The 140,139-nt window shown below is 38.1% G+C and overlaps 7 protein-coding genes, 1 long non-coding RNA gene and 1 pseudogene across 9 annotated transcripts; 3 read left to right on the top strand and 6 right to left on the bottom strand.

The window, feature by feature from the left end:
- Positions 1 to 511: 511 nt before the first annotated feature.
- Positions 512 to 7,668, bottom strand: LOC103717936 (3-ketoacyl-CoA thiolase 2, peroxisomal). The gene is made up of 14 exons (XM_008806523.3): positions 7,510 to 7,668; positions 7,284 to 7,360; positions 5,870 to 5,954; positions 5,605 to 5,731; positions 5,424 to 5,522; positions 5,274 to 5,341; positions 5,069 to 5,176; positions 4,896 to 4,973; positions 3,582 to 3,714; positions 3,408 to 3,504; positions 2,781 to 2,904; positions 2,582 to 2,690; positions 1,010 to 1,093; positions 512 to 912 (listed from the first exon to the last, which is right to left on the bottom strand). Exons 1-14 carry the CDS (start codon positions 7,591 to 7,593, stop codon positions 803 to 805), a joined length of 1,383 nt encoding a protein of 460 aa, XP_008804745.1. The 5' UTR covers positions 7,594 to 7,668; the 3' UTR covers positions 512 to 802.
- Positions 7,669 to 23,346: 15,678 nt separating this feature from the next.
- LOC103717937 (xyloglucan galactosyltransferase KATAMARI1 homolog) lies at positions 23,347 to 26,106 on the bottom strand. Its single transcript, XM_008806524.3, has one exon. The coding sequence runs from the start codon at positions 25,562 to 25,564 to the stop codon at positions 23,786 to 23,788; it is 1,779 nt and encodes a 592-aa protein (XP_008804746.1). The 5' UTR covers positions 25,565 to 26,106; the 3' UTR covers positions 23,347 to 23,785.
- Positions 26,107 to 29,545: 3,439 nt separating this feature from the next.
- LOC103717938 lies at positions 29,546 to 42,547 on the top strand. 2 transcript variants are annotated; one of them, XM_026808787.2, is made up of 7 exons: positions 29,546 to 29,743; positions 35,905 to 35,997; positions 36,670 to 36,804; positions 36,921 to 37,010; positions 38,155 to 38,304; positions 39,734 to 41,355; positions 41,460 to 42,547. In XM_026808787.2, the coding sequence occupies exons 1-7, from the start codon at positions 29,678 to 29,680 to the stop codon at positions 42,352 to 42,354; spliced, it is 3,051 nt and encodes a 1,016-aa protein (XP_026664588.2). In that variant the 5' UTR covers positions 29,546 to 29,677; the 3' UTR covers positions 42,355 to 42,547. The 2 variants fall into 2 exon arrangements, with proteins under 2 accessions (XP_026664588.2, XP_038975513.1); XM_039119585.1 differs by lacking the exon at positions 29,546 to 29,743 and adding an exon at positions 34,304 to 34,852.
- Positions 42,548 to 47,131: 4,584 nt separating this feature from the next.
- LOC103717939 (ankyrin repeat domain-containing protein 13C) lies at positions 47,132 to 57,436 on the top strand. The gene is made up of 2 exons (XM_008806526.4): positions 47,132 to 49,518; positions 56,760 to 57,436. The coding sequence occupies exons 1-2, from the start codon at positions 47,905 to 47,907 to the stop codon at positions 57,087 to 57,089; spliced, it is 1,944 nt and encodes a 647-aa protein (XP_008804748.1). The 5' UTR covers positions 47,132 to 47,904; the 3' UTR covers positions 57,090 to 57,436.
- A 5,683-nt stretch (positions 57,437 to 63,119) lies between these two features.
- On the bottom strand, positions 63,120 to 68,911 carry LOC120106609 (probable leucine-rich repeat receptor-like protein kinase At5g63930). The gene is made up of 3 exons (XM_039119583.1): positions 67,995 to 68,911; positions 64,739 to 67,842; positions 63,120 to 63,542 (listed from the first exon to the last, which is right to left on the bottom strand). The coding sequence occupies exons 2-3, from the start codon at positions 67,677 to 67,679 to the stop codon at positions 63,163 to 63,165; spliced, it is 3,321 nt and encodes a 1,106-aa protein (XP_038975511.1). The 5' UTR covers positions 67,680 to 67,842; positions 67,995 to 68,911; the 3' UTR covers positions 63,120 to 63,162.
- A 25,694-nt stretch (positions 68,912 to 94,605) lies between these two features.
- On the bottom strand, positions 94,606 to 108,966 carry LOC103717951 (annotated as a pseudogene).
- A 663-nt stretch (positions 108,967 to 109,629) lies between these two features.
- On the bottom strand, positions 109,630 to 112,772 carry LOC103699917 (probable leucine-rich repeat receptor-like protein kinase At1g35710). The gene has a single exon (XM_039119584.1). The coding sequence runs from the start codon at positions 112,739 to 112,741 to the stop codon at positions 109,664 to 109,666; it is 3,078 nt and encodes a 1,025-aa protein (XP_038975512.1). The 5' UTR covers positions 112,742 to 112,772; the 3' UTR covers positions 109,630 to 109,663.
- A 9,193-nt stretch (positions 112,773 to 121,965) lies between these two features.
- On the top strand, positions 121,966 to 132,248 carry LOC103699114 (L-ascorbate oxidase-like). The gene is made up of 5 exons (XM_039119582.1): positions 121,966 to 122,299; positions 122,793 to 122,885; positions 122,983 to 123,195; positions 123,545 to 123,718; positions 131,178 to 132,248. Exons 1-5 carry the CDS (start codon positions 122,012 to 122,014, stop codon positions 132,129 to 132,131), a joined length of 1,722 nt encoding a protein of 573 aa, XP_038975510.1. The 5' UTR covers positions 121,966 to 122,011; the 3' UTR covers positions 132,132 to 132,248.
- Positions 132,151 to 138,370, bottom strand: LOC120106608. The gene is made up of 5 exons (XR_005508710.1): positions 138,283 to 138,370; positions 135,390 to 135,593; positions 134,073 to 134,197; positions 132,389 to 133,116; positions 132,151 to 132,283 (listed from the first exon to the last, which is right to left on the bottom strand). It is a non-coding gene; the product is annotated as an uncharacterized LOC120106608 (long non-coding RNA).
- Between the last annotated feature and the right edge of the window lie 1,769 nt (positions 138,371 to 140,139).

Below are 140,139 nucleotides of genomic sequence, written 5' to 3'. Positions count from 1 at the left end.
TTTATTGGTCCAACTTATCCCTCCTTTTATCCACCTCTTTCACCATGAAACATATTCATTCTATGCCACTTATGGTTGAATTATACAAGTTGGGGATAAAAGCAAAAGTATAAAAGTTTCTAAATTGAGATCATTCTCTTGAAAAAAAACTAGCCAAAAGAACAGAGAAATGACTTAAGTTGAAACCCGCGAATGCGATGAACTGAAAGAATGGTGTTACAATCAATTTTCCCAATGTAGCACAACCATCCCCAAGTGCAATTCTGGGATTATTGGGATCCACGGGGCACGCAGATCTTAAACTGCTTTTTAGGGGAAAAAAGCAGCCTGCTTAATAAATCAAAGTTCTTATCATATGTCCAAAGCCTAAAAATAGAATTAAATTGTTTTAGCATTAAATAAAGAGACAAATCAAGGGTTAAAAGTTCCTGCAGCATGAAATCACCTTTCTTCTATGTTAACACAGATTGATCAGAAATTTCTTCAACAAAGAGCGAAAGACACATCGAGATAGATCATCACAAGAACAATGCTAAATATCACATCACAACTTCCGAAAGACAACAATAAACAGAGAAAATGGTAGAACCTTCAATCAATAATACATCCATCATGGTCCAAACAATGGATGGTCTATGGAGGTTGATCAACCAATTTAAAGCCACGCATCACCTAACTCACTGTGATGCTTATTATTTCCCAGAGGACCACTACAGTTAATTGGGATATCCATCACTTTCCAGATCTTGCTGTGTAAAGCAATATTCATCAAGATAAGTATAAAACTTGTGAATGTCGAAAGCTACATGGCATCCTTGGATAACAGGTTGTTAGACTGGATCCTCCTGACATTACTGAGCTGATCTACCACATCTCCTCGCTCAAAAACAGCTGCAGCTCCCATCCCGGAACCTGCCATATATTTTAAACCAGTTACCTTAGCCAACTTACGCACATAAACAAACAAGAGCACACAAATTGGAAGGGAGGGAGGGAGGGAGGGTGGGACCTATGCACATAGAAATCACTCCAAACCGGCAGTCCTTGCCTCTGCGCTTCATCTCGTTTAGAAGAGTGCTCACAGAGCGGGCACCTGCGGACAGGAAAAATAACAAAAATGACTTTTCCTCTCTTTTCTTTGTTTTTTTGGTATGAAAAAAGGTCTGAATGAGCCAAAATGAATATTGCAAGATTTACAGGCAGCATTTTGGCCCCGGCAGCACATACATGTGACTGAGACGAATGTAAACCCAAAGCAAACAGAAAGTGACCGGATTCTGCTCCAAATTTGATTCCACAGTAGTGGGAATGGGTTTTTAGTTCTACCGTCCAATCATTTGGATTGCACGTAGCTCGCATATGAATGGACTCCTATAGTGACCTCAAATATGATGAAACAACATGCCAAAAATATGAATTGCTTCAACATGAAGTCCTTTCCATTAGATCTGGTATGGGACCAAAAATTTGAATATATTTCCATATATTAATCTCGACCATTTTTTATTGTTGTATTTAGCAACTCAGTGGCAAACTGTCTGCATGAATTTTATCCTAATGATATCCATATGGAACCTAAAATAAATTGTTTATGCATATTATTTTATTTCAGATTTGGATTGTGTAACATCTCAAACACTAAATAATCTGGAAGTGCCATTCCTTTTTGGCCACATTGATTATGCAAAAGAGTAGAAGCCAGTAGTGTCAAATAATTCATAATATTTGAAATTAACTTTATGGCCAGATAAAATAATGCAAGTTGATGAGTTTGATTAGAGAAAAAAGAAAATCCAATATTTGAAAACTCATGCAAATAAAAAACAATTTCTAAAAACATCACCAAAGTTCATATTTAAACTAAAAGATATAGAAAGAACTCTACTGACCTTGTGCAGACCTAGAAATTTTGGAAATAAATAAATAGAATACAGTAAATTTACCTATGAATGAAAAGCCGTAACCAAATTATGTGGTAGATATTATGAACTCTGGATTGTTTGGTGAAAATCAAATTGCAACTTAAGGTTAATACTTGTTAGGCAAAATCTACAATCATACTCAGCAGATGCACAAAACTTCTGACATATGAGAACAGGTTAAGGAAGAAAGCAGTGAGGCCTATCCAGTTTGCCCTCATTAAATGCAATTTTGCCCTCATTCCCATGACACTAACTTTTCCATGTGATTGGTGATTAAAGCAGCCTGAAGTTCATTCTATACCAAATAATGCAAAATATATTTGAATAAATAATCAAATGAAAAGCTTATCCAGTTCCATTTTTTTTTACTTTACATTTCTAAGATGTCAATGATGAAACATAAGACTCAACAGCAATTGTACCCTGATATTACAGTCCCTAACCATTAGATCTGCAAGAACTTATTATTTTCTTAAAATATCTTTAGACAATTTTTTCATAGACAAGACTATTATGGAGCACAGCTACTAGTTAACTTCTTTTTTTGTCAACAATGCTAGTGAATAATTTAGCTCAGACACCAATCTTCAATATTTTTTCAAGCTATAGTTGCATGTTATATTCATAACACAGTTATACAAAATGATTTTATTAAATACCTGTAGCACCCAATGGATGTCCAAGAGCGATAGCACCACCATTAACATTTACTTTTGAAGGGTCTAGCTCCAGCTTTTTGCAGCAATATACAAATTGGGAGGCAAATGCCTAGATAAACAAAAAACAAAATTTTAATTTCGCATTTTCCATTAAATAAATAGAAATAATAGGTTAGAGAAGTTGACCCCACACTATTACCTCATTAATTTCAAAAAGGTCAATATCATCAATCTGAAGACCAGCAGCTTTCACCGCAGCAGGTATTGCAACAGCAGGACCGATGCCCATTACAGCAGGATCCACTCCAACCGCAGCAAAACTCCTAATCAGGTCAGTACATATATTTTTTCAATAAAACTTATCTCGTGTAAATTATAATACACCACATACTATATGTAACCCATTTAATGTATGTAATCAGCTGATAGCAAAATAAAGCTTCTAATAATATTTCAAATTTCCAATTACAATAACTAATGTCAACTTTGGGCAGAGCATAACCAACAAGAACCATAAGCTGTGCTAATACATATCCCAAAAAAAATCAATAATTATATCAATAATTCTGTAAATGGATGCTTCATGGGCAAAACCCTGCCGATAATTAGTCAAGCGACTCGAGAACATAATTGCCAAAAGAAAGAAGGTTATTGGTCCTACCACCAGAGCGTGTGAATCTAGTTATGGATGGAGTGACTACACTAAGAGAATAGGTAAGTACAGATACAGAAATCAAGCATTCCAACATCTTAAGTAAATCTAGATAGATAAATAATTTTTGTAGCATATGTTGGAATTGTTTACTTTTAAATGGGAATGTTTAACCTGAATACTCCAAGTATGGGAAACCCCTTTTGCATTGCAACATCTTTTCTCATGAGAAGCACTGCTCCAGCACCATCACTCACTTGACTAGCATTGCCTGCAATGACCAAATTAATATCCATAGGCCAAGAATTAGCTATATTTCTAAAAATTCACACAAGATGCCTTTAATACCAGCAGTTGTGCTTCCATCTTTCTTAAATGCAGGTTTGAGTTTTGCAAGAACAGACATTGATGTGTCTGGCCGAACTCCATCATCAACAGAAATTGTGACTTGCTTTTCCTCTCCAGATTTTGGGTCTACAATCTTCACAGGATAACATTTATCACATCAACATTGAGAAAATATAACAGCAAGAAGAATAAAACAAAACCTGTTAAAATAATTGTAAGGGAATACAATCGGAGATTTTTTTCTTATTTTATCCCCAAATTTATCTCTACAAATTGATAGCAGAAGTACTTCTTTAGCCAATTGCTTGTTTATAATTTCTTGGTGTTCTTCCCTTCCTGGGATTTTTGCATATATACCCTTCAAAAGAATTAATTGCTCATTTGTCCTTCAAAAAGTGATAGATACATACATGCATTCGCACATACAAATATGAGGGCGCGGTTAAAATTTAACCACCGGAGAAACTCTGTAAGTTGCTCCTGCCAACAAATGACAAATTTACCTCATGTATTGCAGTAGATAATTTTCTATAAATGGGGCATTTTTGGTCATTTGGCCAAGGCCATCAATGCATTTAAATTGAAGCAATTATTTCAAGAAAAACAGGTGCATTTATGGCATGGCCCGAATGACAAAAATACCTCCATGCATATAAAACTATTTAATGGAATGTATGGAGGTTAAATCTGTCATTTGCTAGTAGGAGCAACCTACAGGGTTGCACGAATGGAAGTATTATAACACCATCCAAAGTGCAAAACTTGCATATTACACCTCTAAAAAAATGAAATTTTCAAGTAAGCTCCTCCCAAATATGAAAATTGCATGCACTCCATGTGTTAAGATGATATCCTCCAAATTAAAAGTAACATCAAGATATTGTCTAGCATGCTATCCCTTCAGCAATTTTTGCCTGTATACTTTTCAAAAGGTGCTTAATTACTTTCAAAAAACACATATAAACTAGTGGCACAAAGTTTTAGATATTCACCTCAAAATTTCAAAAAATATATGTAATCCAGGGGAAACTAGTAAATGGGTAAGCTAACTTCTAAACTAGAAAACTATGACTAGAATATTAGAACTGAAAGTGCAATGACAGGAAGGGTATATATGCAAATCTTAGAGTTTTAGAGGTGTATATATGCAATATCAACTTTGTAGGCCAAATACACAGGTACAGGGTTTTTAAGGGGCATATATGCAAAGAATTCCTTTCTTTTAATACTAAGTAATTATAAAACCTCTTACAAGTTAATAATAGAGTTCAAAAAAGAGACATATATCATAGGAACTGATTGCAGTAATTTCACCTTTGTAGTTACTGGAATGATTTCTTCCTTAAATTTGCCGGCAGCAGTTGCTGCAGCTGCCCGCCTATGAGATTCAACCTAAACAAAGAAAAGACAACCAAAGAGAAAAAAAATAAAACAAAATTAGCATATGCTTGCCACACAAGAACAACAAATAGACATGCAAAACTCACAGCAGCCTGATCTTGCTCCTGTCGTGTTACGCCATAACGCTGTGCAACAATCTCAGAAGTCATGCCCATGGGAAGAAGGCAGTCTCGGGCTTGTGCAAACATCTCTGCCTAGAGCATAACAAGTGGATTTTTGATGCAAAAGGATCTTAGATAATGTCTAATTTTACAGAAAGCATGTAAGAAGCTTTGGGTATCCAGGACATACTCTGGGATTAACTGGCACAATCCTGCCAACTGAATTTACAGTCATAGATTCCATCCCAGCTGCAATACCTGCATTGGTAACATAAAACTAATAAGGCGAAGAGTTTAGTCAAAAAACACGAGAACAAGGCAAACCACAGTAAAATGCTACCAATATCATAAAATCCAGCTTTAATAGAAGCAGCAATATCAGCAACAGCCTGAAGTCCAGACGAACATTGTCGGTTCACAGTTCTGAGAGGAACAGTTTCTGTTTTATCCACAAAGGCAGTGTAAGGCACAGGATACATTCACAAATATTACAAGCATAGAGCACAAGGAAACACAAATACCAGGGAAACCCGCATAAAATGCTGCCATCCTGCATTCAATTGCTCTCTGGGATCCAGGTGCCAATACAGTACCAACAACGATATCACCAACTTCACTTGGGTTAAGTTTGGTCTTATCCAACAATGCCTGCAACAGAAAATTTGTCAGGGATTGCATAACATGAAGTGAAACAAGATAACCCCAGTATTTTAACATTTACAAGATCTTGACCAATTTGATTGTCAGCACGTTGTCTGCCAGTGAAAATTTGAAAAATTTACAAACCTTAAGAACAGGTGCTAACAGGTCCTCAGGATGTGTATCCTTAAAGCCCCCTCGTTTGGACTTACAAATTGCAGTACGACAAGCACTGTTTGACATACATAAATCACAATAATGCATAAGAAAGAAATATTATCAATCCATCTTTACAAGACAGAATGAAGTACATGATAAAACTACATCAACCAATGCCATAACAGAATAGATAATTGTACATTAGAAAATGTCAAAATAGGGCAGGTACTAATCTGCTATGCTAGCAATATCATAAACAACAAATAAATTCAGTTTGTTCTCTTTTCCATTAATATAACTCTATTGGGCAAGTTTATATATGCTGAATCCTTGTGGGCTCCCAAATCCAGAGTTGCAAGATTCTTCAGGTCTGAGGTGCAACTGCTGTCATTGAAAGCAAATTGTAATATTGAACCACCTTTTTAGCTCTGGATACTAGAATCTAATGTGTGGTCTCATTTTAGAAGTCCGTTCATGTGTTCTTTCAAACATGATAATTGGTTGCAATGACTGGGTTTAGATGGCTTCCAAAGGCAAGGTCTTTGTATTGCTACCGATATTTTCCCTTCCATCATATTATGGAAAGCTAATGATGTTTCAATTGTTATAGTCTGAAAAATAAACTCTCCATTTTGATGGACAGTTGAAGGATACAGATTCTCCATAGAAAATTCTTCTGGTAGTAGTTTAACATATGGTTGCTAATAGACAGAGATCAACTTAGGCCACCAGCTATAACATATGATGCATTATTTTTCAGTTATTGATATAATTGAAAGTAACAGCTATTATAACAGTCGCTGATTAATTTTAAAATGGTCTCCTTCCAGGTAAATCTGCAAAAATAAAGGCCGCTCTTACTCCATAACAGTTTCAAAGAGTTCCTATTATAACGGGAATACAGAACTATTGGAAGCTTAGTATCAACAGATTATAATAATAATAATAATAATAGGGGGAAATATACAAAAAAAGGAGAAATTTCTTACTAAATGTATAACTTACTTCATCTCTAAGTCTTGGCCATTTTATTCGGAAAGAAAGAGCTTCACAAGACTGATCACACAAATAGTCATGCATAACGAAAGCAAACAAACGACTGATGGAAAAATAAATTCACTAAATACAGAATAAAGGGACCAAATAGAGAAATAAAGAAGAGGATTTTTTTTTATAAAAAAAAAACGACAATTTTGGGTCTTTTCTAATTGAACTATATACATCTTTTCTGCAACAAGATTTGAGATGATCTTCCATTTTAGATATATAATAAAAGCAAAAGACCAAGCTTAAACCGATCCCAAAACAACTCAGAGACAATTGATTTCTGAGCATCTCCAAAGGGACTAAATACAAGAAATAGAAATGAAATCGATCGAACCGGAGAACAAGGAATTCTTACGCGACGATAACAACATCGTCTCCGAAGCAAGAACTCCTCTGGTACGCCGCGCTGTCCCCAGCAGCACAAATCGAAGTCTGCCAAGAAACAACCATTTCCAATTCAAGTCAAGAAACAGATAAATGGAGGCCAACAAACCCTTTAGAAAACGAATCAAATCCTTTCCCCTACGAATCCCAAACTGAAATCAATCAAGAAAGTAAACACGGATCGTCGAAATACGAACAGAGAGCGTCGGATGATCGTCAGATCCGGAGGAGGGATGGAGATGCTGGAGGAGGACTCTTTGCCTGCCGATGGCTTTTTCCATCTCTCTCTCTCTCTCTCTCTCTCTCTCTCTGCCTCGCTCTCTATTGGATTTAGTTCCCCTGCTCTCTTGCCCTCTCGCCCTTTAGACGGGGAGTGTCAATATATATTTTAGTACAAACAAGAAGTTTGGTCAGAGGTCAAAACGAGACGACGTAAGCAGGTCCACCAGCTCAGCGGTTGATCGGTCCAATCATAAACCAACTTATATAAAAAAAAATAAAAAAATAAATAAATAAGAAATTATTATATGGACCATATCGAGCGGACCAAGGCATCACGGAGATTTGGATTTGATTTGCTGAATCTGATCCATCAAATATTTTTCAATAAAAAAAAACGTAATATAAGGCGTGATTGATCTAATCTCCTATATATATATATATATATATATATATATATATATATATATATATATATATATATATAAAATCTAGATCCAACAATGAACGAGGAACTGTCTTTTTATTTTTATTTTTTATTTTTTATTTTTTGCTGCAACAAAACTTCATATATTTTGAGTATGGATATATTTAAAAAAATAAAAAAATACATCGCAGAGTGTCCTAAGCAGCTTTCTCTTCGTGACCCACAGAGTCTCTCTATAGTGATCCACCACATACAACGCTACTTAACTTGTGGCCCCATTAGCTACATCATCTTGTACTTTATCTATATCGTTACACACTTAGGTATAAAAATAAATAAATAATTATCTATGATGTGAGCAGTAGGTGGTATTGGCAAAGAGAATGCGATGACGAGATTTTTGGGAGGATTCTTATTATCTTTCCTTGTATATGTGGGTAGATCAAAGTATATATGTGGGACATCAGAAACTTAATAAAAAACGTCATCCAACTTTGACCCAATTTTCATGTAAAAAGGGAATATGTACATTACATTCTTTTAGAGGAAGATTTTTATGTATTTTACCAAAAAAAAAGGGAACATTTTTATGTTTTACCAAAACGAAAAATATTGATATAAATCGTCTTCAGTTCACCATGATATGAGCCGGTGTAAGACTACTGTTTAGTTCCCCAGTGTGATATGGTAGTTGGATGGACTTCATCTGACATGACTCGCACAATTAGTCGACATCCCATATAACAATTGTGACTTCTTTGACTCATTGGCGTGCGGCACGAGAGCGTGGTCTGAAATGAGTTAGCTGAGACATCCTAGAAAAAACCTCTATCCCTTTTTATACGGCGACATGGGTTATTTTAACACTATATATTTATGATGAACTGTGTGGACGTGTATTTAGTCTCTCATCAATTATTCGTCAAAAAAATTTAAATAATTATAAAAAATTAAAGAACTCAAAAAAATACTTTTTTGCTAGCCATTTTGGATGAGGTATTAAATTGTGACAAATGGTATCAGAGCGAGCTCGGCCCATAGCCTATGTGGATTTGGAGATATTGCAGCGCGAGTTCATAGAGGAGGATCATAGGCTGATCGTGGTACTTGAGATTAGATTTAAATGGATCTGAACTCTTAGTCTGACGGAGTTTGAATGGGAAGAATATGTAAGGACTCGTGCAGGTGTATGTTTAGTCTCACATCGGTTATTCGCCGAGAAGATCTTGGAAAATTATATAGGACTAAGTAACCTAAAAAATATCTTTCTGCTAACTATTTTGGGTAAAGTCCAAAATTATGATAGCACTAGGTGTCACACATAAATGTAAGGCATTGTAATTCATGAGGGCTTTTGGATCTCCTCAAACAAGAACTTGCGTGTCAAACTTCTTCCTTTATATTGACTCCACAAACACCATGAGATATGAACATGAAACACGTTACATCTCTGCTCGCTGACCGACCAGTTTGCATGGTTAATATTGGGCATGTGTCACGTTGCAAGATATGTGCTTCATGCTAGCAACGAGATGTAGAAATTCTTTCGTAATTGGTGGTCAATTACGCTGAAGTTCTCGTTTGGACCAGTGGTCTTCCTTGGTTTGAATTCTCTCTTCAGTTCAACGTGTTCATATTTCAGGGGTTGGTGAGAGTTTTTTATTTTGAGACAAGGGGTTGTTGAGAGTTGAAGCTTGAAATCAACACCTTAACTCGAACTTGAGGGAGAAATTATAGTAGTTGTGATTGATTGTATGAACAGATGTACTGCTGTACTGGTGTATATTGTATAGACAATAATTTCTTCACTTGAAAAAAATATTGTTGGAAAGTTAGAAAAAAATTATAGAATAGATTTAAAAAAAATTTGATTTATAGTTTTAAAAGATTAAATTCGAGCCAATATAGATCTAGTCTAGCATGTAATCCTATAATTTTGCTGGTTATACTAGCTCAACCTACGAATCTCATAGAATTTTCAGTCCAACCATCCACAAAGAACTTTAGTATTTTTAGTTCCTAGCTCAGTATTCCATTTTCAACCCATGAAACTAGTAGATTCCTCATGAAAGCTTCTAATCTCAAAGTAGCCTCCAATTTGTGTTAAAAAAACATGCATACTTTGAAGTGTTTTCCGTATACATCATCTCCCTTCGCTCTCCCCGGCCCTTAGCCCACCACCTCTATTCCTCCCACCCCTCAAAAAAATGAACTCGATATCCTCCACCTTCTCTTCCTCAGGGTAGAAGAGGCCTTAGTTGCACTTGGAAGGTGAGCCCGGGCTTTCCGGTCTTCCTTGAAGAGATGCAGCGGAGAAGGCTCATTTGCCATTTATTTGCCACACCAATTCATGGTCATCCCAGTTCAGTGTACCCAAAGCCAGTAAAGGAGATAGCATCATTTACAAAAAAAAAAATACAAAATTCTTCCTAAAGTTTAGGTCCATCACATTTACGTCCAATAGTTTGTAAAATCTACACTTATCTTCAATTAAATTTATGGTGTTACTAAAGCCGTTTATCTCATATGAAAAATCAAAATTGCTCTTGAATGGGAAGAAGAATGCACGCATCTTTTTATGTCCTTGGTGGTTGTTATGTCATTTAAGATTATTTTGGTTATTTTTAAAATTTATTCTGAAATGGCAATTGGGACTCATTTAAGATTAACGGCTTGACTAATGTTTTGTTAAGTTACGAATTAAAGTATTGGATAAAAATAAATCTCAAGAAGATAAGTGTAGATTTTTCAATTGTTGGATATAAGTATACTTTATCTCTAATCTCAATAAAATTCTTGTAATTTACTCAAAAAAAAAAAAAGATAGCATCAAATATCTTTTAGCTCATATTTCTGGAGATGGTATAAATCTTGTACTTCGAATGAATCCAGTACTGTTGCTTTGTGGAGTCGCAAATTAGCACAACGGTTTTGACTATTGCATCAATGGGCTTTTCTGACTACCAATATTTGGCAATAAAACTTGTCATTAGTTTTCAGACAAGACTCAAAAAGGGAATAGTCCCCAGCCGCATTGAGTTTCTTAGCACATATTGCATATCCATATATATTCATCTCATCTTTTATTTCTTCACAGTCAATATAAATTTTGATATTTTGTCCAGGCAAAAAACAGGAATATTAAACTTGATTCAGTATTCGCTTTTGCACTTGAAGAGATGGATAAGATAACCGACTCAGTGATATATTGAAAATAGTGATGGAACTGATCATCTTAAGGATTTTTTATTTCATCCATGGATACATTTGTCTACTTGATTTAAAATTTTGACACATGCACGAAAGCTTCATTTGCTTAATTTGATTGCATAACCTTCATATCTTGTCATATCTTTCTCATGGCAATGTGATGCAGAATTTCGTTGAGGTACATGGATGGATATTATCATACAAATTATCTTGATAATAAAAGAATCGAAGGTATCAAGAAACAAAGCAATCATTGTCTCAATAGATTAAGCACATGCTCGAATGGGCTAGGATTGGCTAGAGTGGCGAGGTCAAGCTGGCCTAAATTTTTTGACCTATTTAATAAATGACTGAACTTGGGCCTAGTTGTCGACAATAAAACCAGGGGCTTGAACATTCGATGTCATCTCACCACCTCGACACCCAAGCTGGGTGCGGAGTACATCCATTTGAAGGATGACTCGGCTACGGTAATTGAGGGGATCTGCGGGCGACTCTTCGAGTCGATTGGGCAGTCCTTACTATATGACATACGGAGGATCGTGCGGGACTGTGGCTCCTTTAGGGCCACGCATGTGTATCAGGAATCCAACACAGATGCTGACTGGGTGGCCTCCTATGCGCGCAACACTCAGGAGACTTATTTTGGCTAAACCAGGCGGGCGTGCCCCACTCACTTAGCCTACGATTTTCTTGGTTGTACTCATCTATGTTTGGTATATAGATTCGGTATACTAAAAAAAACTGCTGGCTTCACCAACTTCTCCCACGTTCCATCCTCCTATCACCTCCTCAGTAGCTTTTTTTTTGATACAATAGTGACTCGCACTGAGCGAGCATGAGAACACCTAGAAAGATCAGAAAAAAAAAGTTAACAGAGAGAGGAAGGAACAGACTCATGACTCTCCCAGAAGATTCCTTCCAAATGATATGCAACATAGGAAGTGACCCAGTCAGTAGCACTATTCGCCTCCCAATAAACATGAATGGCACGAAAGGAGCCAAACCCTCTCAAGAGCCTACAAGTATCCTGAAGTAGCGAGTGCCGGTCGTTATTATTGTGCTGGATCTGAATTCAATCGATCATTGTAGCTGAGTCATCTTCAAGATAGATGTTGTCCGCACTTAGAACTAACCTCGCATAGGTGATGCTCTCCAATGCAACTCTCAGCTCTGTTTGTCAAAAATGCGCCGACCTCCGGTTGCGACAAGTATAGAGTCATGATCTCTGATCACAAAGCCCACTTCTCCTATGTTTCTATCCTCAAAAACACTGTCATCAAAGTTTACCTTGAGAAAGCTCGGAGGGTAGAGGCTCCTAGGAGACAAACAATTTTGGACCCTGCAAAAGCTGAGTGAGAGCCTCAGATATCCCTAGCCGACCCAGATAAAACTATTGCAATAATACTAGTGATCTCAACAATATGAAGTAATACGCTGTCCACCACTGTCCTTGGGTGCACCCTTCTATCCTCGAAAATCTGGGTATTTCTATCAAACCATATTTAATAGGCCATATAGACACATCTGATACCCCACTCTACAGTACTAGACCTCCTGTTGCGGAAAATACAGGATCCAAAATGGCGAACAGAACAATGCACAGAATTAAGAGAAGAAGAGGAAGAAGAAGATAACACAGAGATTTACGTGGTTCGGCAATGTGCCTACGTCCATGGGAGCGAAACGACCGTAACTTTCAACTGTCACCAAATAACAAGGGTTACAAGATATTTATAGCTAAACCCTAACCCTAGAGTCCCAATCCCTATCAACATCCCTGGTAAAATAAAATATTACATAATTATCCCAAAGATCCCAAAGATAAATATATCTCATCGCTTCGCTCCGCTCCGTTAGAATACCAGTGTACCACTCAAATAAGAATACCACTTAATATGAGCCACTTATTCTAACAATCTCCACCTTGGCGAATATTCACCCCTTAGGAGAAAAAATAACCTGGGATACCACCTGACGCTGATAGGTTGGAACACATCCTTTCTAGCACCTAGAGATGTTAACCAAGTCCAAGCAATGCTTGAACTTGTCTGCAGTAACGGGTTTTGTCAATATATCTGCTGCATTTTCAGAAGTGTAAACTTTCTCAAGCAATATGTCACCGGAAGAAACCAACTCCCTGATCTTGTGATACCTCACATCTATGTGCTTGGTTCTCGCATGATACACCTGGTTCTTCGCCAAATAGATCGCACTCTGACTGTCACAATGCAACTGAACTCCACCTTGCTGAACACCCAGCTCCTTGACTAATCCCGTTAACCACAATGCTTCCTTGGCAGCCTCAGCCACTGCCATATACTCTGACTCAGTCGTAGATAGTGCAACTAGAGACTGTACCATGGACCTCCAACTGATAGGCCCTCCTGCAAGAGTGAATACATAGCCTGTAGTCGACCTCCTGTCATCCAAGTCCCCTGCATAATCTGCATCAACATACCCCACGACTGAAGGATCATCCTGCTGTCTGACAAACATGATACCATGGTCTGTAGTACTCCTCAAGTATCTGAAAATCCACTTGACTGCATCCCAATGCTGTCTTCCTGGATTCGCCATTAACTTGCTCACTGCACTAACTGCATGCGCTAAATTCGGCCTAGTACAAACCATAGCATACATCAGACACCCCACTGCACTAGCATATGGAACCTTTGACATGTCTTCAATTTCTTTTTCTGTCTTTGGGCACTGTGAGGTAGACAATCTGAAATGATTCGCTAAAGGTGTGCTCACTGGCTTCGCATTACCCATGCTGAACCTCTCCAACACCTTTTGTATATAACTACCCTGAGATAACCACAATTTCCTGGAATCTCTGTCCCTGCGAATCTCCATCCCAAGAATCTTCTTGGCCGCGCCCAAATCCTTCATGTCAAACTCTCTACTCAACAAAGTCTTCAACTTGTTGACTTCATTTATACTCTTCGCAGCAATCAGCATGTCATCCACATACAGTAACAGAAAAATAAAAGAACCATCATCAAGGCTCCTCACATAAACACAACAGTCATACTCACATCTTCTGTAGCCAATCCGAATCATATAGGAGTCAAAATGCTTGTACCACTGCCTCGGAGACTGCTTTAGCCCATAAAGTGACTTCCTCAATTTACAGACTAAGTGCTCCTGTCCAGGTTCTGAAAACCCTTCTGGCTGCTGCATGTAAATCTGCTCCTCCAACTCACCATGAAGAAAAGCTGTTTTTACATCCATCTGCTCTAACTCCATATTGTAATGTGCTACCAATGCCAACACTACCCTGATGGAAGTGTGTCTGACCACTGGGGAGAAAATCTCATCATAGTCAATCCCAGCTCTCTGTGAGTATCCCTTTGCTACCAGACGTGCCTTGAACTTTTTTCCTTCTTTTTCTGATACTGCTTCCTTTTTCTTGAACACCCACTTGCATCCTATCGCTCTCTTCCCCTTTGGAAGCTCCACCAACTTCCATGTCTGATTTTTATTCAAAGATTCCATCTCCTCCATCATAGCACCCATCCATTTACTCTTCTCCTGACTGTGTACTGCCTCCTGAAAAGTAGTAGGATCTCCACTGCTAGTGATTAATGCATAGGAAACCAAATCTTCAAAACCATACCTAGTTGGTGGCTTGATAGTACGCTTGGGTCTGTCTGTGGTTATATTATGTTGATCTTGATCGGCTGAGGTAGAAGTCTCTGTACCCTGAACATTATTTTTTTTGACAGAACTCTCTAACTCCACCTGCATCACCTGCTTATTGCTGGTGCAACTTTCTGGCATCTGCTTCTCTTCTTCTTGAGTACTTTTCAACATGGCTTTCTCATCAAAAACCACATCTCTGCTGATCACCACCTTGTTTGCCTTCGAATCCCAAAGCTTGTACCCTTTCACCCCTTTCTGATACCCCAGAAAGATACACTGTTTAGACTTCGGGTCTAGCTTTGACCTCTCCTCACTAGGAATATGCACATAGGCAGGACATCCAAATACTCTCAAACTTGAGTAGTCTACCTCATTACCTGTCCATACCTCTTCTGCAACCTTACCATCTAGTGCTGCCCTAGGTGACCTGTTAATCAAGAAGCATGCCATATTCACTGCCTCTGCCCAGAAGTTCTTTGCAAGCCCTGTATTTAACCTGAGACACCGTGTTCTTTCAGCTATAGTCCTGTTCGTCCTTTCCGCCACACCGTTCTGCTGAGGTGTCTTGCGTACTGTGAAGTGTCTCTTAATCCAATGCTGCTCACAAAACTCAATGAACTTTGAATCTGTGTACTCAGTCCCATTGTCTGACCTGAGGCATTTGATCTTTCTCCCTGTCTGATTCTCTACTTCAGCTTTCCACAACTTGAACTTGGCAAACATTTCTGACTTGTGCTGCATGAAGTACACCCAAACCTTTCTCGAGAAATCATCAATAAAAGTTACGAAATATGTATGTCCACCCCGTGATGCTACTCTGACTGGTCCCCAAACATCTGTATGAATATAGTCAAGAATACCCTCTGTTTTGTGCGTGGCAGTCCTGAATTGAACCTTGTTCTGTTTTCCAAGAACACAATACTTGCAGAAATCCAGTTTGCAAGTTTTAACACCCTTCAGAAAATTTCTTTTATGCAATTCCAGCATACCACGTTCACTCATATGACCCAAACGCATATGCCACAAGACTGTATTATCAGACTCAGATTCTGCAGCAGCAACTCCACCTACAACAGTAGTCCCTATCAACCTGTAGATGTTTCCTGCTACTTTCTGCCCCTTCATCACTGTCATAGCACCTCTACTAACCTTCATTACTCCACCTTGAGACTTGTAACAAAACCCGTTAGAGTCTAAGCTACCCAATGAAATTAGATTCTTTCTCAAATCTGGAACATGTCTAACATCACACAACGTTCTAACCACACCATCAAACATAGTAATTCTGATATTCCCTATTCCAATGACTCTGCAAGATGCATTATTACCCATCAAAACAGAACCAGAATTAACTAATCTGTAGGTATCAAACCAATCTTTATTGGGCGTCATGTGATACGAACATGCTGAATCTAGAATCCAAGAATCCGCGAGATGATCTGAACTGGACGAAACTGAAAGTATATCACCGTCACTGCTCTCTGTGTCTTCTTTCACTATATTTGCAGACTTGGACCCTTCAGATCTGTCATCATCTTTACCCTTCTTTTTCTCAGGACAATTTCGCTTTATGTGACCCTGTTTTCCACACTTGTAGCACGTTATGCTCTTCTTTTTCCTGGATTTAGACCGGGATTTACTGCGATTTGATCCATTCCTTGTGTTGCTTCTTCCACGCTCCTGGTTACCCTTCACCACTAAACCTTCTCCCTGAGAACTCTCAGCACTGGCTTTCTTCCTTTGATGAAAACCTAACAAGGCTCCAATGACGTCCTCTAACTCTAGGGTCTCCTTTCCCCACGTCAGAGTTGTAACCAAATTTTCGTACGTAGGAGAAGCAGGTAAAGAATGCAATAACATCAATGCTTTGTCTTCGTCTTCGAACTTCACATCAACTTGCTGCAAATCACTGATAATCTGATTGAATACGTTGATATGTTGGCTTAAATCAGCACCCTCTATCATCTTAAGACCGTACAGTTTCTGCTTAAGATAGAGCTTGTTCGTCAACGACTTGGACATGTACCGACTCTCCAATTTTGACCAAATTGCTGCCGGCGATTCCTCGTCCATGACATAATACATCACGTCATCAGCCAGACAAAGTCGTATATTTGAAACAGCCTTAGCTTCCAATTCCTTCCACTCTGCATTACCCATGTCATCTGGTTTCTTTCCATACAAGGCCTTCACCATACCTTGTGATACTAACAGATCCTTCACCCTCCTCTGCCATAGCCCGAAATTCCCGGTTCCATCGAACTTTATCACATCGAACTTTGCAGAAGACATCCCTACAATCTTATCTTTTTGCAAAATAAATTATAGAAAATAGGATCTGATGAAAATAAAAAAAAACCAGAAACGCCCCTCTTCTCCTAGGTCAGAACGCGCGCTAGCAACGGCAGAACTCCCCTCCTCGCGCGTCTACGGTGACGTACGAGTGGGCGAAGGCAGACGACGGCGCGTGGCAAAGATCCTTCTCCCTGGATCTGATGCGCGGCTTTGGTGGAGACGCGGCAGAGATTTCTCCTCCTTTCTCCGGCAACAGACAGCGTCAGGGAGACGCTCTCCTCCTCCTCCTTGCTCGGATCGTGCGGCGGTTCCAAATCTGGCGCGGGCGGCGTGCGAACGGTGACGGGAGGACCGTGCACGTGGCCTCCTCTTCTCCTCCGAACGGCGATCTGAACGGGGTGTCGATCTCGTCTGGTTCCGGCCACGAACGGTGGCGCCGGACCGTGATCAGGCCTCCTCTCTTCCGGATCCGGCGTGCGGCGGCGATGGGGATGCAGGCGGTGGCGCTACGGGATGGGAGGATCTTTCTCCTCGCTTGCGGCCGATCGGCAACGGGGTTTAGGCCTCCCCCTTTCTCGGCGATGGAGGTTTGGGCCTCCCCCTTTCTCCGCGACGGAGGTTCTTCTCCTCCGGATCTATTCACGCGGCGGCGGCGCGACAGGCCTTCTTCCCCTTCTTCCACGGGAGTCACCACAGACACCAGGGAACGCTCACGGGATGAAGGGAGTTTGGGGAAGAAGACGCCTTGGAGAAAGCGCCCTACACCACGTGAAAGGGAATAGAAAACACTATGGGCTCGTTTGGTTCGCGGGAAAAGTAGGGGGGAAAGTGTGGTCAACGGAAAAGTAATGAGATGCCTCTTGTTTGGTTGGAGTTTTCAAAGGAGAGAGAAGGGAAAGTTATATTCCCATGGGAATGTGATTCCCACATTTCATGGGAAAGTCTTTCCCATGAGAAACATGGGAAAGTTACTTTCCCATGAGGCGGGAATCACTCCATTTTTACTTTTTTCCAAAAAGTCCCTTCAGCATTAAAGAAGCATTAAAGAGGCATTAAAAATCTAATTTTTATTAAGGGCATAATAGGAATTATATATAACTTTCCTAGGAAAGTGGATGGCCAACCAAACATAAGCACCTTGGAAATTTGTCACTTTTCCATGGTCCACCAAACATGCCAAAAATACTTTCCTAGGCATCCTCTTCCTAGGAATTTGTTTCCCACGGCTTGGGAACAGCGCCTGAGATCCCACGTAAAGCAGAAGACGCCGAAACTCCTCTTCCTCGCGTGAAGGAAAACACCCACGGAATCCTGATGCTCTTATACCAATTGTTGCGGAAAATACAGGATCCAAAACGGCAAACAGAACAATGCACAGAATTAAGAGAAGAAGAGGAAGAAGAAGATAACACAGAGATTTACGTGGTTCGGCAATGTGCCTACGTCCACGGGAGCGAAACGGCCGTAACTTTCAACTGTCACCAAACAACAAGGGTTACAAGATATTTATAGCTAAACCCTAACCCTAGAGTCCCAATCCCTATCAGCATCCCTGGTAAAATAAAATATTACATAATTATCCCAAAGATCCCAAAGATAAATATATCTCATCGCTTTGCTCCGTTCCGTTAGAATACCAGTGTACCACTCAAATAAGAATACCACTTAATATGAGCCACTTATTCTAACACCTCCATAGGGACTCCTTCAGATGGCCTAAGAAGTCCTTTGTCCAGACCATAACCTGCAACATACCAGGTGAAGCTATAGCACACCCCCAAATCTGAGTCGCCTGGAGGCATCCAAAGAGAATATGACTGATAGACTCCTCCACGTCAGGGCACCCCTCGCATACTAAGGTGACCTGCACTCCCCTCCTCGCTAGCAAGCCCCCGATCGGCAAGCATTTCCATGCCACCTTTCAAATGAGCAAGGCGACACGGGGGTGGATGTGCATCCTTCAGATCCAACCCCCATCAATCTGTCGGGTCATCTCCCCTCTGACCAGATCCCAAGCACTTACCTTTGACTTTCCAGTCATTCTCCTTACCCTCCTATCCATGGTCTTCCCTAAGGGTATCGATAGTGCCAAGACCCTCTCAGCCAGCTGCTCCCCGAAGGCACAACGAACACGACCCTTGTTCCATCTTCTCTCCCCATGGACGATCAGATCACAGACTCTACAGGTCTTGCTCAACCATAACTTAGATATCACATGTTTAAAACATAAAAACAACTTTTTCGCATACAAGAGTAAGTCCGCATACGTTTGACATCTCCTTAGACTTGCAATGGCAGGAGCCTCATGTACTGAGATGCCCTTTCTTTATCCATGAGAGCTCTCCAATAGCATCTCTTCCAACAATTCTTTCCATCTCTGGCCTACCCGCATCCCCTTTGTGACTCGATGCCGGTCCAATTTAAGATCAGCAAACCCGAAAAGATGATAGATCTAGAAAGGTGGAAATCCAATTCCATCTTGAACTCTTAGATTCCACGGTTTAAAGGCTTATGTATGGATGATGGCAAAGGAAGCATGTTCTTCAATAAGCTACCTAGTTGGAGGCATGGCGAACCCAATGAAGAATTTTTGGGCCTAGAACTTCTTGAAAAATTTTCTCATTAAGCTCCGAGTTAACATTGGCACGTAGGTAAGATAAAGGTTGGTCACAGCACCAATCATATAATTACCCAACATTTTGTCTTATAGAGGAGTCTTCTTAGTTGATAGTTTCATCTTCAAAGTAGGACCCTGGGTCTGCAAGAATTTAAATGTCCCTGCGATGCTTCTTTATTCTTCCGGAAGTAAAATTCCAAGGCACTTCAAACTCGAAATGGTCTATTAACTTAATCCTTGTGCTTACAGTAACATCAATGAAAGTTTGTTTTGATCTCAAAAAGTATTCATTGAATACAAAAAGGAACACCACTTCAAACTGGCTGTCGGGATTTCTCTCTTAAGAATTCAAACAGGCCAGTTAACTGGTTGAATGGCTTCAAGTCATACTTGTACCAAGACAATTCTGCTGCCTGTTGTTCTTGGCCAAGCTTGATCGCAGAAGTTCGAGCTTCGATTCACTACTGCTGTCTATTTATCTCTCTATACATGATCAGATGACATTAGTTTACGTGAAGCCTCGTTCCTCATTTTGGATAAAGAGACCTAAGAAATTGAGAAGAAAATTTGGGGAATAATCAGATGTGCCTGTCTTGAAAATGCCATGAAGGTTTTCAAATTCCTTGGAAATGAATTCTAGCAACCTTAGATGTGACAAAGGTTTCCTTGCATGATACAAAATCAACCACCATAATAGATTTATTTCAATGTCATTAGAAATATATAAAAGCTTGTTTTAGGAAGTACTTGAGACAAATAAAACACAAATGTAAAGAATCCATAGGATGAATTTTGGAGTGACATCTGATATGGAGCTGGGTATTTAAAGAATTACATAACTTTGTATTAAGTATTTAATGAGAGAATATATGTTATATAATTCCATAGAAGCTCATTACATATCCTGTATATATATTTAATCCTTCTCAAAGTGGAACTTGACGGTTAACAATAAGCATGATCTGGCATGTTCAATTGTCCAACTGCCCTTCAAGATGTTATACTGCCTTACAACAGCATAAAGTTTCCAATATTTTCTTTCTTTCTTTTTCTGAACAGCAGATAGAATTTGATGTCTTTATTCTCCTATTTTTGTTGCAAGTCCCACCAAGCCAGCTGATAGAAGGGTGCTTGGAAGGTAGGTAGAGGGTTATTTAACAGTTTTGCCAATGTTTCATGTGCCCCGAATTCATAATTAAAACAGAGCAGCATGGCAAACAATGGACATGTCAACTAAATCTAATATTTAAAACCAGATTCCACTTCAACCAAGCAGTGCAGGCTAACTACTTATTCTGAGAGAACAAGAACAGCATTGAGTTAAATGAAGGGAAAATAGCTTTCTGCATTTTTCTTGAGAGAAACCTTGTTGCTTACGTCTTCACTTTCGAAGCAAGCACAGAAAACAAGCATTGACAGCAATAACTAAATGCTTAACCAAAAGAGGACAACAATTACTAAATGATCAAGAGATATAAACAATGTTGCGTAAGCAGCGGAGAAAGAAACTATTCACAAGTCAGCATATTCTGTTCTCCTTAATTCTTAAGAAGAGCAAACTATGTCTGCAACCAAAGCATGGAAGTACCGATTCCATTCTACCATGAGTAGCGAGAGACAGCTATATGAATGCCTAAAGAAGAATCCTGACGAAACCAAGCCGAGGAATCGAAAGTTCGAAACTTGATGGTCCTCTTGTGCAGTGGTTCTAAATGCAACTGTTCAAACAAAACCTTGATAACTTGGTTCCTACCTGACATCAGAACGCACTGGTCCAAAATTATCACAGAAAAGTTCCATTGTTAGGAAATACAACATGTAATGTCCCTTTCAAAGTTCAGAATTTTCACTCTCCATATAGGATGTTTAATTACTGCGTCACCTGCCAAGGGTTCCGAATCCAGCAACTACAATCCAAATGCTTCCAACTTCTTTAAATGAATAAGGATATCTCGTTGCTGCCAGATTAAAATAACACCAATCTGGAATATGGTCTTAGCATTTCCTGAATTTAAGCACGTAAATGTGAATAATGAACTGTTTTTATGCATCGGCACAAAATTCCCAATTCAAGAATACATTCAGAAAACTTGTAGTTTTTTTGGTGATGTATGATGTCTTTGTATAAAGCCATGCATAAACTTCTGGAAGGTGCCGACATACTAAATTTTCTAAAATCATTAAAAGCTCTGCCGCACGAGCCATTAAGAACCACAAATAAAATCAAACACAAGCACTCTTTTTTACCTGCAATGCTGCATGAAAATAAGGTTTTCCAATACATTCCTACCATATTCTTGATGTGATCTCAAAGAGATTGATGGAAGATATCTCAATGCGATCATGCCATTCCATGAGGACTTTAATATCACCTAGCTTGCTGTTCCTTTTTGCAAGTTTAGGACAGGCTTCAAAGAAAACATAATAACTGTTCATATAGAAAGGAAACAGGCACTCAAACCAAAAGCAGTTATTATTCCCCATGATGGTCAAGATATCCCATTTTGAAGCTTTAATTATCTCATTATAGATTTTACTTACAAGAGGGCAAATTTTGTCCACCAGTCATTTTCAATTATTTGCTTCAAGATTGAAAACCTTTAAACTGTAATGAAGACCGTCTTCATTATGGTATGGGTTATACACCCATGGAATTAGTTCTCGTACTTAAAGCAAGCAATGAAAGAATCGCAACCAATGCCCCAGAAAAAAGAAATATCTCAAAGCTTCAAATATATACAGAAAAAATTGACTCCCGTCCCTAGCCATTTTCATGTTTACTTAATGAAAGAGCTAGAACGAGGAATCGACTGCTCTGTCCAGTTATAAGAGAGGGAACTAAAAATTGACAAATGCAACGGTGCAAATAAACTTAGTCTTCATGAGCTTCTAGCATATGTTGCAGTTTTTCACTGTCAGATTGTGAAATCAAAAATCAAATAATTCCAGCAGTTTCTAGGTAGAAAACTCTCTTGAGGCCAAAGAAGGACAAGGACTTATAATACTACTCAACTTCATTGTCTACTTTGAGCAACACTCAGTTACACTCATGCAATTCTACATGTAGGAAACGTATACAAAATATATATTCGATCACATATGAAGAAGCATATGAGCTTGTCTGTTAATGTTCTTTGTGTAAATAAAATTCTTGTTCATCTCCAAGATTGAAACTGAGATCAGTCACTCCGTAACAAGAAAATTCCAATTTGTGTACTGCAATTCTTGGCTATACTAGAAACTACCTTGAGGGAAAGAGTAGATTAAACCAACATTTCATTGTCAGTAACTCTAATAAAACCTGGTGAACATTTTTAAGATTTCATAAAAATGAAAGCTCGTGTTTAGATATTGAAGTCAAGTTACGGCAAATGTGTTGATATTGAGGTTCACATTAACCCTTTGGCAACTGCAACAAGTATAGACTATAAGTAATTGCAATTATTAGAGTAGCATCATACTTTTATGCCCTTTTTTCTTAAAAAATAAAACAATTATGTTCCTGCTCAACAACACAATAATCGAATTAAGTATCAAAGATTCAAAATTCTAAAACTCACTACATTTTGCATTTAATTTCTATATTCAATATTATTTAAATAAAAAAAGTCCACAATGTAGAGAAGCAGCTAGAAAAAGAATTTTATTAATTCACTAATTCTCGGTGGATCTGATGGGATTAAAATGGAGAAGAAAAGATACAATAACGGTATTTCTATCTTTGTGAAACATGTAATATAAGAGGGGTACAGAACTGTAAGAAAATGCCAAAACGGGTGGAACTCCTAAACTATAAAAAAATGATATATATATTGAAAAGAATATCAGTCGCCGACCACTTAATTCCAAATATTGTTGTAGGCACAGTTTCTTTCCAAATTTAGAAAAAATCATCGAATATGCCCCAACATGGCCATGATCAGAATTTGGAGTTCCATGAACCTCAGCTTTGATCTCTATGGTGCGCCAGCACTGAAGTAGCTTCAAAACAACAATGATCTGATGATTGATCAAAATGATCTCTTAGCCCTTTTGCCAAGTAAACCTAGCATATAGGTTAAGACTGACTCCTTTGCTCATTCTTCCATGACTTTTTAGCAGCATCAGCTGATGAACTACCAGAATCTCCACCACCATCCTTAGGTTTAGAAAAGAATGGATCCCATTCATGTGCGCCGACTGTCTGCTGACCTTCCTCTAACAAAGCATACTTCCAACTGTTCTCCTCAATGAAATCCTTATCTTCACGATCTTCGATTATGTCCCTCCTCAATTTCGTAACCTTGTCAATAATTGCCTGTACAGCCACATCAAAGGCATCTTTAAGAGTCTCCAATTTCGACCTAGGATCCGCATATATCAGCCTTGGTATGAGATTTAAGACCTCCTCTCTCATATCCTTCAAGACATCTGAAGGAATTTGCTTCAATCTTTCTTCAATGCTTACGTTCCTCTTGCGAATATCATCTTCTGGGATGAAGACTGAATACTTTGAATAATTTCTTGGAAGATGCCAAGTGTATTGGGTATAAGCTGACCCTGGATGGAAGAAAACAGGGATACAACCGGCCAGCATTGAGTCAAAAGCTGATCTCCTTGTATACGAATCCCCTTGAGGTTGCAAGCAGAACAATGAGCTCTGGAACATCTGCATTATGCTGCTCGGAGAGTGGCACTTGCTCTCCCCAAAATCACATTCCAACAATTTACAAACCTTAGACTTCTTGCACTGGTTGATAATCTGTCCTCTGATAGATTTTGGGTTATCAGGGCGTGGTGCCCCTGCAAAGGAGAAAAGAAACTTCCGCTCCAACTTTCTCATTCGATCTTGCCAAATGAAAACATCAGCATCCTTTGCCGGGTGGAAATAAGTAGGATATGGGATCCCAAAATCATTTGCATTCCATGGGCTTGACTCCACAACCAGCATAGACATGTTCTTGGCAGCCGGTAAGAAGAGAAGCTTGTTTCCCCAATCTGATTCAGAATCCGTCAGTCTCCTAAAATCCCATGTAATCCTCCCCGCCACCAAGAAGTGGTCCCTCCCACCCATCACGCTCCACTCTGGCGTCTTCATGAGCCAATCCACCAGATCAAGAGAGGCAGCATCCCTGACCGAGATGTTATATCCCCAAAGATACCGTGCTATGTCGAAACCAGCATAGAAAGGCACAAAGATGGCAGCTGCAATGGACGAATCTTTGGTCAAGCACTCATACTGCTTCAATCGGTTGCTGAAGATCACATCTACTGCAAATTGGTTGGTGGCGTACCACCCGGTATTTGAGAAGACCCCATTGATGTTCTCGAGGGGTGGACCCATGCCGGCATTGGTCATGAACTTGCACATGTTGGTCCAAAGACTGAGCTTTCTGCAATCTTTAAGCATGTCATCATTGAACCGAGAAGGGAGGTCATGGACATAGATGTACCTTCCGCCACAAGGGTCGCTCTTGTTCTCGAGGGTCCTGAGGGCCCGGGTGAAGGGGTAATTCTTGGGTGCTGGATGGGTGTCAGGCAGCTTGGGATGTGGCATGACAACTGGCTCAGATGGATGGTTGTTCTTGGACAAATGAGGAGCACTGGATGAGGTTAATTCAGATAGATCCTGGTCCTTGGACAAATGTTGGGCATTGGATGAAATGCGGTGGAAGCGGGTAGGTCGTTCTGGCAGATTGATGGGGCTATTACTGAGCATGGAGAAATGGAAGTAGAAGATGAAGACCCAGAACATGGCAGCTAATGTAGCTAGGAAGCAGAGACGGGATGGCGGGTGCCTATCATTGGTCTTTTCCATCTCCTCGTGATAACTAGATACAGGCGGACGCCGTCTCATGGGATTCTAACCTTCAGGCAAAAGAAAAAAATGGCTCTACCTCCTCCAATGACAACTCAATTCTCATCGATTTGAGCATCAATTTCAAATTGATTAACGATCCAATTGATTCTCCAGTGAAACCTTAACCCTAAATCTCAAATAAAATCACAAATTTTGGGAATCAATTACAGCTAAAGAGAAGACAAGAGCATCCCTTGCATCAATGTATCGAGCCCAAATCTTAATCCGGTGCTCAAAATCACGAGATACGCCTATTAAACCGTAGCAAGCCCTCAAATCACAGCTACCATAAAAGAACCTTAATCCTAAATACAACAGGGGAGGCCTAGAGACATCAAAAACGGCAGAATTCCAAGGAAGAAATCGTCCCAAAAACAACAAAAAACTTCTTCTTTGATCGAATCAAGACGATAAATGATCTAAAAACCAGATCTTGGAATGAAAAGAAAGGGATAAAGAGATCAGCGAGAGAGTGGGAGGGCATAAACTTACAGAGCGTGAGAGAAGAATCGACGCCGGAGGGCTCCGTCTCTCGAAGGCGAAATCTCGGAGGGTTAAAAAAGAGCAGGTGGAACGCCGCGCCCGTCTCTTTCCGTCGGTAGCCGGTCGCCTTCCGTGCCACGTCAGATGATCCGGTGACGTGTCGGTTCCCACTCTGATGTGGTCAACTCAATTTTAGAAAAGAGCCGCTAGTTTTTGAAGTAATCACGCCCCTAATGCCATTGTTCAGGTCGTAACCGTGGCGGTGCTGCCGCGCATGGGGCCGTCCGCACGTGCTGATGTGCGACTTAACGGAGCAGCAGCGGTGCGAGCACGCGCCACCTATCAATCCGATTCCGCGTTTAGGAATTTAAAAAATAAATTTTTTACATAAATACCTTCTAAATATTTAACTTTCCGTAAATATCTTTCTAAAAATTTATATTTATTCCCATACTACCATATAATTCTGTTTTTGCACAAATATTCCTAATGGTTCTTCTAGCACCATTAATAAAAATAATATTTATTTTAATAAAAAGTAAAATAAAATTTTGAAATTATTTTTTTCATCGCGCTTGTTTTATAAATTTTTTTTTTACATCTACTCATTAAAAATATTTTAATTATTTTAATTTAAAATTTTTATTTTTTAAATGATGCTAAATGGCACAGGTACATATGAAAAATAAAAATATAAAAAATAAAATAGTAAAATAAATATTTTATACAAATATACATGTAAATATTAATTTTAGAAGATATTTATGTAAATGCAAAATTTAATGTTTAGAAAGCTATTAATAAAAAAATTCTAAAAAATTGAGAGGCGAATGATTGGCTGGCACGTGGCAACTCCCCTTCTCCGACGCGTTATACGTTCGCTTCGGAGCCAGTCCGTCGCTGCGCCCACGTCGGTGAAATTTTTAATAAGAAAATTATTTACGTAAAGTCAAGGTTCAAGTTGGTTGCCAGGAAGGCCGCTTGAAAGCTACTTCAAAGAAAATTAGTAAATGATGATGATTGGGTTGTGGAGTAGCTTCGTTTAATGCTTCGGAGTGGACCCGGTGGCGTGCACCTGATTGTGGCATGATGAGCGGTACTTGGTCTCCACGACTGGGAGCACGTGACAAATTTGGGAGACGGTGAGGCGAAATTATATCCCACGGCACGCGCACGTGGCAATGCGTCATTCAGGCGCTTATTTGTGGGGATCAATTACAAAGATGAACTTTTGATGAATAAAATCTACCTAAACGAGCGTTTGTGATTGGCATGATGCATTTCCATGTGGTATACGGTATAATTTCTTGCAAGAAGGAGACTTGGAAGATAAGGGTTATATCTTTGGGTTCTGGATCCTTTACGGTATAACTTTCCAAAATGATATTGTATTGTATGGTATAAAAGTTGCACGGTAGAAAATTTTGTTCCTATATCAAGAAAAAAAGATTCCTCTTTTTTTAGGTGAATCCACTGTTAGATTATGGAATTATTACTTTGAGATCCGCGCAGACGAACAAATGAATGAAAGAATTAATAGTGCTTTGAGATCCATGCATTGTGTGATGTAATAGTTGACATTGTGATATTCTTTTGCACAAAAGATACTGCCCGAACCTGAAAGAGAGGGGGATGGATATCAATAATGCTCAACTTAGCAAATCATAAGCGTAGTTCAAGTTCAACCCATCCATTAGATGGAAGAGACCATGGCTTGAATAGAATATTGGGACCAAAGCTAAATACAACATTCCATAAAACTAAAGACCGTATTTTAATCCAAACCCCCACTTAGTTGATGGGCTATTTTTAAAAGAGTTATTTTCTAAGTAAGAATTTGAACCCTTGACCTCCTTCAAGAAAAAGCTCTTAGGAGAGGTGTGCCATATACGACCAAAGCTAAAGACAACACTCCATAAAACTAAAGACCGTATTTTAATCCAAGCCCCCACTTAATTGATGGGCTATTTTTAAAGAAATTGTTTTCTAAGTAAGAGTTTGAACCATTGACCTACTTCAAAGGAAAGCCCCTAGGAGAGCTGGAGAGGTGTGCCATATAAATGAGATTCGAACCCAAGTTACTACTATCATGAACCAATGACTTTACCAAGTGTACTATTTGGCACGCACATAAGCCTATTAAAAAAAAATTAGCATACATAGACGAGCATTTTTGTATACTGTATACGGGATAGGTGGTTTATAAAATGTTTTATTGTCCATTTTACCCTCGTGATTCGCCAATAACCAGATGGGCATACACTAAGAGCATGCTAAGCTTGCACAAGGCATTTTTTTTTTCTTTTGGGTTTGTCCAGTGCAATTGGCTAATGACATTGCACACAACCTCAATGTTTTATTGCTTTGAGAGTATAGGTCCAAAACGGGTGAGAGTCTGGTACCATAGGACTTTGGTTTCCCTTTTACTCATACCTTCAAAAACAAAATTAAAAAGGAGCCAATGTCTAGGTTCAGTGGGATGAACCTAGTCATGTACTTGGACAAACTAATTATTGGAGTCCCCTTCATTAGTATCTGAGGTGGAGAGATGCTCATGTCGGCAATAAACTCTTCACTCTTTTTTTTATTATTTATAATAATTCATAATAAACCTATGTTTTTGCGGCAAATGATAAACTCATTTAACAAATTATAGTTTTGGATTTCTAATTGCCCCAGTGCAACTGAAACTCCCATTGTCGCTCCAATGAAGTTCAGATTTCTCCAAGTCTTGACTCCTCTCTTTTTGGCCCTCCTCCCTCTTATTTTATTTATTAACATACTCTTCTTCTAAAAAAATTTTGTCCCAGCCAAAAATCTCACCCAAAAACTACCTAAAAGGTATTTTTATGGGTTTTTAGTCTTATACAAGCATCCAAGGTCTGCTTGGCAAATAACTAATATGACATTAAATACATGTCCGTATGGATCCTCACATACACTCCTTGTTCAAATCCCGACATCTCCATCGGGCTAAGAATTTAAATCCATTCAAATTTAATCACAAGTACCTTGATCGGCACGTGGTCAGCCTCCATGAATCTGTACTACAATGTCCTCTAATTTAAATAATATATGGGTGCTTTGATATTATTTGTCACAACTTAGAACCTCACAGATTAGCCGAAAAATATATTTATGAATTTTTAAATTTTATATAAGTATCTTAATTTTTTTTATGAATAATCGATATAAAACTAAATATACATTCGCACGAATACCTATAAAAAAATAAATAAAATGAATATATAAAATCTCATGCCTTTGATAAGCACTATGGCAGGGATATTGGTAGCTTCCTCCTCTCCTCCCCTCCCTCCGTCTAGATTCTTCCGACATAGGTCTTTCACGACATAAGCCGCGCCACCACAAGTCCCATCCTCTAGACAACCCCGCCGCCCTCTCTTCCCATTTTCTCCTTTTTCCCAGCACTCAAAAAAATAATTTTAAAAAAAGCAAGTAGAGCTTCATAGCAGGCTAAAAGGAGATAAATGGGCCAGCCCAGATCTACATTTCTCGGGCCGGACTACTAAAAACTTTGGGCTAGCCTATTTGCATCCCGATGGCCGCACGGGAGCGCTAAATTATTGCGTTAGGGCGGGAAACCAAACCAAGCTTCGGAGAGAGATGGACGGCGAAGCGAAGAGGAACAATGGGTTGCAGAGCCTACTGGAAGCCATCAACTCAACAGAGGTGAGCTCTCCCTCTCTCTCTTCCACCCAAAATCTCCAAAGATTTTCAAATTTGTTCATCGCATTTGCCCCATTTCCTCCTTTCTTTTGGTCCCTTTTCTTCTGCCCAAGATTTTGATATTAGTACGTTTTGTAGCTCTAGGTCCCTATTTAATCCGGTGGAATCTTGTTTGGATTAAGATTTGAGTACGGTCTCGCGTTTTTTTTGATGTGATTGAAGTATTCTGATTCCCTGAAAAATTTAGGGCTTCATTTTCTCAAGGTTTAAGTATGATTAGAAACCTCTGAACAAGAATACATCGTTTATGAAGGACCTTTGATATGCATCAAAATGTTCTTTTTTCTCTGTTTGCACAATTGGTATCGGCGCTATTGAGTCGGAAGGATATCATATCTTAACTTAAGTTTTATGAACGGGCGATAATCAGATTTGGTTGGTCCGTCGATGGGAGAATCTGAGTTAGCAACTTAGCTAGATGAAGGAGCAATCTCTATAAGCAGGTTTTGATACACTCCATTTGTAAATTGAGGCGAATGTATCTCAAGATTTCATATGCCGTAACAAGAGGGGAAAGTCGGGGGATAAATAAGAGTTCGATGTGGCTAGGTTGAAATAATGGGGAGTAGAGATGCATTACCAAAATCCAGATTCATGCCGTGAAAGATGGAACATTGTAAGGCTTTGGGAGAATTTAGTGCATCTTGGATGTCGTTCATATTTTCTCTCGGATAGCTGAGCTGAGGAGATAATGTAAGGTAGATTAAAGAAAAGAGACTTGGTTTATAAGATATGTGATAAAAAAAAATATTCTGAAACTATCGGTATAATTTGTTTAGGAGTCTCCTCCCTTCCCTCAAAATTTCTTCTTCTTCTTACTTGTTTTCTCAGTCCTTTCCCACACAGCGGGTGATGTGCATGAGAACATAATCCAGTAACCAAGCAGGTCCTTGATGTTGTGTCCAATTTAAAGGCATTCATGGATGACAGTTGAATTTGTGATCTAGGTGATTTTAGATCTTTCTGCTGGCTACAATAGCAAGCGACCTGTTACATTATTTAAATGAAAATTACTAAAAATGGCCAGTGACTTCAGACTTGAAAAAAGTGAACCATGAAAAGCGACAGTCTAAAACTTCAAAAAGTGCCAACATTACTCAGGCCAATAACACTTTCACAACAACCTTAAAGCCATCATATGGTGGATACATATGCCTAACATCAAGCACCAAACAGTTCACAACAAAAACAGCAAGGAAGAATCCAAATCCAAGGACTTCAGACTTCAAGAACAAACCGAATATCCCATTCTCCTAAATGTCTGTCTATATGTGTATGTGTGTATGCCACGTTCTGGCTCTTTCCTTGCAAAGCACTTGAAATAGTTATAGAAAAATGAAAACAGAGTCCTGGGAACCTGGGGCTTTTTGTGCGCCTGGGAATGCTAGGTTATATGTACTTTAGGCTCATGTAATAAAATCGTTACTTGCTACAAAGAAAAAAGGGAACAAAGTGAGCAACACTCTGAGGAAACAATGTAATCTGATCAAGGCTATGCCTAGATGCTAATTTATGGGAGGAATCTAACTCTAGAATGAACTTGCTCACTGCTGAAACTCACCGATACAAATATTCCTATCAATTGATGGCATCCATGTAAAGAATACCACTGGCAGGTCCCAAGCGTTCCTTTTGTCAGATTGAACTATCCTCTTCTCTCTCTTCTGTCCACAAGGAAATGAAAGTAGGAGGTCTTCCTCGAACCCTGAAATTGGGCTTGCAAAACTTCCAACTCTCCTAGAAATTTGTGATCGTTACAGATGTTTGTGTCTGCTATGGCATCCAAGTTAAAAAGAAAACCATGCCTGTCCCAGATGGTAATGAAGGAAGGCGAATTTCTTGATCAATGGGAGATAAACAAAAGGAAGACAAGCAGGAGCATGCTAATACTAAAGCACTGTTCATATTAATTCTAGGATAGTATCTAGTTGGATGCTTAAGCTCAGTGCATGGACAGAACTTATTTCATGATTGATTGAAAAATGAGGTGCCTTTGGCTTTTAAGTTGCATGCAAAACTCTCCAAAAAGGTGAATAAACTCCACACATTCAATTATCTTATGGTTTGATGCTTAAGCTCAGTGCATGGAGAGAACTTGTTGCTCGATAGCTTGAAAAATGAGGTGCCTTTGGCTTTTAAGTTGCACCTAAAATTCTCTGAAATGGTGCATAAACTCCATACATTCAATTATCTTATGCTTCTTTTGCAAATCTCTGTTCTTACTTGCTGTTGTTCCTTTTGTTTTAGTTGTGCCTCAATCCTATCATGAAGTTCCATCTCATCTTGGGAGGAAGGTAGTGGAAAAGGACGCATGCACTAAGGCCCTGTTTGTTTCAGGAATGGAAGTATCCCGGAAAAGCAGAGAAGTAGGAATTTTAATGAAAGTAGTAATGACTATATTCTACCATTTTCCTGTAAAATGTTTTTCCGAACAAAAGTGCCCCCCAGTAACTTCCTTCATTTCAAGTTAAGGCTTTGGCATTTCATGAAATAAAGCAAAATAAAACAGAAAGAAGCGGTTTTATTCAAGGTTGCTTCACTTTCTGCTACAACAAATAGGGCCTAAGGGTAGGGGTGTTAATGAGACAGCTCGGCCCTATGCCCGAGCAAAGCCCAAAATTCAGAAGGCTGGTCCAGGCAAAAGCATGCTTGAGGGTCCCAGGGCCACCCCGATCTGATAGTGTGTATCTTCAGTCTAGGCTGGGCTCAAGTCAGGCCCCTGTTCATTTTAGGCCATATCTAAACCCAGATCCAGCACAGAAACTTTCAGGCTTCAATCTTTGTGTTCAGGCTAAAAATCATCCAGGACATTTTTTTTTGTGCCAGGCTGGTTTATTTGGCTGCTTGGGCCACCCTGGCCCTTTGACAGCCCTACCTATCTAAACAGATTTTGGGCTCATGGACTTGACAAGTTAAAGGCTCATTTGATTCCAAAAGAGTGCACTCAAATATTTGGAATAAACTAAGATCTGCCCTTTTCTTAGAAAAAAAGAAAAGAAAAGATCTGACCTTTTCTTGAGTCACCATGTTTCATTTTATTTTTGTCATCTTATTTATTGTTGTTAATGTAATTGGCCCTTGTTCAACTTGCCATGAAATCTTTTTCCTTATGATTTATAAGAGGTTTTCTATGTGAAGCAATCTCCTGTGTAAATAAGTTATGAAAGATGATTACTTATGTGGATTTCATACAATTGCGCCAGTCATTCAAAATATGTTTGGATGACAGCGATATATATGGCCATCTAATAAGTTTATGTGAATAATACAATTTCCATAGGCAGTGATTAAGTGGAATAATGCTGAAAGAGAGTGCCTCAAGATGTTATTTAAAATATTTATCAGTTGTATTACTTTGCTCACTCAAAAATTGGCGTCATTGTCTACCTAGACGCAATTTACTCACCAGAGCACTACAATAGGATTTAGAAGTTAAACCAATAGACACTTATGTTTTCCAATGCAAAACTTTAATGTCAAAGGACAGTTCTTTCAAGATCCAAGCAGATATAGAAGGCTCTGGATGGAACTTATTTGCATAACAATCACTGAGCAGGATTTGCGGTAAATGTATTAATCTAGCTAATGCATGCTACTGGTATTCTGCATTAGAGAGGGTGTTGATACTTTGATGAACTCTTAGTTACTTGAAATGTGGCCTTGGTGAGGACCTTATTTACATGTGTAATTGTTGTCTTGACATTCTAACTTTGATGTTAATTGGGTCACGTCTCTATTAGAGGAGATAATAGGCCATCGCCTGTTTCTAGGAGGTAATACTGTCACTAGATGAACTAAGAAACAGAAACACTATAGCAACTTAAGTGCAAAGCATGTTATTACAGGCTGATGGCTCTGACTGCTTTAGAATGATGAGGTAATCTGCAAGTTGGTGGGTCTTTGGTTCCAAAACCAGGAGAAATTGTTTTGCAATAATGTGCTTGCCTTTGCCTTCTTAATTTCTACTAGCTCAGTTTTGTTTAAGGCCCCATTTGGATTGCTTTTGGAGAGCCAAAAAACACTTCTTGGAGGGCTAAAGGATTTTTTGGATGATTTTAAATTATTTGGTAAAAATTCTGAAGCAACTTTTCTGCTTTCTTCAAAAGCATAAAAAAGTCTACTAGGAAAAAACTTCAATTTGGAGCTTTTGGATAAAAGCTTTACTTGAGATGCATAGGAAGCTATTTTTATTTTGATGAAAATTCCACAGAGACAAAAATATCCAGAATAATAAATATGATATGATATGATATTATTATAATATTATATTAAAATAATAGCATTATATTATTATATTATAATGATATTATTATTGTGATGTAATAATATTATTAGAAAATTATTCTATTATTTTATTATATATTTAATTTATTATCATTATTCAAATATCAACATAAATAATTTATGAATTAAGAATACTTTATAAAAATAGTTTTTGATGGTACAAAGAGTTAGACAATCAAAAGCATTATTGAATGTCCTTTATTGTCATTTTTTGATCCTAAAAGCACTTTTTTACTTTGGTTATCAAACAGATGTTAAAGTTCCACAGCATTTCTCATATATGTAATTATCAACAGCAAATAGCTTTTTATTAAAAGCTCTACTAGTAAAAGCTCTACCGTTTAAACCTTTTTAGACAAAAGATCTACTATCAATAGAAATGTCAAATAAGACCTAAAAGCACATTCTTAGTTTTGTTACTAGACAAATGTTAAATTTTCATAGAACTTCCGAAATGTAGTTACCAAACAGGAAACACTTTTTATTAAAAGCTCTACTAGTAGAAGCTCTAGTGCTCAAAGCTCTACTACCTACAATAATGCCAATCAAGGCCTAAGAGACATAGATAACCACCATTTTGCGAAGAATGTTGCTGTGAACTTTATAGACCATGTAAAATTCTGATGACTAGGTATGTGACTTTTTTATAGAAGCTCATAGTTGCTACTTGTTGCAGATCATGCGTCCCAAAATAGGCATGGAAATATATATGCATCACATGATGGGCTGTGTTGAATTCTTAAGCAGAAAAATCAGATCTGATGGATGGTACACTCCGATTTTCTGATCCTAAAGTAGTATACACCTATTAGAAATTTGATTAGAAAAGCTAATGCTTTGTTGTGTTAACCTGGCATTTTTGGGGATATTCTTGTCTCCCGATATTTCAAGTAAATGGCCGGCCTTCATAATGAGGACACTTCATGGGTTGATAGCTTAGAGTGTACTGTTTTCCCCTTTTCATTTTGCTCTTTCTTTTATGTTTTTTCCCTTTTCATTTATTGATGTCTTAAATTCTGGCTCCAGTTTTTATCTCCTTGTTTCAGTCCTGCATCTTGGATTCAACTCATTCAAGTGACCAACAACTTAATAAGAAACCTTCCTTTTTGGGTTCTTAGTGTTCCAAGAGACCCAATGATGTAATGTGAAGCAATTGAGAAAAATGAAAACATAAAAGAATAGATTAGTGCTAGCATGGAAGAGTTGTTTTCACTACATAAAGTAAAGACTTGAAGTTAGGGGACTTCCAAGGTAAATAGCCATTGACTGCATGTGGGTATTCCAGGAAGCGAGCTTCAATGAAGGAAAAATTATAGGACCATAAGATATCAGTAACTAAGGGATATGCACAGAAAGAGGGAGTTGTATACTTGAATATTCACATCAAGACTATAGCACTCCACTAGATCGAGGCTATCACCAGTGGGATTGCTTGATTTAGAGCAAAGATGAGCATTATCCCATTGGAATGATCTAAATATGTAAGCACACACCTGGTATAGGACCTGGAAAATTTCAAAGTGATCTTCTTTACTGCAATAATGCTTTCTATTGTCATGTAATTTTGCCTGAATGCATACTGTCTGAATAATACTTCGGATCTTGATGATCCACCACCTTGATTATACACCATCTTGCTGGGCCAATCATTACACTATACTTCATATCCACATAATGTTGTTAGCATTATTATTTCCTCAGTCTTTCTATTAATTGTATTATATTTTCGTATTTGGACTTATCTTCCTTATTTTGACTACATAATTATTGGATCCTGCATTATTTTGATTGTCACCAACTTGATTATTTTTCTATTACAGATTTTAGAGAGCCGAACAGCACTTATCAGCCAACTTGGAGATTCATGCCAGTCTGAGACATCTGATCAGACCCTTTTGTTTGAATATCTTGTTGTATCCCGTGCAATTTTCTACTTTTGTGGGTTGCCCTATGCAGTGAATCTAACGGATTTATGGACATGTTCAAACTTCTCATTACCAGATTTTGAAAATGAAACTGGTGGCTAATTGCTATATTAATTTTCTTTTATTCTCTAATCAAATATAGAAATTACAGCAAAGCATGCCGGTGGTTCCAGGTTAGGAATAAGGATTTGTAGGGAAGGGTATGGTATTGTACTTAAAAAGGAATACTTTATGCTTTGTTTCTTTTATGCTCCAACAATGGTGCCTACTGTATCCTCTGTCATATACTTATTTTAATTTGAATTTTCCTCTGAAAACTAGTATTATGCAGTGTTTTTAATATGAGAAGGCTGTTTTCTGCTGTTATACTTTCCTATATTATAAATTTCTATGAACCATATATTTTTAGCTAATTCTACTAGCTTCTTTTAAGATGTTACACAAGAAAACATACAAGTTATATCCAAGATTCTGCAATGCGGAACATATATAATTTTTTAAGAATCATATCTTACAAAATTACTACCAAATGAAATTCCTGTCCTGGTACTTTTGGTTTCTGAAGCATCTTGACTGATGTGACAAGTATTAAAACGATCTTGCATGCATTTTTGAGAATAACCAACCTTTATAATTTTGATCACCTTAACAGAAGTTTGGACATTTTGGAATGACTCCCCATGCTTGGGTGCATCACAATGCATGCTAAACAAAGTAATCTTGCATGTAGCTGCAAAATACTTGGAATCAGATATGTCTGATTGCCCACGTCAGTTTCTCATTCTTGGAATGAAGGTAATTTTTGCATATTTCAGAGCATTATCCTACATACAAGGTCTCTCAAACTAAAGCATTACTTTATGCAAACTTGATTGGCGAAATGATGGAAAATTCCAAGAATCACATGTCAGGCAAGCGTATGGTGCCAAAAACATCTTCTAGTCACACTTGAGTCATCTGATGAGCTCCAAGATGAAAACCATTCTAGCCTATTTTTTCAGGTACGCAGATCACTTGTTCCGAACTTTATGTGCAAAGACCTAATTGTTCCTATGGATGAAAACAAGGAGCACTCATATTTTCTTTTTATCATAAAATTTAGTGTCCATAACCTACAACTAATCAGAAACAACAACTTGAGTGTCGAGGTAAACAAGGGGCCTTATCTCATTGATTTAGAGCAAGTGTACAGGTTGTGTCTAAGGTTGGTTTTTCTCCAATTCTGAGTCTGTAAAACAAAATCTCTTGTATTCATTTCTCACCATGTCCGTTGAAGTCTTTGCAGGTCTCCTCTTTTCTAATTATCTTCCTGGCGCCATCTGTTTTTTTTTTTTATGGCATGTTTCAGTGTTCGGATTGGGATGTGACGGAGTCATAGAATCTAGATCATTAATCCATACTAACTATTCTCTGCTCTTAAGAGGATTCGGTTAAATTAATATATCTTTTCAAGAGAAATATCTTGCTTCCCAATTGGACCAACTTATTGTATAGAGAAGAAACCTTTCTGTCTTCACTTGTGGCTATCATCTGCTTTACTGGCTTATTGCCATGACTTGTGCTAAGAGATGACTGAAACAATACTATTGGAAAGATCATTCGAATTTACCTATGCCTCATCCTTGAAATGCAATTGCCATAAAAATTAAAATAATCTTTATGATTTTCTATGCATATTATAATTTGTAAATTTCAAAGTGGCCACAAATTTGGATAACTCTTTTTTCCTCAATGTTTTTTTGGGTGTGTGTAATGTGCACTTATGTCTAATCAAGTAATAGGAAAGACCTTATTGGTTCTGGTTGAATTTCAAGTCGTCGTAATTCATAAGACATGAATCCATGTACTTTATAGAGGAAAGATAAGATTTACAAAAAATTTACAGTTTTCCTCACATCTTTCTTATATCACATAGTTTTATGTCTGCATCTCTCTTTTTTTTTCAACTTTTCGCACGGCCTAATCGTCTTCTTTAATAATGTCACTCCTTCTTAGAACTGTCAACATTGTTTGTTCTCGTGCATGTCCTTCAAGTTTTGTCGTATGTGATTGATTTCTTATTTTTGTTAAAATATGTCTTTATGCTTGCAAATTTATTTCTGCATGGTAAATGCTAAGTTACTAATCAATATCCTTCTGTTGCAGTTAATTTTGGATTCTTTAAGTTTCTCCTCTACCACCATTTCTCTTTTGACAAGATCTCCCTTCAGAGGGGACAAGGCGGTGATGCTTATTGTTGAGAATTTTGTTGTGGAATTATTAAGCTTTACAAAGACCATAATATTGGAGATCAAGGTATTACTTGGTATTGAATATTATTTATGTAATTGTGAAGCTTGAATGGAAGCTGGAACTTGGAAGGATGCAAAGAATTTACTATGTTAAGCAGGTTTTGGAATAGTCCAATATAAAGACCACCCCCTAGGTTGTACCATACAGTGTTTATAGAGATGGTAAAACTATTCCTAATCAATACTCATACATTATGTACACACACTGTGTGTGCATGTGCATGCGTGAGAGAGAGAGAGAGACTAAAGATCACTAGGTAAATTCAATACCAAATCCTACAGGTTTATCAAGATGGTGGGCCATTTAAATGGGAATAGCAACACTATTAATAATTATTTGGAACATCTTAAAAAATGTGCATGCTAAAAGCCAGTGGAGATTTCCAAGAATGAATTCAATATAATAATGGACTCTGTCAAAACAACGATCCATTCCTGTGCTTAGTATTTGGATATGAAAGCTTGTGAACATTTTAAGTTTGTAAGTATTTTACATAAGCAATGATCAATAATATGGAATTATCAGTGTAAGGTCCATCTTGTACTTTGCGCAAGTAGTATGTAGGCTAAAGTAGTTGGCTCAGGTAGGTGGATGCACATAGCAAGCATGCACATATGAACACACATATGTACATATATACGTACACATACATTGCGTATATATTTTATACATTTACATATGCACACGCATATGTCTTTTACACATTATAATATGTATACATGCAGATGAATCCATGCAGTCATGCACTTACGTGCACTTGTGTACAAAATTCTGAATCCACATCATTTAAGATGTCAGAAACCTGACCAAATGTCCTGACAGTTTCTTATTATGCATTAAATGGTCATGAAATGGACGACTTTGGGATAAATAATATGATGTGGTTGGACGTGCCTATATTTCCTAAATTTGGTCCAAACATATTTTAAGATATGTAAATCCTGTTCAACAGCGTTGATTCAATTTACATGGCCCATCTTTTTTTTGAAACTAGCCCATCCATTTTCATACTAGACAAATGTACACGAGGCATAAGAAGAGTGTGGATTATGTATTTGAGAACTGTCAAATGGTTTATTTTGCATCCTCTACTGTGCTCTGTATTCTAATGTTCCCTTTGCTGCCTGCACCCCTGATATTTCCAAACACCCACCTGTTTGACTTGAATTCTAACAGTAAATGATGACAATAAATGTTATTTTTCTTCTAGATTCTTTTTCTAAAGTCTAGTGATCTTTAGCTTACTTCCTGAAGTATAGAAGTTTTTAGAACTAAAATATTCCTTAGGTCATCTTGTAAAACTATTGAGCTATATCTGTCGAGCAGTATCTATGTTGCTCTGTTTCTCTTTTATATGTATAGGGTTTGCGAGATGCTTCAACCCTTTGTTCCACGTCATATGTATCCTAATTCTTAGTACATTCTTATACAGAAAATTCATTCAATTGCTTCAGAAGTACTCAAGGTGGCTCAAGTGGTTCTGGATGCTGCAATAAAGCTATGCAGAGCATATTCTCAAGCCACTAAATGGGATTGCTATGAGATAAATGTTGACAGAAATGAAGGATCAAAGGATGATAAAATGATGGATTATTGTAGTCACATCATCAGCATAACAGTTTGCACCATAGAGAATTTGTATGAACTGGGAATCTTTGCAGCTTCTGGAGGGAGTCTTGCTAGTGTGCTAAATGTGTCGTGGAAAGGTGTTGTTTCTTTACTGCAACTTGGTAAAGGGGTTTTAGCTGAAAAGATAGTTGTGGGCAATATTATTCTAACCCTGGTTTCACTGGCCATTGAATCTCTGAAATGTGCTTCCCAAGCACTGTCTGCAACATTACAAGAAACCCTGGCCATAAGTGAAGCAAAAAGGACATTTCTACCGATAAAATTTTACTTGATTAATGCTGTACGGATCTCCTCTGAGTTTCCATGTGAAGCCATAAATATACATAAGGAGATAACTAGGTGTGTGCTGTTGATCTCATCTTTAGGCATTTATTTTAGCAAAGACACGCATCTCAGAGCTGCAAGTGAGGCACTGGTAGAGTTCCTGGAACCGACATCCTTTCTCCTATTACATACACTACTGAATTCAGCTGAGATAAAGCCTGAATCCAAATTCCTTATCATGGATTGGTTATTTAAAGATGAGATTGAGTCTGATTCCATAGATCTGGAGAATAATGTTAATACTGCTGCAAAGTCAACTTCCTTGGATAGCTTATTCACTGTGGATTCTGATGCTATCCCCAGAACCAAAACATTAATGCTTGGCCGTGTTATTGTATTCTTGTATCTTCTGAAGACTTCTACAGTTCTGAGAGAAGAAATGGTACTTGGAATCTCTAGGAAGTTAGAGTGTCTTCTGAATATTTTGATGCATGAAGAAGTCTACTCTTCCATTCTTGGTTTGCAGATACCTGTTCTGTGTGGTTTTGGAGCAAACCCTGGGGTTGTTTGGCAATCCATGTTATCTTCTGTTTTGCATGCCCTAAAGACTTTCATTATTGTCTCATCTTCTTTGGATCCAGCTTGGATGGAGGTGGAAACCTTTTTATATGAGAACCTTTTCCACCCTCATTTTCTGTGTGTGGAGATTGTTACAGAACTCTGGGGCTTTATTATGCGTCATGCTGAAACTGATATGGTCAATTGCATTCTTAACAGACTCTTTTTATTTTTAAAGATGATAGCATCATCAGAACCAGCTCTTACACCCAATAGTGCTCTAAGAAAGATGTCAAGATCAATATGTGTGCTTCTCACTTATGCACCTGTGGCCATTGTAGATCATGTTTCCACTTCTATACTAAGTGATAATTCCACCTTTTTGTCATCTGTCATCTATTTAGCATTACTCATGGAGGGATTCCCTCTGGATTCATTATCTGATAACATAAAATCACTTGCCACTCAAAAAATTGTCACTGCATTTTATGGTTTTATGGAGACTAACTCCAGTGAACTTGCGTTGAATATTTCTCCAGGATCTTGTAGTTCCAGTTTACCTGGACTACCTGTGTATGCTTTATCATCTGCCTTACGTTGTTGGTAAGCAACAGACTGTTGTGAATGAAATTCCAGGTTATTCAGAGTTAATCTTCTGAGCTAACCAGTTTAAACTCCATGGCTAACCTTTTTTTTCTTTTTTTCAGCCATATCAAGAATTCTGATTTAATTGATGAAAAAAAAACTTTGAAGGTCCTGAAATTTATGCTTTCTGTCATTCATGGGTATAAAAGTGCCATTGATGCTGTGAAAGATCATTATGCCAGACTTCTTGGCATGACTTTAGATATCATCTCAAATATGAAGCATCTTTTTGGTTCTGATGAATTTGCAAAAGTAATCTTGGAGCTTCATACCATTTTTGCATCAGGTTCTGCTGATGCCGATTCATTTTTGTATCAGTGCAAGCCTTCTCTAGCTTCTTTCATGGCTGGTCTTAGTCACATGGAAATAGCAGAAGGGGAAGGTAGTGCACTGTGTTCTGCAATATGGGAATTGTATCATGTGCTATTGAGGGAACGACATTGGGCATTTATTCATTTGGCTATTGCTTCTTTTGGCTATTTTGCTGCTCGTACATCATGTACCCAACTCTGGAGGTTTGTTCCCCATGATGCAGCTCTCTCATACAATACGGATACGGGGAACGAGACAAATGAAGACAGATTCATGTCTGAATTGAAAGGATTTCTTGAAAAGGAGGTGGCTTTGAATGAAGTTACTCCATCTGAAGAGCAGCTAAGTCTTCTTGATAAGGAAGGGATAACACTGAAAAAATTAAGCAAGTTATTAAATACCATTCCACAAGTTTCTGGCTCTGAAACCATGGAGATGAATGCTGAAAGTTGTGTAAACAAAAAGAAGAGAAAGCTTCCAGATGGAATTTGTGAAGGAATGGAATTGCTTCAGAGTGGTCTGAAGGTTATGCGCAATGCTCTTTGTCAAGCTGACTCTGTTGGACTCAGGGATGAAATCTCAACTCAAATATCTTGCCTTGAAGATGTTATTTCTCGTCTAATGGTTCTGTCTGATAATGTGTGAAAGATTGTGTATAGAGCCCAAGATGGAGTTTATATCCTCAAGGGAGTATTGGTATCTTGTGAAATGCAATGTAATCACAATTCTGAAACCAGTTTGAGCATCAAATAGCATACCAGTGGGATGACCTGTATGATATTTGTACGTTGACTTGAAATCATTCAAAAATAAAATTACCTTTTCCCTTTTCATTGGAGATGAAATAGTTGTTGCTACTGGTAAAAATTGTTATTCAATGAGCTCTTGGCTGTTATTGATTATTCTTCTACTTTGGGTTAAACTTCAACATGTGCTTGGTACTGCAGCAGGCTCCTCCCAAGATTCACTGTAGTTTGTGTGCTTTCCTTAAGAAAACGTAGCCACATTCAGGGCCTGAAAGGTCCTCACTGTGCTATTACTGTGATGTGTTGATATATTTGTTGTGTGATTTCTGGGATTTCCTGGTATTCTCTCTTATGATCAATAACAGTTGGTGGGCTTCATCACCCCTCAAGAAAAGTAAAAAGAAAAGAAAAAAGACTTCTGGATTTTCCCAAGTTGTCCATGGTAGACGAACTATAAAACAGGTAGCTGATCTCTAATTGGTTGATGGTCACATTTAAGAAACTAAAATGACCAAGCTTTTTTTATCATGGTCAAAGATTAATTCAAAAGAACTTGGTGCACTGGATCTTTTTTTAAAAATATATTCTAAACCTGCTACAATGTGCTAGATCTTTTCATGGTTCTCCTAAAGTAGCAGAAGCTTTCAGTGGAATCTGAAGATCAGATACGGAGTTTTGAAGACCTCTTAGAAGTCATTGCAATGAAAAAGCAGGCAAATTTCACGCTAAGCATGAGCATCCATTGCAAGAGTGGGTATCAGGCTGGATTTTCTGAGCCTGCACTAACTGTAAGTCTTGATGTGAACTGTAGGATTGAATGATCATCCAATTCTTTGGTGTCGACGCCGAATCCATGTTCCAACTGGTCTGTAAAAATTTTTCGTATCCCTGCACAGGCATTCTGGTTGTTCTTTAGTAGGATCTATCAATGTTTTAGATATCCAAGTAGGAATTTTGATTATTCTATGCAGAATATTAAACTAAACTAAATTTATAAGTTGTTGTTATTTGACTGTATCCAGATTCCAGATTCCAAGGCTCAAGTATCCACGCACATGCACCCACAAAAGAAAGAAACCTAAATGTTCCAGGCCTCTCTTTATACTCCTAATTATTCGTTCTTATGAAATTGGAAAATACAGTCACATGCCAACTTCACTGCAAAATTATTTTTAATCTAAAAGCTCTCGGGAACCACACCACTCCACAAACATCACAAGTACCAAAAGACTCGTCTGATGGAGCTCTTGCACTGTTGGAAACTTCAAGGAAAATGTGGCTTTGTTTCCTAATGCACCCACAACACTAGGTGAATCTACCTGGTATGGAACATGGTTTCTTAATTGATTTGGGTTAGGGACAATTTTTTGTCATCCTAGGAGTTGGACAGTGTTTGTTCACACATTGTGGATTAGCTTAATAGAAAACAATTGCTAGAATCTTATCTTAGTTGCCAACCTGCACGACGTTGAGATCTCCAGAAGGTTGGATCGTAAAGTTTCTGATGAATTTATTCTAAGTTGTTAAGTTTCATTGAAGTCTCAATTTCCTGTGCAAATAATGTTTGTACTCATTTCTTTTGTGCTTTGATCTAAAATGGTTCAGTAGTAAAGCTGATCATGGGTCAAACCTCAAGTCTAAACTATATCTATTTATAGTTGGGTTTCGGGCCAAGCCTATTTAAAATTTGATATTTTATATTCCTAAGTCTGACCTATGATCAGCTCTATTTAGTAGTTAATCTGCCTAAAGATAACGCACATAAAGGAGATCTATTTACGCAGCATGACATTCCTTGCAACAATTTAGGGTTTTTTTAGTCAAGTAGCCAACCTCAAGTAAAATAGCATAGTTTAATCGAAGCCATTCTGTATCGATCGGTAGGCACAAATCAAACTTCTATCAGATGAATGGTGTTCTGATCCAGACTTTTTATAACATGGACCGTGCATCTGTATGATCACGAACAAGCAAACCAGACAGACAGATAGATAGACAGACAGGTAGATAGAGTCGCAAGACATGGATAAACTAGAAAACATGACCTGTTTACCAAGTAGATACAAGAGAAACTCAGCATAAATTGTGCATTCAACCAAAAGCCCCTCTTCAATTGGTTGCCTTCATTGGCTATTCCAATTCAAATTTCCACCTCCTTCAGAATCCAGAAGAGCCCCACTATCCAAATCCAAGATCCCACACCTTTTCCTTTAAGCTCTCAAGTCTCAACACCCACACCAATATACAACATGTAGTTAAAGAAATGAAGGGTGGTATTGTTAACTAATCTAAGCTCTCAACACTCACACCAATATACAACATGTAGTTAAAGAAATGCAGGTGGTTTTGTTAATATATACATATCCATGACCTTAGATGCCAAGTGCAAAGATGGAGCTTTCATCCATAACCTCGGAGAAGGAGGAAGGAGCAGAGGCATCTTTGACTCCCCATAAAGGGAGACCCAATTGCAGCTGCCTTCCCCCTCTCTTACCATTCCCAATAACGTTAGACAGCTTTTCACCCTTTTCCTTCTCAGGATCTGCATCCGCCCCCACTCGAGGACAAAAAGATCCGCAGCTAAAGCAATCTACCAACCATTAGCTCAAGGCTGGTCCCCAGCCTATGGCTCCTTAAAAGAACTGGCGGTCCCGGGGCCAGTCCGGGCTTTGATGCTCTGAGACATTGAGAGTGATTTGTAGTTTTCTTTTTGTTTTCTATCAAAAGTGATTTTTCTTTTTTCTTTTTTTTTTTGAAAATAGATTAGATTTGTGTTGCTAAATCCAATGCAAGCGGATCCAAATATACTACATAACTTTAAACTTTTCTTGAATATAAAAATTAATTTTCCTTTCATAAAATGTTTATCAGTAATTTGTTTTGTTAGTTATAATTATATGCAGTTAGCAATCAAATCTTATATGAAATATGGTTTTGATAATGTTCTATAATTTATTGCGTAATATGCTTGCGAAATGATTAAGCAATCAACTTATACATTTATTATATTTGTAAATTGGATTATTTTGACCCAATTTGACTTAAAAACTTCAATGGATTGAAAAAATTAATGTGAAGTCCGATCTGATTCAACCTAAACAGAATTGGATTGGGTTTAACTGTAACTTTTTTAAGATTTGAACTATGCCCATCCTCAATCCAACCCAATTCGTTTGCCATTTGAGCCTTCTCGACTAAAATAGCTTATGTAATCAAGCCTAAAAAATTTCCTCAAGGATTGGAAATGACGTATATAATGAAGAACGACCATGGAAGGAGACCGACAGCAACATTTCTTTTGGATCGAATCATGGCTGTTATTTGTACATTTGAATTTTGGACGATACCATGCGCATCTAAATCAATCTATATCAAGATGGCTTATGATGTTTCATTGTGTCTACCGGTACAGTGTAGCTTGGATGCTGCACCTCATATAATCATCCTTTGTTTTGACATTCCTAGCACCAGTTAGCACGCAAGGTAATGGATACCATTATTTCCACCCCATAACGTGGTTTCATGCAAAATATTTACTTAACAACACAGCGTAGGATTGGCTGGCCTCTATCCGAGAACCATGTCATCACAATGTTGCTTATTGTTGTGAGTGTGGCTGCAGCTAGAAAACTTTTGTTGAGGATTAGGTTATAATGTCAGACCTATCCATCTAAAAGCTCGAGTTTTGAGGTGAGATCTTAACATAATATTAGAGCCCATCAATCTTTCTTGCTTATCGAGATCTTCACCCTTCCACTTACTAATCCACATTATGCGTATGAGAGGAGGTGCCGAGGAATCATAGTTCTATTTTGGATAGGTTAGGAACCTTTTTGATGCTTATATACTTTTGGACTTATCCATATAAATGTTCGAGCTTTTAAATAGAATCTTAATTTGATTCCGTGGCATAACCAGCATGTGATCTTTTAGAGTTGATGCAAACGTACTTCTCAAAGATAATATTACAAAGCCCGCTGTGAAATCATAATCAACATTTGATTTCTCTTTTCTTGTTGATAGAAAAAAACATTAAAAATATTAAGTGAAAAAGAGTATACATCCCTATGATTTGGAGATATGTTATGATTAAAGATTCATTTGGTTCGCAGAAAGAATTTTTTCTCTCAGAAACTGATACTTAGATATATAATGCTTTGGAAGGTAGTTTTTACGTATTTGGTTGGCTATAAAAAATGGCACATTTGAAAATAATATATATTTGATGGAGCATCTATTTTTTTAAAAAATATGTAATATAAAAGATTTTACCGTATTCTATCTAAAAGCTTAAAATATTTTTGACAAAAAACAATTCTCATTTCTAGCCGATAAAAATTTGACCTTTTTTTTTTTATGTCGAGCTCCTTTTTTTGGCCAACTAAATTAGCCCTAATAGTTGATAGGAAAGTTGTTACTGGAGTTTTCAGCCACAATAAACCAAAGTGCATATCGGAATGAATTTTACAATCCCATATCAACAGTGACAAACTAATCAAACCAATGACCAACGAAAAGTCTCCCTGCCCGTCGTTATTTTTTTCCTCCCCCACCACAAAACATTCTCTTCAATCAACGTACGTAAAGCCTCCAAATGAGATTATGAAACAGCCAATGAGGCCAACGGCGGACCAAAAAATCCATCACCACCGTCCAACCCCAACCTCAGCGAAAAGACGCCTTCTCCCTCCTGGCTGTCCATCCCCCCTTCGTTCACCGCCGATTCGGTGTCCCTCGGCGGACGCGTATTTTGCTGTGGGCCCCGCTGCCCCAAAAGAATGGCAGAAATATTTCCACAAGGTTCCTTCCCCGCCCTTCCCTCTACTCTTCTCTACCAATTTTTTTTTAAAAGAAAATCTGGTACTTGGAATAATTTCATCTCCTCTTCTGTGGGGGAATATAGAGGGAAAGAGAGCTAGTTTTCTCTCTTCGGTGAAGTTTTTCTCCCTCTGTTTCCTTCCAAAATCCTTTGCGTTCGTGCTGTTCTGTCCTCCATTCCTTTCTTGATTCCCTTTTTTTTTCCCTCTCTATCTCTATCTCTATCTCTATCTCTATCGCTTTCTCGCTCTTCTTCTCTTTTCTCTTTCTATAATATATTATTTTGTGAGCCACATGCATCGCCTGTAGGGCCTGTCGCTTCAGAATCACAGATCAGAGGTTCCCGCTGTTCCATCCCTTCCTCAAGGAGGGAGGTGGGTTTTCTCCAAGAAACTCCCTCTTCGGAGCAAGATTTCCTTGAATTCGGCTGCTGGGTGGGCTCAAAATCGGATCTTTATTCTTGGGTTTTCGCCGGTTTTCCGCCTCTGGTCACCGGCGATTCGGAACCCAGTTCTTGGCGTCGAGTTTCATGTGTTTTTCCGTGGAAAGTTCGGTTCTTGGGGGAATGGGTATTGCGTTCTTGCTGTGATTGTGGTAAAGTTTCGATTTTGATCCTTTTGGTGTTCGTCTGATGGCCGGAATCGATGCTGCGAAGTATGCCCACAGCCCCGTCCACAGGGCGGTGCTCGCCAGGGACTACGCCGGCCTGAAGAGGATACTTGCCGCGCTGCCGCGGCTCGCCGACCCTTCGGAGATCCGGACGGAGGCGGCGTCGCTTGCCGAGGAGGAGAAGGCCGACCAAATCTCGGCGGTGATCGACCGGCGGGACGTCCCAAATCGAGAGACGCCGCTCCACCTCGCCGTCAAGCTCGGGGATGCCACTGCCACCGAGATGATCATGGTGGCCGGCGCTGATTGGAGCCTCCAGAATGAGCAGGGGTGGAGTGCTCTCCAGGAGGCAATTTGTACCCGGGAGGTGAATCTTGCCAAGATAATAGTCCGGCACTACCAGCCGCTAGCTTGGGCCAAGTGGTGCCGGAGGCTGCCACGAGTCGTGGCGACGATGAGGAGGATGAGGGACTTCTACATGGAGATCACCTTCCACTTTGAGAGCTCGGTTATCCCATTTATATCCCGAATTGCGCCCTCCGATACCTACAAGATTTGGAAGAGGGGTTCCAATCTTCGGGCCGACATGACTCTGGCCGGTTTCGATGGTTTTCGGATTCAGCGGTCTGACCAGAGCATTCTGTTCCTCGGGGATGGCTCTGAGGATGGGAAGGTGCCACCCGGATCACTGTGCATGATTTCTCACAAGGATAAGGAGGTGATGAATGCTTTGGATGGCGCCGGGGCTCCAGCCAGTGAATCGGAGATCCAGCAAGAAGTGTCGGCGATGTCCCAAACAAACATCTTTCGGCCAGGAATTGATGTGACTCAGGCTGTGCTGCTCCCACAATTGACATGGAGGAGGCAGGAGAGGACAGAGATGGTTGGCCTGTGGAAAGCCAAGGTGTATGACATGCATCATGTGGTGGTGAGTGTGAAGTCTCGGCGGGTCCCCGGTGCTATGACGGATGAGGAGTTCTTTTCGTCCTGCAATGAGAATGATGCCGAGAGTGAAGAATTTGAGGACATCCTCACAGAGGAGGAGAGGAAGCAATTGGAAAATGCACTTAAGGTGGAATCCCCGGATACGACTGAAGAAAGTCAGGCTGATGGGTTCATTGCGCACCGGCATAGTTGCTATGAGCAAAGGGAGATCCCGATTGATGACATGAGTAGCTGTAGTAACAGTGAGACTAAGCAAGAGAAAAAGGGTTGGTTTAGTGGTTGGGGAAAGAGGGGTCAGGCTCACAAGCAGGAAGGGCAGAAGAAGGTTGTGCCGCCAAGGAGCTCACTTTGTGTGGATGAGAAGGTGAGCGATCTCCTTGGTGATTCTCCTTCTAGGTGTCAGGGTAGGCCAGGAAGATATTCAGTGGAGGTTGATCTGAGAAGAGGAAGGGATAGGGATTCAAAAAAATCTGTTGCTAGTTTGGAAAATGGACATCGGCATAAGGAGAGCAGCAAGGAAAGTGAGTATAAGAAAGGTTTAAGGCCTGTTCTCTGGCTTTCTCCGAACTTTCCTCTTCAGACTGAAGAGCTGCTACCATTGCTTGATATTCTTGCAAACAAGGTCAAGGCAATACGTCGTCTGAGGGACCTACTTACAACAAAGCTTCCTCCTGGAACTTTTCCAGTCAGGGTATGAGACTTCAACTACATGATTTAGGCCTTTTCTTTTAAAAAAAATAATTTTAGTACGATGATTAACTCCAAACAATCACTATGTCCTTTGATCACACCTGTGCTTTACTATGATTTTTACAGCTGTCATGGGATATATTTGCATTATTATAGTGTTTCATTTTGTACTTGCTTTCCCGATTCTTCTGTAATACTAAATATCTCTCACTTATTGCGTGCTCTTGGTTGTATGGCATTTAGAAGTAGATAGGTGCTATATACCCACTTTAATATCTTAAATTGTTTTAATCGTCACCTGCTGAAAATAGCTTATGGAATGCAACACTAAAAGACCATGCCTTGTTGGAACTGAATTAGTTGTCCTACATGATTAATGTTATCAACAGAAACTTCAACCATTGAAGAAAATATTCATTTCTTTGCATCATGCTTCTTCTTTGATCAAACTGATGGTTATTATACCTTGTAGTTTTTGTCTCCTTTATAGTTCTTATTCAAACTTTTCTTTGAAGCAATTGGAATTGCTTTTGTCACTACACCACCAATGCACTTTTTAGTTTATCTATGTCAATAACATCTGTCTTGCTAGTAAATGTTGAAAGTGATTATAGAATTTGTTGGCATGTTGGTCAGTGAGTTCTTAATAGTTAATGGCAGAACAAACCCTGTGTTGTAATGTATCTGAAATATCTTATATAAAGTTGAAGATTCTTAAAAAACAACCCTGATCTATTTGAAAAAGAAACAACTTTACCATCGCAAAATCTTGGTCATCCTTTTGGTGATCATGCAATCGGTTAGAAGTAGAAAAGCTAAATACTTGGGTTGAATATGTAGCTATCAGTAAGTTACATGTCTTACAAGGAGTTCTTATTCTGATGCTGAATTTATGGTTCTAGTCTAATGGTCTCATCCTTCAAATTTTTTATTGTACTATTATTCTTGTATAAATGCAGTTGTAGTTCTCAATCTTGTGATTTATTCTATAATTGATGGGACAATGATGAGAAGTTGGTGAGAAGAAAATCTATGTAATGTTTTTTAGTTTTATGCTATAATGTAATGAAGCTAACCACCTCCTTTGGTCTTTAAGCCCAATTATTTTGCTTTGGGGTTAACTATCTTTAAATCTATTCCTCATGCTAATTTTGGTTCATTTTTGTTTTGGGATTTTATTTCAATTTTTTATCCATGGATGTAGTTGTATTGTTAGTCTTCTAATTGAGACTTCACTTTGACCTTGTAGAAATGCTTCTTCGGAACCTACTTCATGTTTGAATGTGGAGTGTTGTAACAATGATAAGAGCCATTCAACATTGTTGTTTGCTTAAGACTTATCACTACCTATTAAGGCTAAAATAACTGTAACATTCTCCAGATCCTTTTTCACATGTCACGACCTCTATATTTGCAAAATTTGGCCTTTCTTTCCACTTTCTAGACCCATCAATGCACATATGAGCAAATCTTTGTATTAGATTCTTGTGGATCTCCATGGTACAAGAGCATACCTTCTCATTAATTTTACATCACATTGTTCTTGATCAATACAATTCTTATGCTTCCTCTAGTATATTTACAATAAGTTGCCACTCAAACTCTTAGAAAGACCTCTTCACTTCATCCAACTTTAATTATCATAAGCATATTTGTTTCTATCTCTCCATTCTTTCTTAATGCTTCAACTATAGGTTAATATTGCTTACATGGGGAATCGAATGCTTTGATGTCACAATGACTGAAGATCAATTGATGTGCCCGATGGAAGGATGCATTGGATAAAAAAAAACAAAAAAACAAAAAATTGACATCATGCAATCATGAAAAAAATCCAGTAAGGTTGAAATATTATAATCAGTGGGATATTAGTGCATACTTGATCCATATCCATGCGTTTGGTGCATTTGATGAGCAAGTTGAAGTCTGAAAGTCAGTTCAAATCTTGACTGTAGCTGATGCCTAGTCTGAAAGCATATCTGAATGACTGATATTTCAAGGGATGAGGTGTTCTCTGGAATAGGAGGGACAAAGTGCGTTTTTGAATCCTAATATACCCAGGCGTTAGATGAAGAGATGAGATAAAAATACGGTTTTTCATGTGATGAAACCCACAAGGCTCAACAAACTTGACTGTTCCCTGACATACTGCCAACATGGTCTCCCATGTAAAAGGAGACATGAGCCACTCGAGAAACTCCTTGGACTAGATCAACCAGTCAAACCAAAGATCCTCCAAAAAAATGAAAATAGAAAAGGAACAAAATAGATGTTACCATGCATTGATCTAAGGTACTACCTATAACTTCGATATGCATGGGCTAGTAGATAGGGAGATCTGTTGATATGGATGACAGTATACAAAGGTGGCCCTATCGTTCTAAGATTTTAAAGCAAATAAGATTTTGCACTTAGTTGGTATACAAATTTTGTTATTTTGCTTAACTAATCAGATATCAAAATATGATCTTGTGTCACTTAAGTCAACTTTCTGGTCTTTTTAATCATGGTGATAATTACAAAGATGTGAAATCTAGATAGCCTCTCATGCAATGTTGCTTTCCCAGACCGGTAACTGAATGAAAATTTTAGTGTATAGCTGATAGTTGTTTCTATAGTTACTATAATCAAAGGATCTCGTAGACTCATACATCTTTTTCCTTTGTTATTTAGTAGGCCATTTAGAGTTGGAGTTGCAAGCATGGTTTTGGGGCAGTTGTTCTATATGAATGTAGGGATATTTGATCTTTCACAGCAGCATCAAAAGTAAAAAATGTGAGTATGAATTGATTGTTTGCATAGAGTTTTAGGGGGGGGGGGGGATCTGTTGAAGATTCCATACTGAAATGGGGGATAGGTACTATGAGAATTAACCTTGCCTTGGAAGAGTTGTATTTGGACTTTGGATCAGCAGGACCATCATGGGCTATGTCAAACTCAATACTGGCCTTCTGAGGTAGTCATAAGGTTGGCATAATGGCGGGTTCAACAAGAACTTGTGGATTTAGCAAATTTGATGCAGGAGTGATAACCCAAAAATAAGCATGCTGAAGAGCTGAATCTATGCGTACCTGCTGTGATATCACAAGGCAAACATTTCGATTGAATTTAACTTCAACCTCTCCATGGTAAAAAGAATGTAGGCTATGGTTATGTTTGGTCGCTAGACCACTAGGTTCTTAATCCCTGTGGCTCTCACCCTCATTCCTTTTGAGGAGGGTGGCTGGTTTTGCTTTGCATCAAAGGTTCATGAAGGAAAGTCTTTATCTCTTTTTCCTTAATGTTTGACCTGTTCCTTTTCCAGTGATATTTATATTGTATTGTCCGGTGGCGGAGCCTGGATTTTAAGTGAGGGTAGGCAAACAATGAAGCAATGTTGGAATAATCATTATCTAAATCTAGGACATTTGAAAAACAATGCTGCCTCGTGTTTTCTCAAGAATATTTAGTAGATACAACAGGAACATGCATCAAGTAATGGTCAATCAATAAAAAATTTAAACAGCATTAGAACTTGGAAAAAACAACGATTCAAATGTTATGCAATTGTAATGAAATAAATTGAACAATAAGAGTTGCAAGAAAATAAACAAAAAAACTCGAAGCATGCATCAAATATAACTCACATGTGCACTTCCGTTCTTCTTCTTCTTCTAATTTTTATATCCCATCCAGACAAAGTGAACAAGAAATCCTCACGAGATTATCCTATGGCTACCATGAAGTAAACATCTAAAAATTTGAGTGCCTCAAATATAGCACCACCATATAATGGTTTCATCCATTAACGCATGACAAAATGGATTAAGGACCAAATGACATTTCTGTGCATGCTACTTCATGTAAGGGAATCTTGATTCCTGAATTTCTGCATTGTACTTATAAGGTGTAATTGAAGTTTAAAAAAGATTTAGGATGGTCTTTAGATGCAGCTTTTTTCTCAAATTTAGAACTTAATGGAGTTGCTTGTGATTTTTTTGTAATTAAGAAACTAGAGTTTTTCTGTGTTTGTAGGGCTAGAGAAGTAAAGATTAGATTGGCAAGTACTAAATCATCTCTTGGAATTGTGTATCAGGCATTGATGTAAACGGACAACCTATGAAGCTCCAATCTTTGAAAAGAGCTTTTTCGGAGTAGTAATTGAATAACTTACTTATTTTGGAACTCTCTCTTCTCTTTCTTCTCTCTTCACCCTCTCTTTTCCTCTTGCTTTCTCTTTAAGAGGAGGCTTTCATAGACATCTATCATGGTCCTAGGATGTCATTGAACTTGTTAATCTGCTTAGATTCCTTAGCCTGTGTTAATTCTGGTTGTGGCTTCAATTTTAGATCATCTAATTGGTGTTGGAGTGTTCTTGACTCCCAAACAATGTGCATCGCCTTCATGTTGCTTATAAATTGCTGAAAGAGATAAGTAGCTTAACTTGATGATGTACCACTTTTGTGCTCTTTTTCCAGCACAATTTCATGATCGAGAAAGCTATGGGAATTCCCGTTTTTTAGAAAGTTTTGGCCTCCTCATCTTCTAGGGATGGCATCCTTGGATCTAATCCACGAAACCTGATTCACCTAAGGCTGATATGACAAGGCATGTATTCCTTTGCAAGACAGTTATGGGCCAATTACTAATGGCCTGCAATTTATATGGATCAGCACTCACATGATCCACTTGGTCATTTGCAATATGTTGAAAGTACTAAACTTTCATACTAATTTTATTGCTAGTCCATATTTGATGGTATAATTTGCTCTTTTAGCTGCACTACGAGGTAATAAAGTCGTTTATGCGGGAAGATAGTGAGCAGAGTAGGTGGGTCAGTTCTGGGTCACTGTTATTAGCCATTGCTGGATATTGGTTAACTATGATACCTTAGCTGGTAAGATCAAGTATAGCTCAAATCCATATGCATATGAGGCTAACCAACCCTTACAACCTATTTCAACCCTTACTACAGTATATGTTACCAATTTCTTCTATGAAACTATCACCTTTTCCGTTCTTTTGCTATATGTAGCCCATTAGGTTAACTAAAATCATATCGATTGTAGCTTAAAAAAAGCACTCATCTTTATAATTTGATAAGCTAAGGAGAATCCATTTTTGTGTACTTTTGACTCAGAAGTGATAAACATCTCTGACATGGGGTTTGTATGGATTCATGTTCTGATAGATTAGTCATGCAGATAAAAGATGCAGTGGCTTTCAACTTTTTGCTTAATCTTGATAAATGTTCCACATGCCGAACGATTTAGTTAATGCTTCAGCTGTTGTGTTTTTTAAGCGTACATAGACACGCCTATTATTTTAGATCTACAACATGCATGGACATGCACACACTGATGTCCGACTATATGCTGTGCTGTTATGAATCCAATTTTTGGAGTTTGAAGAACTCCTGACATCCCATACCAGTGACTCAATGAGACCCAATATAATTATCCAAGCAAGGGAGCCCTTCAATAATCCTTTTGCTAAGGTTGTTAAGTTCCCTTCATTATTAACTAAGTAATCTGATTTATTATGATTTGGGAGGAAGGATTTGAAAAGGTTGTGTTACCGAAAAATGATGCCTTTGATTGAAATTAAAAGATGAAGTGCATTCTGCATTTTCAACAAGGTAGGTGTTTCATTCTTGGTGTTGTCTGAGTACTCCAGCTTTTAATAAGTTTTGCAGTGTTCAGACTTTCAGATGCTTGGAGGTTGTTTGCTTTCCTGCATGTGAGCCTCAAATCATGGATCCCTGTTGCAGGTGAACAGATGCAGGTGTTTGGTTGCCTGCAACTGGGTCAGATGCAGGCAACTGAGTTGCACTCTGAGTCCCTTTTGTTGCATCTAGAGATGCAGCCAAAGGCCACCTCTTCAGATACAGGATCTAGATAATCATATGGGCTACTATTACCTCCCTCTCTCTCTCTCTCTCTCCAATAATCATATGAAAATAATATTACTATGCTTATAATAATAAAAAACATCATAATATTATCATGATTCTTATTATTATTAGTTCTTATATGATAAATAATAATTAATATCATAATCATATATAATATATTACATAATTATAATATCATAAGATAATATACTAATAATATGAAGTCAAACATAATAATTATTACTATAATTTGATAATAATCATTGTAATATATTACGTTATCAATACTAATTAATTATTAAAACAAAATAACATGATAATCATATTAATTGATTTTATAATAGTCATGATATAAAATAATATAATATAGTTTAATATAGTATTATATATTACATTATATAATAGTATATTGTATTGTATTGCATGATTATTATATTATATTTATTATATTATCTTATTGTATTTTCTAATATTATATTATATATTATGCATTATATTATATCATAAGATAACATTATATTATGCTATATTATATTATATCTTGTAGTATAATATTATAATACAATATGGTACAATATTATCAGCGGAAGTACTTACCACGTCAATTGCATAGTGATCACACCCTCTCCATGTTAGAGAACCAAACATTGGATTTTTGCAGTTGTAGTTTTCAGAGGCAAGCAAGCCAAAAAGACTCTTGCAAATACAAATGTAGCATTTGCAGGCATCTAGAAATGCAGGCAACCCCTTAGACACAATATGACCCAGTTTCCAAAATTTTCAAACTGTTTCTAATGTACAATTAGGGAGACTTGAAGTTTCAAAAATTTTGGGTGCCAAATAATATTAATTTACAATGACCGAACACTTCAAGTCAAGAGTCAGATTTTTTAATTCATTTTCTTCAGTATTGGAATAGTGAAACTTAATCTGTTAACAAAATATATCATTAACAGATTTGCTTTGTATTTAGGCTGCCCAATTGTATCCTTTGATATTATTATGCAATTATTTATCTGTACTGTACAGAAGTGTCCTTGTACCCTATTTTTCAGAGGTCGAGGTTATGGAACTTTGGGACATCTGGAGATAACATTGAAATGATTCAGGAGAAAATGACATGAAAGTAACAGAAATATGGTTTTGTAATGTTCTGCTTCTACATATATCACATTCTTCTTGCAATCCTTCGAGAACATCTAATGAGGACAGAACACAATCAGTAGGCTGAAGTTTCTTGAGGATTAAGTTAGCTTCTTTGAACTCTCTTAAGCAATGCCAACTACATTATTTGTTATGAATACGCATATGGTACTTAGGTTGCATCTTGTTTTTGTATTGTTTGTGTGAGAAGTTGTAGACATTTGCAGGTTGCAATTCCAGTTGTACCTACTATCCGGGTGCTGGTTACATTCACAAAGTTTGAAGAGCTCCAACCCTTGGAAGAGTTTGAAACCCCTCCTTCAAGCCCTGAAAGCAAGAGTCCTGCAGCACAGTCATCAAGCTCCTGGATTCAGTGGATAAGGGCACCTTACCGTCAGTCCTACTCCACAACATCAGGACCAAGTAGCCGCGTGGAAGATATCCAGGATCCTTTTGTGATACCATCTGATTACACTTGGACTACTCCAGAGGCGAAGAAAAAGAAGATGCAGGAAAGCAAGAGCAAGTCCAAGAAAGTAAAAGGCCACAACCAATGAAACCTTAAGGATAAAAATGTGAACTTGGTTAAGCATGTGCAGTGATGGATGCATTTACCCATGACCAGGTGCCGAAGCTAGGCTATGTCGGTGAAAGATGACTTATGATGCCCAATTGGAATTGCAAGCTTGGGCTGAACTTGGTGTGAAGTAAATTTAAGAAACCTTCAGGAATGGGATCTAAAATGGCAGGAACCACTTGTAACCAAATTCAATGTGTTTAAAATTTGTTGGAACATTCTTGCTGCTATCTTCCAGGACTAAAAAGCCTAAAGTAACAGAATAGTTTCTCTCTCTCTCTCTCTCTCTTTCTCTCTCTCTCTCTCTTACGAAGCCTGCTTTTCATTTATTGAACCTTTTGATTTTCACCATCTGTCTTGAATTTGATGGAATTCTTTGGAGAATTATCTGGTGGATGATCAAGATAAATTTCATGCTTGTGTGATGAGAATATGAATATTCGGCCACTCATATAACTGTTGTTTGATTAGGTTAGTCATGGACAAGTGCATACACTTATGGGGATCTTTAGGCTTATGGTAGTGTCCCAATGTTGAACACTTGGTCTTAGCTTTAACATTTATTTTTGTTTCTGTCAGACTCTTCAGAGTCTCTTAAATGACTGCTTTCCAACTACATGAATTTAAGCTGCAAAATTATATGTAATTCCAGTATATATCATAGGTTCCATTGCCAGGTTACCCATAACTAGAAGCCATGAACAATTTTGCTGGACAATTTGGCTGCAACGTAATAATAAATGGATTTTCTTGAAGGACAGCCGTAGCACCACAAAGTTCTGCTCTGCTTTCATTGAGGAACAGGAACAACATAATTCTGGCTGTCCTCCGGATCAGCGTTACCTTGTAATCTTATTCCCTCTTGTTTCCTGGTTTCCTTGTCCCACCACCCTTATTGTTGAGAAACTATTGCCTATACTGCATGACCATGTAGCCATGTACGCAGCCAATAACAGCCACTAATTTCTGTGGATTTTATTAATTAAGCATGCATCTCAATGCACCATCATAGGAACCAGCAGCCATAATTGGTTGTATAAGCTGATGCATGTAGTGTAGGCAATAATTTCTCCCTATTATCTTGCAATGCTCTTACCTCCTATCCTATGTTTCTTCTCTGTCCTTCGTAAACTTAATGAAGCAGGTGGAGTCTCGCGTCCTTCGTAACCTCAGTGAATAATATTTTTTTTTTTTTGAGAAATTGTGGATTGATGCTTCCAATTGTTAAATTGCCGTAATAAAACATGCAACTCAAGACTGCCATTCTCTCTTGACTGGTGTCTCCTTTAAGCTTATAGCTTGTTTGGATAATCCAACAGAATCTGGAGTGAATTTCTTGCTAGATTCGTGAACTAGGAAGTCCGTGCCCGTTCGAGCATAACCAATATCAACCAAACAACCTCTCAACCCGAATCATATGGAAAGGAAAAAAAGATCTCTATGGATACAAGCTGAGATATAAACTAGGACTTCGACCGCTCTTAAAAGATACAGGCTGGGCAGGCCAATAGGCCTAATTTCTGTAGAAATATCTAAATAGGCTCTTTTAATGTCTCAACTTTCTCGAGGCTTTAGCAAGCTGCCATGTCCTCCATAGACCGGTAACACAAGGCATCGAGACTAAAATTGTTATGATGAAGTACATATTATTTATTATGTGTGGTCACCTTTTTTTTCACCTTCTCTAGTAACTCTTTCTTTTTTTCTTGGATAACATATGGATGCAAACATAAGGAAATAATACAATTTGCTGTTTTTTTTTAAGCATTGATTTTGTTGTAAGATCTTGACTATGATGTGGTATAGCTCCATATACAGGATATCAAGAATAAACTCCAAAAAATACTTTGATCCAGAGTCCTGTCCAGCCACAGGTTCATGCTCCTTCATGGGAATGGCAGCAAAGGAAGTAGTTGGTGAGGAGTGGAAATGATGGAAACATATAATTACGGTCTAGCTAATGTCACAGTGATCAACCGTCCCACAGATATGTCATAGGTATAGGTCTCATTAACTTCGATTGAATTGATGGTTTCGAGTTTTATCGTTTAAAGGGAAAAAGCAATAAACAAAAAAAAAATATTGCATTTTTCAGAGATAACCATTGCCATAGGAAATGGTTGTCTATAATTATACAAGCGACACCAACAAAGATGTGCCTGGAAAAAACGGAAAAGTTATTGAACAAATGTGAAGTGGCTGATAGATATTGAAGCTTGCAGGGACATTGTATTCCAAGAGTTCAAGCCAAAGCTTCTTCCAATATAAGTGGTCCAGTTCCTTCTAAGTTTTACCTTTTTGCTTATAGCATCGAGAGGCCTATAGACAACTTCGGCAAAACAATGGAGGCTAATCCTCCCCCAATTCTGTTTACCTCCAACCTTATGAATTAGGAATTCAATCAAAGGTTTCTAGCATAAGGGTGAAGATCCTGAAACCACAATCCTTTTCTATTGCCTTCTGACTAATTAGTCCTATAAATATATTCAAACCAATCCGATCTGACCCATATATGCGTATATTAATTTTTAAATTTTTCTTAAATTTTCTCTTATATATAATATAAAATTTTTATATTTAGACTTAGACCAAATTATTTAACCTAGTCCATCGAACATCAATCCTATATGGTATAGAATTTTTATGTTTAGACTTAGCCCAGTACATTTAACCCAACCCATTGAATGTCAACCTGACAAACCGAACCAAATTTCTCTAATTGGTTCCAAGTGATTCTTGTAGATAGTTGGTTTGGTTTTGATTTCAGTTTAAAAAAACTGATTTAAATCGGTTCAATGTCGGATTTATCTTCACACTGACATAGCTGGACTAATGCACACCCCTATAAATATCAAAGAATAACTTAAGAGTGCCAAAACATTTCCAGCCCCTCCATTGATATTGGGCTACCTCTTTTTCTACTCCCCTTCCTCTTGTAGATTGATTTGAAGGAAGATCAAAGAAGATATCTGAGAGGACTGGCTAAAATGGGAAAATAAAGGTTGGTCCCAAGTTAAGAGAGGATGGGGATATGAGCACATTGGTCCACTCTCTGGGTGAGGAAAATGATCTGGGAAGAGATCACTCCAGGGTTTGGGAGAGAAGGGAGACTGGAGGAACATTGGAAGGGGACTTGGGGCTTTAGAGAACACTGATGTTTTCTTAATACACCTCAATCCAAAAAGACAAATCTGAATCCACCTAGGTTGCTAGTTTCAAGTTAGACATCCTTTCAAGACGTCTCAAAAATCCATGATGATTTTCTACCTCTGATCCAAGGTCTTGATGTCTGGTGCTTACACTTTTTGTACAGTCATAAGTTCAGCGCTCAGGAAAATTCCAGCTAGAGGCAGACAACCAAAATTCAAAAAAAAAAAAAACCACCAAAATTTTGGAAAGAATCTGGATATCTAAAACATTGGAGAAAATTAAACAAAAATGCAGAAATTAAGATAGTTGATATAATTATATATATATATATACATTTATGTAGAAACAAGTATGAATCGAGGATAATAAACAAGAGTGAAAACACCATCATCACCAACAATGTATGGTATCATTATTTTGTAACCGAGCAGTGATTAGTTATGAATAAACCACAAATTCTGTGAATTGTTCATTTATTTTATTTCTCAATGACGCTTTAGAGATCATTCAACCACCAAAAAGATTGAGAGCATTTTAAAACTTTTCACTAATTTGGAAAACAATATTACAGCGGCTTTATTGCTCGCAATTCCACCACATCGTTGTGGTTAGTTTGTTTCGGTGCCAAAGCCTTCTCAGGGAGGCCTGTAAAAAATAACTAAAGAACTCCAGATTCATGGGACCTCACAATTGTCATTTCAGAGTTTCATTGCATAGCTCTTCATATCCCAAATTGAAAGTTTCATCATTCCTCAGATACATCAGCATTTGCATCTGATACCACAATATGAGCTCTGATCGGCTGCACCAGGCCCTGTGCCATCTTTTTAACAGCTCAAGTGACACAAACCTTACTTTCTCTAAAACTGACAGTTAACTTCATTTAGCATAATCTAAGGTGACAACGGGCCAATGAGAAAAGAGGTTAGAAGACAACTGAAAGAAGCAACTGAATAATGAGTAGAGAGGAGGCTTACCAAGGGAACATGATGAAAATGGGATATCTAGAACTCTATCAAGTATGAGGCAATTAAAGTGATAGATTAATGTGCCAAGTCAGAGCGGTTAATAGATCAAACTGTACAAAGTTTCAGGTTGATGAAGTTTGACAAACAGTAACAGAGTACTCAGATCGTATATGATGAGGAGTGTACCCTGAAGAAACACAAATGGAAAGGGTATCAAGCCATCAAGAAGAACTATGAACAAAAATCAAGTAGGTCAGAGACTCCCAGTACTACAAATCCCAACTGACAATTGATAGTAATAAAAGCTAAAGAATGACTCTATGAAAGAAAAAATTGGATAAGTAAAAGATTCCAAAAAGAAGGCGAGTATTGAAAAATTTGGCAGCTCGAAAAGGGGAAAATGAGCATTAGGTTTTCTAAACAAGTAACTTCCACAGCTGGAGAAGACAAGATCAGATCTAAATACGCTTTAAAACACTAATCAAAGAGTTTTAATAAAAATATTGGGGCGACCAAAGGGCCAAAGAATAAATTTTAATGATTCATATGTAAGAAGAAAGAAGCTTAAAATCTCAAACCGAGTGTAACAAAAAGTATGGCAGCATGCAAGAAGCTTTCAGATCCAAAAAAAAAAAAGGTAATTGACGAGGCTGCAAACGCTTAGGGTACCAAGCCATCAAGAAGAGCTGCGAACAAAAATCAAGTAGGTCAAAAACTCCCAGTACTACAATTAGAAATCCCAAATGGCAATTGATATATTTCTTACTTCGGATTCTTGGTCCTACTTAAGCATACAAGACCTCCCCAATGCACACCTGATGAGGGACTAAACACACGCTGGCACGGGTTCTTACAGTCTTCCCCTATTTGAGCTTTGTATCCTTACGAAAGCAGGTCTGATTCATGGCATTCCGAAAAGGCCTCATTGTGGGAAAGAGTCCAATTACAAACAACACACCAGGCTTATGGTCGGCCCTAAAAAGGCCTGTTGCAGTCCCTTAGCCACATGGGCTGTGGGCTTGGTCAGCTCTATACTATTAGTAATGACCATGGATCTCACCTGAAAAGACTAGCCATAAAGTTTATTATATAAGGTCTTTGGTCCTGCTTAAGTACTCCAGTCCTTCCCATGCACGCAAACACAAGAGAGCATGGATCTTCATAAAATATACAAAAATTATAAATGTTAATATAATTCATTTGTTTAAAACTAAGAGTAGAGCCTACATAATTAAATAATTTCAATATATTTTGATTTTTCAAAACCCTCAAAACAAGGACCGGGCATATCAAAATAAAGCTCAGTGATCCTAATTTGTCTAAAATTTAAATCAGCAGGTAATAAACAGAGGATAATCGCATTTCATCTAACACAAATATATTATCAGATCAAAATGTGATGGCATAGGTAATATTACAGTTCATTACATTTATGTTTTATTCCCATAGATAAAATCATTTGAATTAACAAAAAATATACCGAGTCAACATTTCTTCTATATATTTTGATTTTTCAAAACCCTCAAAAGAAGGACTGGGCATATCAAAATAAAGCTCAGTGATCCTAATTTGTCTAAAATTTAAATCAGCAGATAATAGACAGAAGATAATTGCATTTCATCTAACACAAATATATTATCAGATCAAAATGTGATGGCACAGGTAATATTACTGTTCGTTTACATTTATGTTTTATTCCCATAGATAAAATCATTTGAATTAACAAAAAATATACCGAGTCAACATTTCTGCAGGCATTCTTTTATTCAAATAATACTGATTGTAATGCTCAGTAAACTTATTTCCATAGAAGATGCTAAAATTTAATGAAATGTCAATTTGTATAAAAAAATGGACATTATCAAAGACTTACCGTGTATTACAAGGAAAAATAAGCAAAAACTTATACTTTAATCAATGCAGCATACAAATACATTATGAGTGATTGTCCTTTGGTGAGAGATCAGAAACTGGTGAGGATGCAAAGCCCCCAGCTCTCTCTTTAGACTCAATCAGCATCAGTACAACTTGCCGCATTGGTGGTCTATCAAATGGTGACATTCTTGTACACAACAAAGCAATTTTCAGAACTGTGATCATGTGATCGACAGCATTCTTGTCTTTTAGATTCAATTTACCATCAAGTATTCCAGGAGTCAAAGAATTGTTCTTAATGTAATTTCTTACCCACGTAACAAGGTCACCACCTTGGTCTAATGGCTGAACAGGTGTTCTTCCAGTCAGCAACTCCAAAAGGACAACTCCATAACTATAAATATCACATTTTTCTGTGACCTTCATTGTATAAGCATATTCTGAAAGAAATTTTTTTGACTATGTTAGGGATAGATAAACGTGATAATGATAAGGCAAATTTAATTTATCAATGAGATTTTAATACACTCCAAAAAATGTCTCGTGTCATACTACCTACAAAGAACACATAAGTACAGCAGCAGCAGCAGCAACAACAAAAAAAATACAGTGAATGCTGTTTATTGAACAGCAAGCAAGATGAAGCACGATAGAGTAGAAGAGTATGAGCATATGCTATTGCATGAAAAAAACTACAGCAGTTAGTCCTGGTTGTTGATGTTGAGCAAGATTTAACAAATTCCATTTTGAAGAACAGAAAGCACAGATAAAAAATCCATGTGCAGCTGGATGTTGATTTTAAAAATGAAAAATAAAAGATAACAGAACATTCACTTGGAACTAATCAACAATATCAGAAATAAGTATGATCATCAACATGGTGAAGAAGGCAAAAAACTTTTTTGATGATTGTTTCCTGTCCAAATACTTAAGTGCAAATCTTTGAATAATCGGTTTATCATGAGGCCAACATATCTATTTTATTAGAGTAAATTAAAAAAGGAATATCTTTATAGATGCTTCCAGAGGATAAAAGGGCAAATTTAAATAAAATCCCTACCAAAGTAAGAAATTCGGATTGTAGTAATTTGAGGATTTCTGGATATCATACCAAAGTACTAAAGTGTACTATAAAAAAGCATTTTTTCTCCATAAAAAAGACATTTTTGAAACTGGTTTAGGAGAAAAAACATAGTGTGCAAGTTGTTCGATAAATGCCTCTCTGAAACTCAAAGTCAGTTGGCATGGGAAGGCATAAGGATGTTGAATAAATAATTTGATGATGACTGATGCACTTTCGCAAAATAAAGCTCAATAATCTTAAACGAAGTGAAAATGATGCAAGTCAATGAACTAGGGCTTCTGCATGACACTAACTCCCATCAAACATTAAGAAGACCTGCTTTCAGTTTAGACAATCTAGCATTAGCAGTTCTGCCAACAGATATGCTGCCTTCACTATAGTAGCATATTCAGTAGAAATTGGAGAAAAGGCCAATGCAAACTTCATTACAGGCAGTATAGCAGCCATTTACTCAGAAATTGACATGAGAAAATATCATGAGAGAAAATATCTGCGCGAAACAGGAGAGAAAATGACTGGTATATCATGAGAAGTGCCAAAAGGAGGACTCACCAGGTGCTATGTACCCATAAGATCCAGCAACTGCAGACATTGATTTTGAGTATGGCATATCAATTAGCTTTGCCAATCCAAAATCTCCAACATGTGCTTCAAAATTTTCATCAAGTAAAATATTGTTAGACTTGATATCTCGGTGAATGATGCGGGGCTTACAATCATGGTGCAAATATGAAAGCCCCTCCGCAGCTCCAAGGGCAATCATATAACGTGTATCCCAGTCAAGGCTAGAAGAAGATCCCCTGTGAAGCAGCTCACCCAGGCTGCCTCTTGACATGTACTCGTACAAAAGAAAATTGGAGCTCTGGTGATTGCAGAAACCATATAGCTTCACAATGTTTCGATGCCTTATCTTTCCAAGAGTCAAAATCTCTGCATGAAAGCTGTTGTCTGTATTGCTCCCCTCTCTATTTGATGCTAACTTCTTTACAGCAACAGTCAGTCCAGACTGCATGACTGCTCTGTATACCGTCCCACAAGCACCTCTTCCAATTACGAAGCCCTCATCAAAATTATTTGTGGCAGCAACCAGATCTTGGAATGTAAATCCCTCCTTTGGGGAAATGTACATGCTTGATGCTGCAGAAGAAAGCTGCTTGTCCTGCAAAGGAGCGACAGTCTCAAGCGGTCTTCTCATAAAATATACAATCACAGCAATAAGAACAAGTGAAATCCCTCCAACAGCAGCAGCGATTATAGCAATGATCTTCCCCAAGGGGGTTCTTGTTCTCAATGATGATGGAGTAGACGAAGATGGAGATCCAACACATTCACCAAGAGGTCCACCGCAAAGCCCTTTATTTCCTACAAAGCTGCTCAAGGGCATGTTTTGAAACAAAGAAATCTGGGGAAGAGGACCAGTGAGATTGTTGTACGAGACATTAAGACCAAGTAAACTGGATAAGTTTGCAAATGTGGATGGGATTTCACCAGTTAAGTGATTATTATTGAGTAAAAGAAATTCCAATAGAGCAAGATTTCCAAGTTCTTGTGGCATAGACCCAGAAAGATTGTTATAGCTGAGATTCATTGCAATTTGCAAGCTTGAAAGTCCACCTAATTCCTCTGGGATTCTACCACTAAACTGATTACCACCCATCTGCAACTCTGTCAAACGAGAAAGCTGTCCTAAAATCAAGGGTATATTTCCAGATAGCCTATTATCAGAAAGAATCAGCAATTCCAACTGCAGGAGGTTTCCAACTTCATTTGGTAATGTGCCCACAAAGCGATTCTGGCTGATATCAAGTCTCTGGAGCTTTGTACAGTTGAAAATCAATATAGGTATTCTTCCTCCAAATCTGTTAGATGAAATGTTAAAGACAACCAGCCGTGATAGATTAGCGATCTCTCCTGGCAACTCAGAAGCAAAAAAGTTGCAGGGAATGTTAAGCCTTTGCAAAGCTTTACAGTTCCCTATCTCTGGAGGAATGGGACCACTAAACTTGTTCTGACCTAGCTCAATGGTACTTAGGTTTACCAGATTGCACAGTTCAGAGGGGAAGCTGCCTGTGAGGCTGTTCCCGCCTAAACGAAGCTGCACCAAGGATTTGCAATTTGTGATACCAGTTGGGATGTTTCCTGTCAGCTTGTTCGACCATAGGTTCAACAAAATAAGATTAGAATGTCTGCAAAGATGTCTTGGTATTTGCCCAGTGAGGTGGTTGTCTGAAAAATCAACCACCCAAAGTGGACTATACACCCCAAGCCTCCGAGGAATGCTACCAGACAGCATGTTATCAAAGAGTTGTAACTGGATCAGCTCAGTCAGATACTGCAAACTATTAGGGATGGGGCCAGTGAGGTAGTTGATTGAAAGATCAAGCTTAGTCAAATTCTTGAGTCCACACAGCTCAGTCGGGATAAAACCTTTCAGCTGGTTCTGGAAGAGGTAGAGCAGGTGCAAGCCCTTTATGTTGCTTAACTCTGCTGGTATTTCTCCAGTCAACATATTCTCCGAGAAGTCTACTTCTGTTGCCAGAGTAAGATTCCCAATCTCCTTTGGGATCGTCCCATTCAATCCATTCCTGTACAGATATAACTTCTCTAAATTCTTCAGGTTCCCAATCTCCACAGGTATATGGCCCACTAGATTATTCTGGTATAGCGCAAGGGTCTGAAGGCTTGAACAGTTTCCAAGCTCCTGGGGGATAACTCCAGACAGTTGATTGGCCCAAAGAATCAGTTCAGTCAAGCGCCTCAGCTTCCCGAGTTCTTTAGGGATCTCATCACCTAGCTGGTTTTGAGCAAGTCCAAGCACCTGCAAGTTCTGGCATTCACTTATCTCGACAGGTAAGCTTCCAGAGATCATATTCTGCCCTGCTCGAAAGATGGTCAGGTTCTTGAGTTTGCCGATGGAATGAGGCAATGGACCTGTTAAGTTATTGGTATACAACACCAGTTCTGCGAGCGAGGAGAGATTTCCGATCTCCTCAGGAAGGGAACCAGAAAGCTTGTTATTACATAGATTGCAGTGAATCAAGGGCAAGAGATTTCCCAATTCTGGAGGGATTTCGCCTTCAAAGTTATTGTTGTTCAGGATTAGAGTCTTCAACTTTGAGCAATTTCCTATTTCTGCAGGGATTCTTCCTGAGAACCCATTGAAGGAAAGGTCAAGATATGTTAGGTGCACTAAGCCACCAATGCTCGGAGAGATGGCTCCAGACAGATTCATGGAGTTTAGATCAAGAGAGTAAACCACAGGATCATAGCCAAATGTGCAAGTCACACCCTTCCATCCACAAGGCGTTTGATCTTTGGGGTTCCAACTATCAAGGTAGTGGAGGTCATCCGTCATTTGACTCTTAAGTTCCAAGAGGTACTGGCCTTCCATGTTTAGCCCTTGGGAACTACATAATGATAGAAAGACTACCAGCAACACAAAATCAAGAACCGCAAAAGAAAAGTCCGTTTCAGATTTTGAAAACTCTGGCATTTTAATGATCAGAAGTATTGATATCAAGATCTAATTGAACTCATGTTCTACTGAAATTTTCATATAGTAAAAGCCTCGGATGCCTAAATTCAATCATCAAAGAAAGGATCCATCATTCCCTGTCACCTTCTGCACTACAGTGATTCTTGAGCATACTCATTTCCTGAATTGAGTTCAATAATTATACAACAAAGGAAAAGAGAACAACAAGGTTTGCTTAACATAAGAAGGGGAGAAGAGGAACAAGAACCATGATTTAGGAATCAAAAAGAAAAGGAAATTTCAGAAACTTTGAGGAACTCAGAGCATTCATACCTCCATGGATACAAAGCCTCGAATATTCCAATGCTGAAGGCTGCAATAATTTAGCAACAAATGAGGCAAGCCCGTTCCAAGATAACTCACAAGCACAGTAGTTTCTTTAGGCAAGTAGGAAAGCCAGAAGTCCACCGCCGTCACCTGCTCCAGCCCTCGAATTCAAAATTCTCACACCTAACGCTGAAAGCGTCTTCCGCCCAGCATCCAGCCCGCCCAGGTTGTTGATATTCTTCTAGCAGGCAAACCAAACCCTAGAGAAGTCACGAGTTGGTTCGAGGAAGTTAGACTTCAAACCCACAAACTTCACAAACTTCTCCATTGTCACCACAAACTTATCACCTCCCAAATCTACTCCACCCACTATGAATCGAGAAATGGTCACAAAGGAAGGAACTTTTCCAGTTCTCAGCATCAAAATCTCTCCCTTTCGCCCCAGGAACCCACCATTTTCCCACAACCAATCACCCCCTGGACCAACACGGATGAACCCAGCTGGCTTCCTTCGAATCCACCCAAGATTCTCCGCGAAAGATAACCCCCCAGGTTCGGAAACCGCAGAAACAACCACTCCAGCCCACCTTTTCCGATATAGATCCAAAAAAGAGCGAACTTTCCGGATTTTTTTTCCCTGTTAAAAAGCCACCTTTTTTTCCTCTTCTCCCCTTCTCGGTCTCGCTCGTGCGCCGAATCCACCTCGTTTTCCCCCTTTTTTCTTTTCTAGATTTTCCGCCAACTCGTCTGGAACTGCCCTCCTTTTGGCCTCATCCGAACCTCACCATCGATCCAAAAGGCAAAAAATCCAAAAAAAAATGTCCCAAAATAGGAGAGAAGAGCTCAGAAACACACACAGAGAAGAGAGAACAAAACAGAAGGGAGATACAATGCCCGGCAAGCACGCTCTCGAGTTTCAACTTTCCATCTCTTTCCCTCTCTGTCCTCATCGAAGGGCCCCCTTTGCCCTCGTTGCTCCATTTCATTTATTTTTTTTAAGTTCTAAGGTTTATTAGTTATTATTATAATGATATTATCTCTAATTAAATAGCTAATGAGGTTAAGCTAAGGAATGGCTTTTGGGCTTTGAACACAAATCGAGATGCTTTGGGTCAAGTCTTTTTTAAGGTATTCCTTGGGGCACTCAAAGCATTGCTTAGATTGGCTGTTTATCTTTAGTTATTTAGTGTTTTTTATCCATAGGCCTTTGGGTGTCCGTGGCATTAGGGGGGACAAGAGGTTTTCCACCCAAAGAATGCTTTGGCTAGGTTGGCCTTCTTGGTGGATTCCTCCTACTCTAAAAGATCTGGTCAAAAGTTTTGGTGAGCATGCGTGTGGAGTCAACAAGCTTCATTTTCAAGGTTCACTCAAGAATAAAAGTAGTTTTTTATTTTTTTGATAAGATTCTTCCATGATTTCTCAAAAAAAAAGTGGATATAAAATAATTCTAGTTCCATACATATTAAAGGTATTTTTCCTCCTTTATACTTACAATGCCAAAGGCAAGAGCTTGTGGTCATAGGCATCTAGATGATTTTTATGCCAAATCTATTTGTAATACAAACCTAAGAAAACACTCTCCTTTTTTCGGTTTCTCTATGAGAAAAATAGGCGATATAGTGTGTATATAATTAAAAGAAAGAACATCTAATGAAAATAGCAAGTGTTTAGTAAGTTAATGGAGATAAAATAAATGCAACTAGAAATGGTTTACTTATATCGATATAATAAATATAAATATCATGAAAAATGCTCGTGCTCTTAAGAATAAACATCATCATGTGTCAATTAACGACACCTTCTTTGCCATGCAGAAAAATATTAGAAAGGTATTAGCCCGTACGTGTTTCTTTTGTGCAAGAGTATTTTAAGATAGGTTTAAGAGGACAAAAAAAATTGATCTAAGAATACGTTGAAAATTTCTCAAAAAATAGACATTGAATACAATTATGATCAAGAAATATTATTATTGATTGAATATTTATCTTTTCGATCTTGTTGATCCATTAAATCCTCAAAACTCATATGAGAATCAAGAATTGCTCTCTCTTATCAACAAGAGCTCCATGAGCTGCTTCTTATTTGTTTTTAGTTTAGGCTATCAAAACCCAAGCACCCAACTTACATCATCAATGCTTTAACTAGTAAGTAATGATCTCGCAAATGGGCCCACATACTGCTTGTGATTGTTTTTTTTATACCATTTAGTTTCAAATTTGATGGGTATCATTATGGTATATTCCATGGTAAACTTTCCCAATCCAATTTCTCAAAATTCCACATATTTTCTCCTTCCATGAAGATATGATCCATGAGAGTGACTAGTAAATATCTTCTCCTTTTCATCAAGACATCCTCTTTTCTCCACTCCTTTCTGCCTTCTGCCAAACCTCCACTAGTCCAACTTTCTTCATATTTTTTTGTGATGGTAGATATCCCTAATACTACCAAAACACTTGGCCTATCTCATAGAGAGAAGTGATTCAACTCTAATTTGGATGTCATTTTATGTGACTGTTGATTTGTAGACTGAGGCCTATTAGTGCTTTTCCCAATACTGTTGGTAGAGCTCAGCTATTTCGTCTAGAGCAATATTCAAAGCTCCTTACCTAGAAAAGGACAATGCTCAAAGTTGTCCCATTAGTCCTCTAGTGTCTATATTCCAACATGATACAATTTTGTAAGCTAACAGACCAAGCCTCTACGGACAGAGCGTGTGGTACCTATAATCTACTTCAAGCATTGCTGAATGAGTTATATCCTGATATGAAATGGGGATAGATTACTACTCACAAACATGCTCATTTCTTACACATATAGACCAGGTTGTGGTTTTGCAAATTAACAGAGTAGGACATACTTACAGGCTTATCTCATTTACTAAAACGGTTGATGACAAGTCATTGAATATAATTAAGATATGCCTAATTAATAAACTCTCATCCAAATTCTTTTTTTTGTAATAACCTAGATAGCTCACACAAATCTAGTATAAATATATTCACTATAATTGAAAAATAAAATATCATAATACTGTATTGAGGGAGAAGAAATATTCATCCAAATTCTTCCACTAGAATGATCCGTGCAGAAGGATGCTGTCTAGTTTGCCGAACCATGCGTTTCTCCATAAATATGTACGGCAAAAAGAAAAAAGTACGCTGCTTGGCTAATATCCAAAATCTTTATTTACCAATTTAATAGAAATAAAAATGTGATTTCTTAGTTTAGGAACATTAATAGCTCTCGTTATGATTATGATAATATGATAACTTTATTTTATCATATGTCATGATTTTTTTTCCAAATTGATATGAAAACTTTGAATGGAGAAAATCTATAGTCAAATGAAAGTGGTGAAAAGTCAAATTACTGGTGACTTAATAATTCTTACTTAAATCCACATTGCATGCGACCGGCCATTAGATATCATTATAACAGCTGTTATAACATTATAATAACTATTATTTTATGCCAAGGATTAGACACCAATCCAATGAAAGACGGCAGGAATCGGGCCATGGTAGCCCAGGGCACGCCTTGCAAAGTTGAGGAAAGTTTTCACAGAAGCCATCTCTTTACCTACCAACGTTAGAGGAATGGTGGGTCCGTCGTTAGATACTGCTCCACACTAGGGCTCCTCAAGAAGTCAAGATGTCAGCACCCATTTCTCTAAAGTTCCCGGTCCGACGCCGGCAAAAGGGCCGCCAAAACGAAGAAATGGTAACATGTCCCGCGGGCCCACCAACCCCAGGTAAGAACAAAACCGATCAGATGGACGTGATGTCTCCGTCACGAAAGCTGACATGTCGGATACACTGACAGACATGTCCGATTCGATGGATTAGACTTCGGATGGCATCCACGACATCACCTTTCCGCACGAGTACAGAAAGCCGGCAGCATGAGAAAGGCAGGTTGGGTAAGCCCAAACCACCTGATTTAGAACACGCCGAGCCTTACTAACGGTTCCCATCTTCAAATTAAAAAATCAATAAGAAAAAAAAAGGACGGCCCACAGCAGGGCGTTTTTCTGCAACGTTCGAACAAAAATTCTAAAAAAAAACTTTTTTTTATTTTAAGTAATTTAAATGAAATCGATAATCTTTATTTTTTTTCCAACTTTATATAATTTTTTATTTTGGAAAGGAAAGGTTTTTTTTTTTTCCTTATGCTAATAAGGACTCTGTTTCCAACGAAATAGGAGAATTGGAGAGTGGAGCCCCCTCCACTTTTCTACAACTCTTCATCAGCCATCGGCCACCCTCTCTTTCTCTCTCTTCTCTCTATTTTTTTTTCTTCCACTCTCTCTTTCCCCCATCCTCTTCGACGTGCTGGGCCGCACTCTCTTGGCCTCCTCCCTCCTCTCCTCTCCTTCCTTCTCTTTTTTTCTCTTCTCTTCTCCCTCTCCCCATCCTCTCTATGTAAGTATAGGCTTAATATGGAACGACATAGAAGCATACCAAACCGTACTATCAAATAACCAGTGCAAGCTCTGGTAATGACATAGCGATCCTTGGATAGGCCGTTGCTTGTACTTGCTCTGTACTTATCTCAAGATAGAAGATTGAATGAATCGAATCAGGTAAAATTATAAAAATCAATTTTTTTACATATAAATTATTTTTTTCTTAATTAACGGACTTGTGAAGAGTTATATATATTTGGATCGATTTCGGGATGAATGTCATTATTCTCTCTATTTACTTTGAATCCACTGTAGGTTGGATAAAATCTGTCCTATTAAGATTGGTCAGGTTGGATACTCAGTAGGGTGAAGTAAATTGCCGTCTCGAGGGTGCTCGGTTTGTGATCTTTTAAGTTGTTTGATAGGGAAGGAAATATTACTGTACGACGAATTAGCATCTATATATAAACTAAGATTCTATAATAATTTTTATCATAACTGACCACCCACAATGCTTTCGGTGATCATCTTACCTGGCACGCTTTTGTTAACCAAGTTTTGATATACTGCTTGTCCTTTTCATGACAAATGGATAGTGGCTAAAAAAATAATAGGCAGGTGTAACGCCACTCCATTAACCAAAAAAAAAGAAAACAAAGTGACGTCAAGTCGAGAACAAGTAATCACAATTCACAATCGTGTGTTGAAGCACTCAAAATTTGACACGTTGCAAATCCCATGGTATTGCATATTATCTTCTTGTGGTGCGTGGGTTGTTATCATATTACAAATGGTCGAGCACATGCTTATCTAAACCCATTGGGTGCAAAAAAGACGGTAAGGAGAATAAAAATAAAAAAAAAATAAACGAATGGGAGATATTTATGTAGTTTATGCAAAAAAAAGACTAAAAATAGAACAAGAAATCTAAATTTTATTACGTAATTTATATGACTATCGGAGATATTTTTGGCCCAATCGAATATGTCTGAATAATATATTAATTAGTTCTTATAAAACCATTTTTATTATATATATAAATACGAGTAGTTTTGGAAATAAAATTCTATCGAGAAAATAATTGCTTAACAATTTCTCTTCATCTATCTCTCGCTGATGTCATCTCTTTCCAAATCCTCTCTCTCTCTCTCTATAGAGCTATTTCAAATTTTGATATGATTAATTTCAATTTCACCCGTAAGTGTGCATTTGCGCATGTAAATAGTTTTGTTAACTCCTTCAATGCCTAAGCTAGTTGCGTGTTCTTTTGAAGTTGTTTGAATTTAAGGGTGCAATTGTCTTCGCGTCTTAGATTGTCCAAACAAATTTCCATGCGACTTAAAGTCTTGAATATCAGAGGAAGAAGTTGTAACATCTCCCTCAAAGGAAGAATCAAGAATCATTTAGAGATTTTGGTTTGTCCCACCACTACATTGACAAGTAGTTTTGTACTCTTTTAGAATCATTACCATGAGTCTCATCCAATCACACATTAATTGTGGCTAGTTTTTTTTTTTACAAGACTAGGGTCGCTCATGTCCTCACGCTATAATTCGCCAGGTTGCAAAGAACCCTAGTCTAGTTAAATGAAATTTCTTACCTTAAGCTTGCAGTCCAATCAATTTTTTCTCAAACTTTACAATAGTTCTTACCAACCCATTTATGTCTTAAAAACTATCACTATCTATAGACATTATAACTTAAAAATTGCTTATTTTTAGTATTAGTATTGTAACATCGGAAGGTATTATTTGGATTCCTTGATCCTGTATAAATACCCAATATCTACCCAGCGAATAATCGATGTGGGACTAAACACACGTCCGCACGGGTCCTCATATACTCTTCCTGTTCAAGCCTGACGTCCTCGTAAGGCTAAGGGTTCAAATCCATTCAAATCTAATCACAAACACCACGATTGACTTATGGTTAGCCCCAATGGATCCGTGCTGCAGTGTCCCCTAGTCCACATAGATTATGGGCCGGATCTGCTCTGATACCATTTGTAACAACCCAAGACCTCATTCAAAATGGCTAGTTGGAAGGTATTATTTGGATTTCTTGATCCTATATAAGTACCCAAGATCTATTTAGTGAATAACCAATATGGGACTAAATACATGTCCACACGGATCCTCACAAGTATCATCAATATCTATAATTAATATATTTAGGTGAAAAAACATCAGAGTAATGGCTGAGATTGTTTTTTTCTTTTTCCTCCTCTCTTTGGTGGGTAAGGAGAATCAGGCAAAGGCTTCTTTCTTTTTTTTCTTTTTTGTTTTCGTAAGTCCTTTCAAGTCCACCTACTGCAAACCATGAGCTGCAGCTAACACTGGAGTCAACTCGGAGATCATGTGCTGGTGTTGACCCTTGGAATCGTGAAGTGCAAAGATAATTTCCAGAGCCCGTACCAGCGACAGGGCTCCGAAGAAGTCCTTTGATTGGTTAGATCTTGTCCAGCATCTACTATCCGTGTCAGAGTTTGACAACTAGCATCGTCTAGGGTGGCAAAACCAAGTGGATCTCACCTAATCTGCTTTGGGTTTGGAAATTCTGGATGAGATTTCTTAATTTGTGCTTGCTACGCAGTAGAGTTTTAAGAAGATTCCGCTTTGACTTGACTTGGCTCATTATTTATTTATTTATTTATTTTTGGGTGGTGTGGAGGAGCATTGAAGCCATTTGGGTCAATTGAGAAGCATAAAAAGTCTATTATTAGTTGTGTGGTTCATCCTCAGAATACTTCTTAAAAAAAAAAAATTGAATTGGGCTAGAAAGGTTCAGGTTGAGTCCTGTAGAGTAGGTTAACTTAGCCAGGTTGTATCAGGTCACATGAGTTGGACTATAGGTAGGTTTGGGTTGAAAAGATACAACGAAATACCAAGTTGATTTACGTATTGGTCTAGGTTGCCGATGTTGTTGGCCTTAGTGGACCTGACTCGACCCTATATCACACTCGTGCTTCATGCGGGTGGCAATTTTTACATCTAAGATTCATGCCAAATATTACATAAAATTATATTCGAGTAATGTTATGGGATTTGTTCTGCACAAATAGTTATTCTGTGGCGTGGCAAGAGAGGATTGGTGCAATTTGTTGCTATACAGAGTTTGTTAAATTCTTAAATTGCCAAACTAGCAGTTATTGGTTCGATAAAAATTTTCTGTGTGCATAACAGGCCCCTCGAAACATTTTCCTTTATATTTTGATCCAATGAAAGTATTTGAGATTTTTCAAAACTAAATTTTAACGATATATAAGATATCATGCCGAACCTAAGCTTGCTTTAAGCATGAATGCAGGTAAAGGCACAATTCATTTGCTAGTCTCTTTAAGATCTTGCAATGTGCAAAATTAGGTGTATATCCAAATTATGTCCACCATACAGGGCCTTTGGATTCAGATGTCAAACCTTTTTAATCCATTAGTGCAGTTTGCATTTTTACAGTTCTAAACCAATCCCATTTTGATGATACTGTGCTTGGACATTGTGCAATCCAATTCTTGTACCTTGACAATATTTGAAGACCATGGTTCCTCTATAAAGAGAAATGGCAAGTAGTTGGCACCAAAGCATTTAGCCTCAATCAATAAACCTATTACTGCTGCAACGCACCAAAGCCATGCAATATCCATGCGATCCTTAATGAAGCGATCCGAGTTCGTATTGGTCCATTGAGCACAACTCCTAGAAAGCTAAAGCCTGCTAAGTGCTGGCGAGGTGGTAACCACTATGCTTTGTCTGTTCTCGTTATCAAGTTTCGCATGTGTGCAGGTACCATGCATGGGGCCTTTCAAATTCCTAATTGTTAGTGCTACAAGGATGGCTTTTGACTATCCTAGTAATATTCTTTGTATGATTAAAAACTTCATGAGATGTTTTTGATTACTTTTTAGAAATTTTCTTGTAAAGGAATTAATGAAGATGTATTCCATTATTAATCAGGACAAACCCAGTCCTGACTACAGAGGATTGGGCTTTGAAAGACTTGACTTGGATTACTGCATCTCTTTCCAATTCTGTTCTTCCCTGCATTTTTGGTCTCACACATGCGCATGAAGTTTGGCATGTCCTCGAGCAAGCCTTTGGAGCACCACTCCATGCTCGCATCCACCAGCAGCAAACCTATTGAAAAGACCATGGATCTCCCATGGTACATGGATACCGTGTTTGATGGCCGCAATCAAAAGATAGATGGCTATCAACAATGCCGTGTATGATGCATAAACGGTCTTGTATGATAGTCATCCTTCTGATGGCAGCTATCGAGCATGGTCAGTACTCTGCAATGTAATCTGTGCATTATAGAGGATCCATGCTCTTGCAAAAAATGACACATTGATGCACCCGACAATAAGTCTCATAATGTGTATTTAAAAGGTAGCTATTTTCATAGTGTCTTTGGCCATTAAAATGAAACCTGTATATGTTTTTAAAGGCTTGAATATCAAAGCAAGCAGTTGAAACATCTCCTTCAAGGGAGAAGTCGACAATAATCTAGAGATTCCTGTCCTTTAAAACACCACACTGGCAATGGTTTTCTTCTCCTTTAGGATGGTCACCATGAGTTGCACCGAGTCACAGATTAATGGGGACCACATTTTTGCAAGACTAGCAAATCTTCTGGGCTATAATTCATCAGGAGAGAAGGAATCTTGGCCTGCTTAGCTGACATTTCTCAAGTCAAGTGTGCAACCTAGTCAAAATTCGTTTGTTGAGTTTTTCTTGCCAACTCATTTGTCTCTTAAACTATTTTGCTTGTAACTGTTATGACTTCTAAGTAGCTTGTTTTCAGTATCAATGTCAGCAACATTTATATTCAAAATAATTAGCAGAAAAATCTTGAGAACAATGTATTGGTTTATTAATAAAATATTTAATTCAAAATTTTGAAATTTTAGAATTTTATATTGGGTATTTATCAAAATATAAATTTAGTTAAATATAAAAACTTATCTTAGATTTCTAAATAAATTAGTTATCTAAATAAATTTTTATTTTTATTTTTATCACTCTATTCTTTTAAAATTTTACGGACACATCCCTAATTATTTTTTATGCAGTATTTTAAAAAAAAGCGTAGAGACGCTTCACTTCTCACAAAAGATCATAAAAAATGCTTTGCAAACTGGCTTTACGGAGATTTTTGTAGGTGAAATGGTGCATTCTTATGAAGTTGCATCTAATTCCAAGCAACTTGGGGCGTTAGTTTTGTTTGGCTTTTTTATTTTTGTTTATTGGTGGAGGTGGGGAAAGCATGATGGAGCATTGCTTGTTGGTTTTGTTCGTTTACTTTTGAAGATGCACTACAAGAAACTTGGACATTAGCGACGCTTTTTGTGGCTATTAGCGACGCTTAAAAGCGTCGGTAGAAACCATCCCGACGCTTTCCAAAGCGTCGGTAAAGCGTCGCCTATGCTACAGTGGAAAAAATATTTTCCGACGCTTTTAAAAGCGTCGCTAATTCCAATTTAGCGACGCTTTAAAGCGTCGCTCTTTCCTGACGCTTTAAAGCGTCGCGAATTCCCATTTGCAAAAAAAAATACCATTTGCGGTCTGCATCTTCTCCTCCTCCATTCAGAAATACAAACCTCCCCGATCGGTACCTTCATTCCATCCGTGCAGAGTGGTTGGGTTTGGCTATATAAACAGTTTTTTTTTTCAGATCCGCCGATGTGGGACTAAAATGAGGTAATTTTTTGGCTTCCGACGACGCTTTTAAGTGTCGTTATTTAACAACGCTAAATAGCGTCGTTAAAAGTGTCGTTAATTACATATTAACTTCGACGACGCTTTTAAGCGTCGTTATTTAACAACGCTAAATAGCGTCGTTAAAAGTGTCGTTAATTACATATTAACTTCGACGACACTTTTAAGCGTCGTCATTAGCCGACGCTTTTAAAAAGCGTCGGCAAATGTTGACGGAAAAATTTTTTTGCCGACGCTTGGAATAAATGTCGGCAAATAAGAGTCGGTAATGTTCTTTTTTTGTGTAGTGATGTATCCAAAAGTTGACGAGGCTCGTATCTCGCGAATCATTAGAAGTATCCCAAGCAAGATTAGCCGTGTAAACCGAGACAAGCAAACGCAAGAGCTCAATATTATATATAGAGTAAATTACAATTTTTTTTATAAAATTAAAAATAATTTATATTTATATTTAATAATTTGAAAAATCTATATTTATACATTAAAATTTATTTTTATCTAAAATTTTAATCCATAATTTAATAAAACTCAAACCGTTAACCTTAAATAAAATCCAAATAATTAGAAAAAAATTTAAAACAACTAAAATAATCTTAAGTGACATAACAACCCAAAAATATAAAAAAAATATGTGCATTCTTCTCCCAATCTAAGAATATTTTTGTCTTTTTAGATGAGATAAATAGTTTCACTAATGCCGTTAATTTAATAGAGTATAAGTGTAGATTTTACATGCTATGAGATGTAAGTGTAATAAATATAAACTTTAAGAAGATTTTTGTAGTTTACTTTTATATCTATGTTGAAAAGACCCAATTCTCCAGCATGGACACGATTATACTAAATTGGAAAATACCCTATTCCCCAGCATGAACACTCTATACCAAATCATTAGATCTAACACTTGCAAAGATAGCTATATACAATAGGTCATTGAGAAACACCTAATCAAAATCCTAGGTACCTTGGGAATAAGGGTAATTGACTTTCCCATCCCTCTAAAGACTCCACTGTAACAAAAAGTCCTTGTTAATTAAATCTAAAACAACCGGTCCAAAAACTTTCCAAACTGTAATTTCCGGTCCCTGAGCCCCTTTTATTTTGAAATAAGATACCGAAAATGCCCCTTCCCTCATGATCTCCCATCCTTCCGAAGAAGAAGAATTTCAGAGACTTTCCAAACTGTAATCTCCCAGCCGCGGCTGCTGCCGACCGCGGCCTGCCCCCTCCCGCGGCCGCTGCCGGCCCGGCTCGCCTCCTCCCGAGCCCCCTCCCGCGGCCGTGCCGCCGGGAATGCCTCCGCCCCTGCCCCCATGGTGGGAAGGTGCCGAAGAAGAGGAAGAAGGGCGCCGTCCCGCGTCCTGCGGCTGTCGCCGGCCACGGCCCGCCCTCCTCCAGCGTCCGCCGTGGCCCAGCCCCTTTCCGGCGCCGCCGGCCTCGCGAGAAGAGAAGAAAGAAGAAGAAGGGAAGAAGAGAAGAAAAAAAAGAAAAAGAAAAGAAAAAGTTTGAACTGGGGTCGACTCCTGCTCTGCTGGGGTCGACTCGTGAGAATCTTGGGTCGACTCGCTCACTTCTACAATAATTTTCTAAGAACACTTAACTGTGTGCACAGTCCTGTTAACTGTGTTCGCAGACAACTTAACTGTGTGCCGCCAGCTCGCGAAAGGAGAAAAAAGAAGAAAGAAGAAGAGAAGGAAAAAAAGAAAAAAAAAAGAAGAAAAAAAAGGAAAACATAAAAATAAAGTTAAATAAGCTTGGAACAATTAAATAAGTTTGGAACACACTTAATCTAACATGACACACGGTTAAATAAGCTTGGAACATATTTAAATCATCCCGGAACACACTTATTCTACCCCAGAACACAGTTATTTCGACTGTGCACACAGTTAAGTGTTATTAGAAAATTATTGTAGACTTATGCTGAGCTGGGGTCGAGCTGGGGTCGACCCCTAAAGAGCTGGGGTCGACCCCTGAAGACCTGGGGTCGACCCCTAAAGAGCTGGAGTCGACCCCTGAAATCAGGCAGAAAAACAGCTCTCTGGAAAGCCTGAGAGAGTCGACTCCATGTGAGCAGGGGTCGACCCCAGGTCTGTGAACACAGTTAAGTTGTCTGTGAACACAGTTAACTTGTCTAGGAACACAGTTAACTTGTCTAGGAACACAGTTAAGTTGTCTGTGAACACAGTTAAGTTGTCTAGGAACACAGTTGTTTGGGAACACAGTTAAGTTGTTTGGGAACACAGTTAACTTGTCTGGAAACACAGTTAAGTTGTCTAGGAAAAAAGTTAATTTGTCTAGGAACACAGTTGTTTAGGAACACAGTTAAATTATTTGGAAACACAGTTAACTTGTCTAGGAACACAGTTAACTTGTCTAGGAACACAGTTGTCTAGGAACACAGTTAAGTTATCTGTGAACACAGTTAAGTTGTTTAGGAACACAGTTATCTAAGAATATAGTTAAGTTGTTTGGGAACACAGTTAACTTGTCTAGGAACACAGTTGTTTAGGAACACAGTTAAATTGTTTGGGAACACAGTTAACTTGTCTAGGAACACAGTTAACTTGTCTAGGAACACAGTTGTCTAGGAACACAGTTAAGTTGTCTGTGAACACAGTTAAGTTGTTTAGGAATACAGTTATCTAAGAATACAGTTAAGTTGTTTGGGAACACAGTTAACTTGTCTAGGAACACAGTTGTTTAGGAACACAGTTAAATTGTTTGGGAACACGGTTAACTTGTCTAGGAACACAGTTAACTTGTCTAGGAACACAGTTGTCTAGGAACACAATTAAGTTGTCTGTGAACACAGTTAAGTTGTTTAGGAACACAGTTATCTAAGAATACAGTTAAGTTGTTTGGGAACACAGTTAACTTATCTAGGAACGCAGTTAATTTGTCTAGGAACACAGTTAAGTTGTTTGGGAACACAGTTAAGCTGTTTGGGAACACAGTTAACTTGTCTGGGAACACAGTTAATTTGTCTAGGAACACAGTTAACTTGTCTAGGAACACAGTTGTTTAGGAACACAGTTAAATTGTTTGGGAACACAGTTAACTTGTCTAGGAACACAGTTAACTTGTCTAGGAACACAGTTGTCTAGGAACACAGTTAAGTTGTCTGTGAACACAGTTAAGTTGTTTAGGAACACAGTTATCTAAGAATACAGTTAAGTTGTTTGGGAACACAGTTAACTTGTCTAGGAACACAGTTAATTTGTCTAGGAACACAGTTGTCTAGGAATACAGTAAAGTTGTTTGGGAACACAGTTAAGTTGTTTGGGAACACAGTTAACTTGTCTGGGAACACAGTTAATTTGTCTAGGAACACAGTTGTTTAGGAACACAGTTAAATTGTTTGGGAACACAGTTAACTTGTCTAGGAACACAGTTAACTTGTCTAGAAACACAGTTAAGTTGTCTGTGAACACAGTTAAGTTGTTTAGGAACACAGTTATCTAAGAATACAGTTAAGTTGTTTGGGAACACAGTTAACTTGTCTAGGAACACAGTTAATTTGTCTAAGAACACAGTTGTCTAGGAACATAGTTAAGTTGTTTGGGAACACAGTTAAGTTGTTTGGAAACACAGTTAACTTGTCTGGGAACACAGTTAACTTGTCTGGGAACACAGTTAATTTGTCTAGGAACACAGTTAACTTGTCTAGGAACACAGTTGTTTAGGAACACAGTTAAATTGTTTGGGAACACAGTTAACTTGTCTAGGAACACAGTTAACTTGTCTAGGAACACAGTTGTCTAGGAACACAGTTAAGTTGTCTGTGAACACAGTTAAGTTGTTTAGGAACACAATTATCTAAGAATACAGTTAAGTTGTTTGGGAACACAGTTAACTTGTCTAGGAACACAGTTAATTTGTCTAGGAACACAGTTGTCTAGGAATACAGTTAAGTTGTTTGGGAACACAGTTAACTTGTCTGGGAACACAGTTAAGTTGTCTGGGAACACAGTTAAGTTGTCTAGGAACACAGTTAGCTTGTCTGGGAACACAGTTAAGTTGTCTAGGAACACAGTTAACTTGTCTAGGAACACAGTTAACTTGTTTGTGAACACAGTTAACTTGTCTAGGAAAGCCTGAGAGTCGACTCCAGGTGAGCAGGGGTCGACTCGTGCTGTTAAGGGGTCGACTCCAGGTCTGTGAACACAGTTAAGTTGTCTGTGAACACAGTTAACTTGTCTAGGAACACAGTTAACTTTATTTTTATTTTTATTTTATTTTATTTTCTTCTTTTTCTTTCATTTTCTTTTTTTTCTTTTCTTTTTCTTTTTTTTTTCTTCTCTTCTTCCCTTCTCCTTCTTTCTTCTTCCTTCTCCTCTCGCGAGGTCGGCAGCTACGGAAGGGGGTCGGACGGTGGCGGCCGCATGATGGGGCCACCGGGGGGGGGGGGGCAGCGGCTCCTCTTCTTTGGCACCTCCCCACCGTGGGGGCGGAGGTATTTTCGGCGGCGCGGAAGGGGGCAGCGGGTGCGGGAGGGGGCGGGCTGTGGCCGGCGGCAGGCGCGGGAGGGGGTGGGCCGTGGCCGGCGGCTGCCTTTTTCTTCTCCTTCTTCGGTGGGAATGGGAGAGGCGGGGGCATTTTTGTCCCATAAAGCAATGTTAAAATATATATGGACCGGTTGTTAAACAACCGGTCAACAGGGATTTAACGTTAAAGTTCGGTCAATAAATGGACCGCTGAGCAAGTTCCCCTGGGAATAATTCTAGCTAGGCCTGCTCTACAATGAGAACTTGTTAGTAGTTGAGTACCAAAATATTTTTTTAAACTTGATATACATTTTTACCCTTATCAATTATTTATTTAATAATCTTGTTCTTATGTTGGTTCATTCTAGTCATTTTGCTTATTATATCGACTCATTTCAATAATTAATTGTAGTCCTTTCACGTAAATAAAGGTTTGAAATGCATATGAGAGAAGATATATTAAGTTTAATATACATTGTTGATCTATTTCCTATCGGCTCAAATTTAACTAAACTTTTGAGATCAATTAACTAGTTAATATGGATCCATGTGATCCTGAATGAGGAGGTCCGAGCTCATATTGGTTCATTAAGCACAGCTCCTACAAGGCTAGAGCCTAAAAGTCACGTCTTTCTTCGTTAGGTTGGTAACCAACCCAGCTTATTAGTTCTCGTTATGAGGTTCAACAAGACCTGGGTCGGCCTTAGAGCCTAGAATGAGGTGGCCTTAGCACAGCTCCACCTCTAACAAATTAATTCCTTAGTGCCAAATGTCAGGTTAACTACTACTTATTATCTGACATGACCATTGGATCCCTTGGAAGACAAAGAATACTCTGAGCTGATGGAGCTTCTTAACAGTTTTACTCTTCTACATCAAAGGATATACCACCATTGAAGCTTAGCAAGGATAACTCGTTTTCAGTTTGTGAACAATGGAGGCTGATGTTGTCCTTATTACTACTTACTATGGAAGGCCAATGTTCCAAAGAAAATTAGGATTTTCATGTGGCTGGCATTGCATGATAGACTTGATACCGATACCAAGGGATCTTTAGTAAGAGTGCTGAGTCTTGGGCTCGTTTGGTTCGCGGGAAAAAAAGGAGGGAAAGTGTGGTCAACGGAAAAGTAATAAGATGCTTCTTGTTTGGTTGGAGTTTTCAAAGGAGAAAGACGGAAAAGTTATATTTCCATGGAGATATAATTCTCATGTTTTATGGAAAAGTTTTCCCATAAAAAATATAAGAAATCTACTTTCCCGTGAGCCGAAAATCACTCTATTTTTATTTTTTTCCCAAAAAAGCCCTTCAACATTAAAGAGGCATTAAAGATAAATTTTTTATTAAGGGCATAATAGGAATTACACAACCAAACAAAAATAGTCTGAAAATCTGTCACTTTTCCATTGTCAACTAAACATGCCAAAAGTACTTTTCCAAGAGAAAAAATGCTCTTCTCAAGAATCATATTCCTAAGAAAAAAAATACTTCCCGCGAACCAAACGAGCCTAAGAAATTTTCATGCCCTTATCTGAGAAGGTTATTGAACTCGTTGTATGCTGCACTTTGAATTAAAGGAAAGGAGTCCGTAGATCAATGAGAAAGGCCTGGGTTAGGTCGCATTAGTGCTGAGTTGCAAATTTTGATAGAGCGTAATTCTAGATTATTCCGCAATCATCAAACCTCAAGTAACTCTGCATCGGCAGGCAGTAATCAGTTCCTTCAATTCTTGAGGCAGCTCATGTTGAATTAAATCAAATAATTTAAAATTTGAAAACCAAAATTGGTTAACGGCCAAGTGGCAAGCATCCGTGCACAAGCGAGGGAGCAAACATGGAAGAATTTTTAATGAAAGCAAACCATGACAAGTGTCATGTATCCAGCGCAGGAGCAAACATGGAAAGGCCCCTCGAAGAAGGAAGGAAGCATGAACGGCCAAGATGCAATAAGCCGAAGAATCAAAGGAGCACAAGAAGACACGTCATCAATCCGCGGGAGGGGAATCTTCTTCTTTTGACGTGCCTGAGCCTATATAAAGGACTCTAGGGATCATTTCAAAGGACAATCAAAATTTTCTCTTCTCCCTATTCCAAGAGTCTAGATAAAAAGGGCTCTAGGGATCATTGGGGAGAAAAGAAATAAAGAAAATTTTTCTTCTCCTCATAATTTTTCTAAGTTTCTTTTGAGCTATCTGCAAGCGTGAACGTGCTCTTCTTCTTCACTGGAGGCGCACTGACGGGGAAGACGTGGTTCTGTATTGGGTCGTCGTATCTCTAGGAGATCTGTGCCAGCAGACCCGTGCGTGGGGGGCATAAACTTTCCTGGGACAGCGCATCAGCGTGCTTCGATCCACAGGCCATCTTCTCTCTCTTTCTTTATTTTATTATTATATTGTCAAGTTAGTTATTTGCTAGTTTATTCTTCTTATTTATTGTTTTTGAATATTAGAAATATTTAATTATATTTGTGCATCTAGGCTAACAATCCAGGAAAGTTTATGTACGGTTAGCACTAGATTTTAGATTGCAATATTTATTAAATATTTTGCTGCATAATTATAAATTGTTCTATTTTAGCTGTTCCACATTTATGCTAGCTTTACTTTAGTACTTAATTTTTCAAGCAAAATATTAGATTGCTTAACCTCCAAGAGGTTTATTAATACCTCCATTTGGACTCCTTACGGAGTAATTTCCAGATTCCATTCAAACGGAAATTCGGAATTTGGTTAATTCATAGGAGCTAGCTTAATATTGCACTTAGGATAAAATTGAACGATATCTAGTGAAATTATCTATTGAATAACGGTGTCTAAGAAAAGCTTGTCAAAAAGGCATACGTGCCTAAGAAAGGCTGGTACTTAAGTGAGCCAAGTGCTCCACCACCGATCTGGAGCTGATCTGGCTGTTATTCTTTGGATTTTTCAACTAGACATCTAAAGTTTAAATTAGATATCAGTGCAATAATTTGACATAAACCTTGTCATTTTCATATGTGTCAAAACTTTGTTAAGCTACAAATCAATCTCTTTCTTCTCTCATAATCAATGGCTTCCCACACATCTGAAAACCTTAGTGCTAAATTTAAAAAGTTTGATGGCCAAAATTTAGAAGGTGGCGGAATCAAATGCAGTTCTGGCTCACCACCCTAGGCTTGATTTCAGCCATTGGTGAGAGTACTACTAAAGTCAACAATGGGTCTAACCCATTTGCTCACCTTCCCCATTTGATTTTCAGCATGTGCCTTGCAAGGGAGAAGTTTGAATTTGAATTTCTCTCCATGCGGCTGATTAGAAAGTAGTTTCAATTATCCCGCCAACAAGCCATGTATAACACATGAGTCTTAGATCTATATAAGAAAGTCATAGGCCTTTTGTGAGAAAATATCTATGATCATTGTATTTGCTTTTTAATGCACTTGAATTTAATCCCAAAATCAGAATTTAAGAATAATGACAAATGTGAGATATGTAGAGGCCAAATTACTAAAAGATCCTTCCACTCTATAAGTAGAGATTTTGATCTGCTTAAACTCATACATAGTGATATATGTGACTCAAGAAAAACCTCAAGGGGTAGAAACAAATATTTTATAACTTTCATAGATGACCTTTCTAGATACTGTCACCTCTATCTTATCAAAGCTAAAAATGAGGTCTTAAATAAATTCAAAGTCTATAAAGCAGAGGCTGAAAACCAACTAGATAAAAAGATTAAAATCTTAAGGTCTGATAGAGGAGGTGAATATACCTCTTTTGAGCTGACCCAGTTCTGTGAAGAACATGGGATAATTCATGAAGTGACAGCTCCTTATTCACCCCAATCTAATGGAGTAGCTGAGAGAAAGAATAGAACCTTAATGGATATGGTTAACTCTATTTTAATTAGTTCAGGTGCACCAGAAAATCTTTGGGGGGAAGCACTAGTAACTGTATCTTATATCTTGAATAGAATTCCATTCAAACATAATGATAAAACTCCATATGAAATCTGGAAACATAGAAAACCTAACTTAAAATATTTAAAAGTGTGGGGGTGCTTAGCTAAAGTAAAAATTCCAGAAAATAAAAGAAAGAAAATTGGACCCAAAACAATAGATGCAATATTTATAGGATATGCAATTGAGAGTAATGCTAATAGATTTTTAGTGTTTAACTCTCAAATAAATGAAATTAATAACAACACTATAATGGAAGCAAGAGATGCAATCTACTTTGAAAGTATATTTCCTTTTAAAACAAGGATAAATGATCAAATAAATACCAATAATAACTTAGGGACTAGTTCTAGCAGAACCAGATTTAGAGAAGAAGAAGAAGAAACTGAACCTAGAAGAAGTAAAAGAACTAGAGTTGAAAAGAACTTTGGAGAAGACTACTACACATTCCTAATAGAAGACTCTCCTACTTCTTTAGAGGATGCCTTGAAATCTCTAGATGCCCCCTTCTGGAAAGAAGCAATAGATAATGAAATGCAATCTATAATCCAAAACCATACTTGGAAATTGGCAGACCTACCCCCAGGAAGTAAACCCATAGGGTGTAAATGGATCTTTAAGAAGAAACTTAGGCCAGATGGAACTGTAGACAAATATAAGGCTAGGTTAGTAGCCAAAGGTTTTACTCAAAAATCTGGGATTGACTTCTTTGATGTTTATGCCCTTGTAGCTAGAATCACTACTATTAGGATTCTTGTTGCCTTGGCTTCCATTTATAAGCTGGTTATACATCAAATGGATGTTAAAACCGCTTTCTTGAATGGGGACCTAGATGAAGAGATCTACATGAACCAACCCGAAGGTTTCATTGTCCCAGGTCAAGAGAAAAAGGTATGTAGGTTGATTAGATCTCTTTATGGTCTAAAACAAGCCCCCAAACAATGGCACCTTAAATTTGATGAAATAATTCTAACTAATGGATTTAAAATTAATAACACAGATGAATGTGTATATTATAAAAAGAAGAATAATAAAATTATAATTTTATGTTTATATGTAGATGATATCCTAATTTTTGGATCAGACTTAGAAATTATTAATGAAGTAAAACAATTTTTATCTCTAAAATTTGACATGAAAGATTTAGGACAAGCTGACCTAATCCTTAATACTAAAATCATAAGGAATGAAAATGGAATAACTTTGTCCCAAAGCCACTATGTGGAGAAAATTCTTAAAAAGTTTCACTACTCTGATTGTCATTCTGTATCTACTCCCTATAATCCATCTCTTCATCTAAAGAAGAACTTAGGTGATCCAGTCAATCAAAACTTGTATGCCCAGATCATTGGTTCTTTAGAATTTCTTGCAAATTATACCAGACCTGATATTGCATACTCTGTGAACCGACTAAGTAGATATACTCACAATCCTAATAATGATCATTGGACTGCTCTAGAAAGAATTCTCAGGTACCTTAAGGGTACCATATTTCTAGGATTACACTATTGTGGTTATCCTGCTGTTCTGGAAGGCTATAGTGATGCCAACTGGATCAGTGATACAGTTGACACCAAATCCACCACTGGTTTTGTCTTTCTTTTAGGAGGTGCAGCTGTATCATGGAAGTCTACCAAACAAACTGTAGTGGCTAGGAGCACCATGGAATCTGAAATGATTGCCCTAGATACCACTAGCATTGAAGCCGAGTGGCTTAGAGATCTACTGATAGATTTGCCTATTGAGACTTCACCATTACCTTCTATATCTATTCATTGTGACTGCAGATCTGCTATAGATAAATGCAATCAAGAAAATGCAAATGTGAAAATGAATAGGCACTTGAAAGTGCGCCATAAATCATTGAGATACAAATTAAAGAATAACTTGATTGCACTAAATTTTGTAAGATTCGAAAGGAATCTAGCTGATCAGCTTACCAAAGGATTGTCTAGAACAGTGGTTCTAGAGTTGTCGAGGGGGATGGGGCTAAGCCCATAAGTAAAGTCACCACGGTGGTAACCCAACCTGAAAAGGTTCAATGTGTAGAAACAAGCTAGATAGGTGACTAATGAGGAGCACTATTTGTTTTTCCCATCCCTAGGGCAACAGTGCTCATAAAAAGCAAGGGTTAGGTTGAGTTTTTACTCTTAATGAATCCGAGACCCATGAGGCAGGGTACCTACTTGCTTGTACCCTTTTTCAGGATTCACCTATATGCGTGTAGTCGTGAGGCCGCGACTGTGGGAAGTGGGCTGTTCCCTAATAACACACATGAAGAGATATCTGCGCATGGCCGTAAAGCGCAAACCCGCTTCGAGCATGTTCACGCTATATTATGTGTGCTGTTGATGAAATCTGAGCCATGGACCAAGGTTCAAGGCATAGTCCACCTTGGCTCCACAGAGGTAATCAATTGTCACTAAGTGAAGGTTCAAACCGAAAGGTACCTACACCTATTACATAATATAAGATACTCAGCATTTTATTTTGATTTTTTTTAATTTTATTTTGATTTTAATTTTTTTTTTAAATATTTAATTTATGTGGGGGATTGTTGAATTAAATCAAATAATTTAAAATTTGAAAACCAAAATTGGTTAACGGCCAAGTGGCAAGCATCCGTGCACAAGCAAGGGAGCAAACATTGAAGAATTTCTAATGAAAGCAAACCATGACAAGTGTCATGTATCCAGCGCAGGAGCAAATATGGAAAGGCCCCTCGAAGAAGGAAGGAAGCATGAACGGCCAAGATGCAATAAGCCGAAGAATCAAAGGAGCACAAGAAGACACGTCATCAATCCGCGGGAGGGGAATCTTCTTCTTTTGACGTGCCTGAGCCTATATAAAGGACTCTAGGGATCATTTCAAAGGACAATCAAAATTTTCTCTTCTCCCTATTCCAAGAGTCTAGATAAAAAGGGCTCTAGGGATCATTGGGGAGAAAAGAAATAAAGAAAATTTTTCTTCTCCTCATAATTTTTCTAAGTTTCTTTTGAGCTATCTGCAAGCGTGAACGTGCTCTTCTTTCTTCCCTGGAGGCGCACTGACGGGGAAGACGTGGTTCTGTATTGGGTCGTCGTATCTCTAGGAGATCTGTGCCAGCAGACCCGTGCGTGGGGGGCATAAACTTTCCTGGGACAGCGCATCAGCGTGCTTCGATCCACAGGCCATCTTCTCTCTCTTTCTTCATTTTATTATTATATTGTCAAGTTAGTTATTTGCTAGTTTATTCTTCTTATTTATTGTTTTTGAATATTAAAAATATTTAATTATATTTGTGCATCTAGGCTAACAGCTCATGCTCCAATATATGAGCTGATAGCTATAATTTGGTGGTTCATTTTCTTAGTCATATAATGCAATCCTCCTTCAGTACTTCATGTTCCGTGTGTTCGATTCCTTTTAATAAATCGGGGTTCTTTTCAGGGAAAAAAAAAATCTGACATGATTTTGCGGGGATCCTTCCTGCAAGTTTCTCTAACCAGCCTGCCAAGTAAATTTCTGCTAAGCTTTAATATTAGATGCCCAGGTCGCTACCTAGCAATGTACTTAAACAACTTGTTTTTTTTCTGTTTCAGATCGGAGCCAGCATCGGAAAACCGTCCAAAACTGTTCCTCCACTGTCCAACACTAGCTCATGGGTGACATCTGGCAACCTCAATGAACGCGGCGTTTGAGTCGGGTTGGTTCCCAATGGCATTAAATTAGAAATGTTGAGCCAGTGAAGTCAGGCATTAAATTAGAAATTTGTGATCCATAAAAAAAGTTAGATTACTTTGCTTTCGTGTTATTTGTTTATCTCACGCTCCACCAGCTCATTTGGTCGTTAGGAGAAATATGTAATGATGGGGGACAAAATGGATCGTCCTATTTTCGGCATGAAATCACCCAATTCTGGCCAAGCTGAGCTCAGAAGTCTCACTTCAGAAGGCCGAGCTCAAAAGAAAAATCTCAAAAGGCCAAGCCCAGAATGCCAACCTCATCGTCCACATACTGCGGCCATGCCCTGCAGTAGCCTCACCGTACCATACTTTGCTTGCCAGCCACGCCACGACATATCAACCAGGGACCATACCCTGCTACGACTGTCAACGCCTTACCGCTCATAAGGACGGACTGCACCGTGCGTCACAAGCAAGCTTTAGCTACGCGCCATCTCCTCCCATAATGAGGACGGGTCATACCTCCGCCACCTGGGCACCTCTACGGGGACTATAAATAGCCCCATCAGGTAACTCCCAGGAGGACGTTTGGTTGTACCAAATTTATCCCACTCTAACTTGATCGTCGGAAGGCCCTCACCGAAACCCCACCGGTGAGGCTTTGTGCAGGTCCGCCGCCGCGCGGGACGTGGCGCTCACCCTCTTCCTCCACATTCCGGCAGCTCTCTCGACTCCTCCGGCGTGGTCACCCTCGGGCCAAATGTGAACCACAATATTTGGTGCTAGAGGAAGGGCCTGAGTCGTGATCATGAGGTTAAGAAATCATGGAGCTTCAAATGCATCGAGGAGCCGGGCACCAGCTCCCGGCAACTCGCTCTAAAGTCCACCCCCTGCAGAACCGGTGGACCAAATTTCTCAGGTCTAGCGGGAGCAGTTCAACCTGCTTATCCAACAAGTCCAAGCGCTCACTGTGGTTGTTCAAGGCCTGCAGTAAGTAGGAGATCAACCTGTACTCCCTCCTCATGAGCATGAGTCCTCAGGACGCCACTTGCGACGTCATTCTCCTGTAGAACGTCGCCACCACCGAAGCTCCCATCGAGCTTAGTCCCCAGGCCAGGAGGGCCCTTTTGGTAGCATGATTAGATCTTGCACCGAAGGAACAAAATCGTGCGAGAGCATAGTACCTACGCGGACCCTTCCCAGAGCGAACAATACCTTACGATAGAAGGATGAGCTCAGAAGGCCGAGCTTAGAAGGTTAGACGGTCGGGCCGACTTCAAAAGGATCAGAGGACCAGAAGGCATGGTGGAAGAAAATGCTCGCAATATAGCTCCTATATCCTATATGTCAACGACTCCTTGACCTCGAGGGGCAGCGGCGCAGCCCAGAGCTCAACGTCTGCCGCCTAACGGTCTCTAACAACTCCCAGCCAGTGCTGAGCCAAGTCCTGAGGGACCTCAAAGCTCGAGAGCTATCAAGATGTCTTCAAAAGGTACGGAACGCCACTTCGGCTTTAAATAATTTCAATATTCCACATATTTTAGGGTCGGAGAATGCAAAAGATGACCTACAGGTATCTCCATTCCCAACGTCGCCCCCTTCATCTATATTCTCGGGTTGGTGCTTACCCTTGAGCTAGATTCTATTCTCGAGCTCATCTAAGTTCTCGAGGTTTTCTATGTTCTCGAGCTCATCTAAGTGCTCGAGCTCTTCTATGTTCTCGAGCTCATCTATATTCTCGGGCTGGTGTTTACCCCTGAGCTGGATTCTATTCTCGAGCTCATCTAAGTGCTTGAGCTCTTTTATGTTCTCGAGCTCATCTAAGTGCTCAAGCTCATCTATATTCTCGGGCTGGTGCTTACCCCCGAGCTGGATTCTATTCTCAAGCTCATCTAAGTGCTCGAGCTCTTCTATGTTCTCGAGTTCATCTAAGTGCTCAAGCTCATCTATATTCTCGGGCTGGTGCTTACCCCTGAGCTGGATTCTATTCTCGAGCTCATATATATTCTCGGGCTGGTGCTTACCCCCATTTCAACGCCAATTCGACGTTATTTCGACGCCATTTCGACACCAATTCGACGCCATTTCGACGACAATTGACACCATTCGACGCTTTTCGATGACATTCGACACCTTCTGCAACGACATGCCCCGATCTGAGTGGGGCGCCCTGCTGAGTCGACCACAAGCCAAAGAAGGCCACTGAAGTCGACCTCGGAGCAGAGTCGCTTAGCTCGGCTTGGAAAGCTCGGCCTAAAGCCGTTAAGTTCAATGACACGAGAGGTACATCCTACTCGGCACATATATCTTCACAAATATTTGACTGAATTATAGGACGATCAACGACTGGACTACTACTTCCTTTGCCCGAGTTAAAAGACAACTCGGACTTGGAAGTCGGGGAGCAAATGATGGGGGACAAAATGGATCATCCTATTTTCGGCATGAAGTTACCCAATTCTGGCCAAGCCGAGCTCAGAAGGCTCACCTCAGAAGGCCGAGCCCAGAAGACCGACTCCAAAAGGCCAAGCCCAGAAAATCGACTCCAAAAGGCCAACCCCAAAAGGCCGAGTCCAGAAGGCCGACCTCGTCGTCCACATGCTGCGGCCATACCCTGCAGCAGTCTCCCCGCACCATGCTTTGCTTGCTGGCCACGCCACGACATATCAACCGGGGATTATATCCTGCTATGACTGTCAACGCCTTAACGCTCATAAGGACGGACTGCACCGTGCGCCATAAGCAAGCTCTGACTACGCGCCATCTCCTCCCATGATAAGGACGGGCCATACCTTCGCCACCTGGGCACCTCTAAGGGAACTATAAATAGCCCCATCAGGTAACTCCCAGAGGGACTTTTGGCCGGACCAAATTTATCCCATTCTAACTTGATCGTCGGAGGACCCTCACTGGAACCCCACCGGTGAGGCTTTGTGTAGGTCCGCCGCCGCGCGGTTTGGTGGCGCTCACCCTCTTCCTCCACATTCCGGTAGCTCCCTTGACTCCTCGGCGTGGTCACCCTCGGGCCAAATTTGAACCACAACATGTAATAACATGCAGGTATTATTATCAAAGATGGCTATGTGGGAACACTGTTTATCGAATGGTCCAATTTGTATGTTAATTCACCGATTACAGAACTCTGTCCTGAATGCACAAGGCCTCGACAAGCCGACGCATAGCCAGTGGACTTAAAACATATCACTATTGTGAAATGATAGCAGTTGCATGTCACCAATAATCATGATGGTTCAAACTTCAAAGCCAAGACCAAGCCCATCAGAGCCCAATCAATATCTAAAACATGAAAACCCCGATCAATATCTAAATTAGGAAAATAACAATTGTTACTTCCGTCAGAACAATGACTACGTTTTGGAGGATCTCTCTCTCTGTAGTAGAACAAATGAATTAAATCATTCACCTATAGATATATCTATGAAAATCAGAAAATAAAATATTCAACAATAGAGATATTGTCGTTCAGACAATAAACTAAAAGATGGAAAAGAAAGAAGATTGGTAAAGTTAGCACCGAATTCCTCCATCTAGAGAGATTGGACAAAAGGAATAGAAGATGCACAAAGTTTGGAAAGCAAATTGTCAATATCACTCTAATTTCTAAATTGGATAAAAAGCTTGAGAATTGTTATTTGCATTACATAAAAATGCCAATATTTTTCAAATTCGACTCTAGACTTGGTTTGATTGGAAGGCTAACGACTATTATTAGCTACCCATTGAGAAGTAACAATGGAAAATAATAGAATATTTAATTGATCCACTTCTCACCGAATAAAAATAAAAATAAAAATGACAATTCCACCAAGCAGCAACTGCTCATCAACTTTTTTTTTTTTTTTTGTTGTTGTAGTACATAAGAACTGTTATAGGAGACTCCTAAAACAGTTATAGTAAAATTTTAGCAATTAAAACAGTCATACTAGTTATAATATTACAAAGGCTGTTATTGTAAAACCTTGGAGAGAAGAGAACTATATAAACAATAAATAGAAGGAAATTAGAAGGTTAGTACAATATAGAAGAGACACTTGAACCAAGCCAACATGGGAGGGAGACCAGGAAATCCCGAAAAAGAGTATCATATCTGGTCAGCAGGCCAGGATCAACAAACAGGTGAACACTTGGTGGAAAGAGGTCAGATGAATCTGCTGCTTTTTGTAAGGTTCATCGATAACATTTTCCTATTCATCCTTGTTAATATTATCATGCACCCAAAGCTTTTTATAGTAGTCGACAAACTGTAGCATAAACTTGTCTTGTGTATCAAAAATCGCACTGTTTGCCTGCTCAATGAATTCGATTCAGATTCTGCAGCTTCTCTCTAATGTTGTAGAGTGAAATAAGCGTGTGTTCCTATCACCATTCTTAACTTAAAGCTTAACATTCACATCCACATTCTAATTCTTATATTACTTGATAAAAGAATAGGAAAAGATGTTCCATAACATCATTACATGCATGTGAATGAATTATAGTAGCATCAGGGGAAAAGGTTTTCTACCATTGAATTATATACATTGACTTCGTTATATGAAACAAATATATGGGGCTTGAAAAGTTGTAATTATATATAGGAGAAATAAGGAATATTTCATGGCTATGAATGTACAATGCTAAGTTGAGACCGAAGTCCCACTGGAACAGAATGTGCTCTGGACTAATCTGGATATCATACTGATACTTGAACATTCTGCACAAGTTGTTCCTGACTGATGGCTTTGTCCCTTATTACAACAGGGGAGATCAGTTTCCACACTGCATGGTGACAGATATGAAGTGTCAGTTTAGTTACCGAACAACAACATCAGTATGAAATGGAACTTTAAATACTGAATTTGTCTGATCAAACACTCAAGTAGAATAAAATCAAGTTATAGTACCAAAACAATGAGGCCAATGCTGTTTTACTTAATTTGATTCGATTAGAAATTTCATGAAAATTTGGTTTATCAAATATTTATTTTTTTTGAGAAATACCAATTCTTTTTCTTTTTTTGGATTGTAAGAAAATGTGGTTTAAAGATAGTTCAAAAATGATTGATAAAATTCAAGATGTATGAGAAAATAATGAGTTATATGCTGCTTGTAGCCAACACACACACACATATATAGTTGGTGGACCTATGTTCTCTGTCTTTCTAAAAATTAAAGGATCACCAAACACTAATCCTGTTCTTATTCTTTTAAACAAAATAATTCAAAGTTTGACAGTTAAAGAAAATGCTGAAATTTGGATGTGCTTTGGAGCAGCATTTCACAGATTAGTTTTGAAATTACATTTTGAAGGATCACAAAAGGGAGGTGAGTTTTCCTTACAAAATAAACATTCTGATAACAAAATATCACCAATAACCTTTCTTTATTTTATTACCATTTACAAGGTGACAAGCTGCCATCTGAGTACATAAATCTCTCACAGGTCTATTTTATCTTAATTATTTTTATGTAGGCGTCCCACTGACGAAACTATAGGAGTTTTGACAAGCGCTGTTTTCATCTGGTGTGATTAGTAAAAAAAAAATATTTTACCAAGATAAGATCCAATCCAAGTGAAAAATAAAGGAATATATATGAGCACTTACAATATATGCTGGCAGCAAACCATTCGTTTATAATTTTTACCCATGTACTTGCCTAACCAAGATCGATGCTCCATCTGATACAATGACAATGATGCCAAAAATCCAAATGAAGCAAAGCCAATCTTCAAACATATTAGGATACATTGAAAGCACATCTCGGTAAAGGATATCTTACTTTCTAGTTGGTTGATCCATTTCCCAGCTAATGAATAGCATTGCAAAATACATCGTCTATATGGATCCCATAACTATATGGATCATCGTCTTCTGATTGAATGTTATCCTTACAAAACTGAATAGCGAATTGTTAAAAATCCATTGAATAATTAATTAAACTAAAGATACTTACTTCACAGAAACTCACCTGAGAAGATTTTGCATCAATCCCAGTTGAAAATGTTGCCATTACAATTGCACAGATAGCAATTAGAAAGCTCTACAGGATAAGAATCATGAAAAAAGTATTACACTCAGCGTGAGTTTCAACAGTTGAAAGACAAAACATTTAATTAACTACAACATCTATCATCCCGAATGATGAAATTTGTCCAGATAATCATATATTAGAATAAATTCAAAAGAAAGATTGATTGAGCAGGAATCATAAATATATTCAATATCCTGCAATGATGCACCACGCTAAGTTCCTTATCTTACAATTTCTTTAAATATTGATATACATAAACTATAGAAGCATAAATTGGTTTTCCATTTTTCCTTCTCGGATAAAATTGATATCGCAGCCAATACAATGCAACATCCATCAAATCTCTTGTTTAATATGTTCTCGAATATTTAATCATTCATTCCATATATTACATTCAAATTTTGTCGCAATGCCTGTCGGAGTTAGAAAGCGATATTCCTTCTATAGTAGTATCGACCTTCTTCATTAGATATAAAGCCATCTTTTTTCATCATAGGATCAAGTTCTCGTAATGATGCTTTTGGAGTAGTGATTTTTACAGAAGTAGTTCAAAATCTAGCCAGAGCTCGTAACTTTTGTTTGTTTACTAAATGATTTCAAATTTGATGCTTAATCTTAGATAAAAAGATAGCAGTTCCTTCTTTTCTCACATTCTTTAAAATCAAAAATAGCAGTTGTAAAGAAAACTTCAGATCCGTCCTCGTCACTAATTGAACCTTGATGCTGCAACTACTGTTTTAAGGTTTCATTGGATATCAACTTTCTGTTTTAAATGGTTCGATAAATTATAAGTGGCTGATGCTAGGAATTGTTTTAAGGTAGTAGTATATCAGAGAAATGAAGACTTACAGTAATAAGACTTATCATCTTGGGAGGATACTGATGCGTCAGAAACTAGCAACGTTTAAAAATTTCCAGGAATTAACCTGTTCAACATCCACGGAATCAGTTACAGGGGCAAGCAAGATGCGATTAAGGTTATCTGATGAAGGATACTAATAATGGGATGCTGATATATGGAAGCATGTTGTAATGGAGCAGGGATCATAAACAGGAGGATTCACAGATGGAGACTATTATTAGGAAGGAAAAATGATGCTAGTGAGTGAATGGAGAGCGTCGCCATGAAGGAGAGGGACTAAAGTAAATGATGTTACTTAGGAGTTACATGATGAGTTGATCACAAGCAGAACAGAAGTAGACTGAGGCACAATGCAGTGGGAGCAAGCAATAACGGAGGTCTTACAAGATCTTTAAAGAGTAAATATCCAATAACTGTGACATACCATGGCCATCAACGGCCTCATTATACAATCAAACAAAAGCAAAGATAAGTATCTATCCTTCTTACCAGTATGGTAGTCCAGTCACCATCCTCAGCCATCATCTTTTTGTGTTGCATTTATGAGTGTGAGGTTAACTGTAATGGTGCAAGTCATGTTGTCAAGTACTTTAGTGCATTATACAAAATAAATTGCCACTGTCTTACTAGGACGCGCATGAATATATTATATATAAAAATATATAGGAAAGGTGTTACCACATAGTTTAAGATCTGGTATTAGCATCAATTATCAATACTGTATTATTAATGACAATAAATGTCAAGTTTATCTTGAATAGTTAAAGCCCTCGATTTATCTCTAGAACATGACAATTTACCATCTTGAAGCAACTAAAATGTCCTATATCAGTAAAGGGTTTTCATAGCAGATCATGGCATGTTGCATATCTTTCAGCGAAGGCCTGATCTGCTATATTTTTATCATGGTATATTACTTGGATAATCTTTTACCGTTAAGAAGCATCCTCTATGAACTCTAGTCTTCTGAAGTACTAATATGACCATATAGTCTTCTGAAGCATTAACATGACATTTTAGGAGATGATGACCAGTAAATAGTATAGTAAGTTAAAAGATACTGCAAAATTAAGGGCGTGAACCAAGTCTATAAAATGAAAGCATACCTTTGAATTGCAGACCAGCAAAGGAAAACAATGTATGAACCCAGGATTCCAGAAGATAAAAGGCCCTGATTAACCTGTTACCTACAAAATGGGTACTGAGACGTTCTTTTGGAACATTGCATACCTATTTTTAACTCCGTATCAACCATATAATTATAAGTTCCAACTAGATACATTCTTTGCTTAAAACATGACTACAACCATAACCATAACCAGCAGTATCATAGCCTATTTATATGTCAGCGCAATTTCCAAATCCATCTAGTTTGAGAATAAAAGAAAAAAATCTGTTGTGCTTTGAACCCCATCCTCTATGATATTTTCAGCAGAAAAAGAGTAAAAAGAAGAAAATTGTGAAAAAACAAGGACATTAAATCACGTCAAGGGGATAGAGTCCTCCAAAAGGTTTGCATCAATTTTTGATCTGATTGCTTGAATTCCTAGCCCATAGGGTTTATATATTTTCAGGCTGCTACAATTCGACTAACAAGAGAAAGATCTAATCCTAAAAATATCAGGAAAAGTTAATAAAAAAAAATTGTGGAAAATAAATAAGTTTTGCTTGGGAAGTTTTCTTTTCAGATCAGGATTTGTATTGGTCTAAGGGCTTTCCTGAAAAATTTTGGTGATTTTCCCAAATTTTTCCATGATTTATTTAGTGGTTTGTTTTTATATTTGTGCTTATGCTTTATAGCTGATCCTTAAATCTTATAAAGCTTCAGAACTTCTGTTTTCTTGGGAAGCCCAAAAGTGGTTGCCCACCGTTGGACTAGCCATGCTGCTGTACAGGTGAAGCATGGGGGTTTGACTGAACCAGCTGCTTATACTCTTTTGGTGTCCTAAAAATAGTGTACCGCAAAAGACCGTTTCCATCATGCAGATGCAGCCATGTCTGCTTTCATGTTGACATACCCAGTTTAGATTCCATGAGGGGTGTCTTCACACCCTTTGGTTCTCTAACACTCATCTTGAGATAAAAGACCCACAAGATAATGGAAAACAGGGATCAGAATAGAGGCTCTTGAACCTTATTTTGTCAAAATAGACATGTTGTGCCATGTCATGCTGTGTCATTCGCATGCTTAAACACATGCTACAGCCCATGGTAAACAATGTATGCCAATGTATGTTAGATGCTCACAACATTACACCGACTAGAACCTAGCATTGGAGACAAAAATAAGGGTATCCCTGTACCATGCTTGTATCTTGGTGAGATATTTCTTAATTTTGACTAGAATATATTGAGTAAATTAGGCTCAATTTGTACATGAGGATTTTATTGCAATAGGCGATGCATGCAATCCAAAAAAACACTATTATATTTATTTTGGATACAACTGAAAAATCAAGAAAGCTCTATTATGTTTCTTTTGATTACAACTTTAAAAAAAATCTATTGATTGGATTACTAGAAGGGATGCATGCATGCATATACATATGTGCATATTCAGATCTATACGCGTTTTAATATGCATAGCTCATGATCAACAGTTTGAATTTTCAATTTATATGACCCATTGTGTATTTTAGAACAGTGCCACAACTGAAATTATCCATTCCTGCAGCCACTTGATGCATAGGTAGGTGGCCACCAAAGCATATAGTTTTTGGTTTCTAGGCATCTTTAGTGGTGCAGATCATGATATACAGTGTGATCTCCAAATAGGAAGGCCCATATTAATTTTTGAATCATTACTTTTTACCATTCTGATTAACCAACTATTATGTAGCTCTTCTATGTGAATTTATGTATTCAAACATACGTATAAGCATATAACTGCTTTAGTGTTACTACGTTATCCTAGAAAAGCAATAGAATGGTGCGGACATGTGTAGTAGGGTATGCATCATAACCACTACTTAGTTAAGGCAGTCTATGCTTCAGCTAGTTCTGTTAGTTTTGGAGAAATAAACTACGGGTTAACTCTTATGCCGCTCACTACTGAATGCTAATGTTGCACTAAACGGCATAAGAGTCAGTTAGTAGTTTGTTGCTATAGAAACAACAAAACTAGCTTTGACATCATCGCCACCCTTTAATTAAGGATATGATGGTTTCCACTTTCAACACCCTTCCTGTATTGAAGTCCAGTGATATGGCTTAGGAGATATAAGAATTATTACATATCTTGGAAATCTTATTTAGTTAATGAATGAATCTTAAGCATATTTGATCTTTGGGTGTTAACAGTAAAAGAAATTCCTACTGCAGTTCATAGTTCATATAAATGAGATAAAGAGAATGTTTGTAAAAGCATGTAACTAGTGTTGAAAAGTTCTGTAAGTGCTTATTTACTATTCTCTAGCTGGCTAGGATTTATGTCATGTGCCAGATCATATCCCTACTAAGTGTGAGAGGAAATTCTTACCTAGGTTTGAAGCCTAGAATTTCATATCTGAATTGAGATTCACCATTTTTAAATAAATAAAATTCAAGTTAATACAAAATTTGGCTCAACAATGGCAATCATTCTTAAATAAACTACCTATCTTGAAGAAAGTAAGGGATTCAATAACAACATCGTGTCTACAGAAATATAGAAAACAGTGCTGTTGAAAATTTTCCATGGTGCATACCTTAGAATGTAGTGATACAATCACCATTACTTTAACCAAGATTGCAGTCCATGTGATGAAGAATATGTTGATAGTGCAAGATGTGTCCAGAGCATACATAATACACATAAGAACAATCCCACAAAATGAACCAAGGTAGAAAATGGTCGACAAGAACAACCCAAAGAAGCCACTGAAGATAATAAAAAGATTAATATTGCATCAAGCTCTAGAATTTAAATAAACTAATCTCATTTTTAAGTGCAAAAGAATATCTGAAATGACAAAATAATTTCAATTTTTTTGGGGAAAAATCCTAGGATTTAAATAGCATGAATATCACAAAATATCATTTATCATATGTTCTGCCACAAATATCTAGGCTATAATTACCTCAATTTTATTTATTAGAGAATATCCAATGCAGTTTTATCCATTTAATCAGAATTATATGTTAATGTTGGAATCCATGCCTAAAAACCATTTGCATCAAACACACAATATAGCATTTCATTTCAAAATTGGTTTTATGGATATGCTTTCATGTTGTTATAAAAAGATACTGAAAAATGGCCTTGAGTTGTGAAAGGAACTACATCTTCTATTGGTTAAAATGAACAATGAGTTTCAAGCTACACCATAGGGAGGATTTGTTTACTCTACTTGAATTATGTATAGTTATAGCTGAGTTTTTGTATTTTAAAGTATCTTTGCGATGCATAATTCCTAGGCTCATTAGAGTGTTCAATCATCAAGGGTTTTGTACTTAGAAGAGAATCTTCTTCCCTATGTAGTCAATGCCAAGTATTCCCTTCCAAAAGCAGTAAAATTGGTAGGGAGGCACCAAGTTCTTCATGCAATAGTTTAAATGTGGCTGCTTAAAGTCAAGAAATAATACTTTAATGTAGTAACAGTCCAGTCACTATAGGTTATCACGGTGTTCAATAGTGCAATAAGTGGGACCAAGATGTGTGATCCATTTTAGGGTAGAAACCTATGAGAAACAATTTTCTGAATTCAGTGTTGAAATTATAATGCATGGCTTCATAAATATATGTAGATGACTGTGAACTTATGAAAATGTTTAATCATGGTTTTTTTTTAAAACATTGATTTCTAGATGATTGATGTACAATGGCATCATAATGCTCCTTGACTGCTCACTATATCGCTATACTATGCAATCTTCACTATATTTAGAGGGCCAATTAGTCACTCAATTTTATTTTCTTTGTTACTAAAGTGCTAGACCTATGCGCCCACAGTAGAGCTTAGTAGGCAGGTAATACTATTATTTGATGTTCCACGCTTCCACTACTACCTTCTCTATGTTTTCTCTCATATATTGCTCATTTAGAAGCATCTCCAAAGTTATTGTGCTGGTTTTGAAAAAATGATCCAACACTGCAACAGCATGGAACTTAATTTGCAAGGCTACTTGAGCTGCAAGTAAATGAAATAATTCATTGAAGATCCAATAATCCTAAATGCAAATAACTGACCATCTCATGCAGTGTGTAAATATAACTGTAAGTCTTAGTAGCATATGTGTTTGGGGTGACTTGATCACCATAAATCATAAACAAGCCAGAAATCTAATGGCCGTAAGTCTTTATAGTAGTTTCCAGTAAACAGACGGGTGTGGTCTATCCTTTTCCTCCTTTCGGTAATGGATAGATGGACCAGATCTGGCTACTTTCTTTTTTTATGGACAGATTTGATCATCCAACTGCTGCAAGTCCTTCAAATAGATAAATGGACCAAATTGGTTTGTTTCATCTATTTAATAGACAAATCCGACCACCCAATGGCTGCTAAAAAAAAGCGTTTCTAATAAATAAACGGGTTAGATCAGCACACTTTGTCCATATTAGTAGACAAAAGGCTTCTCTACTAAATAAACAGATCAGATTTGCCCATTTTATCTTAAAGGAAGCAACCGATCATCTGACAGTTCCTAAAGCCACATCTATGGATATATTGACCAGATTGGATTGTCTCATCTATTTAGTGGACAAAGCAGAATATCCAAGAGCTACAAAAAGCAAGTACATGAATATTGTGTTTGGAAAAAGATAGGCAGTTGACAGAAAATTAAGATATTCAAATTCTGGCAAAATTGACAAAAGAAAATGAAATAAAGGACCAAGATAAGTTAATCTTCACATGAGGGGGGAGACGAAACATAAAATTAAATTATCTTGGATTCTAGGTAGTGACTTGTCAATAATATACATAAAAGACATGTAACTGTAATAGAACATCTTTTGGAAAAGTGGCAACTTATCATTAATTGTGATTAAATCTATTTTCTTTAATCACTTCTTGATGTATGCTTTTGATAGAATTCAAATTCTACATTAGCAATTTTGATGGAAAATTCTGTAAGTGTAAAAATTTAAAGAAGACAGATAAAATATATAAATATAACTGTCATAAAATAAGACTATAACTGCAATTTCAAATTCAAATTACACATGGATGCATGCAGAAAATGTATTTGGCTTTATTAGAATTTACATAAATAAGAAGCACATGGAAGGATTACAAAATTACCCTGCACCTACATGAGCAACTTCACCTGCAAAAAGAAAAAAGGTAAAATAGCTGTTATCTCCTGTCGTTTTCTCCCCTAGAAGATTCTTTTGGTTCTTTTTTTTCCTAGCTTCATGGTCGATAGAGAAATAAACCCCCCCCCCCCCCCCCCCCCCACACACACACACACACAATCTTATTAATTTACACATGCTGTATTCTCAGTAAATTAGCTTCCTAATGTCAAAAGGTGGAAGGACAAACAGAAAATTTGAAATCTTTGTTAAAGGTTTATATATTAGCAGCTCTGCATAAAATCCAACAACTTAGCATCATTCTGACATTATGATTTGTGATGCAAAAAAAAAAAAAAAGATGCACTGTTTTGTCATGGAAGAAATTGGCATAACGATAATACAGTTTTGTAGATTAAATAAGAACAGGAAAAAAACCTCCATGATCTAGAGAAACTACATAAACTGTTTCAGTTAAATTAAATGATACAATTACATTCAGCAACATAAATGTCACGCTCGATGATTTTTTAGCATACCATATAATTGGATAAAATGCGAAGGGATGATGAATGGAGCCATCACTGACAATAGATATATAGCAACCTTTAAAGCCCAACATCTAGAATGCCATGAGTTGCCAGCTTCTTGCAGCTTCTCAGCTCTAAGTGTAGTGACAAACATAAATGAGAAAAATATCTGAAAATATTTGTCAAGGTTCCTAATAGATTAACTTTTCAGAAGTTTATTCCCACTGAACCATTTCTGCCACAAAATGTAAGTGCGGAATTACAGCCATGAAGGACTTTATTTGAAACAATTAGTATGTCATATTCTGATAATAATGATAATGAATAGCTATATACAAGACTTTAGCTAGAAAAAATCTGGAGGCTCACCGAATTGTCTTTATTGAAGGATATGAAGCACCCTAAGCTTATACGAAGCACGCCTGCAGCATGAAAACATTCATCACCATCAATTCCACATACTGTAATATCTGGAAAGATAATTAAAACGTTAAAACATGATTTACATGATAATAAGCTTGAAAATCGTATGGCACATCTCCTGCTCAAAGTTTCTATTTATGATCCACCATGTGGTTAGGAAGGGAAGAAGTTTGTTACTGTAAATATATCGGATTAGTGCCCAATGTGAGATAAGCAGCCTAAATATTAAAAGTGCTACTCTTCCTAGATTGATTGAACTAAGTGTTTTTTAATAAAACAAGAAAATGGATTATAGCAGATTACAACTACAAAGATATTTTCCCCCCCAAAAAAAAAGAAAGATATTTAATATACCGGTGTAAATATATCAGGTTGCTTCCCAATGTGAGATAAGCAACCTAAAAATTAAAAAAGTTATTCTTCCAAGATTAATTGAGCTAACTATTTCTTAGTAAAATAAGGAAATGGATTATAGCAGATTACAATTACAAAGATACTCTTTTCTCAAAGGAAACTTAGAAAGGTATTTAATACACCCATAATATATCTGTAAAAACATGCATTATTCATTTTCCTTTCAAAACAAAATTATTTATTCATTGAACTAGTACTGTTGTGATAATTAAAGATGGTTCAAGAGAAGAAAATTTTAATATCGAGGAAGTTTTGAGTACATTATAATTTGGTAATGGATAAGAAAGAATTGCAAAGGATTTATCCGTTCCATATGCAAAGTTTGGAACTATTAGTCAATAAGTAGCAGATCTGAGTATAAAGATCACAGCTTAGAGTAATTTTCATTTTAGTTATAAAGTTCCTATCAAAATTATTAACTAAAGCATGAACTTATTTAATATAGTTGTCAAATGCTCAATATGAAGAGGCATACATGATGGACTGGATAGTGACATACAATGAAGAATATGGAGAAATTTGTGCCCGTAGTCACGAACAAACCATGCCAATAAATTTGTTAGAAAAAATATAAAACCATATATGCATCGAGCTTGCAAAGATTGTTTTCTTTTGACCGAATATATTGCACTTTCTTGTTTTGCAAATATCGATTGTGCCCAACTCCGTATTTCCACACTCCTGTCACCTTCTACCAGAATATTTTCAACAGGCTCAACAGGCTTCCTCATTCTGCAAACAAACAACGCAAAAGATTAATGATATTTAATATTGGAAATTTTTTCCAATTATCTGAGATAATCTAGACTACTTGGGTTGGGGTCATGAAAGGAATAGAACATGATAATAAATAAGGGGAATTCAGTGACAAGATGTGGCCACTGGGTTATGCCTTCATAGACGTGTCACAAACCACTTTTTTTCTTTATATATTCTTGATTCGGACTCCACCAAACACCCATCTCTGTTTTTGATAACTAGAGTCATTGATTAAGGGCCCTTATTTTCCTTAACTTAGGGGGTCACCCACAATTTCAACTTGGACAAAATAAAAATTAGTTCCATGATATATTGAATAATTCTTAACAAATATCAAGATCAATGCAGTGGGTATGGTGACTAATTTTGTGCAAGTGACAAGCTGAGCTGGTGCTTGGACTTTGAACACACATAGTCAAGAGAGAAACCAAAAGCTTCAAGGGGAGGTGTAAGAGAGAATGCAGATTGAACAAGATTTTCATTCTTTCCTATGTCTTGATGACATGGCTTGGATAGATAGTGTCAAGGCAAAGACAGTCTTTTTCATCACAATGCTAATCTTCAATGCCCATCACAATCTTCAATTCTTTCCAGAAAGCACCTTGCTGATTCTTAAACACCACCATACTTGAAAACCACAACCAAAAATTAAGAAAACCATTAAAACAAGCAACTTCCTTTATCCAAGAAACAACACATCAAACAGAACTCATGGTTCTTAATCGAACCCTCAATTCTCATCAAACATATATTCAAAAATCCCAACGAGCAGCATATTTATTCAACTTTTCCAGAAAAACAACTTACTTGCAAAACAGAAAACGTAAAAAAGGAATAAAAACACGCAACTTTCTCAATTGAAAACCAAAAGAATTACAAAAGGTCATAAAAAGAACGATAGAGTTGGGTAATAAAGAACTCACATTGTTCGGAGTTGAATACAAGAAATCAGCGATGCCAAAAACGCAGCTGCGCTTCTTCAAGTCTTCCTCTCACACCCTTTCAATCCCTTCAACATCCTTCGGCAAAATTACCGAAAGACCAAGAAACCCACTGGATATCAAAACAATCTGATCCGTTCTTGAGATCTGGCAGACCATGAAGTGTCAGCCGTCGGATCGGGGGCAAGATAAGGGACTGACCAATCGAACGGTTGTGATTTGATTACTAGGAACGGAGAGGGAGAGGTGTAGGTGGGCCCACCCAAGGCTGGTCGGGGTGTCGGGCCGATCGCTTAGAATTTTTTTGTAACGTCGTTGCCCTCCATCCTAATCTTTTCTTTTTGTATTCTTTAGTCGATTGTTAGTGGCTGGCGGTGGCACGGGAGATGGATTTGAAGATTTCAAAACCTTTTTCTTCTTAGAGTAGCATGTAGCTAGAGAATATTTGAAACTTTGAGATGGGTATTTCGTCATGGGGACATTAAAAGATGTTATTAGGTCGAGCACCTTATGCTGCCAGGGAATTTAGGGGCTTAGATGAACTTGGACATGCAAGTTATGGTAGGAGACATTATATCAATGTCTGGTGTATTGATCCTGGAGGTCATCCTGTAAATAGAGGTGGGCATTGGGCTAGGCACGGCTCATAAAAGGGGGCCGGGCTGGGTTAAGGATTTCTGGCCCGCGGGCCGAGCCCGGCACGGCCCATAAGGGCCTGGGCTGGTACGATTCGTGGGCCAAGCACGGCACGGCCCGCGGGCCAGCCCGAAAAGGGGTATTTATAGGACTCCAATTTTTTTCCCCAAAATACCCCTCAAATTAGCCGTTTTATGGCTGTTGGGAGGGGCAAAATGGGTAAAAAGCCAAAGATAGCCGTTATGGGCCAAAAAAATAGCCGTTATGGGTCACCCATAACGGCTATTTTTTTTTGGACAGGCGGGTCGTGCCAGGCACGACCCGTTTAGTAACAGGCCGGGCCAGGCATTGCCCGTTTGGTCTGTGGCCCAGTGGGCCTGGGCCGGGCCGGGCCTGGCACGGCCCGATGCCCATCTCTGCCTGTAAAGTTGCAATACTTGGATTGTGTTTTTACTAGTATTCTTTTAAATTTTAATACAACTTGAGTATTACTATTGGTGCATTGTAATTTTATTAACTATCATTTCTACAAAAGATTTTGAGTATGATACAACGTTCTTTCTACATTGCTCTTTATTTTTTTCGTTTTATTTTTCATTAAGGAAATATGGTAGGAGTGCCACCTTCTAAGCAATGGTTGTCTTTTCCTTGGTCGAGGGCTAACTTGGATGGTTGGGGAGAAGGAATACAAATGAGTCTGAGTAATAGTAAACTAGTAAACTGCTTGGGTTTGTATATATACATACATACATACACATATATATATATACACACACACACATACCTATCTATCTATCTATCCATCTACCTAGCTATAAATATAGAAATCCATACTTGGCTTGTTTGTTTAATTGACCAGTTGTTACCAATTTGAGCCCAAAATTTTATTTAGTTTTGCAAGCTCAATTTTCTTTTTTAGCAAATTAAAAAGCTCAAATTGTTAAACTCTTTTTTTTCAACAAAAATGTTTAACTATTAACTCATTAGCAAATATCGATGTATGTCCATCACTATAGTCACGTATGACTACATAGTTGAATCTCAAACTTCAAATCCTACATTAGAAATATCATTATATTTTTGAGCAAATTAATGAAACCTACTATATTATTTTATTGATAAATAAAATGAAGTACAAATCCAAGCCAAGGAATGAGAAAGCAAAAAAAGAACGAAAAAAGCAAAGATAAACAGAGGAGACGAAGGGGGGACATGGGATGTCCAAGCCCAAGAAACCATACAATCCAATATCTGTCCAATGAATAAAATCTGATCCAATACAATTCCAGTTTAAACAGAGCATCGAGACAACAACTAGCCTAACCTACATGGCCCACTGCATTCTTTTTCACCGGAATTCCTGACAAAAACATGCGAGTTCTCATATTTTCTTGCTAAATGTGTGTGCCCGCTTACAAGTATATCGCTCTGTGGGAAACATAATTCCTATGATTGGCAGGTGCATATTGTGCCGATGACAAGATATTATTACTTACACTGCATGCACCACGGTGCGCAGGCAGCCAATCATGGTCGTTGATTTCTGTGGGCTTTATTCATCGAATATGCCCATCATCATCATCATAGGAACCAATGATTGTGACTGGCCGCAAGCATGGCCATATTAGGCAATAATTTTTTCGGATTGACCAGGTTAATAAAATGCTTGAATCTAAATTAATTGTTGTGACAACTTAGTGAAGATATTTACAATTTCCAATACTAAAAGCATGAAGAGATCTATTCGTTGGTTGATATAAATCTACTGCATAAAGAATCAAGTTCTGCTAACTCTTTTAAACCAAAAAAAAGGAGATAAACTGTATATTAAATGATGGCTATTTTTGGCAAAATATCTATTTTCTATCATACCTTGACATGGATTAGGGGACATGACTTAACATGTCCAAAGGTTGGAAGTTTGGTCGTGCCCTGATGGTAGACAACTGTTGAGATATATTTTGCATCGTCGGACGAGAATGCGGGTTTTTATCCAAACACTGAAATGCTATCATAACTACTGCATCTAACTCATTTGTAGTTTGAGTTGTAGGAGGCGGTAGTCGTGGGTCTAATACATCTTTTAGAAAGGTGTTTTCACAAACTGGAAAAGATAAAGTAGAGATGAGATCTCCTGGATGCTTTCCCATTATAATCTCAAGTGCTACTACTCCAAAACTATATACATCACATTTCTCAGTAACCTTTATTGTATTTGCAAGCTCTGCAATAGACAAGGAAAAATATAAAATCAAATTTTTATTGTCAACCACTTCTAATAGATCGAGCTAGTTTCATTGATTTAATTAGCTCTAGAGTCCCCTTGTAACTGCAACATAAGGTATCTGATTTAATGCAAAAAGTTCAAAGCATTCTCAATTGTGTCCGTCCCTCACAAAAGAAAGCCAGCATATAATAAATAGTTTACTATGTATTACATATATAGTACAAATTATAGCTTTGAAAATGTAATAGTATTAAAAGTTAAACAAACATATCTTCATATCAACTTGGTCACATGAATGTCATGGAGAATAACATGCAATTAGCTAATCCTAATAAGACCAAGAAAGAAACAATAACTCTTTTTGAGGAAAAATATTCTTTGATGAGCTTGGAAGTGTGTAATGCATTGATAAGTTACCATAGTCATAGCTATGTTATACCTTTTTTTTCTATAGAGGTAAACCTAAGGATGCTCTTAACATATCTTGAACAATGTTTTAAAAAAGATAAACAAATTTGTAAGGCCATTGTTCTTACATTACAAAAATGGAATTGCAGCATACCTGGGGCCAAATATCCTCGTGTGCCTGCAAGCATACTCCAATTAGATGAATCAGGCTTTACAAGTCTAGCAATACCGAAGTCCGAAATACAAGCCTTGTATTCTGAATCAAGTAGAATATTATTGCTTGTTATGTCTCGGTGCACTAATGGCGGAGCGCAATCATGGTGCATGTATGATAGAGCATGAGCAATATGTTTTACAGCATCCACTCTCTTAGACCAATCCAATTCAGTGGCACCTTCACTTCGGAGAATATTTGCCAAGCTTCCTCTCTCCATGTATTCACAAATGAGAAACTTATGCTGAGCACTGGAGCAAAAACCATAAAGCTTCACAATATTCCGATGTTGGATCTGGGTTAGTGCCCGTATTTCGTTCCAAAAAGTTTGCTTGCTTGGTGAGTCTTCAATTTCTAATGGATGAAATTTCTTCACAGCTACCAACTTGCCGCTTGGCAGCAATGCTTTGTAAACATTGGAAAATGCTCCAGTGCCAATGCAGTACTTGGCATCAAAATCCTCTGTTGCTTGAATGATGTCATTGTATGTGTCTTCTCCATTGAAGTTCCAAATAGAGAATACACCTACTTCAATACTTGCATCATTTCTTGTATATTTCTTCCTTCTCATAAATATTAAAGCAAATACAATAAATAGAAATAAGAGACTAGGAACAATAATTAACAAGAGAAGTTTGTGGTGCTTATATGAATCATCTTTGCTGGTTGTAAACGAGCCACATGAAGGCAAACCTTTCACTGCACCACACAAGCCCTTGTTGTGGGTGAACCACTCCACTGGTGCATTCTGGAAAATTATGTTGTTGGGCAGTGGGCCTTCTAATTCATTGTATGATAAGTCTACAGATGACAAGCTTATCATATCACTCAGAGAAGATGGAACATAACCAGTCAACTCATTGTGTGATAGGTTCAGAACTTCTAGCTTATCCAGTTTGCCAAATTGTGATGGTATCTCTCCAGTGAATGAGTTGTGGCTTAGATCCAGGAAGACTTGCAGGTTTACTAGATTTCCAATTTGAAAGGGAATGCTTCCATTAAAATGATTGTTTCCAAGCTTTAGTGAATAAAGTTTCATGCAGTTACCTAATTGTTCTGGTACCCTTCCTCTTAGTTGATTTGCTGACAGATCAAGAATCTCCAAATTACATAGTTCCCCGAATTCTGGATATACTTCTCCAACAAGTTGGTTGTTGCTCAAAGTCAAGTTATATAGATTAGTTAACTTGCTCAGATCCTTCGGAATCTCTCCTGATAGATAATTTGAGGAAAGGTCAAGTTTTCGTAGTTGAGTCAAATTTCCGAGTTCTACTGGTATGCTTCCTGTAACCTTGTTGCTGGAGATTCTTAAGAGCGACAAATTATAACATCCACCCCAATTTGGTGAGAGATTACCAGATAGTCTGTTGAAGCTTAAATCGATGTACCATAGATGTGGATACACTCCAAGATTTTCAGATATATCTCCGGATAGTTGGTTCTGCTCAAGTCGGACTCTGCCTAGGCTTGTACAATTTTTCAAGCTTTTGGGAATCGGACCTTCAAAATGGTTGTTGCTCAAAGAGAGATGATATAGAACTCCTCCTTTGCATATGTCATGGGGTAAATGGCCAGAAAAACTGTTGTTCGACAACTCAAAAAATTTCAAATTTGTAATATTGTTAAATTCCTGAGGCAAAGAACCAGATAGTCGATTGTTGAATAAGCGCAAATCATTAAGGTTGGTTAAGCTTCCAAAAGATGGAGGGATCGAGCCAGAGATTTGATTTTCATGGAGGGACAAGATTTCAAGCTTGGTTAAATTTCCGATACTAGCAGGGATTGAACCATCTAAAAGGTTGGTATATATTTTCAAATCTCTCAAGCTTACCAGATTTTGTATTTCATGAGGAATTGATCCAGAGATCTGATTTTCAAAGAGGCACAAGGTTTCAAGCTTGGTTAAATTTTTGATACTAGTAGGGATTGAACCATCTAAAAGGTTGTTATTGATTTTCAAATCTGTCAAGCTTACCAAATTTTGTATTTCATGAGGAATTGGTCCAGAGATCTGATTTTCAAATAGGTACAAGAACTCAAGCTTGGTTAAATTTCCTAAGCTAGTGGGGATGGAACCTGCTAAACTATTTTGTCGGAGTGATAGCCCAGTTAACTTCACTAGATTTCCTATTTCATGAGGAATTGATCCAAAGAGATGATTATCCCAAAGGTACAAAATATTAAGCTTGGTCAAATTTCCTAACCAACTGGGGATGGAACCTGTTAAATTGTTTTGTGAGAGTTCTAGCTTAGTTAACTCTGCTAGATTTCCTATTTCAGAAGGAATGGAGCTTGAGAGATGATTACCCCAAAGAAAGAACCAGTTAAGCTTGGTCAAGTTTCCCAAGCTAAGAGGGATGAAACCTGTCAGACTGTTATTACCCATGCTTAAATAAACCAAGTTTACGAGATTCCCTAATTTAGGAGGGATGGAGCCAGTTATCCCATTGTTGTAGCAATTCAATAATTGAAGCCGGGTTAAATTTCCCAAAGTGGGAGGGATGGAACCTGTTATATGGTTGGTGTAGATTTTCAACTCCAAGAGATTCCTAAGCCTTCCTAATTCCTTAGGGATGGTACCTGAAAGGTTATTTCGGTGTAGGTATAAGAAGTTAAGCCTTGTCATATTACTTATCCAAGGAGGGATGGAACCGCTTATCTGATTCTCACTAAGATTGAAGGAGTTGAGCTTTGTCAGAGAGCTGATCTGTAGTGGAATTGTTCCTGTAAAGTTATTAGTGCAGAGATCAAGAGAGGTGAGTTTCGAAAGAGCAGATATGGTGGGAGGGATGCTTCCATAGAGCTCGTTGAACGTGAGGTTGAGACTGGTAAGTGATGACAGGGCGGAGAAGTTGAGAGCATTCAGTGTTCCTGCTAGACCCATATGGGTCAGATTCACCTCCGTGATCACATGTCGGCCTTGACGTGTGACGTTGCATGCGATTCCAGTCCAGTTGCATGGACTAGTGTCGAGGTTCCAAGATTTAAGTGATCCTTGACTCTGGAGGCTGGCTTTCCACTGGAGGAGGGCCCTCCCTTGGGATGCAAGTGAAGCTGATGCCAAGGCAAGAAGAAATGAAAGGATTAGAAACAAAAGAAGGGTGGAGAGGAATTTTGGAGATGACATAGCTAAGGTTCTGACAGGCCCAAGGTGTTTTAAGGTTATTGTGGTTGTTGAGAGAGAGTTTGAGGCCTTTTATAGCCACCTTCTAGTTGCATATTCCTTTGCATGTCTACCGTAAGGGACAGGTGATAGAAATTTTGCAATGCTTTGAATGTTTCAAGCTGAACGAGGGTTGGGAGATAGTGATTTTACCCAAACCGTAGGGAACTGGTTTGGACTTTGCTAATATGTCATGCTCTATTTCAACCAACTGGTGACTGGCTTGTTTTTGTTTTTGTTGGGCACTATGTTGCCATCCATCTACAGTTCTATCTCTTCTTCAACAAAAGGTCTTTGGTTATATCTCTCTTGAGTCTGGCCTCTACCGTCCGCTAGTGCGGTTGCTGTCATCTTATAACTATCTTTCGTGATTGGAGTGGCGCACTGCCACGTGGTGCACGTGGTGTGGAATATAATTTCTTCCACTACAGTCTCTATCCTATTTGAGAAATAGATGCATCACTAAAAGCCAAAAGAAAGGGATAGCATTTGATCCTTAAATTAAAATGAAGGGTGGGAGTTTTATAACCTTTAAACACGTATCATAGCGAAGAAAGAAAGCATCCTAGAAATTAAAGAATCCAAGCTTAGCCACTCATCTTACATCACACCATGATCCTAGACAGATAGGGGATTAACGAGATATCGCTACTGTTCCATGTAAATATCTACGGTCTCGAATTGTATCCTAGCTATTGTTAGGTTCAAAGCCTTTGTTGTGGATATTTTACACTGTGGAGAGCTGTGAATCATTGGATAGCCATCATCGAAAAAAATAATCATTGGATAGCCTCTATGTCATTCATCTTGAAAACACACGGCTATCAATCATCTCAAAAATAGAGTTTGGTGCCAAACAAGGTGGACATTGAGATGAGCCATAGCCCTTTTATCTTCTAGATGGGTGATGTAGTGCCTATCCAAGGATGCATGCTCTCTACCATAGAAAACAAGCACCTTGGATGATCCTTGTTCATTATTGTCAACCCTGGATGCCGGTTGGTATATCATTATGTTTGGTCGCCCGAATGACATACTTAAATGCAAACAAAGAGAATGCCTCGTGTTTCAAGGAAACGGAAATGGGTTAATTATAATCTACTTACATGCATCTTTTATGCATTGATATAGCAACAGAGATTAATTTAATTGAAAATATATCTGATATCAATTTTGAACCCTGAAAACTGCTTCCAATCACATGCTTCCATGTCAGCATGTGAAAGAAAAAAAAGTCAAAATCAATCTATGAATATCATATTATACTTTGGGGTGTCAGATGGTACACATGAAAATTTTTCTGGACCTACACAATGTTGGTTTAGCAAGCCTACATTCAACATCGCACGTATATGGCGTCGGTATTGCAAGTTGCACAAATCCCCTCATGCAATATCTCGTAGAAAATGTTTCTTATGCAGAAAAAGAGTTCCAGGTAGCATTATAATTATAGAATATCAAAAAATGTAAAGTCTTTGACATATATTAATTGCATTTCAATCTTACACATCAACCCATTCTCCAATTTGGTTAAGTTAACGAAAAGATAACCCAATGCACAAGACTACTACCATTGCAGAGTCTAGGAGGGTTAAATACATATGGTCTTACTCTTACATACGGAGAGCTTTTTTCCTGTGTTTGGAACCCATAACACACCCACCCAGGCTACAAGAAAGCAATTTTATCATCATGCCAAGCCTCACTCTCACTTGATTAAATTTAATTAATATTTTTCTGTGTCATCGAATCACCAAAACACTATTCAGCCATTAACCTATATTTCTATGGCAGGCTAGTATTAGCTCTTTTAGTTGGTATCTAACACTACTGCATAGAAGAGGCCCAGAGCCTGAGACTGAGGTTGGTGACCTGGAATTGCTATTAGATGAACCAATCGCTGCAAAGTCAAGAAAAATGACGAAACTTCATGATTTTTTTGTAGATATGATTTTTCTTTTTTTTGGTATTAGTTTTTGATATGAAATTGTTAGCAAACACTCTATGGACGAATACCAGAACAAATTGGGGACTGCAATAAACTCTGCCTGCTTAAGATGACTAATAATGTGTTGAATGGAACTATTCCACATCAAATTGGTAGCCTGTAAGAATTACTCGATCGAAGCAACAATTTCTTCATGGATATAATATTCCATCACAACTAAGCAAGCTAATCATGCTAAAACACCTAAATCTCTCGCATAACAAGTTAGGAGGTTCCATTTCATCATCTCTTCCATGCATGATTAGCTTGTCATCCATAGATTTATCATACCTCCTGGAGGGTCCTTTTTCCTGATAACCAGTTTTTCCAAGATGCTCCAAGAGAGTTGTTTGTTCATGATAGAGGCTTGTGTGGTTATGTGCACAGTTTACCTCCATGTGACACGCTTTCAACAAGAAAATGCTAATCAACGCCATAAAGCCATGCTCCTGACAATTATATCTATTCGAGGCTCGTTATTTCTTTTATTCTTGCTTCGCTAAAGTTGCTATAGCCTTCTCCAAGAAGCACAAAATACAATTTCAAACAAATGTGGCTAATGGAAGTTCATTCTTGGTTTGGCATTTTGATGGGAAAGATGCATAACATGACATCATCTTAGCCAGTGGCATTGCGTGGCCGCGCACGCCGAGCAAATCAGATGGAACCGATTCGGTTCTGTCCGACTCGGCCGGTGCAAACTGGCATCAGCATTTAAATGCCACTGGCTGTGACATTCAACTCTGTGGCATCAGAATGGCCCACAACAAGATGCCACAGCCTGGCCTCTATTCAACATGTCATGCTCTATTCAACAAAAAGTCTTCGGTTATATCTTTTTTGAGTTTGGCCTCTATCGTCCGCTAGTGCTATGGGCATCAAACTTATCCTTCAGTGATTGCTGTCAGCTTATAAGTATCTTATCCTTCAGTGGTTGCACGTGGTGTGGAATATAATTTCTTCCACTGTAGTCTCTAGATGCATCACTAAAAGCCAAAAGGAAGGGATAACATTTGATTATTAAATTAAAATGAATGGTGGGAGTTTTATAACCTTTAAACATATATTGTAGCGAAGAAAGAGAGCATCCTCAAAATTAAAGAATCCAAGCTTAGCCACTCATCTTACATCGATCACACCATGATCCAAGACAAATAGGGGATTAAGGTGATATCGCTACTGTTCCGTGTAAATATCTACAGTCTCGGATCGTATCTTAATTATTGTTAGGTCTAAAGCCTTTGCATATTTTACACCATGGAGAGCTGTGAATCAATTGGACAGTCATCATCAAAAAAATTAATCATCCATCTTGAAAACATCCTGCTATCATTCATCTCAAAAGTAAAGTTTGGTGCCAAACAAAGTGGACAGAGAGATGAGCCATAGCCCTTTATTCTCGAGATGGGTGATGTAGCACATGTCCAAGGATGCATGCTCTCTACCTTGGATGATCATGGTTCATTATTGTCAATCCTGGATGCCAAATTGGTTTAGCATTATGTTTGGTCGCTCGAATGGCAAATAGTTAAATGGAAGCAAGGAGAACGCCTCTTGTTTCTAAGAAACAGAAATGGGTTAATTATAATCTAGTTTCATGCATCTTTTATGCATTGATATAGCAGCAGAGATTAATTTATTTCAAAATATATATGATATCAATTTTGAACTCTGAATACTGCTTCCAATCACATGCTTCCATGTCAGCATGTGAAAGAAAAAAGAGTCAAAATCAAACTTCGAATATCAAAAAATAATTGGGGGTGTCTGATAGTACACATGAAACTTTTCTGGGCCTGCACAATGTTGGTTTAGCAAGCCTACATTTAACCATCGCACATGTACGGCGCCGGTACTGCAAGCTGCACAAATCCCCTCATGCCATGTCTTGCAGGAAATGTTTCTTTTGCAGAGAAAGAGGGCCATGTAGCATTATAGATATGGAATATCAAAAAGTGCAAAGTCTTTGACATATATTGCATTTAAATCTTACACATCAACCTATGGTTACATTAACAAAAAGACAACCCCATGCACAAGACTATTACCATTGCGGGATCTAGGAGGGTTAAATATATATGACAAAATTCATCGTCTTAGTAACGAAACCGGCCGTACCGATGCCAACTAGCAGAGTATCGGTATGATATGGTACGGTGTAAAAAAAATTTTAATATACTGAGTGTCGGTACGTCATCTATACCGAATACCGATACTGAATCGGTGCAGTACGATACGCCCTGTACTGTCCCATTCGGGCCAGTACGGCATACTATAATACATATCCTTACTGCCACGTATGGAGAGTTTTTTTTCCGTATTTTGAGCCCATAACACACCCAAGCCACAACAAAGCAATTTTATGGTTATGCCAAGCCTCACTCTCACTTGATTAAATTAAATTAATATTTTTCTGTTTCATTGCTTTGGATGGTCCAGTTTCTTCATCGAATCACCAAAATACTATTCAGCCATTAACCTATATTTCCATGGCTAGCTAGTATTAGCTGATTTAGTTGGTATCTAACACTACTGCATAGGAGAGGCCCAGAGTTTGAGACTGAGGTTTGTGACTTGGAATTGTTATTAGATGAACCAACCGCTGCAAAGTCAAGAAAAATGATGAAACTTCATGATTTTTTTGTAGATATGATTTTCCTTTTGGCAGGTATTACTTTTTGATATGAAATTGTTAGCAAACACTCTGAGTGGACGACTACCAGAATAAATTGGGGGCTGCAATAAACTCTGCCTGCTTAAGATGACTAATAATGTGTTGAATGGAACCATTCCACATCAAATTGGTAGCCTGTAAGAATTACTCGATCGAAGCAACAATTTCTTCATGGGTATAATATTCCATCACAACTAAGCAAGCTACTAATGCTAAAACACCTAAATCTCTCGCATAACAAGTTAGGAGGTTCCATTTCATCATCTCTTCCACGCATGATTAGCTTCTCATCCATAGATTTATCATACCTCCTGGAGGGTCTTTTTCCTGATAACCAGTTTTTCCAAAATGCTCCAAGAGAGTTGTTTGTTCATGATAGAGGCTTGTGTGGTTATGTGCACAGTTTACCTCCATGTGACACGCTTTTAACAAGAAAATGCTAATCAACGCCATAAAGTCATGCTCCTGACAATTATATCTATTCGAGGCTCGTTATTTCTTTTATTCTTGCTTCGCTAAAGTTGCTATAGCCTTCTTCAAGAAGCACAAAATACAATTTCAAACAAATGTGGCTAATGGAAGTTCATTCTTGGTTTGGCATTTTGATGGGAAAGATGCATAAAATGACATCATCTTAACCGCTGAAGATTTGATAACATATTTTGCATTGGCAAGGAATTTGTGATAGTCTAAAACGGAGCCTGTATATATGCTTGGAGGCCAACACTGCCAACTTTTCCGACGATGAAATGATACGGTTCGGGTTGTATCTTCCGATTGATCTTCTTTCACATCATCGGCCATTTGATCATGCTCCACACAGCTTTGAAAGCTCTCAGAACATCTTCATCCATCTGCTTGCATAAATCTCAAAAAAAAGGGCTACCGCATGATCCAAACATATCCTTCTTCATGCGAAAGGCCCGGCAATTGTAGAGGTAGAGGCCCGGCAACTCCTTCAAGTGCTTCAAAATAAACTTACGTGAAGGACGAGAATTGGATTGCAGAAAAACAGAAAAGTTTGTAGACCAACTCCTGTGAAATAAATCTGAGATTAAACCGATGATACAACATCAACTATCGATCTTGGAACAAGCTATGACTAATTGACTGCACAAGAAGCATAAATTAGGAATCAATCTCATAGGTGATTAGCTCATATATTATTGTGGTCATGCATACCATAAGGTGAAAGAAAGGGCCCTTTGAAAAGCATTTGTGGATATTCTTTTGTTTGCACTGACCGCTAACTGAATGGGTATGAAGGGTTTTTTCTTTTCTTTTTTTTTCCTGGAGTACTACAATGAAATAATTATTTCAAAAGATCCGCATCATGCATTCACCGCGTGCATGACGACGGAACTTCTTTTGCGTCCAAGTCCTCCATTGGCAGCTTCAAAGAAACGAACTCGAAGACCAGCGCCTCTCGACTCTCTTTGCAATACCTTGTTTAGGTAATAATTTATTTTTCAAAAGATAGGGTATGAATCAAGATTTAACTAAAGCTATGGTCCCGCCATAATGCCCCTAGTTTTGGGGTACAGTGACTTTACCCAAACCCTACGGAACCGGACTGGATGTCATGCTCTATTCAACCAATGGGTGACGGGCAAGTAATCAAAATCGGCGGGGCGATCATGTCTTCCTTATTTTTGTTGGGCACTACGTTGCCATCGATCTACAGTTCTATCTCGATCCTCCAACAAAAAGTCTTCGGTTCGGTTACATCTCCCTCGAGTCTGGCCTCTTCCGTCCGCGAGTGCTATGGGCTTCCAACTTATCCTTTTGCGGTTGTTGCCAGCTTATAAATATCTTCGTGATTGGATAAATATTTCTTATTTTCAAATGGATAAATAAAAAAGCAAGGCCTGCTTTTCTAAAACATATGCCACCACAAAAGAAAAGATCGATTCCTTGCCTTCTGGAGCTAAGTAATCGGATTAATATTGTGTTATTGCCGAACCGTGTTGTGGGGCATGGAAGACATAGGTTTTCTTTTCTTGTTAGCTTGCATGCTCGACATTATAGCAGTTGGAACGGGTAAGACCACAAATAGTAGTCAGTGGCGGGCACCAAGAACAAGTACACGCAAACTCGCATAAAGGAAAAAAATACTTTTATTCACTTGCTGAGAAACTTTCCCATCCTCGTGGCTACACCACCGTGATGAAAACATGCCAAATTTGTTGTACATTTGTCCAATTATTTTTCAAAATGTAACCTTTCATTTTTGCGTCTAGATTGGATACAATTCCAGTGATATTAGTTTAAATTCTTATGTTTCCATTCATAGGTCATTGCAAATCTATTTTTGTGAGCTTCCATGCAGGGGCGTATTTAGTCTTATATTAACCATGCACTAGGTAGATTTTGGGTAAGGCTAAAGAATCCAAATAATCTTATATTGTTATAAATGATATCAGAACAGATCAGGTCCATAGCCCATGTGAATTAGGAGACATTGCGACACAGGCTCCTTGAAGCTAACCACAGGTCGATCATGATGCCTATGATTATATTTGAATAGATTTAGACCCTTAGCTTGGCGAGTATGCTAGAGCTTAAATGGGAAGAGCATGTGAGGACTCATACGAGCATATATTTAGTCCCATATCGACTATGCACTGGATAGATTTTGGATAATTATATAGGGCCTAGGAACCAAATAATATCACCCAACTAGCTTTTTTGATGAAATCTTGGGTTGTTATAATTTTCTTATCATAATATTCAGACCTAACAATTGTTTAGGCTCTCAATTTATTGCTTTTGGATTCTCTCTTTTCTCAATTGTTGTTATAGTTAATTATATAAGTTGATTGTTATCAAAGATATTGTTGTTATCATGCTACCTATACCCATCTCATCTAACCCCCAAGCGAGCTAGATCTCGTGAAACTAGGAGTTTACGAATAAAGGATTGAAATGAGAGATGTTGTTACTTGAACTAAACCCATATGTCCAAAGGATATAACAACCCAAGTTTTCACTCAAAATGGCTAGCTGAAAGGTATTTTTGGATTTCTTAGTCCTGTATAAGTACCCAAGATCTTTTTGGCAAATAATCGATGTGGGACTAAACACATGCCCCGCACAAATCCTCACATAATCTTCTTGTTTAAGCAGTGACGTCCTCGTCACGCTAAAGGCCCAAATCCATTCAAATCTAATCACAAACACCACGTTCGGCCCGTCGTTAGCCTTAAGGAGCCTGTGCTGCAGGGTCCCCTAGTCCACATGGGCTATGTGTCGGGTATGCTTTGATACCATTTGTAACAACCTAAGACCTCATCCAAAATAGCGAGCTGGAAGGTATTTTTTGGATTTTGTAGTCCTGTATAAGTACTCAAGATCTCTCTGGCATAAACGATGTGGAACTAAACACATGCCCGCACAGGTCCTCACAAGAGATGACATCTGTGTTTGGTTAATATTTGTGCTGGGTCATCTGCAACTCTAGTAGCTCATCTTCCTTTCCTTTATAGGTTCATTAGGTCCCCTATCCCTTAGAACTTTAAAGATCAACTTTGATAGCTCCCTCAAAAGTAATCAAGGTGCTGTCGGGTTTCTCATTGGAGATCATTATGGCCACTTTATCTTTGCTGGTACTAGACGATTTTCAGCTATTTCTGTTTCTAATTTTAGAGCTACAAGTTTGACTCAAAAGTATTCTGCTTGACGATGACTCTAGTACTGGCATTAATTAGATCAAGGGAAAGATTCCTGCGCCATCAAGTCCTCTTCCTTTTGATATTCTCCATCTATATGCATCTTTGAATTTCTTCACTGCTAATCATATGTTTAGAGAGGCTAATTTTCCTACGGGTTAGCTGGCAAGCTGAGATTTCCATTACGATATTTTCTCAAATGATGTTATACAAATTGATTGTATGGGACTTTCATTTTTGCGGTCTAGCTTCCCATTGTACCCCCCCAAAAAATAAGAGTGCTTGATGAAAAAAAACAAATGTCTTGCCTTTTGAGCGGTGGACCCGAGTAAACCATGTTTTTCCATGAAATCACCATCCATAAGAAATTTCTTTTTAGAAATTTGACAAGCATTCGTTAGAAATTTCTTTGTACCCCCCAACTACGACGTCTGTTCTTTCTATTTGACCAAGATTTTTTTTTTTTAAGAGAATGAGAGAAAGACTGGGCCAAGGTCAATCCGTTTCATTAACAAAATGCTACTGACCAAAAGGTTATAAAAAACTAATATGGCTTCTTAGATTGCCACTTAGTAGTTCCAGATCCCCCTCGATAGATCCGCCAACTTTTGGGGTGACAGGAGCGCTTCTCGGAGCCGGAGGGAAGAGTTTCTTGGTCGAAGATGGACTTGTGGCCGGACGGCGTTGGGTTGGCAGCTAAGCTGCCGCTGTTGTTTTTCCTCATCATCTCTGCGACCACAGGCTCTGTTCGAGCTAAAATCCACTATCAAAAATGGGAGGTGGCATACCAGTTCAAGTCCCCAGATTGCTTCCAGAAGTTGGCAATCACCATCAATGGGAGAACACCTGGCCCAACCATCATTGCCGAGCAGGGAGACACTGTGGTCATCGATGTCAAGAATGCGTTGCTCACTGAGAACTTAGCCATTCACTGGCATGGGATTAGGCAGGTGCTGATACAAAACTTAGAAGCAAGTTTGCAAACTTATGGTATCAGACCTGTACTAACTTCTTGCCTTTATTTCATTTTGAATCATAGACAACATAAATATGTTTTCTTGCGAGAGACGACATAAATATGTTGGTCCCTTGTTCCCCTTTTGTTGGGAACAGGATTGGTGAAATCGCCCTGTGGGTGGGGCCAAATCTCTTCTCAACTTCACTCTCATACCTATATATCTTTGCTCTGTGTGTGTGTGTGTGTGTGTTATTAGATTTCCTAACTAACAATGGAAGCACCACATAGTCGAATTATCTGTATCAAATACTTTGAAAACAAGACCCGGACTTTTTAACTTTTTATTTCATTTCGAAATAGAAGCAATATAAAAGTTATTAGTTATTATTATTTCTTGATCTTCCTCCTACTCCTAGCCCTCTGAAGATAGGAATGGAAATTACCAACATTTCTATTGCTATAATAATCATTATTTTGTTTTATAGATTGGCACTCCATGGTTTGATGGCACAGAGGGTGTGACACAGTGTCCGGTTGTGCCAAGGGATACTTTTACTTACAGATTTGTTGTTGATCGAGTAAGTTTTGGGAGTTGAAACTAAATTCAATAGAAACTAAAATTCAGTACAAATGTTAAAAGGCAATTAACTCATCAGTCTTTCGCTGAAATCCCAGTCGGGCACGTACATGTACCATGCACACTATGAGATGCAAAGGTCTGCTGGACTCTACGGTCTTATTCGAGTTCTGCCCCCTGCTGGTGTGGTCGAGCCGTTCATCTACGACTATGACCGGAGCATCATCCTTAATGACTGGTGGCACCAGAACACCTATGAACAGGCTGTGGGCCTGAGCTCCAAAAACTTCACTTGGGTTGGAGAGCCTCAGGTATGGCAACTTCTGGGTCCCCCTCCCCCCTTCCCTTTTGGAGCAAAGAAATCCTAATTTTATAAGAAACTTTTACTTTCCATTGTGTTGGAAAAATGTTTCTAGAATTCAGAAAAAATCATGATACTGCTTCTAAGCGGATGCAATTGATTATTCATACTCACTCCCAGTAGAATTTTCAGACCATGGTTTTCAGCCTTCCTCCTGTACTAAGATTTCTATCTTTAACTTGTCTTTCCTAAAGGATTTTTTCCCCTCACTAAGAACTTTTCGTCCAACAGACGATGGAACAGTACTTTCTTAGAGCCCTCTGAAGGTTGCACTAAGTGGGGTCTTCTTAATCTTGCAGTCACTTTTGATCAATGGAAGGGGGAAATTCAACTGCTCCAACGCAGGAGGCGGGGTATGCAATGCAACCAATCCTGAGTGCTCGCCTTATGTGTTAACAGTTATCCCGGGCAAAACATACCGCCTTCGGATTGCAAGCATCACCTCTCTTTCGGCTCTAAATTTTGAAGTTGAGGTAATATCTGTTATATTTTCAAATATGAAAATACATCAAGATCTTGGATTATCATGTTAATCACAATCAACGCGGAATATAAAACTATAAAGACTTATCTGTATCCATTGTTTAAAATCTGTCCTTACTTTTAGAGAGAAGGATCACCCTAACAACGTTCCTCAAGAGTGTCTCACGATGATTAGAGGCACAAATTATGTTGTAGGTATGAACCCTAGAGTCTCTCATTTCTTTTATAGGTCTCCCACCATCAAGAAGACCAAAGGACTCTTTTAATAGGTTTTCTACCAGCAAGAAAACCAAAAGGCTCTTACGAGCAAGAAAACCAAAAGACTCTTTTAATAGGTTTTCTACCCATAAATACAATTGGACTAGTAATGACCCATAATCCTTTAATTGGGTATTATAGGGTGTGTGGGACACTTTAATAGAATATTAATTTATAATATTCTTACATTCTCCCACTTGACCCATACACCCATAAAACAAAATAAAACATTCTTTGTAATTTGAATTTTTTTTTTTTTTATAAACGACTATTATGGGTTATGACATTAAAATCATACACGTGCACGCTTTTCATTAGAAAACCTTCCTAGTCCAATATACTTCATATGAGTTCCATTATATCAATGTCAAATTGGCTACCAATGCGAGTCATGGCGGTCATTTGTTATTCAATCAACAAAATTCCTTCCATGTACCACAACACTAGCAACTTCATTTAACATGATCTTTTATAGGGGTTTAAGACTACTATCATTATGCCTTGGGTTCATATTCATGTCTATTTCAGACATTTTTCTTGTCATCTTTCATCCACACAATTCAATGTACATATAAGTGGAAAACAAGAAAACAGAAACAATTATACTTGGATATCCATGTATGTCTTGAAGAAAACATTTAATACATTAATGAGCTCACTAACATGTTCAAAACATAGATAAATACATAAGACCCATACTGTCAACATGTTCTTTAAATTTCTTTCCTGTTAATCCTTTCGTCAAAGGATCAACAACCATAAGTGAAGTCTCAATGTGTTCTATGGACACTGTTTGTTTCTGTACTTCCTCCTTGACACTAAGGTATTTGAGCTCCATATGCTTCGCACCATTAGAATACTTGTCATTCTTGGAGAAAAAGACTGCAGAGGAATTATCACAATAAATTCTCAGCGGCTTGGCTATAGAGTCGACAACTCCAAGTCCTGAGATAAAGTTCCTCAGCCATAAACCATGCACTGTGGCTTCAAAGCACGCCACAAACTCAGCCTCCATTGTAGACGAAGCAGTAATAGTTTGCTTCATACTCTTCCAGAAAATAGCTCCACCTGCCATCAAAAACACATAACCAGAAGTGGATTTTCTGCTATCTGAGCAACCAGCAAAATCAGAGTCTAAGTATCCGATCACCTCTAGATTATCAGTTCTTCTAAAGGTGAGCAAATAATCCTTAGTTCCTTGCAAATAGCGCAGTACCCTCTTCGCAGCTTTCCAATGGGACATTCCTGGATTACTTTGGTAACGTCCAAGCATGCCAACTGCAAAACTGATATCTGGCCTCGTACAAGTTTGCGCATATATCAAGCTTCCCACAACAGATGCATACGGAATCTTTTCCATCTCCTTCCGCTCCCAATCAGTCTTTGGACATTGTGAGATGCTGAACTTATCACCTTTCGTTATCGGGGTATCTAAAGATGAACAATCTTTCATGCCAAATCTCTCAAGAATTCTTTCTATATAACTTTTCTGAGACAATCCCAACAATCCTCGTTTTCGGTCTCGAAAGATTTCGATTCCAATCACGAAAGATGCCTCACCCATGTCTTTCATTTCAAAATTCTTTGAGAGAAAACTCTTAGTTTCATACAGTAAACCCATATCACTACTGCCCAACAATATGTCATCAACATACAGGACTAGAAAAATAAACTTGCTCCCACTGACCTTTAGATATATACATCGATCAACGACGTTTTCCTTAAATCCAAAAGTAATAATGGTATTATGAAACTTTAGATACTATTGTCGAGAAGCTTGTTTAAGTCCATAGATTGACTTATTGAGCTTACAAACCAAGTGACCTTTACCCTCTTCAGAGAAGCCTTCCGGCTGCTCCATGTAGACCTCTTCATCCAAACTTCCATTCAAAAAGGCCGTTTTCACATCCATTTGGTGCAACTCCAAATCGAAATGAGCCACCAATGCCATAATGATTCTGAAAGAGTCCTTTTTAGATACTGGAGAAAAAGTCTCTTTATAATCAATGCCCTGTTTCTGAGTAAAACCTTTCGCCACAAGTCTGGCTTTATATTGTTGCACATTGCCTTTAGAGTCATGTTTTCTTTTGAAAACCCATTTACATCCGACTCTTTTGCATCCTTCAGGCAATTCAACAAGATCCCAGACTTTGTTTTGGGCCATGGATTTTAACTCTTCCTTTATGGCATCAATCCATTTATCAGAATCACTTCTTCCTTTAATTTGTGAAAACGTAACTGGATCATTACTTGTTCCAATGTCAAATTCATGTTCCTGGACATACATTACATAATCAGATAAAATAGCAGGTCTCCGTTCCCTCTGAGATCTGCGTAACATCATCTGTTCTGGTATCTCCATAGCTTGTTCATCAGTGGCATTCTCATTATGAGATGGATCATTATTTACTTGTTCCACAGTATCATTAGAATGATCATTAGGCGGAACAATAATGCTTTCTGAAAAAATGGGTATTGGAACATCAACCCGTACTTCCTCAATGATTACATCTCTCAATTCTTTACTCCCACTGACTTCACTAAGCTCAAGGAATTTGGCATTTCCAGTTTCTACTATTCTCGGACTATGGTTGGGACAATAAAACCTATACCCTTTGGATCTCTCTGGGTAACCAATAAAGTACCCGCTTATAGTTCTAGGATCCAATTTCTTTTCATGTGGACTGTAAATCCTTGCTTCAGCTGGACAACCCCAGACATGCATATGTCTCAAACTTGGTACCCTTCCAGTCCATAACTCAAAAGGAGTTTTTGAAACTGACTTACTAGGGACACGGTTTAAGATATACACAGCAGTCTTAAGAGCTTCACTCCACAATGACTTAGGTAAGGTAGAATTGCTTATCATACTCCTAACCATATCCAGTAATGTCCGATTACGCCTCTCAGCAACACCATTCTGCTGAGGCGTACCAGGCATAGTGTATTGTGCCACAATGCCACGTTGTTCAAGAAGTTTGGCGAATGGGCCAGGGTTACGACCCGATTCATCATATCTACCATAGTACTCACCACCTTGATCTGATCTTATGATTTTCACCTTTCTATCTAATTGCCTTTCAACCTCAGTGAGAAATATCTCAAGGACCGTAGCGGCTTGAGATTTTTCATGTAGCAAATAAATATATCCATACCGTGAAAAATCATCTATGAAGGTGATAAAATACTTTTCTCCCCCAAAACATTCTGTGGAGAAAGGTCCACATATATCTGTATGAATTATTTCAAGAAGCTCCCTACTCCTTGTGGCACTTTTCTTTGTATGTTTGGTTTGCTTTCCTTTAATGCAATCCACACACATACCGAGATCAGTAAAATCCAAAACCGGAAGAATCCCTTCCTTTACTAATCTCTGTAACCTTTCTTTGGAGATATGCCCCAACCTTTTATGCCACAAGTCATAAGACTTTTCATTAATCATGTTCCTTTTCATTCCAATACAAACTTCATAGTGTTGGGTGTAAACATTTTTAACAAAGGTATTATCAAGGCAAAGCTGATAAAGGCCATTAGAAAGGAAACCAGAACCAATAGGAATAACATTCTTAAACAAACTAAAACAACCATTCTGAAAGAAAAAAGAGTAGCCGTCAATGTCAAGTCTTGACAAGGAAATCAAATTACGCCTTACAGAAGGCACAAAAACAGTATCATGAAGGTCTAAACAATGACCGGTACTTAAAATTAAACGAAAAGTTCCAATGGCCAAAACTTCTGCCTTATTCTCATTTCCCATAAAGATGAAACGTTCAATTGGATTTGGTGTACGGCTTGTAAGGAATCCCTGCATTGTTAAGGAAACATGAACATTAGCACCCGAATCTAACCACCAAGTATTAGTAGGAATGCTTACAAGATTTGATTCGAAACATACACAAGCATAAAGCTTACCCTTCTTTTCGAACCAAGCCTTACGCTTTGGACACTCAGCTTTCATGTGTCCAGGCTTCCTACAGAAATGACATTTTGTATCCTTTCCTTGAACCTGATTGCCTTTAGCAGGTCCTTTTCCCTTTGGTGGTGCTTGTTTCTTTCCTTTCCCATAATGATGCTTTTTCTTTCCAGCTTCTTGAGTCACAAAATTACAGAAAAAGTCCCTTGTTGTTTTAATCTTATCTCCTCCTGAACCACCATACTAGCCAACTCATTCACATTCCATTTATCTTTGATAGAATTGTAGTGCATCTGGAATGGACCATACTGAGGTGGCAATGAGTTCAGGATGAATTGAACAATAAAAGACTCCTCTACTTTCATTCCTAGAGTTTCAAGTTTGGCAGCTATATTTGTTATCTCAAGGATATGCTCTTGCATTCCCTTAGCCCCATTATATTTCATTGTGGTAAGTCTAGCCATTAAGGTCCCCGCTAAAGACTTATCTGCTGAGCGAAATCTCTCCTCAACACTTGTCAAAAAGGTTTTGGCATCCTCTGTACTAGGGAGTGAGTGTTTGATGTTTCCAGCTATGGTCATTCTTAAAAACATGAGGCTCAACCTATTTGATCTCTCCCAGGCTATGAAATTGTCTTTCTCATCTTTGCTACTATTTTCAGTAAGAGCAGCTGGTTTTGGGGTCAAAAGGGATAAATCTAGATCAAGAACTCCTAAGGTGAATCTGACCCTCTCCATCTATTCTGAAAAGTTACTCCCATTCAGCATAGGGACAGATGATGCTTGTGAATGTAAAGAGACCGGTACACTTACTGCAAAGAATTTCAATTTAATCACATTAATGCTTTGAATTAGACACTCATAAATATAATAATCAGAATTTAAATCATAATGGATGAACTAGGGTATCATTAAAATCCAACCTTTGGGAGGATCCTAACATACAAGTGTTCCTTCCGGCATTTAAATTCTGTGGATGAACTAGTAGTATCATCAAAATTCCTCCTTTGGGTAGGAAATTTTCACATACAAATTGTTCCTTCCAACATTAAAAATTAGTGGATGAACTAATCGTATCATTAAGATCCAACCTTTGGGAGGATCCTAACATACAAGTGTTTCCTCCAATATTATCCATTCATAATTATGATGTCAAATATTTGCCATCTAAAATCAGGTAAGATTTTGTACCTTTGGGCAAACAAATTCTCACATGATTTTAGTACAAATAGATTACCTCAAACAATTCATGTCCAATCAATAAATAAAATTCATCAAGCAATAATGGAATTTTACATATAATGGACTAAGATACAAATTAATATATGCCCAACCATAATAAAATTCAATTAACAGTTAAGAATTTAACACATAATGGGCACAAGGTAATCTAGAGGTAATAAGAATAATTTTCAATTTTTTTTTTTATATGTCAGATGAAGTCAAATGCACTATTATTTAAATTACATAAACAGATATTATCATCTATCAAACCAGTTAGATGTCTTTATCATTGCTGATTAAACAAGAAACAAATTACCTTGAGGGCCTATAAACCAAGATCTAATTCTTTCATGTTTTGGGAGAAACACCATTACGTTCATGAATCAAGACATCACCTTGTTGAAAGATGGTATATTGCAATGAGTAATATAATTCCTTCTCATGAATAGATGCCTATAGTGTTTTTTTCACATGAACAATATGTTCCAAGAATATAGACAGACCCATGTTTTACACAACAGAAAAGAAAAACATAATAGAAAAACTAACAACTTGGTTATTAGCAGACCTGCATAGGAAGCTAATAACAGCAAGCTCATAAATCAGCATTCCCAGCTAAGTGTATCAAAATAGTGGGAGGAGTTACAAGGACGGCCACATACAGGTTTATCTTCATTTTCCTATTTACTCTCTAGAGGTGGGAGATGATAAAAAAATGGTGCTGATGTCCACAGGCTTTGCTCAGCCAGCACAAGCATTTGATGCATTCTAAGTGAGTGTTCATTTCTGTCAATATAACACTGTAGGCATAAGCAGTGGATTTGTCATTTATGCATAAAATACAATGTTCCAATTTCCAAGCCTGTTGGGTCAAATTTACATCAGGTCATGTAAAGATTCAAATTTAGTATACGGAAACCCTGCTTTTATAAGCCCAAAAACAATTCAGACCAAGCCAAACTGTATTAATAATAACAGGCACAACAACCATAGCAACTGTATCCACAAAGAAAATGTTGATGAGTCAATTTGACAAACACGTGGAAGGCATGCATATTTATATAGCTCTAGGACAAATTTTTGATAATAGGTTATAAAATTAAGTAGACAGAAATGAAGTACATAAATCCATCATAATCTCCAAACCTTATTTGATGGCAGATTCTTAATATCAGTGGAAAAACATAATAATCCACAACAATGGCTCTGATACCAAATGTTATATTTTCAAATATGAAAATACATCAAGATCTTGGATTATCATGTTAATCACAATCAACGCAGAATATAAAACTATAAAGACTTACCTGTATCCATTGTTTAAAATCTGTCCTTGCTTTTAGAGAGAAGGATCACCCTAACAACGTTCCTCAAGAGTGTCTCACGATGATTAGAGGCACAAATTATGTTGTAGGTATGAACCCTAGAGTCTCTCATTTCTTTTATAGGTCTCCCACCATCAAGAAGACCAAAGGACTCTTTTAATAGGTTTTCTACCAGCAAGAAAACCAAAAGGCTCTTACGAGCAAGAAAACCAAAAGACTCTTTTAATAGGTTTTCTACCCATAAATACAATTGGACTAGTAATGACCCATAATCCTTTAATTGGGTATTATAGGGTGTGTGGGACACTTTAATAGAATATTAATTTATAATATTCTTACAATATCATCAACACTTTTCTTTAAAAAAAAACCCTTAATTCCAATTATATTATTTGAACATAAATATGGAAGCGCTATAAGCTAACTTTTTCCTACTTTGTCAGCATCTGATAAGAAACAATATGCAAATTTATGAACTTGGTAAACAATAGAATGCATGATTTATTGAGAAAATAGTGAATTGTTTCGCTACCATGAAATGGTCAGAGGGATCATTAGTGAAAGAAAACTTATGTTTTGTCATAAGATTTTGTAGCACAAACAGTGTTGAACTCTGTTATATTGAAGTTGTATGACTAGGTCGAAAAAATTCAAGCATGATGTCACCAGGAGCACTTATAGTAGACTTAACCCTTAACTAATGCTAATATTGCCGTTATGATTATGCCAGGGACACAATTTGACGGTTATCGCAGCAGATGGTCACTATGTGAAGCCCTTTATGGTGAAGAACCTGAACATCTACTCGGGTGAGACCTATTCAGTGCTTTTGAAGGCTGAACAAGACCCCTCTCGCAACTATTGGGCTGTTGTCAATGTGGTTAGCCGAAATTCGACCACTCCCACTGGCACTGCCATCCTCAATTACTACCCAAACCACCCTAGAAGGCTCCCTCCGACCGTCCTGCCAACCGGTCCCCTTTGGAATGACACCATGTACAGATTCAATCAAAGTATCGCCACCCGATCGCATCCTGATTACATCCGGCCTCCTCCGACGACTTCCGACCGCATGATCATATTGCTGAACACCCAAAATTGCATCGATGGCTATGTTAAGTGGGCTGTGAATAATGTATCGTTGAATTTACCCCAGATACCATACCTCATCACCCTCAAGGAGAGGATGCTTCATGCCTTCGATCAAAAACCAGCGCCAGAGACTTATGACTACAAGAATTATGATATTTATGATGTCCAGAAGAATCGAAATGCAACAGCAAGCACTTCGATCCATCGGTTGGTATTCAATTCGACGATAGATGTGATCTTACAAAATGCAAACACGATGAAGAGGAACAACAGTGAGACACACCCATGGCATCTACATGGGCATGCCTTCTGGGTGTTGGGCTATGGAATGGGGAAGTTTGATCCGGAGACTGATCCAAAGAGGTACAATTTGGTGGACCCAATTATGAAGAACACAGTGGCAGTGCACCCCTATGGGTGGACGGCTTTGAGGTTCCGAGCCGATAACCCTGGTGTGTGGGCTTTCCACTGTCACATTGAGCCGCATTTCTTCATGGGCATGGGGGTTGTGTTTGAAGAGGGTGTGGACAAGCTTGGGAAGCTACCCGTGGCCATCATGGGCTGTGGTGAATCCAAACATATAAAGCCTTAAGGGGTTTGTTGTCGCCGAATTCGGACCAAAATCGGAGTTCAGCTCGGACAACCCTAAAGTCGGCCGGAGATAAGCTGACCAGATTGGTGGTGGCGTCGGGCGTCGGTCTCCTTCATGGATGGCTTGCAAAAAGTTTACTTGCCGGAGAGTTTCTAGCGGAGGACCCACCAATACCTAAGTTAGAATAGATAGGCAATAGAGTAGAAGAAAGAAGATTTCAGGAGAGTGTAGTGCTCTGTGTGAAATGAATATCTTACCTGAGGTCCCACAGGTCCCCCTTTATATAGGCGAGCCGGATTTGTCGTTATCTGAACTAACGTGGCATGCACTGATAGCCAAGTAACGACAGGTGGTACAGCTATAGTGTGGAATCAGTTTGTGTGGTCAGCATGTAGCACTGATCGGGTGCAGATTATGGTGTTGCCACGACGGCAGGCTGCGAGGGCTGTCGGTTGTTAGCATTGTCAGTCATTGTTGACACATATTGATGGGCTCCTCGATCGGGGCCAAAGTCGCTCACCTCGGATGGTCGGATCCTCGGCTAGGGCCGAAGTCATTCACCTCGGGTGGTTGGCTCCTCGGCCAGTCCAAAATCAGCTAAGGTTGGCTCCTTGGCCAGTCCAAAATCATAAGTTGAATCCCAAGCTAAATACGATAAAAATAATATCATTCAGCATCTTGTTAACACAAAAATGTATACATGGCTGTAAGCATGACAAACCTATAGGAGATCAAATGTCAGTGACAACCTACCTACAGATCATCCTTTTCTAAGCTAACTATACTGTGTAGCATGTATCTGTGGGCCTGCAAACTTATGCATATTGGACAGATGTATCTTATGTGGGTTCAGCATTTGACATATTGCAACAAGATGCTTCCTGTTCCTGCACCCACCACCGCTTTTGTTCCCATTCTATGCAACAAATTTTCAGGACTTCACAGTTGGTGGAGGCAGTTGACAGAAAATTAAGATATTCAAATTCTGCCATGGTAGAAAAAAGAAAAGGAAATAAAGGACCAAGATAAGTTAATTTTCACAAGAGGGGGGAGACGAAAACATAAAATTAAATTATCTAGGATTCCAGGAAGCGACTTGTCAATAATATACATAAAAGGCATGTAACTATAATAGAACATCTTTTGGAAAAGTGACAACTTATCATTAATTGTGATTAAAACTATTTTCTTTAATCACTTCTTGATGTATGATTTTGATAGAATTCAAATTCTACATTAGCAATTTCGATGGAAAATTCGGTAAGTGTGAAAATTTGAAGAAGACAGATAAAATATATAAATGCAACTATCATAAAATAAGATTATAACTGCAATTTCAAATTCAAATTACACATGGATGCATGCAGAAAATGTATTTTGCTTTATTAGAATTTACACAAATAAGAAGCGCATGGAAGAATTACAAAATTACCCTGCACCTACGTGAGCAACCTCACCTGCAAAAAGAAAAAGGTAAAATAGTTGTTGTCTCCTGTCCCTTTTTCCCCTAGATGATTGTTTTGGTTCTTTTTTTCCTAGCTTCATGGTGGATAGAGAACTAAAACCCATACACACACGCATCTTATTAATTTACACATGTTGTATTCTCAGTAAATTAGATTCTTAATGTCAAAAGGTGGAAGGACAAACAAAAAATTTGAAATCTTTGGTAAAGTTTATACATTAGCAGCTCTGCATAAAATCCAACAACTTAGCATCATTCTGACATTATGATTTGTGATGCAAAAAAAAAAAAAAGACGTACACACTGTTTTGTCGTGGAAGAAATTGGCATAATGATAATACAGTTTTGTAGATTAAATAAGAACAGGAAAAAAACCTCCATGATCTAGAGAAACTACATAAACTGTTTCAGTTAAATTAAATGATACAATTACATTCAGTAACATAAATATCATGCTCGATGACTTCTCAGCATACCATATAATTCGATGAAACGTGAAGGGATGATGAATGGAGCCATCACTGACAATAGATATATAGCAACCTTTAAACCCCAACATCTAGAATGCCATGAGTTGCGAGCTTCTTGCAGCTTCTCAGCTCTAAGTGTAGTGACAAACATAAATGAGAAAAATATCCAAGAATATTTGTCAAGGTTCCTAATAGATTAACTTTTCAGAAGTTTATACCCGCTGAACCATTTCTTCCACAAAATGCAAGTGCGGAATTACAGCCATGAAGGACTTTATTTGAAACAATTAGTATGTCATATTCTTAAAATAATGATAATGCATAGCTATATACAAGACTTTAGCTAGAAAAAAACTGGAGGCTCAATGAATTGTCTTTATTGAAGGATATGAAGCACCCTAAGCTTATACGAAGCATGCCTGCAGCATGAAAACATTCATCATCATCAATTCCACATACTGTATATCTGGAAAGATAATTCCACATGATTTACATGATAATAAGCTTGCAAATCGTATGGCACATCTCCTGCTCGAAGTTTCTATTTATGATCCACCATGCGGTTAGGAAGGGAAGAAGTTTGTTAATGTAAATATATCGGATTAATGCCCAATGTGAGATAAGCAGCCTAAAAATTAGAAGTGCTACTCTTCCCAGATTGATTGAACTAACTGTTTTTTAATAAAATAAGGAAATGGATTATAGCAGATTACAACTACTAAGATACTCTTTTCCCAAAACAAAAGAAAGGTATTTAATATGCTAGTGTAAATATATCGGGTTGCTTCCCAATGTGAGATAAGCAACCTAAAAATTAAAAATGTTATTCTTCCAAGATTAATTAAGCTAACTATTTCTTAGTAAAATAAAGAAATGGATTATAGCAGATTACAATTACAAAGATACTCTTTTCTCAAAGGAAACTTAGAAAGGTATTTAATTTACCCATGATATATCTGTAAAAACATGCATTATTCATTTTCCTTTCAAAACAAAATTATTTATTCATTGAACTAGTACTGTTGTGATAATTAAAGATGGTTCAAGAGAAGAAAATTTTAATATCAAGGAAGTTTTGCGTACATTATAATTTGGTTATGGATAAGAAAGAATTGCAAAGGATTTATCCATTCCATATGCAAAGTTCAGAACTATTAGTCATCATGTAGCAGATCTGAGTATAAAGATCACAGCTTAAGAGTAATTTTCATATTAGTTTTGAAGTGCATATCCAAATTATTAACTAAAGCACGAACTTATTTAATATAGTTGTCAAATGCTCGATACGAAGAGGCATACATGATGGACTGGATAGTGACCTACAATGAAGAATATGCAGAAATTTGTTCCCGTAGTCACAAACAAACCAGGCCAATAAATTTGTTCCCGTATCAAGCTGGCAAAGACTGTTTTCTTTTGACTGAATATATTGCACTTTCTTGTTTTGCAAATATCGATTGCTCCCAACTCTGTATTTCCTCACTCCTGCCACCTTCTACCAGAACAATTTCAACTGGCTTCCTCATTCTGAAAACAAACAACGCAAAAGATTAATGATATTTAATATTGGAATTTTTTTCCAATTATCTAAGATAATCTAGTCTATTTGGGTTGGGGTCATGAAAGGAATAGAACATGGATAATAAATAAGGGGGATTCAGTGACAAGATGTGGCCACTGGATTATGCCTTCATAGAAGTGTCACAAACCACCGTTCCACCAAATACCCATCCCTGTTTTTGATAACTAAGGGGAATTCAGTGTCAAGATGATTCAGACTCCACCAAACGCCCATCCCTGTTTTTGATAACTAAAGTCGTTGATTAAGGGCCCTAATTTAAACTTGGACAAAATAAAAATTAGGTCCGTGATATATTGAATAATTCCTAACAAATTTCAAGATCAATTCAGTGGGTAGGGTGACTAATTTTGTGCAAGTGACAAGCTGAGGTGTTGCTTGAACTTTGCTCACAAATAGTCAAGAGAGAAACCAAGAGCCTCAATTCTCATCAAACATAGAATCAAAAATCCCAACGAGCAGCATATTTATTCAATTATTCCAGAAAAACAACGTACTTGTAAAACAGAAAACATAAAAATGGAGAAAAACATGTAACTTTCTCAATTGAAAACCAAAAGAATTAAAAATGGTCATAAAAAGAAGAAATCAGCGATACCAAAACCGCAGCGGATCTTCTTCAACTCTTCCTCTCCCTCCCTTTCAATCCCTTCAAATAATAGCCTTGGTCGAAGGTGGGCCCCCAACATCGTTCGGCAAAATTACCAGATGACTAAGAAACCCACTGGATATCAAAACAATCTGAACCGTTCTTGAGATCTGGCGGACCATAAAGTGTCAGCCATCAGATCGGGGCAATATAAGCGACCGACCAATCGAACGGTTGTGATTTGATTAATAGGGACGGAGAGGGAGAGGTGCAGCCGTGTAGGTGGGCCCACCCAAGACTGGTCGGGCTGTCTTCTAATCCTTTCGTTTTGTATTCTTTAGTCGATCGTTAGCGGCTGGCGGTGGCACGGGAGATGGATTTGAAAAGGTTGATGAGGTTTGGTGACTTGTTTGTGAATGTTTGCATGCAAGGCAGTTTGATTTCAAAACCTTTTTCTTGTTAGAGTAGCATGTAGCTAAAGAAGATTTGAAACTTTGAGATGGGTATGTCGTGAGGGGGCCATTAAAAGATGTTATTAGGTTGAGCACCTGATATTACCAGGGAATTTAGGGGCTTAGATTATCTTGGACTTGCAAGTTAGGGTAGGAGAAATTATATCAATGTCTGGTGTGTTGAGCCTTGAGGGAATCCTATAAAGCTGCAATACTTGGATTGTGTTTTTACTAGTATTCTTTCTAATTTTAATACAAATTGGTGCATTGTAATTTTATTAACTATGATTTCTACAAAGTTTTTGTGCAATTACTTGAGTATAATACAACATTCTTTCTACACCTGCCCTTTTTTTTCGTTTTATTTTTCATTAAGGAAATATGGTAGGAGCGCCACCTTCTAAACAATGGTTGGCTTTTCCTTGGTCAAGGGCTAACTTGGATGGTTGGGGAGAAGAAATATAAATGAGTCAAAGTAGTAGTAAACTAGTTAACTGCTTAGGTTTGTACACACACGTGCATATATAAAATATACTATCCATCTTTCCTATCTATCCATCTACCTAGCTATATATATAGAAATCCAAACTTGGCTTGTTTGTTTAATTGACCAATATGTTATTAGTTTGAACCCAAACTTCTATTTAGTTTTGCAAGCTCAATTTTCTTTTTTAGCAAATTTTCAAGCTCAGATTGTTAAACTCTTTTTTCTTTCAACAAAAAAGTTTATCTATCAATTCATTAGCAAATATCGAGGCTTTTCCATTACTATGGTCACGTATGACGATATACTTGAATCTCAAACTTCAAATCCTACATTACATATATCATTATATTTTTGAGCAAATTAATGAAACCTATTATATTATTTTATTGATAAATAAAAATGAAGTGCAAATTGAACTGAGGAGACGAAGTGATGTCCAAGTCCAAGAAACCGACAATCTAATACCGTCTAATAAATAAATCTAATCCAGTAATAATTCTAGTTTTAAATAGAGCATCGAGACAACAACTAGCGTCCAACCTAAATGGCCCACTGCAATGCCCCCCCCCCCCCCCCCCCCCCCACCCGAAATTCCTGACAAAAAACATGTCAGTTCTCAATATTTTCTTGGTAAATGTGAGTGCCTGCTTACAAGTATACATCGCTCCATAGGAAACACAAATCCTATGGTTTGGCAGGTGTCTATTATGCCAGATTAACGAGATATTATTAATTAACACTGCATGCACCATGGCGCGCAGGCAGCCAATCACAGCTGTTGATTTTATGGGCTTTATTCCTTGAATATGCCTATCATCACAGTAACTAGCGATTGTGACTGGCTGCAAGCATGGCCATATTACGCAATAATTTTTCCGGATTGACCAGATCAATAAATGCTCGAGTATAAATTAATTGTTTTGACAACTCAGTCAAGATAACTTTACAATTTCCAATAATAAAAGCATGGAGGGATCATATCCGTTGGTTGATATGAATCTACTGCATAAAGAATCAAGTTCTGCTAACTCTCGTGAATCGAAAAAAGGAGATAAACTATATATTAAATGATGGCTTTTTTTTGGCAAAATATCTATTTTCTATCGTACCTTGACATGGATTAGGTGATATAACTTAATCATGTCCAAAGGTTGGGAGTTTGGTCGTGCCCCGATGGTCAGGGCCGGCCCGAGCCTTAGGCGACTGAGGCGGTCGCCTAAGGCCTCGGGCCAATGGAAGGCCCCGGGAGGCTGATCAAAAGGAAGCAAAGCCCCATATAAATGGGATCAGGAGCTGGCTACGAATCTTCCCCCCTCCATCGGTGGAGAGTTCTTGGCCTGCAGAGGGGCAATTTGAAGTTGGGGACAATAGTTTTGGTTTTGGGCGGGGGGGGGGGGGGGGGGGGGGAGCGAGAGAGAGAGAGAGAGAGAGAGAGAGAGAGAGAGGGGGAGGAGGATTTGGTTGGCTTGATAGACGCCTGAAGCCACTCTTACCTTTCATCCTTCTCTTTTTTGGTTTTGGTCTTGGTTTTCCTTCCCTCACATTACCTCCTGATCCAGCTGGCGGCGCATCCCGGCAAGAAAGATAGCGGGGATGGCAGATGGACGTCTGGAGGGTGGAGATTCTTTTAGTTTTCTCCTCTCAGTTTCTTCTCCCCTCTTGGGTGGTAGAGAGAGGAAAAGGAGGGAGGGGGTTGAATGGCTGCTGTGCCGTGATGTTGCAGTTGCTGCTTGGGGTACTCAACTTGAAGGGGGACGAAGGGGAGGATGAGGAGCATGTGGATGGCTTTTATTTAACTTTGATGGAGTGAATTTTTTCATAATGACGCCTCACTTTCTCTTAGGGCTCGTTTGGTTCGCGGGAAGCATTTTCTTCCTAGGAATATGATTCTGGGAAATAAATTCCTAGGAAGAGGATGCCTAGGAAGTACTTTTGGCATGTTTGGTTGACCATGGAAAAGTGACAATTTTCAAGGTGCTATGTTGGTTGGCATCTACTTTCCTAGGAAAGTATATATAATTCCTATTATGCCCTAATAAAATAATTTAATGCCTCTTAATGCTTCTTTAATGCTGAAGGGACTTTTTGGGAAAAAGTAAAATGGAGTGTTCCCCCTCATGGGAAAGTACTTTCCCATGTTTCTCATGGGAAGACTTTCCCATGAAATGTGGGATCACATTCCCATGGGAATACTACTTTCCCTTCTCTCTCTTTGAAAACTCCAACCAAACAAGAGCATTCTCTTACTTTCCCGTTGACCACACTTTCCCCCTTCTTTCCCGCGAACCAAACGAGCCCTTAGAGGTTTCTTATGGACAAATTCTTTCTTTACCTTGACCATGAAGTGCCATGGATGACCTTTTCCTATTCGGCTCTTGCTTGACATGGTAAACAATATTGCCAAGCATTATCTCAGTTTATTTAATCAGTTTCATGGCCCTTCATTTAGAATAATTACTTTTATGTGCTTCCATTCAAGAATTATATTAAATTGAAAAGGCTTCTTGTCTATCTTTGTTAGATTCATGGGTTGAATAGTGTACTTGATAGCTATCTATTTTCATATATTGTTTTAAGTATTTTATATTTATTAAAAAAATTATTAAAAAAATTATTATTAAAAAGATCGCCTTTGGCCCCCAGAATGTATTGAGCCGCCCCCAGCCGATGGTAGATAGCTGTTGAGATACATTTCGCATCGTCGGACGAGAAATCGGGGTTGTTATCTAAACACTGAAATGCTGTCATAACTATTGCAACTAACTCATTTGCAGCTTGAGTTGTCAGAGGTGGTAGGTCGCGGGTCTATATATCTTTCAGAGAGGTGTTTTTCACTGATCGTAGAGATAAAGTAGAGATGAGATCTCCTGGATGCTTTCCCATACAATCTCAAGTGCAACACTCCAAAACTATATACATCACATTTCTCCAGTAAACCCTCATTGTGTATGCAGCTCTGCAACGGA

The sequence above is a fragment of the Phoenix dactylifera genome, unplaced genomic scaffold (genome assembly GCF_009389715.1).
Source record: "Phoenix dactylifera cultivar Barhee BC4 unplaced genomic scaffold, palm_55x_up_171113_PBpolish2nd_filt_p 000578F, whole genome shotgun sequence".
NCBI classification, from domain to species: domain Eukaryota; kingdom Viridiplantae; phylum Streptophyta; class Magnoliopsida; order Arecales; family Arecaceae; genus Phoenix; species Phoenix dactylifera.
This window is presented reverse-complemented; position numbering and strand designations above follow the sequence as displayed.

Bases quoted from the DNA above. Each gene is read 5' to 3' on its own strand.
- LOC103717936 (XM_008806523.3), bottom strand. From the start codon at position 7,593: ATGGAAAAAGCCATCGGCAGGCAAAGAGTCCTCCTCCAGCATCTCCAT. The intron at 3,505-3,581 runs GTATTAAAGGCA...TGGTCATTGCAG, and splicing joins AGATGGAAGCACAACTGCTG to GCAATGCTAGTCAAGTGAGT. The intron at 913-1,009 runs GTCCCACCCTCC...AATATATGGCAG, and splicing joins AGTGATTTCTATGTGCATAG to GTTCCGGGATGGGAGCTGCA.
- LOC103717937 (XM_008806524.3), bottom strand. From the start codon at position 25,564: ATGAGACGGCGTCCGCCTGTATCTAGTTATCACGAGGAGATGGAAAAG.
- LOC103717938 (XM_026808787.2), top strand. From the start codon at position 29,678: ATGGACGGCGAAGCGAAGAGGAACAATGGGTTGCAGAGCCTACTGGAA. The intron at 38,305-39,733 runs GTATTACTTGGT...ATTCTTATACAG, and splicing joins CCATAATATTGGAGATCAAG to AAAATTCATTCAATTGCTTC. The intron at 41,356-41,459 runs GTAAGCAACAGA...TCTTTTTTTCAG, and splicing joins TCATCTGCCTTACGTTGTTG to CCATATCAAGAATTCTGATT.
- LOC103717939 (XM_008806526.4), top strand. From the start codon at position 47,905: ATGGCCGGAATCGATGCTGCGAAGTATGCCCACAGCCCCGTCCACAGG. The intron at 49,519-56,759 runs GTATGAGACTTC...AGACATTTGCAG, and splicing joins CTGGAACTTTTCCAGTCAGG to GTTGCAATTCCAGTTGTACC.
- LOC120106609 (XM_039119583.1), bottom strand. From the start codon at position 67,679: ATGCCAGAGTTTTCAAAATCTGAAACGGACTTTTCTTTTGCGGTTCTT. The intron at 63,543-64,738 runs GTGAGTCCTCCT...AATTTCTTTCAG, and splicing joins TTATGGGTACATAGCACCTG to AATATGCTTATACAATGAAG.
- LOC103699917 (XM_039119584.1), bottom strand. From the start codon at position 112,741: ATGGGTCTAGCAGGAACACTGAATGCTCTCAACTTCTCCGCCCTGTCA.
- LOC103699114 (XM_039119582.1), top strand. From the start codon at position 122,012: ATGGACTTGTGGCCGGACGGCGTTGGGTTGGCAGCTAAGCTGCCGCTG. The intron at 122,886-122,982 runs GTAAGTTTTGGG...CTGAAATCCCAG, and splicing joins ACAGATTTGTTGTTGATCGA to TCGGGCACGTACATGTACCA. The intron at 123,719-131,177 runs GTAATATCTGTT...TGATTATGCCAG, and splicing joins CTCTAAATTTTGAAGTTGAG to GGACACAATTTGACGGTTAT.